The 144,179-nt window shown below is 39.5% G+C and overlaps 1 protein-coding gene across 10 annotated transcripts; it reads right to left on the bottom strand.

Annotated features, from left to right (window-relative positions):
* Positions 1-53,099: 53,099 nt before the first annotated feature.
* GPR63 (G protein-coupled receptor 63) lies at positions 53,100-115,148 on the bottom strand. 10 transcript variants are annotated; one of them, XM_055535442.1, is made up of 5 exons: positions 114,126-115,148; positions 113,963-114,013; positions 91,443-91,549; positions 90,020-90,172; positions 53,100-58,567 (listed from the first exon to the last, which is right to left on the bottom strand). In XM_055535442.1, exon 5 carries the CDS (start codon positions 58,412-58,414, stop codon positions 57,155-57,157), a length of 1,260 nt encoding a protein of 419 aa, XP_055391417.1. In that variant the 5' UTR covers positions 58,415-58,567; positions 90,020-90,172; positions 91,443-91,549; positions 113,963-114,013; positions 114,126-115,148; the 3' UTR covers positions 53,100-57,154. The 10 variants fall into 10 exon arrangements, with proteins under 10 accessions (XP_055391417.1, XP_055391416.1, XP_055391421.1 ...); XM_055535441.1 differs by having other exon boundaries at positions 113,963-115,148; XM_055535446.1 differs by lacking the exon at positions 91,443-91,549.
* Between the last annotated feature and the right edge of the window lie 29,031 nt (positions 115,149-144,179).

Here is a 144,179-nt window from a genome sequence, read left to right as displayed (position 1 = left end):
TGTTATGACATCTAAGTCAGACATTTTTCAAATGAATGCCAGATGAAACAGAAAGCACTTTTGGCCTGAAAACTGGTAACAGTAAGAGGTTTTAAGTGAACTTGGCTACAGCTCAGAGAGAAATCCTTTCCTTGTTCAAGACAATTCTAAACACAAGCACTCTTGGTCACTGAGACTGCTGGCAGTCATTTGCACAGACATATTGTGAATAAATGTCTTCTTACTATATTTATTTAGCTATGACAGCAGACTCAGAGCAATCCTAGCACTGAGAGGAAAAACTCCCTAGATATGTTTGGTAGACATGACACAGTTAACATACAAAAATAGCACAACAACAACAACAAAATCTTTACATACCCAAGTCATAATTTCTATTTTTACTTAAGAACTCTATATGTTAATTTTTAAAATAGTTTGCTATTTAAAAAAAAAATCCTTTCAAACATCTCTATATCATGTCTCCTATTTTCTGTCAGTCAGGCAATATTTATTTCATGTTGATGATGTCCAGAGCCCTGAATGTGATTGTGTGTATCAGCAGGATGTTTATATAAATTTAGAAAGGCACAAAGAACTCTGTCTCTCAGGGAAGCTAAATTGAAACATCAGAATGACAAAATATCCGGTGTTGCAGAACATTTTTATAAGGTTTTCAAAAACAGATTCGTCTTAAGAGTGATTCAAATTCTTAGAAAGAATGTTTTTATCATAATTTTCAAAATGTAATTGTCTTACTCTGAAATGTTTGTATGTGATTGGAAAACATGACTTTAAATATTTAGTTTTCCATCTGTTTTAAAATACGACCACCCACAAAGGCTGCATGCTGCCAGTTTTCTCTGCATTCCTTTTCATTGCCACACTTATAAACCTGGAAAATTTCACATAAAAACAATCAATAGCCTGGACTTTCAGAGCAAAATAATTTTAAAATGAGTAATGTAACTTTAAAACGTGTAAATGTATATATGTAAAAAAAAGGAAAGAAAGAAACTAAACAAGGTATCTTTCCATTGCTATACTATATCTAGATTTACTCTTTACTCTTTACAGTATTTCAATACCATTATTTATATCAGTAGGGGTATTTCTCTGCTCATATCACATTAGCAGAAATTTTCCTTACAATAAAGGTCACACACACACACAAAAAAAAACCCGTTAAACAGGTATACCTCAAATTTACATCTTTTATACCTCATTTTATTTCTGTATCTCAAATTTTCTCTTTGCCACATTTCTATTTGTCATTCAATAATATAAAACAAATATGATACAAATTCTATCTCTGAACCTGGGTAACTCTCAGCCAGCAAATGATAACGTTTCTGCACCTTAGTTACCTGATCTGTAAAATTAGGATGTTATATCAAATAACCACTATTCTCTTTAAATCTTAAAATTAAATGTAGCTTTAAAATAGGCCTTCCTGTGAAAGAGATGGACTGAAAACCCTCCTGCACATTCCAGATTAGGACAGCAGATTGAAAACGTTCATCTTATTTCACTCCTTCTCCAAACTCTACTAAAATTACAGTAACTAAATGTTTAAAGAAAAGGAGGTTAAGACATTCCTCCCAATGAATATTCAGGGTTGCTTTCCTTTAGGATTGACTGGTTTGATCTCCTTGCTGTCCGAGGGACTCTCGAGAGTCTCTCCAGCACCACAGTTTGACAGTATCAGTTCTTTGATGCACTGCCTTCATTATGGTTCAACTCACATTCATAGATGACTCCTGCAAAAACCATACCTTGGACTATACAGACCTTTGTCGGCAAAGTGATGTCTCTGCTTTTTAACACGCTGTCTAGGTTTGTTGTAGTTTTCCTTCCAAGGAGCAAGCATCTTTTAATTTCATGGCTGTATTTACTGTCCACAATGATTTTGGAGCCCAAGAAAATAAAATCTGTCACTGCTTCCACTTTTTCCCTATTATTTGCCATGAGGTGATGGGACTGGATACCATGATCTTAGTTGTTTGTTTGTTTTTCCTTAATATTTATTTAAAAAGAAAAAGGCTGAGGACATGAGGCAGCATGAAGTGCATAAAGTATAGGCAGATTTAGTAACTTTGAACCCACTGAAATTTGACTGCAGATCCCACTTTCCCCTGATCTCATTCAGCTTCCAAAGACTCCAGCAGCTAGGCATTCACTGTCCAGGCAGAGAAATTGACTTTCTTAAAGGAAATACCTAAGAGAGTTCCCTAACAACAGACTCACTCAGGGTGAAATTTGAGGTTCAATTATGAAAACAGCATCCATGCATTCAAAATCATGAATCATCTTTTTACTCCTTCATCATAAATCATGACTAGACAATCAAGGACTACGAAATATCTAGGCAAAAGCTCAAACAAGAGTGGAAGAGATAAAACAAACAACCTGACATAAACAACTAGGAGGAAATACAATCTTGGCAACCATCATTGAAAACCTCAGAAATATAAAAGAAGATGCTGCGTTCATGAAACAAGAACAGGAGAACATTTTAAAAGAAAAAAAAAACAAAAAACCTTCAAATTTAAAAATATTCTAGCAGAAATTTTTTAACCACTGCTGAAAACTTAGAAGATATCTACCCCATAGAGTAGAGCAAAATGACAAAATAATTAAAAAAATAAGAAAGAATAGATAAGAAAATGGAAGTACAGTTCTTGATCAAGTGGACTTGGGATGCAAGAATAGTTCAAAAAGAATGAAATCTTGCCATTTGCAGCAATGTGAATGGGCTAGAGAATATTATGCTTAGTGAAATAAGTCAGAGAAAGACAAATATTGTGTGATATCATTTATATGTAGAATCAAAACAATAAAACAAATGAATTTATATAGCAAAACAACAACAGACTCACAGATATAGAAAATGATCTAGTGGTTAGAAGCGGGAAGAGGGAAGGTGCAGAGCAAGGTAGGAATATGGAATTAAGAGATACAAAATACAATGTCTAAAATAGAAAACAAAAAAGAAAAAATAGAAATAAAAAAGTGAAGACAAAGAGAAAATTCTATAACTTTTTGTGAAGGCAGGAAAGAAAAAAGATCACATTAAAAGAAATGAGGCATCATACCGTTTTGAAGTTCTAAGCAGCAACACCAGTAGCAATAATAAATCAACACCTTCAAAAGTTTGAAAGCAAATAACTCACTATCTAGAATGCTATACCAAATCAAAGCCATCAATCCAGTGTGAGGTTAGAATAAATGTTATTTTAAATTTATTTTTTTATTGAAGGATAATTGCTTTACAGAATTTTGTTTTCTGTAAAACCTCAACATGAATCAGCCATAGGTATACATATATCCCCTCCTTTTTGAATCTCCCTCCCAGCTCCCTCCCATCCCACCCCTATAGGTTGATACAGAGCTCCTGTTTCAGTTTCCTGCACCATACAGCAAATTCCTGTTGGCTATCTATTTTACACATGGTAATGTAAGTTTCCATGTTATTCTTTCCATACATCTCACCCTCCCCTCCCCTCTCCCCGTGTCCATAAGTCTATTCCCTAACTCTGTTTCTCAATTGCTGCCCTGTAAGTAAATTCTTCATACCATTTTTCTAGATTCCGTATATGTGCGTTAGAATACGATATTTATCTTTCTCTTTCTGACTCACTTCAGGCTATATAATAGGGTCTAGGTTCATCCACCTCATCAGAACTGACTCAAATGCATTCCTTTTCATGACTGAGTAATATTCCATTGTGTATATGTACCACAGCTTCTTTATCCATTCATCTGTTGATGGACATCTAGGTTGCTTCCATGTTCTAGCTATTGTAAATAGTGCTGCAATGAACAATGGGATACATGTGTCTCTTTCAATTTTGGCTTCCTCAGGGTATATACCTAGAAGTGGGATTGCTGGGTCATATGGTGGTTTTTTCCCCCTAGTTTTTTAAGGAGTCTCCATACCGTCTTCCATAGTGGCTATATCAATTTACATTCCCACCAACAGTGCAAGAGTGTTCCATTTTCTCCACACTCTTTCCAGCATTTATTGTTTGTAGACTTTTTGACATTGGAGAAGGAAATGGCAACCCACTCCAGTGTTCTTGCCTGGACAATCCCAAGGACGGGGGAGCCTGGTGGGCTTCCGTCTATGGGGTCACACAGAGTCGGACACGACTGAAGCAACTTAGCAGTAGCAGCAGCAGCAGACTTTTTGATAATGGCCATTCTGACTGGTGTCAGGTGATATCTCATTCTGGTTTTGATTTGCATTTCTCTAATAATGAGTGATGTTGAGCATCTTTTCATATGTTTATTAGCCATCTGTATGTCTTCTTTGGAGAAATGTCTGTTTAGGTCTTTTTCTCATTTTTTGATTGGGTTGTTTGTTTTTCTGGTATTGAGTTGTATGAGCTGCTTGTATATTTTGGAAATTAATCCTTTATCAGTTGTTTTATTTGCTATTTTTTTCTCCCATTCTGAGGATTGTCTTTTCACCATGCTTATAGTTTCCTTTGCTGTGCAAAAGCTTTTAAGTTTAATCAGGTCCCATTTGTTTACTTTTGTTTTTATTTCCATTACTCTAGGAGGTGGGTCATAGAGGATCTTGCTTTGATTTATGTCAAAGAGTGTTCTGCCTGAGTGTTCTCCTGCTGAGAGGAAAGAAAAGAAAGAATAGCTATGCAAAGTTAAATAGAGGTAGATGAAGAAGGTTTATATAAAGACTAACTATAAGGGGAAAAGAACAGCAGGAAAAGTAAATAAAGCAATAAATTTAGAAAAAAGATATATGTTTAAGAAAATTAAAAATTAATTTAATTAAAAATTAAATTTAAAAATTAAAATTATAACAAAGAGAAAAGAAAATGGAAGAAGAAAGAGAAAAGGAAAAAAAGGAAAACTCCACAGAACTGCAAAGGCCCAACGTAGAAGCAGAGGTTTATAACAACAATAAAAAGTGTGATTGAATATACACATATACATATACACCCATAAGTAAAATCAAAACAGTCCAACAAAAATAAAGTACAATAGATTGATCTGGCAAACAAAGGGAACCAAAAATCCTGTCTACCAGAACAACAGTAACTAAAGCACAAACTGGAAAACAAAACTAAAGCAAGGTGCCAATTGGGATATAAAGCAATGAAAATAAAACTAACAAATATGTTAAGACTAAAGGTGAAAAAGAAAAGAAAGAATAGATATGCAAAGTTAAACAGAAGTAGATAAAGAAGATTTATATATGATAAAGATTAACTGCAAGGGGAAAAGAACAGTAGGAAAAGCAAACAAAGGAATAAATGTAGAAAAAATTAATAATAGGTCTAAAAAATTAAAACTTAAAAAATGGGGGAAAAAAAAAACTCCCAGAACTGCAAAAGCCCGACATAGAGGCAAAGGTTTATAGTATAGCAACAATAAAAATGTGACTTGAGGGGGGGAAAAAAAAAGGTCAAAAGCTTAGATTTCATAGTGCCAATAAAATAAAAAAACTACAATAGAAGGAGGGGGAAAGGAAACAAAAGAAAAAAATCCAAAAGAATCTACAGAACAAGTCAAAACATAAGAATAATAAATGTTTTTCTTGAGTCACTGCTGTCAGAGTCCTTTCCCTCACTGGGAGTCACAGTCCACCTCACCTCCCTAGGATGCCCTCCAACACTGTGCTGATCTCTGGACCTGCTGTGGGGGCAGCTCAGATTCTAATCTGCTCCTTCTCCTCTGTGTTCTTGCCTCCAATGTCCACAGCTATCAGAACTAGTGTGTTTTCCTTTGTGGGAGCTCTCAATGACCTTTTATATATTCCATAGGCACAGAGTCTGTCTAGTTGATTGTGTGGATTTAATCTGCAGCTTGTACAGCTGGTGGGAGGGTTTTGGGTCTTCTTTCTTAGCCACACTGCCCCTGGGTTTCAATTGTGATTTTATATCCTCTGCATATGGGTTGTTAACTGGGATTCGCTCCTGAGGCTGCCCTGAAGAACTTGGGTTTGCCCCTGTGAAGAGCAGGTGTGGAGGTGGTGCAGCTGCTTGAGTCACAGGGGTTCTGGCAGCACCAGATACTCAGGGGAGTTGGCAGCTAGCGCAGCAGGAAATATAGTGCTCTAGAAAGGAATGGCAGCCAGTATTGGCCAATATGCTCCAGTATTCTTGCCTGGAGAACCCCCCCTCCCTGACAGAGAAGCCTGGCAGGCCACAGTCTACAGGGTCACAAAGTCAGACACTGCCAAAGCAACCCTACTTGCATAGACGCAAGACATTTTTAGCCTATGGCAGCTCTGCCCCAGTGAGAGCTGAGTGTGAAGATAGTGCAGCTGCTTGGCTTGCGGGGACCCTGGCAGCACCAAGTGTGCAGGGACATGGACTGCCTCTGCTGCGGGAATTATGCCCTATCAGAGTCTTTTTTCGCCTCTTGTAGCTGATGATCAGAAGGCCTCTTTGGCCAGTGTTTCTCTGTAGCTCCACCCGTTCAGGCACGTAGAGGGCTTCCTGGCCTGGGGTCCCTCTCTGTTGTTTGGTGCCTCAGGCACATAGACGGGCTCCCTGGGTGGGGTCCTCCTCTGTAGTTCAGTGCCTCAGGTGTTTGATGGGCCAGCCTCTATTGCTCAGCTGCCAGTGCTGGTGTGTCCGGGGAGAGAGGCTATGGTGATGGCTCCACCCCCTATGCATGACTGGGCATATCGCCTCGCTTCCACGGCTGCCGGGCTTTCCTCCACAGGCTTTTCCCACCACCATCTCCTCCTTCACATCCCTTTGATCCATCTCTCCGTGTCTTTCCTCAGTCTACAGCAATCCTGCCCGGGGATTGCTCCACAATCCCTAAACTCCAGCTCCCAGCCACTGCACTGTCTGGGGTATGTATGGCTGCAGCAAGGACTGTCTGATTCTCATTCCATTTAGGCTGCCCCAGATCAGCTGCTTCACTCTCAGCCTTAAATGTTTCTCCTCTGATTCAGACAATTGCCCCAATGTGGGGATCAGACCCCTGCTTCAGTGCCCCCACATGCCAAGGGCAGGCTTTCCCCCCTAGTTCCTTCATCCTACCAAGTTTGTGGGGTTCTACATATTCTTTGCCACTGGTCAGGTACTCCTGTCCACTCTCAGCTGGTGTTCTGCATGCACTTCTGTGTCTGAAGGTGTATTCCTGATGTATCTGTGGAGAGAGATATACTCCATGCCCATCTATTCCTCTGCCATCTTGTTCTCCTCAAAAATGTTTTTAATATATGCTTGGTATCAAAGTATTTGTCACCCACGACCCATTCTTAAGAAGTTCTTTAAGGATGTACTTTACCACAAGGAATAAAAAGAAAAAACCAAGAGAGACAAAAAAAGAAATGGGATGCAAGAAACAGGAGATATAATACAGAACAGAGAAAGAAAACACAAGGGAGAATAGAAAAGGAAGACCCAAGGATTTCAGCTGTGACCAGTTGTCAGTGTGACTTAAGAGACAAACTAGAGCTGGAATCACCCAGACACCCACTGCTACATCTTTGTAACCTGAGATAGAATGTATCTGTGAGGCTGATCCAGATTTTTATCCAAATTTGGATGAGCAGGTATTGATGAGGCTCTTCCACCCCACACCAGGTCCCACTGCATGGATTAGCACAAGTACCTGTTTCCCCTACAAAAGTACTCTTCTCAAACCTATTCCTGAGAGCTAGAGATAGACCACAGTGAGTACAGAAACACCAACAGAGCAGCCCTTTCGTGCTGACTATATTTCTGCTAGACATCAGGTACCTGCCAGCCAGTTGCCTTGAGTATATGAGAGAATGTATAAGCCATGGCAACAGAAACATTCTGTGATATGTGGCCCTTGTCATTTATTATACAACTCAATCAATTGGAATTTTTTATTATGAATTACTGTTCAGAACTTGGTTACTACACACTCACCCTTGAAAAACTAACCTATTCTAGGGGGTACTGACAAGTCAGGCTTCTAACCCTTTAAGGCTGAACGCCACTTTCTGATAAGTTCACCAAAGAAATACTCAAGAAGAGCCCTGTGACAGAGGCCAGACCACTAGTTCCTCTTGATGTCTTCTGAGGGTCACCTTTCTTCTCATTTGAAACCTCATCTCCACCAAAAACAACAAATCAGCCAAGCAAAATCCCCACTGAGACTAGGGAAAATGGTATAACTTTAAATGAGACTATCATAAGAAATCACTTGATTTATGTTGAGTGAAAAAAATGCATATTATGTCTATGCAATGCTCTGTGGTGTCCTCAGTGGGACACATATCCAAAAAAGAGGGGATATATGTATACATAGACCTGATTTACTTTGCTGTACAGCAGAAACTAACACATTGTAAAGCAACTATACTCCAATAAAAATTAATTTTAAAATGCGTATCATGGTCACTAATAGGCAAGAGAAATAAAATACATCTCTGTGAAGATTTCTCAGACCACCAGTGTCCCCCCAAATGACTGAGAATCAAAGTGTAATGAATTCTTCCTTCTCCATGGCAGACAACCTTTCCTTACAGGAGCTAAAGTTAAGAGAACGAGAGGCAAAGCAGAAATTGCGGTGAAGTTTTTTGTGTGTGTTTGGTACATTTATTTTGCATTTTTTGTTTGTTTCATTTTAGTGATGAGAGAAAGAATTGAATTTCTACAAGAGGTTATTCACATTTTAAAAAACAAACATGGAGAGATGGGGGAAGGCAAATAAAGATGAATAATAAAGATGCATCAAAGATACTTCAGCTGAGCAGGATAATCAGCAGGTTCTAAAAACCAAGTTTAACTTAATAAGAAAACTTAGTCAAGAAGAAATGCCTAACTCCTCATTGACAAATATAATAGCAAAATTCTTATGATCTGCACAGAAAAACTCTATTTCCAACAACTATTATTACTACTTAATCACATTCATCCTTTTATACAAAATGTTTTGCTCATTCAGCATTATAGTCCAATCACTGATGGAACATTTTGCTTTTATTCAGAAATATAAAATCTTGGTGTCTCCAATTTTAAATGATAGTCAAAGGCATTAATCAGTAGATTATGATTTAAATAAGGATAGTAGATATTTCAAATTTTCCTTGACTTCTTTCTTCATTATATAAACAAAGTCATGCTCAGAAACAAAAGCACCTGTAAATAAAGAGTGTGAAGAAAGCTTAATAGCTTACTAAGAACCTTTGTTCTTCGTGACCTGGTTGCTTTTCATTCTGTCCATTTACAAATGTGCATGATACATCAAGCCAAGAAATGAGCCCATCGATAGATTCTGTGAATAAAGTGATAAAGAACTATTCCTGTAATACTTAGCTGAAGGTGATTACAACATGCTCCTTTTTATGTCAAAATCTGTTCCAATACTATGTCAACTCATGTCAGAAGGCCCTGATGAAGTCCACCTTTGATTTCAGTATTAATGGCAACAATAGGAAGGAACTGTAAATTAGGTTTACAAAACTATTATCTGCTGCAATCAGAAATAGCTTTAAATGACAGAGACTCTTGTTACTCAAGGCTCTGGGGGAAAAAGTAGAAATCACAAATACATTTCTCCTAGCAGACTGGACTTTTTCCTTTGTTTTCTATTCCTCCCCAACCCTTCTCCATTTGTCTAAAGTGCCCCTATGCCTTTCTCTGAGTAAGAAATAGGATGAAATACTCATGGATAATTGGAATTCTGTTGGCCATCACCTTACTACATTCTGAGCTTTGCAGCAGGAACTCAGTTCGTTTTAAGATCAGACTCACATTTCCTTAGTGGTTATTTGCTGTTCCAGTCCAGTGACTACTATTCACTTGGAAGCTTTGAACATTTGGTGACAATAATCACAAAGGTGTCTTAGAGTCCATTTATACGTAAACTGGCCTAGTTTACACAGGTTCTCAAATAAGAACAGTCAGGACTCTGTGGTAGGAGGGTGTGATCATCTTTCTGTCATCCGAAAGAGAAGAGTCCAATAATAAGCCAAACATGACTAGGACTCCAAATAACACCAAAAGATAAAGACGCTATCAGCCCCTGGCATGCTCTCATTCTGGCCTGTGATGAATAAGATTTAGTGTCTTCTGTTGATCTTCGAAAGCTACCGAGGCCATGTTAAAAACCATTGACTCCCAAACACTAAGGTTGACAGTGGTTTTCTCTACATATATCAAGCTCTGATTTACTCAGGTATTCCACCGCTTTCCTTTGACATTTGCCAAGTTTCAGCAGTAGAAGCTTTTTTATACCTCAGAAAGCTTAGGAAATGCAAAGAAGATATAGGAACTATGTTTATTCAAAGTTAGCTTTCTAAAAACAAATAGAAGGGCTTCTGGATAATAATTGTTGTTGCCTCTGACCATGGTAGCTTACTAGGAAAGATTATTCGCTATTAACCTAGCATCACCACACAAATTCCTCCTTCTGTAAAAAAAAAAAAAAACAAACAAACAAAAAAAAAAACTCAGGTTCTTGATAATTTATCTTAGGTAAAGGGATGGTGGTGATTTAGTCACTAAGTCGTGTTTGACTCTTTGTGACCCCTTGAACTATAGCCTGCCAGGATCCACTATCCATGGGATTTCCCAGGCAAGAATACTGGAATGGGTTGCCATTTTCTTCTCCAGGGGATGTTTCTGACCCAGAGATCAAACCCACATCTCCTGCATTTCAAAGGAGGCAGATGCTTTGCCACTGAGCCATTGGGGTAGAGGGAGGAGAGTAAAATGTGATTCATTATGCAAATTAAATCCATTTTTAATTATCTACCTATAAAATAATATTTGAGTTGTATTTTCAAAGCAATCACTGGGCTAGGGTACTATAAGTCTTTGTTGAATGTAAACAAGACAAAATCCATATCTTACCCTGCAACTGATGTAATTTCTAAGCAGTAAAGAGCCATTTAAATTCTCACTATTGCCACTGTCCTACTTCTCAAAATTTCATTTAAATTCACACATCTACAACATCATTGGAGTAAATGAAACCATTGATTAGAAGAAAAACAGATGGCATCCATAATATAAGAATTTTCTAAACACCATGTGGCCTTGGGTTGATTATTAGCAGTGGCTTCATTACTTTACAGAATAAAACAAATAGTTTATTAGAAAGCAGGCAACCTGGATGTCTAAGAAGTGTGGGAATTACCAGAGAGGATACTTCTAAGGTACACTACAGTTGGCAATTACAAAGACAAAATTCAAAATATTTACTCAGGGTCCTCCATATGTGGGTAACTAGGCCATATTTGATAATGTCAGGGAAATAAAATTAAAAATAAAAAATCATCTCCCACCCTAGAAATCCTCTTCCAGTAGATAAAGAAAATACTTTATCCAAAGAAGAAACAAATTTCTCATATTTTTATGACAGAAGCAACTTGGAGCAAGGTGCCCGCTGCAGTTGGGCTCCTACCCTCCCTCAGAAACTGGGGAGAAGCTATCTGCTTGATGTTTACTTTCAAAGAGATGGCTCCCAAAACCTTGAGAAAGATATTCCAGGATCATATAGCTAACAAAAAGCCCTACACAGTCTCCAAAAAGATGTACATACTTTTCAAAGAGAGGAGAAAGTACTTAGAATTTTTTAAAGTGAATGTTCTAAGATAAAGGAGGAGGGAAAAGTTTCTTCAATTATTCCCAATAAAATTAAGTTTATTTTTAATTTTTATTTGTCCCTAAAAGACCAATTGTCAACACAAACTCTGATTTCTTCCAGTATTTCTTACTGTCACATAGATTTCAATTTTGTTCTCCAAGTCACATGTCTTCATCCCTTCCCATTAGTTGCTGGTAAATTTGAGTTTCTTGATGTCTCATCACAGAAACGATTCAGTGAGAGACAAAGTGATAGGTAAGAAGTAGATTTATTTAGACAGAAACACACCCCACAGGTAGAGTGTGGGCCATTTCAGAAGGTAAGAGAGAGCTTCGAAATATGGGGTAGTTAGTATTTATGGCCTGGGAGGATTATTCCTATTATTTTGGGGAAGTGGTGGGGATTTCCAGGAATTGGGCCACCACCCACTTTTTGGCTTTTTATGGTCAGACTCAGAACTGTCATGGCACTGGTGGGTGTATCATTTAGCATGCTAACATATTACGATGAACTTATGATGAGGCTCAAGGTCTGCTGGAAGTTGAATATTCCACCATCTTGGACCTAGCTGCTTCTATGGCTGCTTTTAAATGTTGTGCCCTGCCGCCTTCTTTCCTGTTTCACATTCAAACCTCCATAATGTTCACTTGCCTTGGGGCTTTTATGCAGCAAGGCAAAACTCAGCAGCTGGCCTGTGCCAGTAGGAAGAAGGATAATGTAGTCATTTACTCAGAGACTGGGCAAAGGATTGGTTGTTGGATCCAGAGTCTGTAGAGTGTTCCAAGTATTTGGGAAATATAATTAAAAACAAAATCTCTTCCTAACCAAGAAAACCTCTCCACAAAAACTGAAGAGAAAGAAAACAACTTCATTATTGAATACTCATTAGCCAGAATGTAATGCTCATCATAGGCAAAAGAGAATCCATGAGATCCATATGCTTGTTGTCTATGTCTGTGTCTCTAATTCTGGTTTATAAATAAGATCATCTATACCAGTTTTTCAGATTTCACATATTTGTATTAAAATACACTTGTTTTTCCCTTTCTGACTTTCTTCAGTGTGGAAACAACCTAAATGTCAATCAACATGGGAGGGAATAAGAAGGTGCGGTACACATATGCAATGGAGTATTACTCGGTCATAACAAGGAACAAAATTCAGTCGTTTGTACAGACGCGGATGGACCTAGAGACTGTCACCACTGCTGCTTCTGATCACATCCATTTAAAGGTAGCTAGCTATGTATTCTTACAGTGTATATCTTCAGCTCTCCCCTCACTTAAAGAAAAAAGGAATAACCTACTGACAGTCTCAGAAAAAACTTTTTTCATGTGTGTAGGTACATTTTCTACTGAAAACTCTTTTTTAAAATTAAGACAATATTTTGCCTCTGTTTTTAATTTAAGGGCCTCCCTCATGGCTCAGACAGTAAAGAATCTATCTGCAATGCAGGAGACCCGGGTTTGATCCCTGGGTTGGGAAGATCCCCTGGAGAGAAGGGAATGCCTACCCACTCCAGTGTTCTTGCCTGGAGAATCCCATGGACAGAGAAGCCTGGCAGGCTACAGTCCAGGGGGTCGCAAAGAGTCAGACATGACCGACTCACAACTTTAAAGATGAGAGGAACTATGGAGAGAATACTGTAATTCAAAATCATGCAAATGTCTTTAGTAGGTATTTTCCTAATAGCTTAACCTGGAGAAATAAGTCCCTTATTTGTTATTCATTCAATTATTTTATTCATCATATCCATAAACATTTACAGTAGAAGAAATTCTCAGAAAGAGAGTGATACATTGTTCCATTTGAAAGAATCATAAAGTCAAATGTGCTTAATTCATTGACTGGAAGTTATATAAAGTATTCTTAGATTCCATAGGAAGTTCTTTAGTTGAGTTTCTGAAAGTTAAATATTAATGTGTACTGATGCTACAAGGAGATCCAACCAGTCCATCCTAAAGGAGATCAGTCCTTGGTGTTCATTGGAAGGACTGATGTTGAAGCTGAAATTCCAATACTTTGGCCACCTGATGTGAAGAGCTGACTTATTCAAAAATACCCTGATGCTGGGAAAGATCGAGGGAAGGAGAAGGGGATGACAGAGGGTGAGATGGTTGGATGGCATCACCGACTCAATGGACATGAATTTGGGTAAACTCCGGGAATTGGTGATGGACAGGGAGGCCTGGCATGCTGCGGTTCATGGGGTCGCAAAGAGTCGGACACGACTAAGCGACTGAACTGAATTGAACTGATGCTACACATCACAGGGAAATTAAACCTTAAGTTGGAAATTTAGGCATAATTGCAACTAATCATTTTAATTGTGTAATTGCATAGCCTAAATAAGCTGCATGTTATAGCTGTGTTGTCAGTAACTTTGTAATTAGATCTGTGTCTTGAGAAACAAAGTAATTCAACACCATGTTATTCACTAACAGAACTATTATGCAATGAAATCAAAAGGAATAAGTCCATGCAAATATGCCAAAATAACAGTTCATAGATTGCAATGGTTTTCCCAAATCCCTAGGCTGTCTATTAAGACTATTACCTCATTCAAAATGAAAATAGTTTTCTCTTTTCAGATTATAAAATACTAAATGTTCAGTTTAAAGAATTTCCATGCAATTCAGAAACTATTTCTAAAAAATAAAAATAAAATCAGCCTTAATGTCTCCATGAAGAAATAACCACTAATATTTTCCTTTTTGTCTTCCAGATTTTTTACTATACCTATATATAGATATTTTTACAAAACTGAATCATTTTTAAACAATGTACTTCATCTTGTTTCATTTACTTATTATATTATTACAATATTTTGCTGTTTATATACATTATATCTTCATTAATGTAAATATTTTTCAAAATATATTTTCCTTATTTATTTAACAATCCATTTTTAAAATGCACTTAGTTTTTATGTTTCTTTTTTTATATTAAAAGCAATATTTTAATGAACATTCTTATTATACTTTTATGCCCTTTATTTCATAAATTTCTATATTGCAATTGCTGGGTCAAAAAGGACATGTAATTTTTAAACTTTTGTTAAATATTTCTCCAAAAGTTTATACCAATTTATAGTCTCATTAATAGTGTACAAAATAACCTTTTCCCTGACACTCTCACCAACACCAGTTCTTAACAGTATTTTTAATTTTTGGCACACTGGTTTTGTTTTTCAAGTTTAAGGAGGAATTGCAAAGAGGAGACTTTGGATATGTTCACTGGATATGCTCATTTTCTTTATTATAATGCAGCTTTATAGACATATACATATGTCGAAACTCATCAATTATATACTTCAAATACCTGCATTTATAACCAATCATGTCATTTATAACTAATAAAAGCTGAAAAAAAAATAAAATGATTCAAAACAAAAACAGGCCAAAAAAGTTTTGGTTTTATATTTCTCTGATTAATATTAGAGAAGTAAAATATATTTTAAGTGCCTGCTGGCCAGTAGGTAATTGTTTTTTATTGCGGGCTTGTGTATTCTCTTTAAAGACTAAAATAATAACTCTTTGTAAACGTCTTTTCCAAGTTTGCCTGGTTTGATTATGCTGCATTTGGTCACTGTATGTGCGTGCATACTTGCTAAGTCACTTCAGTCATGTCCGATTCTTAGCGACCTTATGGACTGTAGCCCGCCAGGCTCCTTTGTCCATGGAATTCTCCAGGCAAGAGTACTGAGTGGGTTGCCATGCCCTTCCCTCCAGGGGAATCTTCCCAATTCAGGGACTGAACCAGTGTTTCTTACATCTCCTGCATTGGTGTGCAGGTTTTTTACCAATAACGCCACCTGGGAAGCCCACATTTAATCACTAGAGGTTTCAAATATTTAAGTAGATAAATCTGTGTCTTTCTCTTGTTGGTCAGGGCAGGGTCCTGTAGCAATGTTTCTGAACCCATAACCTGTTCCCATTTTTAACATCAAATCTGTATTAAAGGCAGTCTACCCTCCGTTTCCTGCCTGTTTTAGAAGCTCAAGTCAGAACCAAGGTGGGTTCTGGTGGTTCAAGGAGCCACTCAACCTTTTTCAAACTTGCTTTTTTTTTTTAAGAGCACAAGTTCTCACGGCTCCCACAGAGAGTCACACACCTCACTTTACAAACAGCAGGTATGTTATGTTAAATCGTAAGATTAAAGTTATTTGACCATTTTTGATCTATGAAAATGACCATTTTGTATGGTTCAGTTTAGCAAGCAGACTCGGGTACATGTATGTGTTTGGGGAGCATGGATCACTCAGTAACATCAACCTTCGAAAAGAGTTGGATTTCTTGAAGGCAAAGTCCCATGTGGAGAGAACAAAGCTCCAACAGCTGAGAAAAGATTTTGATCTGTACAAGTTGTATGGTATTGGCAGGGATAGAGACTATAAGGACAGCTGCAGGTCTGATAGATGTGCCACTTGTCTCTATGGCCAATGCAAGCCTAACAAGCCCTGCAGATCTTCAGGGCACCAGCTTTTAGATCACTGATGACCCAGCATCTGCTTCTTCATTATCTGATTCCCCAGCCATACGCCAAAGGAAGGGGATGGCAGAAAGCAATATTAGTGCTGCCCTCAAAGTAAGGACACTTACCCAAAACCAAAGGAATTCAAAACAGGAAGAAAGGCCAGGTTTGGGCGAGATGTGACACATCATAGAGGGCATACTGGTCTTCACTGGGTCCCAAAGTGTGCCGGCTAGGGAGACAGCACCAACTGGGAGCTCCAGTTTAAAAATATGTCTAGAAACTGGATACAAACATGGAAACAAGGGGCAAAGCTGTTCAGGAAAGCAAGGGTTATAAACCCAAAGAACTCCACAGCAGAAAGTGGAGACAGCACAGAATGGTGAGGGTTTGGGGTTCCCTTGGGCTTTGTGAAATACCACAAAGATCCGTGGGGAAGATAAGACCACCAGCTGTGATAGGAGAGTTGCTACTATCATTGCAGGGGGACAGGGGGAGGTGGAGGGATTACCTTCTCCTTATAAAGTGTAGAAAGTGTATTCCTGAATAGGTGGCACTAGATTTAGCATTGGCTTCAGAATACAGAGATCAAAGAAAGACTCTGAAGGAAATATAACAGACTTTAACTCAAATAATAGTGTTGAGTCAGGGAGACTAAACATTTTTAAACTTTGACTAAAAGATAGGAGCATTTTAGGTGATATTCTCTAACAAATGAAGCAGTCAATAAGGGTGATGGATTTTTTTTTTTAAGGTGAAATGAGATAGTGTTATAGTTAATCTCCTCACAGATGATTTTCACCAGTTGACTTTGAGAACCACAAGAGGTACATTTTAGATCACTGGAATGGATATGGGGGCAACCTAGCAAAGCCAAACCTAGGACACTTCCACTTTCTCATTCTTCTATTATTTTCTATTAAACCATCCTCCCTCTCCCTCCCCAAACTGAACTTCTATAAATTATTTTTTCCCCATTTTTAATCAAAGGCATATTAACTTGCCATCTAATACACACCTCATAATGAATGCAGTCATGCCAACTGCCACACTCGGTCCAAGGCCAAAAGCAATATACTTTTTGACTGGGCATTGTCTTTTCACAGTGTCAAAGTGACAGGTGTGAAAATTTATAGAGCTTTGTGAATAGTTAAAGAACCTTAGGCAGAACCTAAGATTGGAAGCCCTGCTTCCAGGGAAAGAATCCTTCAAATTAAATCTAATACTGATGCCCCTCTATCTTTATATACACTTATTTCTAGAATTCATTATAAGTTCCATATATGAAGTCTTTTAGAAGCAACACTGCATAAAACCTCCCAGAGATACGAAACCTGCTGTTAACAAAGAAGCAAAAGTGCACACAGTCCTTTTCGTACACCTTAGGAAAACAGGAACATCTGATGTTTAAGCTGCTCGTTTTTCAGCCATCCCTGTCTCTGCAGATCTCTCCGTCAGTTCAACACCCACTGAATCCCAGCTACTACCCCAGGCACTTTATCTCGTAGCATTTCATCTTCACCACAAACTTATAAGGTAGGCATGATTATCCTCATTTTAAAAGATAGAGACTGAGCATATATCTGGAGAAAGCCACAATCAAAAAAGATACATGCACCCCAATGTTCATTGCAGCACTATTCACAGAAGCCAAGACACAGAAGCAAACTAAATGTCCATCAACAGATGAATGGATAAAGAAGATGTGGTATGTATATCTAGAATGGAAATTTGTAGCAACAAGGATAGACCTAGAGATTATCCTACTAAGTAAAGTAAGTCAGACAGGCAGAGAAAAATATCAGATGATATCACTCATATTTGGAATCTTATTTTTTAAAAATGGTACAAATGAACATATTTATAAAACAGAAACAGTCTTACAGATATTGAAAATAAACTTATGGTTACCAAAGGGGAAACAGGGGAGGGAGGGATAAATCAGGAGCTTGGGATGAACACACACACACTACTATATATAAGAAACTATATATAAGATAGATTACCAAGGACATACTGTATATCACTCTACTTAAAGAAACTCTACTTAATATCCTGTGATGATCTATAAGAGAAAATAATCTAAAAAAGAGTGGATATATGTAAATGTATAACTGAATTACTTTGCTATACACCTGAAACTAACACAACATTGTAAATCAACAGTTTGCCAAGAAAATTAAAATTTTTTTAAATAAATAAAGGACAGGCACATTGAGTTTCATAGAAATCAAAATAGTTTGCCATAACTAATACCTAATCCATCTGAATGCAAATTACATACCTTTAGAGTCATTAAATCATTCAATGAATATAATTGAGGGACTGGGCACTAGGAATATAGCTGTAAACAAAGTGAAGTCCTTGCCCGTATGGAGAACATACTCTGGTACTGAGCACCATTTGCTTTCTTGAATCCCGTCTTCAGTTAATTAGTTTACTTTGAGGCAGTTGTAAATAGAGGTTAGCCATAATATTATATTATAGCCACACACTCCTATCCCCACCACTAGGCAATAGCTGCTGACCAGGAACTGGATGAGTAAGTGGCTTGAGCCACTAGACCTTGATGAGCCAGTTCATGTTTTGTTTTGATCCTTGATATTTTTCATGTTTTTTATTATCTTACCTTGCTGTGCATGCTATGCTCAGTCACTCAGTGTGTCTGACTCTTTGCGACCCCATGGAATGTAGATCTCCTCTGTCATGGAATTTCTCCAGGCAAGAATATTGGAGTGGGTTGCTATTTTCTTCTCCCGGGGATCTTCCTGACCCAGTGATGGGACCCGTGTCTCTTGTGTCTTCTGCATTGGCAGGCAGATTCTTTACCACTGCGCTACCTGGGAAGCTGTATCTTACGTTAGTTGGGATCAAAGGGTCAAACTGATATTAGCCTGTGTAATAAGGCTTTTCTTTCACAGAAACTTTTTATTTTTTTCTTCCCTTTGAAAAAAAAAAAAAATCCATGCTAGCTTTGTAAGATTGAGGATGCAGAATACATTCTGGCTCAAAATTATCATGAATCAGCAATTAGTTTTAAACTATTCAAAATGGCTTGCAAATGTTTTGAGTTTTACTATTTCTTGCCTGGAAAATTCCATGGACAGAGGAGCCTGGCAGGCTGCAGTCCATGGGGTCGCAGAGTCTGACATGACTGAACAACTGAGCACGCATGCATGGCTAAACTTCTAAGTTAGACTGACATAATGGAGCCAAACGTCACTGAACCCTCATCCCTCCAATTGGATGCAGAGGAAGAAGTAAATCAATGAAGAGTAATCACTCACTTGTCAAACATCCTCATATATTGCTCACTTCTTGTACAAATGCTCAGAAGGACAATTGTTCAGAGGAGGCCTCTGCAAGAAGGGAAAACTTTGAAACTCATTTTACAATTGTCCCAAAGTAAACTAATTAACTGAAAATAGAGGTCCAAGAAAGCAAGTGGTGCTTTACGGGAGCTATTGATGTCCTGCCCACCTCCATCCAGGAAAAGAAACTCCATATCAGAATAGTCTCGAACATGAGGATCTAGCAGATGGGGTCTTTTATTTTCCTCTTCTGTGAAATAGTGTTCAAAGAACATAATTTTTTGAAAAATACCTGGATAAATGGAAAAGCTATCTATAAATTAAACTAGTCTAGAAGTCACTCTGTACTAATTCACAAGTTGGAACACCCCTATTAAGTCATAAATATAAACATTTAATGAAATAAATTATATCAAAATGTCTGACACAAAAATGTTACACAGTATAAATGGTCATTAAATGTTTTAAGAAAACATCAGTTACCGTTATTTAATCTATTAAGTGGAAGTGGTGAGCATAACATAGCATGGCATAGGTTTGATTTCTAGGTTGGCATATGTGGTCAAGCCTGGACCATCACTATGATGTCACCAGTCAAGGGGAAAAAGGGGACAAGCTATACAAAGACCCTTAATCCACACTCTGAATATTCAACCTCTCAGTTATAAAGATCAGCTAACCTTGGAAAAAACAAGATGATTGAGTGGGAGGAACTGCCTTTTATATAGCAAAAAAATCACCTTTTGATTAAATAACCACTAACTAATTTCTCATATATTAATATTAACCACCACAATTCTTTAACTCTAGTGCAATTCTTTCTCAAAGAATAAATACATGAATAAGAATAAAATTACAGTGATTATATTTATAATATAATCACAGTAGTAATTATGCTCAATTTATTTGGGAATATGGAAAGCAATTTTGAAAGGAAACAATTTTAAACATCTGATATTCTCTTCTGAAGATGAATCAAATATTTTAGAAGACATTTAATTGAGCAAGAGGGATCAAGAGAGCTTCAACACAATAGTGTTAACAGCTATTTTCAACCATCCAAGGATTTTTTCCATGTTGTTTCATTTCATCCTGCCCGTGATTTAAACAGCTACTTTTGCTCTTCACCTGGGTTATTGCCACCTCAATAAGATACTATCATTTTTATATCATATTTTTTGAATTTAACCAAGAAAGTTACTTGTCAATGACCTAACTACAATAAAATCTGCTTTGATTGAGAGCATTTTTAGAGGTCAGTAAAAAAAACAAAGACACTTCAAATGATACTTACCAGTCAGTGAGCTAACAAAATCATTTTTAGATGAAATTTTAAAGCGCTTCAAAATAGTACATTGTGTTTGGATGTAAGACCATAATTCTTCCCATGAGTCCTAAAAAAAAAAAATCCCTCTTTTCATGTTTAACATGTTGTATGCTTAAGTAGCTGCTCTAAAGGAGTACATATACTTAAGTTAATTCCCAGGTTTCTTGAAAAAGCTTATTCACATTGGACATCACCCTCCGATTTAGATTAAGGATTGTTACAGATGTTCATTCAATTATTTCAATGTGAATAGACTACAAAAATTACACTGCTCTATTATAAGCATCCTCACGTACAATGACTTTTACTTGGAAGTTTTAAACATATGGATATTCAATATGCTCCAAAGTCATAACTATTCACTCTTATTCAAATGACTTCAGGGAGATTTTCAGCAGACCCTTATGAGAAGAATTTAAGTAAATTAAGGATTTCACAGTGAGTAGTTTTTGGGGCTGTAGGTTTTTCAGCTCTAGCCAAATCCCTAGCCTAGTCTTTTCTGAAAATTCCCCTTGTTTACCCAAGCTTTCCAAAAATTTTGTCCTAAAAAGCCTGGATTTGAGGTATGATCACACAGAGAAGCAGGAGAAAATGTCCATGTGAAGCATTGTGAAAGTTTTAAACTTCAAGAGAGCAGATAGAACAATGCTGTGTGTGTGTGTGTTAGTCACTCAGTCATGTCCCACTTTTTACGACCCCACAGACTGTAGCCCACCAGGCTACTCTGTCCATGGGATTCTCCAGGCAAGAATACTGGAGTGGGTTGCCAGTTCCTTCTCCAAACAGAACAATCCTAGCCACCTACATTTTTGCATTTCATCAAATTTCAGACTTCATACCATTTGACAAATTTCCTAGGTTTTTTTCTGTATCTTATTGTTCCCTAAGTTCATGCAATAGAAAAATCACAAGACCTCAATTACTCTTCAGTTAGGATTCCCAGATCACACTAACCTCAATCTCTTTGACTAGTACCAGAGTTCTCAAAATACAATTTCACTTTACTGGGAAAGATGAAAGGCACATTTGGCATTTGCACTGCAATGAGAAGTCAGTAAAGCTATCAGTCTCTAAGGTTTTTTGGTTGTTTTTTTTTATAAGTTATGTGCTAATCTTAAAAGGCTTACAAAGTGAGTTTTCCAAACAAGGAAATAGAGGATTAGCAAATTCCTAGAAACATCCCAGTGGAAAAGCATATGAGTCCCTGTTTCTTCCAGACCTCATAACTTAATTAACCCACAAATAAATATCTCACAAAATATAGAGAAACTTCACAGAAGAGAAGAAAAGTAAAACATTGTAAAAGATAAAGCTGAAAGAGATCCAAAATCTAATATTCTCTTGGCTTCTTGCTCTCTCACAAATACTACATCTAAACCATCAAGTCCTGTCAGCTCTTCCACATTCAAAAGTTTTCTAGACAGTTCTTTTCCTGCAGGGCCCTGTGCACAAATCCTAAAACCAACTCCAAGCCCGAAGGTCATCATCACTTCTCAGCACAATCACATCTCATTTTGGCAAAATCTACTTCCCACCTGAATTTCTCTGCAAATTTCCACCTGGGATATCACAATACCTGTTAGTGACAGATTCTTAGTGCTTGAGAGCAAAGACAGTGAGCAATGAGTAGCTGTGTTTTGTTAGCAGCAATACTGTGTTCCCAATGTAACCAGCACCCAGGCCCTTTGAACCTCAGCAAGGAGGATGTCAAGTAAACCCTGGAGCCCTTGGGGCTCACGAGAGGACTACGATGCTCCTGGTGGGTGAAAATGACTCATTAGCTACTATCATCACTGGCTGCATCCCACTGTGCCTTAACAAGTAGTTCCAGGAGCCTTCTTCCCACCAGAGTTTCCATACCAACCACTGGTTCCCTCCCTGAATCTACTAACTCCAATTCTGTACTGTCTTTTGGCAGCTATAACTATCTCATATTAGATTTTATTTGTGGGGGAAAAAAAACAAATCATATGTGAGGAAATGGCCTAACTTTATGTTAAAAACGTTTGCAGAGAGCCTCCTCATGCGAGGAGTTGACTCATTGGAAAGACTCTGATGCTGGGAGGGATTGGGGGCAGGAGGAGAAGGGGACGACAGAGGATGAGATGGCTGGATGGTATCACCGACTCGATGGATGTGAGTTTGAGTGAACTCCAGGAGATGATAATGGACAGGGAGGCCTGGCGTGCTGCGATTCATGGGGTCTCAAAGAGTCGGACACAACTGAGCAACTGAACTGAACTGAACTGAGCCTAAGATGTTGTGGAATACTCTTCAGTTGTTGCTGTTTAGTCGCTAAGTTGTGTCCAACTTCTTTGCAACCCAGTGGACTGTAGCCCACCAGACACCTCTATGCTTGGGATTCTCCAGGCAAGAATACTGGAGTGGATAGCCATTCCCTTCTCCAGGGAATCTTTCAGACCCAGGGATCGAACCCACATCTCCTGCATCTCCTGTATTGACAGGCAGCTTCTTTACTGCTGAGCTACCAGGGAAGCCTAGCCTAAGGAGACCCAGCAAAAACAGAAAGGTCACCAGAAGGGAAAGCAGGAAGCTCAAGCTGAGAAGAGAGACGACAAGGTGACTTCAGCACACTCTGGTCCTGAGGAGAAGTTGCATGGAAGTGAATAGGAGTTGACTGCTAAGTCCAAGGCTAAGGGCCCCCTTGTTCACCTGTCCAGGAGGACCTTTGGGTTGGATGAGTTTAAATGAACATTTTCCAGTGAGAACACATTATTCTCACATTCTCCAGTGCTACATATTTCTCAGACCGTATTATTTGGGATGACTGATTCTTGTTGTGTGCTGGTTATGGCACTCTCAGCACTTACCCTGAACTTCATGAGTTGCAACCTAAGCACTGGGATGCTGGACAGAAGTTGGACAAACAGAAGAAGGCCTTGCCAGTTGTCTACCTCTTTGGAATCAACTTTTATATTTGGACTCTGGGCTAGGAGCTTGCCCTCCCACTGAGTCCATATTGATAGGTGTCCTGTGAGTAATTGATATGGTCACTAAAGGAAACAAAACATTAAAATTTTCCAGAATTTGGCTTCTTCCCACCTTGCCACAGCTGCCACGCAAGTACAACCCACCCTCTTGTCCACCTCCACTAATAGACCATCTTCCTACTTCATTCAACCACTGTAATCGATACTTCACAAGGAAGCCAAGTCATTTTTTCAAAATATGAAATGGATCATGTTATTCTTCCGCTGAAGACACTCCAAAGGCATTCCATCACATCCAAATAAAATTCCAACTTTCAAAATAATCAGATTTTATGTCTAAGCAAAACCCTGACTGAATGGATTGAGGCCCTTCTTGTTCTTCATTGTCTTCCAGGAGATAAATCCTCCACTTTTTAATAAATGAAACTAATCAAACAATGCTGGTCATGTGAGAGTCATTTCCTCTCCACTTCTCTGTCGCTGTCCCCTACAGACCACCTCATTATGCCCCTTCCAAAGACAGTGGCACCTGGCTTATAGCTCTCCTGCCTACCCTGAGCTTTAGCATCATTCTGAAAGACTTCAGTGTCCATTTAAACCCTCGTCTCTGCAGTCTCAGTCCAGCTATCTTCTAGAAACTTTCTAACTCTCTAATTTCAATACATCTAAAATCAATTATTCAAATATCCCACAAACTTCTCTCCTTTCAGCTGGCTGGCTAAAATATTCCTCCCTCAGCCTCACTGAGATCTCTACTTCATTAACTAACCTTCTTGCTTTCAGTCTGTGTTTCTTTTCCTTTCTTATTTATATTGATTAAACAGTCCATAACTTCAACTAGAGTCTTAAAATACTCAAATTTTCTTATCCTCTTATACTTTTGTTGCTGCTGTTAGAAAAAAATCCTCAAACCTTTTTGACTGTAACTATTATATTCTTTATATTGGCTGGCGAAAATCATAAAATAAGGTAGAATGTTTTCACTTTAAACTCACGTCCAGGGCTTCCCTAGTGGCTCAGTGGCAAAGAATCTGCCTGCCAGTGCAGGAGACGCAGGTTCAATCCCTGATCCAGGAAGATCCACAGGTTATTCAGCCTGTGCTCTGCAAGAAGAAAAGCCACAGCAATGAGAAGCCTACACACTGCAACTACAGAGTAGCCCCGACTTACCACAACTAGAGAAAAGCCCAAGCAGCAATGAAGACCCAACACCGCCAAAAATAAATAAGTACAATTTTAAATAAATAAAATTTTAAAATAATAAACTCACATCCATCAACCCAGACAGGCTCCTAACACTACCTGCCGTTCCAACTATGATGCACTATTTAACTCCCTCTCTCCACAGTGGCTTCAATTTTACTCTATTCTACTCGCAACTCCAATGCTCTTCTTCCTACCTCAGTATCAGCAGATGATTCCTACTTACTGAGAAAATTAAACACTATTCTCATTAAATGTTAAAATTTAAACGTTCATGAACTGTTTAAAATGTAAAGTTTCCAATTAAAAAATAGAAATTAAATGTATTAGTCACAAACCAGTAGAGAGAAAATAAATAGTAAGGAACTAGTTTAATTTTGCAAAAGGAAAAATGCATAGTAAATAGAAACCACTATTTGTTATGAAATAAAATTTAAAAGTGACATAAACAAAACCAATATATTATAGTAACTTTATAAATAAAAGTGGGATAAAATTCCATTTAAATGGCAGATTCTTCAAATTGGGCTTTGAAACTTTAAAATCGGGCTGTGTGCAGTTTATAAGAAATATACCTAAACTATAATATTAAAGATTGAAAGTAAATTAGTAAAAAACATATACCAAATAAATAACAAAAAAGATGGTATATTTATTTCACAATAATTTGAAACTGAGTTTAAATAAAAATCATCATTAGGAGTGAAGAGTCAGTACATGATAAAAGAAAAATTCACCAGGATGACATATCAGTTCTAAACTTTTATAAACCTAACTTACTTAAAATAAAACAGTAAAAATGGACAAAAGTATAAGGATGTACTTGAAAATCTGCAATTATAGTGGGGAAATTTCTTTTAATAATAATAATTATTACTTATATAGTATTCTATAGCATTAATTAATATTTTAGACACTAATCTAAGCTCTATACTTAGCATGTCTGATAGACTCTCATTCTTAACACACTCCAAATCAAAGTCCTGATTTCCATCCCCAAATTTGCCCACACACATTCTTCCCCACCTTAATATTGATGCTGTATTTTTCCAATCACCTGGCCCAAAACCTTGGAGTGATTTTTATTCCTCACATTCTTTTATATCCCATATTCAACAGATCAGGAAGTCCTGTCTAGCCTGTCTTCAAAGTATATATTAATGCGATTGTCTCTCACCCCCTCCTCTGCTACCCTCTAGTCCAAGCCACAACCATCATCTACCTACATTTTTTCAATAGCCTTGTAACTAGCCTCCCTGATTCCATATTTCTCCCCATACCATTCTGTTCTCAACGCAGCAGCTACAGTGATTCTTTTAAAATGTATGTCAGATCACATCACCTCTCTGCTCAATATCCTCTAACTTCTCAACTTACCTACAGTGAATAGCAAAGCTCCTCACAGTGGCTTATGAGGCTCTACAGATGTGAACTTTTACCTCCCAGACCACTTACTCCCCCATTCTCTTCTCTGCTCACACCTCTCATGAAACTGTGGAATCTCACGCCATGCCACGCATATTTTAGTCCTGGGGCTTTTGTATTTTCTTCTGCCTGGAACACCCTTGCCCAGATATCAACATGCCAAGTTTCTTCACTTCTTCTAGATCACTCTTCAGATATCATCATCATGATAAGGCCTGGCCTCCCTATTGAAAATAGAAACTTACCTCTCACCTCACTCTCCTCTGCTCTATTACTTGCATGGACTTATCATCTAAGATACTATATAATTTACTTATTTATCTTCTGTTTCTCCCTGGTGGTTCAGACGGTAAAGCATCTGCCTGCAATGCGGGACACCCAGGTTCAATTCCTGGGTTGGGAAGATCCCCTGGAGAAGGCAATGGCAACCCAATCCAGTTCTCTTGCCTGGAAAATTCCATGGACTGAGGAGCCTGGTAGACTTCAGTCCATACGGTAGCAAAGAATCGGACATGACTGAGTGAATTCACTTTCACTTTCTCCCTCAATACAAGCTCTAATGGGGGAAGGGGATATTTGTATATTTTATTCACTGGTGTGTTACATATGGCAAGAACATAACTGGCACATAATGGGCTCTCAAAAAATATTTGTTGAGGGAATCCTTGTGATCAAGTGGCTAAGACTCCACGCTCCTAATGCATGGGGCCTGGGTTCCATCCCTGGTCATGACTATCAGGCCATGAAAATAACATCAGTTCAGTTCAGTTCAGTCACTCAGTCATGTCTGACTCTTTGTGACCCCATGAATTACAGCACGCCAGGCCTCCCTGTCCATCACCATCTCCCAGAGTTCACTCAAACTCATGTCCATTGAGTCGGTGATGCTATCCAGCCATCTCATCCTCTGTTGTCCCCTTCTCCTCCTGCCCCCAATCCCTCCCAGCATCAGAGTCTTTTCCAATGAGTCAACTCTTCGCATCAGGTGGCCAAAGTACTGGAGTTTCAGCTTTAACATCATTCCTTCCAAAGAACACCCAGGGCTGATCTCCTTTAGAATGGACTGGTTGGATCTCCTTGCAGTCCAAGGGACTCTCAAGAGTCTTCTCCAACACCACAGTTCAAAAGCATCAATTCTTCAGTGCTCAGCTTTCTTCACAGTCCAACTCTCGCATCCATACATGACCACTGGAAAAACCATAGCCTTGACTAGACGGACCTTTGTTGGCAAAGTAATGTCTCTGCTTTTCAATATGCTATCTAGGTTGGTCATAACTTTTCTTCCAAGGAGTAAGCGTCTTTTAATCTCATGGCTGCAGTCACCATCTGCAGTGATTTTAACATTGAAGTACCTTAAACACAGATTACTAAGTGGAAGAAGTCAATCTGAAGGGGCTGCTTACTGTATGATTCTAACCACAAGACATTTTTGGAAAAGAAATTATGGAGATAGTTTAAAATATCAGTGTTTGCCAGGAGTTAGAGAAAATAAAGGAATGAATAGGTAGAGCGCTGGGGATTTTTAGGACAGTAAAACTACTCTGTCCTAAAATGGTGAATGTAAGTAATCATAAACTTGTCCAAACCCACAGAATGTACAATATAAAGAGAAAACCATAATGTAAGCTATGGACTATCAGTGATAATAATGTGTCAGTATAGATTTATCAATTGTACCATTCTGTAGGTGAATGTTGACAATGAGTGAGACTATGCATGTGTGTGGGGACGGTTGGTATATGGGAAGCCACTGAACTTTCCACTCCATTTTGCTGCGAATCTGAAACTTCACTAAAAAATAAAGTATTAAAATTTTTCTAATGTATCGAGAAATCTTAATTCCATCCCCATTCCTGTTCAGCTTGTCCACTCATCCATTACAAGTAGTATAATTAAAATTAATTTAATTAAATCTAATCAAAACTAGTTTCTTAATCATTCTAAAACATCTTCGTTCACATATAAACAAACACAAACATACATTCCTATTTTCTCATCTTTGTTAGATAAAAGGTAGCTTGGAACGTGCACAACACTGCTCCTGGCTTTTTCAGTTAACAATAATATATTCTGGAGATTTCACATCAGCACAATATGGATGCCATAGCCTAGTCGGTAAAGAATCTGCCTGCAATACAGGAGACCCTGCTTTGATTCCTGGGTCAGGAAGATTCCCCCAGAGAAGGAAATGGCAACCCACTCCACTATTCTTGCCTGGAGAATCCCATGGTCAGAGGAGCCTGGCAGACTACACTCCATGGGGTTGCAAGAGCCGGATGCAACTTAGAAACTAAAGAGAGAAAGAAGAGAGATTCTTTTCTTAAATTAATTAATTTATTTTTATAATCCTTGTAAAATTTTTATTGTTTTTTCATTTTCTTTTTAATTCGAGGATGATTGCTTTACAATATTGTGCTGGGTTCTGCCATACATCAACCTGAATCAGTCATAAGCATACATATGTTCTCTCCCTCTTGAACCTCCCTCCCATTTCCCACCCTGTCCTACCCCTCTAGGTTGTCACAGAGCACCAGGTTTGAGCTTGCTGCATCATACAGCAAATTCCCACGGCTATCCATTTTATATATGGTAATGTATATGTTCCAATGCTACTCTCTCCATACATCCCACCCTTCCCTTCCCCCACTGTGTTCACAGTCTGGAGGCCCTCATTCTTTATGCAACTGCACAGTACACCATTGTGTGGTGAACCAGGTCCCCATTACTGGGCACTCATGATATTTCCCCTCTTTTGCTATAGAAAAACCAAGATATTGGAAACTAAACTAAGCCATAATGACTAGGTTTATACATGTGCCATTTTGTATTTGTGTACATATAACTATATATACTGTGTACATATAATGTATAACTCCTGAGAGTCCCTTGGACAGCAAGGAGATCAAACCAGTCAATCTTGAGGGAAATCAACCCTGAATATTCATTGGAAGGACTGATGCTGAAGCTGAAACTCCAGTATTTTTGGTCACTTGATGCAAACAGCTGACTCATTGGAAAAGAGCCTGTTGCTGGGAAATATTGAAGGCAGGAGGAGAAGGGAACAACAGAAGATAACTGGATGGCATCACCAATGCAAAAGACATGAACTTGGGTAAGCTTTGGGAGATGCTGAGGGACAGGGAGGACTGGCGTGCTGCAGTCTGTGGGGTTGCAAAGAGTCGGACATGACTGGGTGACTAAACAAAAACAGCATATAACTATGGGCTTGCCTGGTGGCTTAGTCAGTAAAGAACCCGCCCGCAATGCAGGAGACTCGGGTTTGATCCCTTCATTGGGAAGATTTCCTAGAGAAAGGCATAGCAACCAACTCCATGAGAATCCCATGGACAGAGGAGCCTGGCAGGCTATGACAGCCTTCAGAATGGGAGAAAATAATAGCAAATGAAGCAACTGACAAAGAATTAATCTCAAAAATATACAAGCAACTCCTGCAGCTCATTTCCAGAAAAATAAATGACCCAATCAAAAAATAGGGCAAAGAACTAAAGAGACAGTTCTCCAACGAAGACATACAGATGGCTAACAAGCACATGAAAAGATGCTCAACATCACTCATTATCAGATAAATGCAAATCAAAACCACAATAAGGTACCATTTCATGCCAGTCAGAATGGCTGCTATCCAAAAATCTACCAACAATAATTCTGGAGAGGGTGTGGAAAAAAGGAAACCCTCTTACACTGTTGGTGGGAATGCAAACTAGTACAGCCACTATGGAGAACAGTGTGGAGATTCCTTAAAAAACTGGAAATAGAACTGCCATAAGACCCAGAAATCCCACTGCTGGGCATACACACTGAGGAAACCAGAACTGAAAGAGACACGTGTACCCCAGTGTTCATCACAGCACTGTTTACCAATAGCTAGGACATGGAAGCAACTTATATGTCCATTAGAAGACGAATGGAAAAGAAAGCTGTGGTACATATATACAATGGAATATTACTCGGCCATTAAAAAGAATACATTTGAATCAGTTCTAATGAGGTGGATTGTACAGAGTGAAGTAAGCCAGAAAGAAAAACACCAATACAGTATACTAACACATATATATGGAATTTAGAAAGATGGTAATGATAACCCTATATGCAAGACAGAAAAAGAGACACAGATGTATAGAACAGTCTTTTGGACTCTGTGGGAGAGGGCGTGGGTGGGATGATCTGAGAGAATAGCATTGAAACATGTATATTATCATATGTGAAACAGATCGCCAGTCCAGGTTTGATGCATGAGACAGGTTGCTCAGGGCTGGTGCACTGGGATGACCCAGAGGGATGGGATGGGGAGGGAGGTGGGAGGGGGGCTTAGGATGGGGAACACACGTAAACCCATGGCTGATTCATATCCATGTATGGCAAAAAACACTACAACATTGTAAAGTAATTAGCCTTCAACTAAAACAAAAAAAAAAAAAAGACAATCCTATGGACAGAGGAACCTGGCAGGCTACAATCCGTAAGGTCGTAAAGAGTCAGACACGACTGAAGCAACTGAGCACGCACATATATATAACTATAGGAGAGATACCCAGAAGTGAGATTTCTGGAACAAAGAGTAAAATGCATCTATAATTTTGGTCGCTATTGTTAGATATTCTTCCACAGTTATTGTAGCATTTTTGCTACATCTGTATCCAGCAAATGATAGTGTGTTCTCAAGCTTTTAGATTTCAACCAACCTCATATGCAAGAAGTGGTATCTCATGTATTCAATTTTTATTTCTCATATTATGAGTGGGGTTGAACATTTTTTCATATGCTTATGGACATTCCTATTCTTTTTCTATAACAGCTCCTGCCTTTTAATAATCTTTTATGGGGTTGCTGGTATTTACAGTTTTAGGAATTCTTTACACATTAAGAAAGTTACACCTATGTATAACATGTGATCACATTGTCTTTCAAACTCCATACAACTCTAGATGGTAGCACAATTACTCCCACTTTAGAGACGAGGACACTGGAGTAATAGGAATATTAAGTAAATTGTTCAAGAACACACAAACCCAACCATAGACCTGACTTTGAAGATGGTATAATATCCATTATACCACACTGCTCTCATGCCACAAAGATAAAAACTAAGGAAAGCAATAATATCTAACACTATACATTAACTACATTTTTATCTTCACAACAACTCTATAAAGTTGACATTATTATCATTATCTTACTGATGAGAATGTGAGATTTCAAAAAGATAAATAAATTTTCCCAGGAAACACTAACTTGTTCATCAGGGATCAAGTCCCCACAGTCTGTTCAGAACTGGAGCACTTTATCTGCAAACTCTTCAGTTCTTGTCCTCAAGGAACTCACACCATCCAGTAGCGGAGACAGAAAAGCAACCAGCCTCAAAAATAGAGGTCAACTAAAAATAAAATAGAACTGCAAGCAGGTACAGTTGCTATCACTCCATTTACTGGGAATCTTAAGCTGAGTCTCATTTGTCTTAGAGATAATGATAAACCGTGAGGCTAGTGTTCAAGAGATTGGGCAGTTTCACCTGATGCTGTTACTACACCCAGCCAAGGCTCCTAGCAATGCTGTTAGTGAAACATAAATTGCCATGGTTCAGCTTAGGGAACATTACTTCAAATTCACAGCGTTCAAAAGTTCTTTGGAAAGGCGCGCTCTTTATGGAGGACTTCCTAAAGGATCAGTACACTATCAATTCCCCTCAGTAAGCACTAGCTCCAGTATCTGCCAGACTAAGAAAGGAAGGTACATGTCCAGTGTCATAGTTCTCCCTCCTGAGCAATTGTTCTGGCTGAAATTTGATCTTAAATGATGCTTTCGACCAATAGTGAGAAAGTTTTAGAAATTTCTAGGAAACTATGCTTTCTGTTAAGGTGATATTACGGATTCTATTCAAAATGATCTCGTGTCTTCTCTTTGAAAGAAAACTGTAAGTGATTTCTGATCTCAATGTCAGGAATAGTTTTATTCCTACTGAGACTGAATTTTGCTTATCTTGTAGACTCTGAGATTCTCCTAAATGATATTTCCCTCTTTGAATTGACTGTAAGAAAGCTCAGATTAGAGTTTGTGCCACGCACACACACTTTGTATACTCACTTTACTCCCAATTCCATCTTACATCCGTAGCCTTCTTGTCCTTTTACTCCCTTAAATTATTTTATCTTATTGAATTGTGTGTATCATCAGATCAGATCAGATCAGTCGCTCAGTCGTGTCCGACTCTGCGACCCCATGAATCGCAGCACGCCAGGCCTCACTGTCCATCACCAACTCCCGGAGTTCACTTAGACTCACATCCATCGAATCAGTGATGCCATCCAGCCATCTCATCCTCTGTCGTCCCCTTCTCCTCCTGCCCCCAATCCCTCCCAGCATCATTGTCACCTAAATGAATTTTAAAGGAGAACAGGTATAAATATATTCAAGGTATAAAAATATTCAAGCTACATATTTTAATCTCAATTTCCATTCTTTTAAACATTACCAAAACATCATGATTGGAACTCTACTGAATCTAAATTGTGATGCAAATTAAATAAGTAAGTAAAGAAAGACTACTCCAGGGACTGCCGTGGTGGTCCAGAGCTTGAAACTCCATGCTTCCACCATAGAGGGCATGGGTTCAATTACTGGTCAGGGAACTAAGGTCCTACATGACTCACAGTAAAGCAAAAAAAAAAATTGCTCCATCTGCACCAAAATTCCACTAAATTCCTCTCATCTTGTGCTGACCTATAAAATTTAACCAGAAACTTGTGGTAGTTTGTGTCTCTGGTAAGAGAAGGGTCAGAGCATGCCAGAATTCTTTTTTAATCGCAGATTATGCAGTCTGGCATGCTAATTGCTACCTGATTAAATCAAGTTGAAGCTATTAAAGATAAATTTTCTGCTGTTAACTGCTTTGAAGCCAGTAAACATGGAGCCTTTAAAATAAAGTAGATATTGGTGCTCAAAATGCAATCTTCCTAGAAATAGGCCCCTATATGCTATAATAAAATCATGCAAAGAGCAAAGTAAAATTACCTGGAACATCATTTTAAAATACTACTGGCTCCAGATTAGAAAATTCTGATGTCAAAAAAAAAGGATCCAAATGAACCCGAGAGTACTTTCTTAGTAACTTGTTTTTATTAACCTCCAGTGGATTACACGGAGAAGGCAATGGCAACCCACTCCAGTACTCTTGGCTGGAAAATCCCACGGATGGAGGATCCTGGTAGGCTGTAGTCCATGGGGTCGCTAACAGTCGGACAGGACTGAGTAACTTTGCTTTCACTTTTCACTTTCCTGCATTGGAGAAGGAAATGGCAACCTACTCCACTATTCTTGCCTGGAGAATCCCAGGGATGGGGGAGCCTGGTGGGCTGCCATCTGTGGGGTCGCACAGAGTTGGACACGCCTGAAGTGACTTAGCAGCAGCAGCAGCGGCAGCGGATTACAGATTCTAGGCTATTAGTACAATTGAGAGAGAATTTCCCTCTGTTCTCAAGCTTCTCTCTTTATCACTCCACCTACAGGAAGACTATCAGCGTATTCCATCCAGGAAAAAGGGTATTTCAAAAAATAAAAACTCAGCTCACTGTGATTAAAAAAAAAAAGCCAAAACTAAGAAAACTCAAATATGTTGACATTTCTATCCTAAGAATAAAAGTAAAAGGATTTTTGGTTTTGCTTTTTTCATCTATTGGCTCATTTCTTTCTGTTTTCAATGACTTAATGAATACGTCACTCCAAATCTTTGTTGTGACAAGACAAAAACTGAGGCACATACACTCTCACACTCGCATAACAAATAGATCAGGATTGACTCCCCTAAGCCTTGGCTCATTTAATACTCAGACAAGCTGAGTCCGGTTATCTCAGGAAAAATCATTCTTTCAACTTTTGCAATATTTCTAACCTCAGAAAATTACGCATGTTCCTGGAGTCTAAAATGACTATACCCAGAGGAGCTAATTTTCATCTGTGCTTTGAACTTACAGAAACCACAGCTGCCTGTATCTCTTTGGCTTATAGGTTAATTTACCACAGGGCGTTCACTTTGGCTCTCCTTGGTGTTCAGCTGATAAAAACTGCTTGGAAATATTTTGACTCCCTGTGTCTTGCCCTTATTATATTGTCCAATTCAGTTCATATCATCCTTCTTCTCTCTCTTGACTTTTTTTCCTCTCTCTGAAATTAGGTTTTGCTGTTGTGAAGAATGAACTGTTCCTTAGGGAAACCAGGGAGAATCCTGATTGCGTGTCACCTTGGGCATATCTGTGTCAGGTCATTTTAGTTTCCCCTCAGTTAAAACCACTGTTCCCTCTTCTTCCATGTTGTTTTTCACCTTCCAAGGGAGGTGGAGAGAAGTGCCATATAACTGACATCATAAACTCATTTACTAGAGCATATCTACTAACAAGGAATTAAACTATCCCTAGTTGGCAAGAATTGATATTAAAAAATAAAAGGTGTGTCCCCCGGTGATGACAAATAAAGTAATATACCTAAGACTTAAATATTCAACTCAAAAGAAGAACATGGTCCTTATTTGTTGGGTTAGGCTTAAAATATTGGATCTTTCTGGCTTTTATCTAATTTCTGGATCCCTTATGAAACCATTGCTTCATAGTGGTAGCTGAAGTCTCCCTGGGGCTGTTCCTCAGGTGTAGTTTCTTACAAAAGGCACAGAGAAAAACAATTTTCCAATTATAAGCAGAAGAAAGGACAACCTGTCTTTTAATAAATAAACAAAATTCCAAATGGGAAACTAATTGTCTTAATGCTGTGAAGTTTACTTACCTTTCCCTAAGTGACCCCCATCAATTACTGTTTTCTTCTAATGCTCCAAATTCAGAGGCAAAATTAAAGTAGAACAATAAAAGAGGAAAGAGTTAAAGGCCCAGACTTAAAGAAAATAATTTGAATAAAACTCTATGAGAAACATTTGAGCAGAGCAAAGATGCAAAGAGATAGTATGCAATTATTAAGAAGAATGAGTTATATCCATGTAGACAGATCTGTAAAAACAGCCATGATCTAGTAATTAATAAACAAAGATATTCTACAATAATGTATATAGTATGATCCCAGATTTTATAAAATAAGCAAACAAAACTAAACATAATAGATGTTTATAAGTTTCTATAATCGTAGAAGAAAATATATAAGTACATATAACTAATGGTCAACATTGGTTACCGCTGCTGGGGCTGCTGCTAAGTCACATCAGTCGTGTCTGACTCTGTGCGACCCCATAGATGGCAGCCCACCAGGCTCCCCCGTCCCTGGGATTCTCCAGGCAAGAACACTGGAGTGGGTTGCCATTTCCTTCTCCAATGCATCAAAGTGAAAAGTGAAAGGGAAGTTGCTCAGTCATGTCCAACTCTTAGCGACCCCATGGACTGGAGCCTTCCAGGCTCCTCTGCCAATGGGATTTTCCAGGCAATAGTACTGGAGTGGGGTGCTGCAGAAAGGTGTAATTAGAAAGAAGAAAGTAAAGTTTTTTTTCTATATGTCTACATTGTTTTGACTATTAAAATGAATACTTATTATAATTAAACAAAACAAAAATGTAAGGAAATAAAAAATTATATACTAAGGAAAACACATGTATCATATATGGGTGAGAATTTTCTGTTTGAGCAAGTTTTTTTTGAGTATTAAGAATGGTCATATAGCTTAGGTATAGTGCATTTGGCTGCAAGCAGTAGAAAAGCCATGACTTAACTAAAGACATATATTGGCACGCATAACTAGAAGTCCAGCAGTCATGTGGGTTTCAGGAGTGACATAATCTATGAACACCAGCTCCATTTCACTGAGATTCTCTTGGCTTTCCCTTCTTCATGCACTGACTTCATCCTCAGTCTTACAGAAGAATCAGATTTCTACATATCACATGTCCAGAAGAAGACAGGATTGTGTTCTGGAAGTTCCCAAGAATACAAAGTAAATACTCCCATCAAATCTCTCCTGGTGCCTCACTGGTTCAAAAGCAACACATTCCCAATCTTGAAAAATTTATTGGCAAAGGAGATAGATATTAGGTCAATCAGGGCTACTCTTAGGGTGGGGTGCGCACATAGTCTACTGAGGAACATGGGCTGAGTTGGGGAGGGGACAGGGTAGACACCAGAATAGGGTTCCATTAGCAAAGAAAGCAGAGAAGTGATGACTCTGGCCACACAAAAGTAAACAACAGTTATACAATCCTTACCCTGATTAAGTTTACACTGTTGCAGAAGGGAAATAATAAACAAGGAATTATGACTGTAAATAGCATTAGGAAAAGTAAGTATAGAGGGTTACACTTTGGGAACAGACTGCAAAGAATTTATCATTGACAAATAGGGTTGGAGAAGTTTACAGAAGACTTCTCTAAAAAACACTCATGATCTGAAAAGGGGGGAGAAGACAGAACACAGGAAGACAGGAACGTCAACAAGTAGTTTAAATAACCAAAAGCAAATAGCCAGAGCCAAGAGAAACTGATGCAAAGGCTACATCTTCTGTACATCAGAAAAACTCTTACAAACTGCCAAGGCAAAGATAGATGCCGAGAGGGAAAAATGGGCAATGTAGAGCACAATAAATAGAAAAGGCAAATTATATATTATTTGGTTCACTAATAAAGACTCTGATGCTGGGAGGGATTGGGGGCAGGAGGAGAAGGGGACGACAGAGGATGAGATGGCTGGATGGCATCACTGACTCAATGGACGTGAGTCTGAGTGAACTCCAGGAGTTGGTGATGGACAGGGAGGCCTGGCGTGCTGCGATTCATGGGGTCGCAAAGAGTCGGACACGACTGAGCGACTGAACTGAACTGAATAAAGAGGAGTTTTCCAAGTGTCTCAGTGATATAGAATCCACTGGCAATGCAGGAGTGCAGGAGACACAGGTTCGATCTCTGGGTCAGGAAGATCCCCTAGAGGAGGAAATGGCAACTCACTCCAGTATTCTTGCTTGGGAAATCCCCTTGACAGAGGAACCTGGTGGACTACAGACCAAGGGGCTGCAAAGAGTCAAACACAACTTAGCAACTGAGCACGTAGATGTAGCAATGATCAGAGTAATATATTTTGAAATAAATATTCCACTTTTCACCTAACAAAATAAAATAAATACAACGAGAGGGGTCCCAAATTGAATTGGGGATACATTTCAAATGGATAGCAAGAGGATGATTCAGTCATTCTGAGGTCATTGCTCAAATTTTATTTTTTAATATTAATGTTTGGAATGTATAAAACATGAGATTTCAACACAGACACTTGGCATTTGTAATACTGCTAAAGATTTCTGCTTTGCAAACAGGAATTCTGATATATTCTCCTTCACGTTATTCCCATCTCCAAAGAAACTTACATGTGAGCTGAATTTTCAATTGTATTATTTAATATGTTCCCAACAGAAAGCTTCTCTTTTTGCTAGGTTTCAGTGAGAGCTGAATTCTCTACTTGTAATTTTACATTTCTGAAGATTGGAAGAATTTTCTACAGATTAGCTTCTGGCTCCAAATACTGCAAATATTGTTTCTCCCCCACTATCTTCGTAATGCCTGTGTCAGGCACCAAAACATGCATTTTCACAGCACTTCCACGTCACAGTCGAGTGTGAGTCAGCACAGGGAGGAGTGGGAGTATTCCTGGAAGCCATCCCTACCCTAGGCTTGCTAGCAGTAACTTAATTGTATAGGCTTAACTTAAGTTAACTTAGCTTAATTTAACTGTATATCTCACTAAATCTAAATTAAAGTGTGTCCCCAATTCGATTTGGATCCCCAAGTGCCTACTTCCTTCCAAAATACAAAGCAATGTGATAGAGGTAAGTCAAAGTGGAGTCAGGAGTCCTAGAGTGACTGAGAAAGAATACAGAAATATTACCATTAAAATATCTTACTTTTGCACAAATACATATGATCATGCAAATACACCACTAAGGTCTCACCCAGAGCCTTGAAAAGGGCTCAGGCAAATAAGAAACCCTGAAGATTATTTAAGCTTCCCTGGCTTTGTGAAAAGTTAACTGAGTAGGACTGAAGTCAAAATAAAATTGAAGAACATGAACTTGAAATGTCACCAGTCTTTAGATTTGTGTGATAATCTCCAGCAGCATTCAGCAGCTCAGTTGAGAAACCAAATCTAATGGAAATGTGTTGATTTTTAATCACCCAATATTCATAGACCATCATTTTAATCACTGTACCCCAATTTCTCCCTTGGAGAACCACCCACTTCTTCCCCTACTTTTAGCCCATGCACTTCTGGGCTCCAGAGTACAGCATGTTCCCTAGACCTAAACCAAACCATGTGGTATTCTGTCACTTAAAATGGAAAAAGTCCTCACACAATTTTTAAAAAATTAAAAAGGAAAGAAACTGGAAGCATAAGAAATGAGGAAAACAAGGATAGAACAGGGGCTTCCTTGGTGGTCTAGTGGTTAAGAATCTGCCTGCCAATGCAAGGGGCACTGGTTCAACCCCTGGTCTAGGAGGATGCCACATACCTCCGAGCAACTAAGCCCTCAAGCCACGACTACTGAGCCCACACATCCTAGCTGTGCTCTGCAACGAGAGGCCACCAAAATGAGAAGCCGGTCAACACAGCGAAGAGTAGCCCCTACTCACCACCACTACGGAAAGCCCGCGTGCAGCAACAAAGACCCAGTGCAGCCAAAAATAAACAAATAAATCTTTAAAAAACACAAAGATGGAATAGGCAAACACAGGATAGAAAGCAGACTTTCCGTCTTGGGCAAGAAAGCTAATAATCCCTGGTAAGGAGTAGAGTGAAACATTTAATCTTATTTCTTGGAATTGAGACCACGTGCCTCTTGGAGTTTTTCAATAAAAAAAACTTGATAAGGAAAGAGTTAAGAGTGCTGCTTATTGTGGCCTTCTGTAAGGTCCTGCGATGAAAAACCTCACTTAGGCTCAGCTGAAATTGGCCCATTTCAAAGCACAAAGGAATGAAAATTAGCAATATGATGATGGAAACAATTTCTGCCTGTGGCCTGTGATCTGAGTTGGCTAAAAATCCAATGAAATGAAACCAGGGACTGGAAAAGATGGAATGCTCTGCTGTCAGTTAAGGTTCTTGCCAGAAAAGGCAGGGAGGAGTCATCCCAGGAGACAAAATTGGGATGTGTTCCCACTCAACTATCTGCTGTCATGCACTCCAGGAGTGACTGACTGACAGAGGGAACAACTGACTTAAAAGGAAAGCAGCAGCTGGGATGGAGCCGAGGATCAAGAGGCAAATTACTGGTGGCTCAAGGCACAGTTGTTGCTTAATGTTATTCCTAGCCAGAGACCAAAATGAGAGCCATTAATCTGAGACTCAAGTGCATAAACTAAAGTCTGAGACTAAGGCAATGCCAGCTACTGAGATGTCTTGATATGATGTCTGACTTTGGGTGTCAATCCATGGAATCCAGGGAATGAAAGGGAGGTAATGGGTGGGAAGCCGTCTAAGTTGTTAAAGAAGCTGCTTTGCTTAACTCTTAATCAATTCCTAGGCCCCTGATACTCAACTAGTTCAAAGTAGAATGCTCCAAGATAATATTAATATATAGCTCCTTCTGTCCAATATCTAAGATATCTTAGGATATAAGATAGCTATGGAAAACAATGAACAATGGGCCAAACTGTCCCAGTAGGTCTTGGTTAGGGTTCTGTACTTCTAATAAATTAAATGGGCTTACCCCGCATACACTTAAATATTTGGAATATAGTAATTTAGGGAAAATAATCTGAGATATAGAAAGGCAATGCCAAAGAATGTTCAAACTACCGCACAATTGCACTCATCTCACACTCTAGTAAAGTAATGCTCAAAATTCTCCAAGCCAGGCTTCAGCAATATGTGAACCGTGAACTTTCAGATGTTCAAGCTGGTTTTAGAAAAGGCAGAGGAACCAGAGATCAAATTGCCAACATTCGCTGGATCATCGAAAAAGCAAGAGAGTTCCAGAAAAACATCTATTTCTGCTTTATTGACTATGCCAAAGCCTTTCACTGTGTGGATCACAATAAACTGTGGAAAATTCTGAAAGAGATGGCAATACCAGACCACCTGACATGCCTCTTGAGAAACCTATATGCAGGTCAGGAAGCTACAGTTAGAACTGGACATGGAACAACAGACTGGTTCCAAATAGGAAAAGGAGTTCGTCAAGGCTGTATATTGTCACCCTGCTTATTTAACTTATATGCAGAGTACATCATGAGAAGCACAAGCTGGGATCAAGATTGCCGGGAGAAATATCAATAACCTCAGATATGCAGATGACACCACCCTTATGGCAGAAAGTGAAGAGGAACTCAAAAGCCTCTTGATGAAAGTGAAAGAGGAGAGTGAAAAAGTTGGCTTAAAGTTCAACATTCAGAAAACTAAGATCATGGCATCTGGTCCTATCACTTCATGGGAAATAGATGGGGAAACAGTGGAAACAGTGTCACAGTTTATTTTTCTGGGCTCCAAAATCACTGCAGATGGTGACTGCAGCCATGAAATTAAAAGACGCTTACTCCTTGGAAGGAAAGTTATGTCCAACCTAGATAGCATATTGAAAAGCAGAGACATTACTTTGCCAACAAAGGTTCGTCTAGTCAAGGCTATGGTTTTTCCTGTGGTCATGTATGGATGTGAGAGTTGGAGTGTGAAGAAAGCTGAGTGCCGAAGAATTGATGCTTTTGAACTGTGGTGTTGGAGAAGACTCTTGAGAGTCCCTTGGACTGCAAGGAAATCCAACCAGTCCATTCTGAAGGAGATCAGCCCTGGGTGTTCTTTGGAAGGAATGATGCTAAAGCTGAAACTCCAGTACTTTGGCCACCTCATGCGAAGAGTTGACTCATTGGAAAGGACTCTGATGCTGGGAGGGATTGGGGGCAGGAGGAAGAGGGGACAACAGAGGATGAGATGGCTGGATGGTATCACCGACTCAATGGACATGAGTCTGAGTGAACTCTGGGAGTTGGTGATGGACAGGGAGGCCTGGCGTGCTGCGATTCATGGTGTCACAAAGAGTCGGACACGACTGAGTGACTGAACTGAACTGAACTGAATCTGAGATACAGGCAACTTAGGGCACTGACTTTCACTGAGGATTTGTCCTATCTGTTTAAATGGTCACATATGCCCATCTTCAGCTCCTGAGGCCCAGGAAGTCCCAGCAAGAGAGCTGCAGATTAAGGCTTAGATGGTTGACAGGAATCTTGGGGAAATCTTGAGCCAGGTAAAATATTTTTCCAAGGAAACATGCAACCTTGATTCCAGGGGTAGAATATGAATCATAGTCAAGAAGTTACAGTAAGAATTTATGACCAAGAGCAGATCCTAAAATTACAGTCAAATTTATACATAGAAAAATTAAGAACTATGGGTGGAAGGTAGGAGAATCTCATTCATGAGTTTTCACAAATCCTAAGGTCATAGACACATGAGGATGTTTATGATCCACTTTTACATGTTGCACTTGTATGTCACATGGTTGACCTCCAGCACCATGGGTTCTATGTGATCTTCTACCCAGATGTTCATGGGTCAGGAGCCCTTCCCCAGTGCTCATCCTTCAGTGGGAGTCAGGGGTATTTACTCAGACTTGCACAAAGTTGGGGCAGTTTAGCAGCAAGGCCTATGCACCCAGGATCCAGAAAACAGGATTTTCTACAACTACCATTCTATGGGTTTGTTCCCAGTCTATCGCAGTCCTACGAGCATCCAGAGTCCAATATGGAACACATATTATTAAAATAAATATAGAAAATGGAAGAAGAGAGAAGAGCACAAGTTAGAGGAAGAGAGAAGACAAAAACCAGCAGTTGCACTTACTAGAGCAGAATGCACATATCCCATCATTGAGTAAAGGGCCCTTTGAATAGAAGGAGGGGAATATTCACAGAATTAGCTGGTTTCTCTAGGATGCAACTGTAAACATCCCCACTGATTGCACCTTCACACGGCAATGACACACTTCCTTCACTCACATAGTTTATCTCCAATGTTCAGCCAATAAGAATGTATGGCTGGCTTGCCAACTTTCCATGCATAGACAACTGATTTTGTAGTCTACGCTAATAAATCTTGCCTTTACACAGTATTCATGCTTTCAAACTGTGGTGCTGGAGAAGAGTCTTGAGAGTCCCTTGGATAGCAAGGAGATCAAACCAGTCAATCCTAAAGAAAATCAACTCTGAATATTCATTGGAGGGACTGATGCTGAAGTTGAAGTTCCAATACTTTGGCCACCTGATGCGAAGAGTTGACTCATTGGAAGACTCTGATGCTGGGAAATATTGAGAGCAGGAGGAGAAGGGGGACAATAGAGAATGAGATGGTTGGATGGCATCACCAACACAATAGACATGAGTTTGGGTAAACTCCAGAAGTTGGTGATGGACAAGGAGGCCTGGCATGCTGCAGTCCATGGGGTCGCAAAGAGTCGGACTACCCTTCGTGACTAAACAACAATAATAAATCATGAAAATATCATGTAAGTTTCCAGAAAGCCTTCCTGAGACATTCAGGTCCTCCCTGCTCTTAAATAAAACATGTACCAACAACCAGAACTCCTTCCTATACCCAGCAACACATTGTCTGATACCCTCATAGAAATGAGAGGTGATGGAGGCAATTACTGCCAGGTAGGATGATCTGACATGGCCCAAAACTCTTCCAGAAATCCTGCATGGTGCTTCAGGAGGAGTCTGGTTGGTCATGAGTGTGGGACTGTTCATCCATTTGTCTCTCTTCTTAGACAGGATATCAAGATAGTCACTCATTCTGGCTCACCCATAAATTTCACAGCCTTACATACAGAGTTCATCAACAGCATAAGGAAATCAAGGGGCCAGACTATGTCAAGGGAAATCTTAAGGAAACTGGACCTGCATGTGGGGCAACTATCCAGGGCCATACTAAACCGGGAGGGAAGTCCAATGTTCTTCAGTGGTTTCTTCTTTTTATGATACTCTGGTCAGAAATGAGGTCACTGTTGGCTCTACTGAGACAGAAAACACTGTGTTTTCACCAAAACTTATATCTTCTTCATCAGGAGTACACGACTAGACCACATTTCTCAGTCTCCACTGCAAGAAGGTATATCCAATGTGGTCAAAATTTTATCCAGTGGAATATGGGGGAGAAACAATGCATGCTACCTCCACCCTTGGCCCTTAAAAGTCTCCCAGGTGTCCAGGCATGGTAACTTTATCCAGTCTACTGATATCGGCACATTAGAATTCACAGGCTGAAGATAGCAGAGTTTCTATCATCTTGGCTTCTTGAATGATTACTTGGAGCCAAACCAGGAATGTGTACATTAAATCGTTATATGAAAAAGAAATAAATTATTGTGTTAAACTACTGCTCTGAGGACTTTGTTGTCAAAAAACCTAGCACTACTTTAATGAATACATGCACTGATGTTCACATCACATTTGTGGTGCTGGGATAATAACACTCACAGTCATGGTTGGATCAGGGGAGACAATGGCCCAGGGTGGCCTGATACAGATAAAGAATTTCAATTGCAGTATAAGAAGGAAACAAACCTAACTGCTAGAAAAGCATTCCGAAAAGTCAGCGTCAAGGAAGGAAGCCATTCACAACAAAGTAAGTAATAGGGATTGAGCCAGGAGGCCTGTGAGTGAGTTGGATTCTGGGGATGAAGACAAACAGAGCCCATGGTGTAGGATTTGGGCAGAGATATGAGGGCAGCAAAGGTCCATTTTCTGTGCAAATTCAGACAATGTCTGTCACTATCTTTAATAGCCAGCTCTTTATCCATTAGCTTCCTAAAGACTCTACTCACCGGTCTCATTTCTGCAAACCCCATTTCTCAAGAGCCAGTCATTTCTCAAATTCTTTTCTTTAACTTTGTCCCGTACCTGTCACACACTGATGGTATTTTGATATTCTACTTCCTCACCATATCTGTGCCTTAGATTTCCACTTTTTTCATAATCTGGTAACTGATTGCTGAGTATGTTACTGGGGGTAGAGAAAGACTGCTGTTTTCACTCTCATGTTAAACTTTTACTGGCATAAACACTAGTGTGTGTCAGCCCCCAATCTGGGATTAAGTCGAAAGCACCCAGATGAGCCCTCAGGCTGCAGAAGAGGGCAAACGCTCAGGAAACCCTGCTTCTGAGACATCAGGACCTCATGACAAAAGCCACATACCTCTAGGCATTCCATGATCTCTTGGCCAACCTAACATTCCTGAGGAAGGAGGTGTCAGATGTGGGTTGAAGTTCTGAATAGGAGCTTCACCAGCCTGAGTCCCTCTCTACTACCCAAATCTCACCTGCCTCTCTAGTGATTACATGTCCAAACCTCTTCCCAGGAAGAACCCCAATGCAAAGAATCATTCTTTGTTTATTGTTTGCACTATTTAGATCTCAAAAGACTTCTGCTGGCCCCAGCCTCTAAGAGCTGTGTGCCCGCTTGGCCCGTCTGGATTTCTGCCCTGTGTTAGAAAGTGCTCTGAGGACATACAGGCCAGTAAAGCTTCATAAGGCTCTGCAGCTTTTTGTGCTTGTCTGCAAGAAACACATGACTTCAGGCCATAATAAGGATATTCATCTTGTGGGGTGGCACCTATGCAAATGATCAACACAGAGGAGTTCTCAGCCTTAGTAATGCTGAACCGAGTATCTACCAAAATGAAGGTGTGATGAATGCAGGCAGACCACCAAAGCCAGGAAATCATAGAAGAGTTGAGAAAAAGCTGAGGGCAGGACCAAAGGCAACAGGAGGAATCATGAAGTCCAAATTAGGTTGACTGGGACAATCAGGTTCTAAAGGAAAATTTTTCATAAGTGAAGGAGAAATAAGGTGAAGGAAATAAGAATGCATAGGTAAGAAGTTGGATAGATAGCACCACAATGTGAAAAAAAAAAGCCTGAGTTTCGGTGCTGACAAAGAGTTGAATTCCTGTATCTCCACTTTATATATCCTGTGGTCTCTTAAATTCATTTAACGATTAACTTAAAACCTTGAAGGATTTGTAAAACAGATTGATAATGTCTATTTCCTAGAATTATTATAAGAATTAGAGGCTTCCCTGGTGGTTCAATGGCTAAGACACCACACTCTCAATGCAGGGAGCCAGGGTTCGATTCATGGTCAGGGAACTAGATTCCACATGTTACAGCTAAGACCCGGTGCAGCTAGTTGCTAGCTCACTAAGCAAGTAAATACTTTTTTAAAAGAATTAGAGATTAGTACTTGCACCATTTAACAGGCATCAAATAAATGATGGATGTCATTAATATGATTACTTGTTTGTGGACTTTCTATAGGCTTTAAACAGCAATCACAGTCTTACCCAAGAGCCAGTGACTGAAATCATTCTTTATAATGCCTATCCTGCTCCAATCAAAAATGAATCTTTACTTAGTACTTAGACCTTTTAGTATTTATTCATTGAACATAGTAAGTAAACTCCTTTTATACATAAAAGGCTGAACTAGCTGCCAAAAACACAGCACTACCCATGCATATACCATATTGTTACCTGTTTCTATGTGGCTATACATCTTGTTTTAAACTGTCAGTATTTTAAAACTATGTTACTAAATATAAGTTTTCTGCATTTCCACACAACACTGTACTGATCTGGCTGCCTTTTTTGTTCACCTAACATTTCTCTTTTATTGAATCAACCCTTTGTTCTGGCACCATGTTAATGTACCTTTTGGTATATTTATACATGTCATGTCTTGGATTGACTTTTTATTCCAAGTTTCTTCCCGGCAAAGATAATGAGCACAGTGAGCTTGCTTAATAAATGTTACATAATAGTAACTATTAAATGTTCCTTTAAAATCTCAAGCCGCTTTTTATCTTTTGCTTCTACTTTGAGATAATTATATACTTCTCCAAAGCTATTTATAGCCCCCATCAGGAAGAACAGCTGAAAAAAAAAAAAAAAATGTGTTCCCGGTCCTGCCAAAACTATGGTGAAAGTGATTTAAACTCCGAATTTCTGTTGCAAATGTTCCGATGGCATTCAACATATGGATGTCTAATTCTAGCAATAGGAAACTTCTTCCAACCAGAGTCTCCCCAATGGAGGTGGTTATTAAATACATCTTGTCCATATCACCATCTTCATTCATTTACCAACAAACTGAGATCACACAAAACCAGTTATGAAACACACCTTTTACTTGTTATCGGTCCATCTGAATCTGCTTCTCAGCTGCACAGTGAGTCACGTCCTCCTCTACCCTTTGAAGTCCGAATCCCAGCATATTTAGTCAAGACCGCAAGATGTAGCCACAGACCAGCCTCACAAGAAGAGCAGAGGACCTCCTCCATGCCATGACTTGCACATTACAGGTTCAAAAAAAATTATATACATATGCGCAGTACTCTGAGGGTTGCCAGGTTTAGCAAATAAAAATTTAGCAGCGCTATCCATTCCACACAATCGTCTCCCAAACTAGCCTTAAAACCCTCTAATTAGTTTCTCCCCTAAGTCAAGGCAGCAGGTTTATACAGTGGGCAGCTCGCTAGACTTGGACACTGAGGCTCTATGTGCTGACCTTAGCACTTGCTACTTGGCTTGGGTAAGTCCATTCTGATTTTAACCATCAAGATTTTATCAAAGGTCCATTTCCAGACTTCTAGGAGCCAACCCTCTCTGTGAGCCATGGCACTAGGTGCTGGAGAAGCAACAAGCAAGCACAGTGCCCCACCCTCGCCCTCGGGGAGCTTAGGGCCTAGTAGGAAAGAAAGGTGAGAACTCCAGGGAGAAAGGGAGAGCTAGAAATCAAGACCAAGCTGATTTTTTTTTTTTTTTTGGTTGTCAACACATCTCTGTTAGATTCCATTCCTCTGTTTCTCTATTTCCCTTCAGTGTGCAGCTTGTTTTACTGTAAATGTTTTCATGAGAAGCCTTTTGCCCTGGAGAGAGATCTAACAGAACCTGTTGCTTGGCAATTGCAGCCTTCACAAAGGCGAACATATAATATTGTGATGTCTTGGAATCCAAGTTAATCACAGCATTTGTATAGCTTTGGGGAAGCTAAGAAAACTCCATATTTCTTCCTGTCAGAGGCAAATGTCTTCTGAGCCATTTGCAGGTGCTTTGCTCATTAGATGAATCCTGGAAGGTGGGGTGAGAGCACGTGAAATTCTCTGGGTACTAACAGTTTCCCAAGGAGTCCTCGGCACCCATGAAGAAAAAGTCCTGCCAGCCTAGATCCAGAAAAGCAAAAGTAATAGCGATACTTACCAGACAAGTTTGGGGTATGTACATCCTGGGTAGGTCCCAGTTTGTGTCCAAACTGAGAACAAAATGCTCGACCCACGCTGGGAACCAGCCGCTCCTGGCCTGTGTGCCTTTTGCCCTCAAGCTCAACCTTTTTAGCGGTAAGTCTTGGATGATGAACTTAAAAAAATATGCTTTCTTACAAATATAAACATTCTATTGTTCTTTCTACTAGTGAAAATGCACATATTCAATTAAAAGACATTCCAAGATTATTTATTTGGCCTCTGTTTGCTTGGTTACTGTTTTCCAAAACTGGAAAGCTCATTTTCCAGCCCTTCTTTCTCTGATGCTAAAATCCCACTAAGAGCTTCTGAGCTCTAAAGTTGGGAGCTGATGAGCTGGGCTTGAGTTCCTGCTCTACCTCCTAACTGCTGTGAGACGTTGGGAAAGTCGTCTAATCATTTAAACCTGTTTCTTCATCTGCTTATTAGTGGATACAGCTGATCCCCGAACAACGGGTTAAGTATCTTCACCCTCCAAAAAGTGGGAAATTCAGGTAGAACTTAACGGCCAGTGCTCCAGCCCCGTAGCTCTTGCAGCCAAGATTTGACCAACCACGGATCTTGTAGTCTAGTGTATTTACTATTAAAAAATTTCAAATGTGAGCGTACCTGAACAGATGGTCAATAAGATAAATTACACAATTAAATTCTTTTCATTGTTTGCAAAACTATATAAAAAGAGGGCATATATATATATATATATATACAAATGCTGTTGTCAACTAATAAATTCTACTTACTATACCAATCATAAGTTAAGACGATGTTAAAACACAGCCATTTTATGTCAGGCTGAGGGAGTCCTGGTTGGCAACATAACAGGAGTGTCAAAGCTGGCAGCAGGACCTCAGGGTTCTTGACTTTATCACCTCCACCTTCTCTTCCAAAGTCTGGGCTACTGTAAATCCTGTGGAACTTCAGACAAACCAATACGTTCTTGAACCCCAAGTGCACACCAGCATGGAACTCTTTCCAAAAGGGGTTGTGACATCTGTGCAGTCTAGGAAACTGTCTGGGTAGCTAAGCATTCCCAAAATTTCTGCCTCAGCCAGCAAGTTCCTGAAGGTCCTATGATATTAGAGATGGTATACCCAGGGCTCCAGGAGCCCAGATAGCTTGACAACTCGATTTTGATTCAGCCTAATCTACTTAATGACTTAAAGAATAAACCAATCTAGGTTTTGTGCTAATACCTACAACTTTGTGTATAGGTTTTTATGCCATGATTATTTTATCTAATGCGTGGAGAGGAATAATCACAGAGTATGATGCTTAGTAAGTATACTAGTCACACTAGAAACTCAGTTCTATTATTGTGGAATAATAGGAGCAAGGTATTCTAAAAAACTGTGAACTTTAGCATTAGGCCTAGATTTGAATCCACCTGAAAAGTTACTTAATCTCTTGGGAACAGAATTGGAAAAAGGAGAAAATACTATGGATTGAAATAAAGTATATTTTGACTACGTTAAGTGGCCAAAATATGGCATGCGTGCTTAGTCGCTCAGTCAAGTCCGACTCTGTGACCCCCTTAAACTGAAGCCCGCCAGGTTCTCCTGTCCATAGGATTCTCCAGGCAAGAATACTGGAGTGGGTTGCCATTTCCTACTCCAGGGGATCTTCCCAACCCAGGGATCAAACGCGTGTCTGTTGCATTTCCAGTATTGGCAGGTGGATTCTTTTATCACTGAGCCACCTGGGAAGCCCATTTAAAACATGGCACTCATCATCATTATTATTGTTAGCATGTTTTTATTTTGTGGTTAATATTGTCTTAACCATTTATGCTTTCAAATTTCTTAGAAGAAAGGCATCATCCTTGCTAAGTATCACAATAATTCAAGTTTATATAAGAAGAAAGTTAATTTATGAAATCATCTGATCAATTATTATTACTCCCTTTTGAGAAGTTTCACAGTGCTGTGAAATTCACAAATACTATGTCCTGTGATTATGTGAATTTGAATATAATGCAGTCAGAATGTTTCCCATCCTCTTCAACATACTTATCTTGGTCATGACATTAATCTCAACACTGAGATTTATGCGACTGAGTTTTTTACACTAACACTATAGCATTATTTGTTGCTGTCGTTTAGTCACTAAGAGTGACAGTTTGCAACCCCATGGACTGTAGTCCACATGCCAGACTCCCCTGTCCTTCACTACCTCCCAGTTTGCCCAAGCTCATGTCTATTGAGTTGGTGATGCCATCTAGCCATCTCATGTCTGCTGCCCCCTTCTCTTCAATCTTGCCCAGCATCAGGGTCTTTTCCAATGAGTTGGCTCTTTCATCAGGTGACCAAAGTATTGGAGCTTCAGTTACAGTATCAGTTCTTCCAATGAATATTCAGGGTTGATTTCCTTTAGGATTGATTGGTTTGATCTCCTTGTACTCCAAGGGCCTCTCAAATCTTCTCCAGTACCAGAATTCAAAAGCATCAATTCCTCAGTGCTCAGCTTCCTTTCTGGTCCAACTCTTACATCCATACATGACTACTGGAAAAACCATAGCTTTGATATTTTAAGTTTGGATGTTATCACTGCAATGGTCTTGATGTCTTGGAGGTCCATGACATTGTACATGATGCAGGGATCAAGACCACCCCCAAGAAAAAGAAATGCAAAAAGGCAAAGTGGTTAAGGAGGCCTTACGAATAGCTGTGAAAAAAAGAGAAGCAAAAAGCAAAGGAGAAAAGGAAAGACATACCCATTTGAATGCAGAGTTCCAAAGAACAGCAAGGAGAGATAAGAAAGCCTTCTTCAGTGATCAGTGCAAAGAAATAGAGGAAAACAACAGAATGGGAAAGACTAGAGATCTCTTCAAGAAAATTAGAGATACCAAGGGAACTTTTCATGCAAAGATGGGCACAATAAAGGACAGAAATGGTATGGACCTAACAGAAGCAGAAGATATTAAGAAGTGACAACAATACACAGAAGAACTATGCAAAAAAGATCTTCACAACCCAGATAATCACAATGGTGTGATCACTCACCTAGAGCCAGACATCCTGGAATGTAAAGTCAAGTGGGTGGGCCTTAGGAAGCATCACTATGAACAAAGCTAGTGGAGGTGATGGAACTCCAGTTGAGCTATTTCAAATCCTGAAAGATGATGCTGTGAAAGTGCTGCACTCAATATGCCAGCAAATTTGGAAAAGTCAGCAGAGGCCACAGGACTGGAAAAGGTCAGTTTTCATTCCAATCCCAAAGAAAGGCAATGCCAAAGGATGCTCAAACTACTGCACAATTGCACTCGTCTCAAATGCTAGCAAATTAATGCTCAAAATTCTCCAAGCCAGGCTTCAACAGTATGTGAACCGTGAACTACCACATGCTCAAGTTGGATTTAGAAAAGCCAGGGGAATCAGAGATCAAAGTGCCAACATCTGCTGGATTATCGAAAAAACAAGAGTTCCAGAAAAACATCTATTTCTGCTTTATTGATTATGCCAAAGGCTTTGACTTTGTGGATCACAACAAACTGTGGACAATCCTTCAAGAGATGGGAAAACCAGACCACCTAAGAAATCTGTATGCAGATCAGAAAGCAACAGTTAGAACTGGACATGGAACAGCAGACTGGTTCCAAATTGGGAAAGGAGTAGGTCAAGTAGGTCATATATATACACTTCTATGCAGAGTACATCATGAGAAATGCTGGGCTGGATGAAACACAAGCTAGAATCAAGATTGCCAGGAGAAATATCAATAACCTCAGATATGCAGATGACACCACCCTTATGGCAGAAAGTGAAGCAGAACTAAAGAGCCTCTTGATGAAAGTGAAAGAGGAGAGTGAAAAAGTTGGCTTAAGGCTCAACATTCAGAAAACTAAGACCATGGCATCTGGTCCCATCACTTCATGGCAAATAGATGGGGAGACAGTGGAAACAGTGAGAGACTTTATTTTTGGGGGCTCAAAAATCACTGCAGATGGTGATTGCAGCCATGAAATTAAAAGGCACTTGCTCCTTGGAAGAAAAGTTATGACCAACCTACACAGCATATTAAAAAGCAGGGACATTACTTTCCCAACAAAGGTCTGTCTAGTCAAAGCTATGGTTTTTCCGGTAGTCATGTATGGATGTGAGAGTTGAACTATAAAGAAAGCTGAGCACCAAAGAATTGATGCTTTTGAACTGTGGTGTTGGATAAGACTCTTGAGAGTCCCTTGGACTGCAAGGAGATCCAACCAGTCCATCCTAAAGGAAATCAGTCCTGAATATTCATTGGAAGGACAGATGCTGAAGCTGAAGCTCCAATACTTTGGCCACCTGATGTGAAGAACTGACTCATTTGAAAAGATCCTGATCCTGGAAAGATTGAAGGTGGGAGGAGAAGGGGACGATAGAGGATGAGATGGTTGGATGGCATCGCCAACTCAATGGACATGAGTTTGAGTAAACTCTGGGAGTTGGTGATGGACAGGGACGCCTGGCGTGCTGCAGTCCATGCGGTCACAAACAGTCGGACATACCTGAATGACTGAACTGAACTGAACTCTGCCCAGGCTACAGTCCCTAGTTTTTCCATCAAACACTAATCTAAGTGGTGCTGTGAAGATGTTTTGTAGATGTGGTTAAAATCTACAATCAGTCCACATTAACTGAGAGATTTTCCTAAACAATCTGGATAGGTCTGACTTAAGCAGTTGAAAGGCTGAAAGCAGAAGGGAGGCTTTTCTGAGAAGGAAGAAATTCTGCCTCAGCAGAAACTGACAGCAACTTCAGCTTGTGCCTGTGATTTCCAGCCTGTCCTACAGGACAGCCCGCCTTCTGGCCTTCAAATTTGCACAGCCAGCCCCACAACTATGTAAGCCAACTCTTGCAATAGATCTCATAATAAATACGTTTTACTAGTTCTGCTTCCCTGGGTTAAATCCTGACTGATACACCCGTGAAATATTTATTTTTTTCTTTTTGCATTAAATCTAACTGACTGCACCTTGACATAGAAGGTAGACACTTCTCCTAAAGCTTCTCTTTATTATGAGTTGAGCACAGCTAATTATTTTCACAGTAGATGTGAACATGCTTTTAATTCAACATTTTCCATTTTGCTATATCTTACCTTTCCATTTCAAAAGAAACTATTAGATGTAGATTTAATGACAACCTTCCTTTGTAAATCAACCTTCTATTGTAACTTAAAAATAAATATATTTATCTTTTGCATATAAGTGAAAAGGAAAATAAAACCCTTGTGTCTAGTTGGCAAAAATTGAAACTCATCTAAAAATGAATGATATTTTCTAAAGATGTAAAAGTAGGTTTTAGAAAGGCCTTAGATTTTAGAAAAGTACAGTATGAAGTCATTCCATCAAAACAGAAGCAAATATTGTCACTGATTTGCCAGTGACAATCCGATTTCAAATGACTTAGCAGGAAAATTTTTATAACTCTCCTAGACAGAATGTCTTAAAACTGTCTCTTAATACTAGTCTTTTGCCAAGTTTCATTTCATCCTTAATTGCTCTGAGAACTTCTAAAACCAGAATACAGTTACACACATAAAGGCTTTGAGAGCTAATTTGAAAATAAAAACCCAGAGGAAGTAGGATTGAAACTAAACTCAGATTTTAATTGAACAGAAAGTATTATTCATGACAATTTTTTTTCTAAGATAAATGAAGTAGTCCTTTAAAAATACTCCACTTTTAGAAATGTTAAACATTTATTCATTTTCTTACTGGTAGCTCTTTTCCTGGCTGTAATAAGAATATGCACAAATAATCGTACATTTTGATTTTGAATATTACAACCCAAAATTCAAAGTGATTTTTTCATATAGGTTAGGTACCATTGTAAAATAAATTAATTTTAATTACAAAGGACAAGTACCAATTAATATCTAAGAACTGTATTACCATTTACTTGTAATAACAAACATGTGCTTTGACATTTTCATTTATTATTATAAAAACTGAGTTTTCAATGAAGACTATGGTTGTGAAAATCTGAATTAAACAGTCCTTTAAACATTAAAAATCATGGAAGTATAAAATATCAAGCAAGTGAACATTTTTCCTGTGATATATACATAAATATTTTCATGTAAACAAAAGCAAATATTAAGTTAAGTATCCTTGTCAGCAACTGAAATACATAGATTTAAATGGTTGTTTTATTTTTTCCATGCTTCCATTGAACACAACTGGCGTAAAGAGCAATAGGAATTGGATGAATCTTTGCATTCCCCTTACTCTTCAGGAGGTTACATACAATAAAGATACCTCTCATCTAGAAAAGAAAATATGAGAGGAATCAGACTCCAAAAGGCATCACTTTCAATTGTGAAACTTTCAATTGTGAAGTCACCTTTTCGCTCTACTTTGAAACTATATGTTTTACCAGAACTTTGCCCCTTGAAAGATGATAAAGCTGACACTGGAGCGATCCAACACTAACACAAGGGGCAGCAAATTAGGCCAACGATACACAGATTTTCTTCTCAATGTGGATTATCCATGCACTGGGAGACAATGGCTTCCAACACAAATCAAACATTTTTCGGAAAAAACAGACAATTTTTAAGTGGATATATTTCCCACAGGAGTGTTTCTTGAAGTATGCCCCACAGACCATCTGAACCAGAATCAGACCACATACTCAACAAATAAAAGTGGGCCTTGGTGGGCCCAATGCCCCTCTGGCCTGTATTTATTGTTAACAAGCTCCCCTGGGAAGATGTAAATGCAAATGAATATTTGAAAGTTTGAATATCACTATTTCAGATTATTAAGGATTTCTTTTGACTCTTTCTTTTGACCACAAACACTTCATTATCTCTTTCCTGCTTCTTACTTATTAGCCTGAAGGAAAAAGAAAAACATTTCTGATGTCAGCCAGTGGTGATAACTCATAGTGGCATTTTTTTCCATCAAGAAAATATAGAATAGGCAACATGTGATACTACACCTAAATTGTTCAAAGGTATACCACAGCACTTTTTTTTTTAAGCTTTCAAAATGTATATGTGATAAAAATGTTCAAAATGGTTTGTAAACTGTCATCTGATCGATCAAGACAATCCAGTATAAAGAGAACTGCTGTTTGGTGTGGGTGCTGAATTCTCACAAAGGCCCCTCTTGGTCATCTTTCACAAACACTGAGCCTCTTAGCAGGGAGCTCTTCCCAATGCTGCACTGCCTACCAGCAGAACTGAAGTTACCTGAGGATTGCTCATAAAAACAGGACAAAGGAAACAATTGTCTCAACTCCAGCAATGAAAGGTGTCTCAAGATCTACTACCAACATGTAAGATGAATACAGATCACACTGACTTTCCTCAGATAAAGTCTAATTTCAAATAGACTTATTAATATCTGCCTGAAATCTAGCTTATATTGAAAATGGAAAGCATGATACACTTCAACGTGCTACTAATATCTACTACAGTGTTTATGCTCTATAAGATCCCAATGGATAAAAGCAATTTTACCTGTGAATAATATAAATAAGAAACCAAAGAGGTAGGTGAGTCTCATCAGAGGATGATCTCAAAACATGTTGAATAACATGCTTGAGTCCCCAAGGACAAGTTAACTGGAAAATGAGTCCCAATAACAAGATCACTGCCTCAAGAACAGTGTTTCTTGGGTCTTTCATGATGACATCCACCTCCCAAACTCCTAACTCCTGCCATGGTGCCAGATGCTCTTCAGACATTCAATTTTAAGAAACATCTAAAGAAGTAAAATGTAAGAAAAAATAATACTGGAGACCAAAGAGTGATGCTGATGTCAGCTGAGCTCTTCAAAAAATCTCTACTCTCACATTACAATTGGAAAAGATCTTGAAGATTCATCTAGTCCAACTCTTTGGTTGTACAGCTAAAGAAACAGAGGCTCACTTCCCACTGGTGACAAAGCATGACAATTCTGAAAACATGCTATAAATCCAAAAGAGGTTCATGGTTAACTTGACTATTTATAAAGTCCATGATGTAGCCAGCAGGCTACACTTTCAGCACTTACGGCCTTAGTCTGAAGCCCCATCTCTGGGGGCTGTCTAGTCCCAGGAATTGGAGAGAGAGGGCACCGAAGGCCCCGGATGCACGTAGAGCAGCAGGGAGAGGCAGATTATCAGCAAGAGAAGAATTTGAAACCCTAGACCTGCCCCAATGAAAACTTGCTCAAGGCTCAGACCAGGGTTTCTGTTCACCTCTAAGTATTCACATTCTTCAACAGCCAGCTCTACTCTGGGCAAGCACAGGGGCAACCACAGCATTCTGTCCAGAACATTGAGAAATACAGCTGGACAACTGGAAACATCCAAACCTACAGGGCAAAGACCTATAGACAGCTGTATTTAACTTCTCGATAATTGTCACTTGTTTTGCAAATCAAAAATTTGCCTTATTTTCTTATACCCTTATCTAAGATTTTTAAGTTCTACTTTATAAAGGAGGTTATGAATGATTTTATTTTTTTCCTTTCTATTTTCCAGACTTTCTGTAATGTAATTCCTTTTGGTAATTAAATGAAGCTATTTTTTTTTTAAAGAAAGTTTCAGTCTAAAAAAAAAAAAAAAAGGAAGAATACACATAGTTTCCCTGTTGGTCATGGAACTTCCAAACCTGAAGGAGGTGTCTGTGTGGTATAGCAGAACAGCAGTCTCAGGACTCAGATGGATTTTCTGACCCCAGCTCTACCACTACCCTTGGGCAAGGTTTAAGTCTCTTTGAGACTTGCCTTCTTCGTCTGCAAAAGGAAGAAATAATAACCTCCCTCACAGCACACTGTGAGGATAAAATGATGCACAGCGCCTGGCACCTGGTAGACATCTAATTAAATGGTGACCCTTCTTCCCACTGAACTCAGAGAATCGGTGAGTAAAAGGAATCAGCACAGCCCCCACCAGCCACAGCCTCTCTGCATTTCATTTACATTTTCAAGGGTGCTCCATCTTCTCAACTCTGCCCTATTTCTCTAAAGATTCACTATTGTGCTTAGAAAAAGTTCTCCATTTTTATGTTCTCTCCTTTAAAACTGTACATGCAGATAAAACATTTTTTTAACTATCTTCCTAGAAATAATGCAATGTTTCCTAAAGCACAACATGTCATGTATAAAAGCAATTCTGAAAAACATGACTGAATTAGTCTGTACATTGTTTCTTAAAGTGCACCAAAGTAAATATTAATGACCTTTAAAATGTCACTCACCCCCTTGGGTTATTTTTCTTAAATAAAACTATCTATCTACTGAGATGTATGTGGTTTTTGGCTCCAATGTGATGGCAAAAAGCAGCAGTGTCTTCCAGGAAAAAAAAAATTTGATAAACTCAACTAAGCATATCTTAGCAGCATACAATATACCTAAAATTCAATGTAACTTCAGGCTCAATAAAGCACAATCCTGATTCCTACTACAGAAACAAAATCAACTGAAGTTACAGAAAACCATCTCCCCACCCTAAATCAAGGATTTCTCTTGAACCCTGGAGGTAACACTTGGGATCACTTCCCTATTGTGTATCCCTGGTAACAGACTTATAACTAATCACCATCCTTTCTTTACATTGCACACATACACATATATACATACCCTATGAATAAAACAACAAAGTTTAAGTGGAGAAGCCATGAGAAAGAAAATTCAAAGTCAGATAAAGAACAGCCATCACCCAAAATGTCAGGCAGTTCCAATATTCACACCACCGTCCGATGTTCCCCACACACATAGACAGCACTGGGGCGTATCCGTCGCCGTGTGTGACCAGGGAGCCGCGGCAAAAACTTGAAGGACTTAGGCATCATGTCCAAGCAGGCATCGTGGAATTTCTTAATCCTCCAGTAGTAAATCAGTGGGTTCAATGCAGACTTGAGGTAGCAGAGCCAGAGTAGCCAGGTGCTGATCTCAAAAAAGTTGTGCTGATAGTAAAAGTGCTTGCTGAACGTTGCCACAAGGCTGTAAGTAGTGAATGGGGCCCAGCAGACGATGAAGACAGCGAAGAGAATCAAAATGGTTGTGAAGGCACGCGTTTTAAAGCCCATGTCAATGCTCATCTGGAAAGGTCTCTGGAGACTCATGAGACCCAGTTTGCTAGCCTGGCTGAGGCATATACCTTCAGGGTAGCTGTGGATCCTCAAGGCATTATGCCGAAGAGTATTGAGGATGCCCATAAATGAATACAAGATCACCAGGAAGGGCAGGAAAAAAGAAATGAGAGAAATCAAAATCACATAAGCCTGGTAACCCGGATCAGTTGTGTACCCGAACACGCACTGGGGGGCTCGGGAAGGTATCTGCAGGTCAGGGTTCCCTACTGCCAAAGGAAAAGCTACACAAAAAGAAGTTGCCCAAGAAACTGCAATGAGAACCTTAGCCCTGTATGGATTTAGCTTATCCTGCCTCTGGACTATAATAAGAAACCTATCAATGCTAATGATGAGCAGGATGGCTACTCCCTCTATGACAAACAACCAGAAAAACATAGCAGATACCCTACAGAAGAATTTCCCAAAAATCCATCTGGTGGTAAGAATAGTGACCAAGGCCAAAGGCATGTTCAGCACTGCAAGCAACATGTCTGCAAAGGCCAGGCTGGCCAGGAGGATGTTAATGGCGGAGCGCATGGCAGCTTTTTGGTAAACCATGAGGCAAACAACCAAGTTGCCAAGAAAAGACACACACAGAATAAACATCATTAGAGCAGAAAGGATGATCTGGAGAGGCAAGTTGAGGCTCTTGGAAGCTGCTGGTGTTGGGGACACAGCTGTACTATTCACTGTTAAGGAACTCATCCCAGTGGGAGCCAGGGTTTCAACACTGTATCTAAGCAGTGGACCAACGCCAGGGTGCTGGAATGGTGGAGGGACTGTAATATTCATGTAGGTGTTTTCATAAACTACAAACGTTGTGTTGGATGCCCCAGTATGGGATGCCGTCAACACTGCGGAGACGACCATGGTTTCAACAGGATGGAAGCTGGAGTTGTCAGAGATGTGAGTGTTCTTCAAGCATTTTAACACAGAGCAGCAGGATCAGGTTTCACTGATGAGCTTGGAAACATATTCTGGAAACGGGAGAAAGATGTCCATCTTCCATAGGAGTCCTTTTGCCTGAAAACAAGTCCAAAACACAAAAAAATAAATGGGAGTGAGTTTTGTACATATCATTTGACTCCTTACTCTTCATCCTGAAGGACCTATTTCACTTTTTTTAACTTTTTAAAAATATTTAAGTTTCTAGACTAGTCATCACTAAAATATTGTTCTGTTTTTAGTCAACTATAATGGAAACTTCATGACTTCCATATATAAAGTGAAAGTGAAAAGAATAAAAATGTATTACTGCCTCAAAGGCCAAAAGTATTACCTTACAGTTAATTTTTCTTTCAAATTTCCAGGAGCAGCATAGCCTTTTCACAGTTACTATTAATACAGATTTTATTATCTGTTTGTCCTGAGAGTATTAACAGTTTTCTTGATAGCCCTTTGGTACAGGTTTATATTCCATTCTTACACTAGCCCGAAGCTAGCTGGCAAAGAACCCTGAAATCAGTTTCCTATTTAATACATGATAATCAAACACTTTCGCTTTCACAGCTTCACAAGTAGACACTACCCTTATCTTCAATGAGGGTCTGAAGCAGTTTTATGGCTCTCTATTTTATTTGTGGTTTTCCCCAGAATCCTACCACTCTATTGAAGAAGTTCTTCAAGAAAAGAAGAAAAATTATCAGTAAAACGTTTTGGTCATATTTTGAAGACTTCGTTTCTTTTTCCAAAGCTCTCTTTGATCCTCATATTCTCTCTTCTTTCCCATGCCCACCCATTTCCATCCTTTATTTTCTGAAACAAATACTTCTATCTTCTCAATTTCTTTTTCCGAAGATCAACCTTACTGTAATGCCAGCAACTTGATTAAAATGTCAACCAAGAAATAAAGGATTCTAAAGAAGATGACTGGGAAAATATTCAGGTGTGAAGAAGAATGTACTCTAGAAAACTTACAAAGATATTTCACTTTCTTGCTCCAAAAAGCTTCTTATCACCTTTCTCTTCTCCTTACCCCCAACTTCTTAACAATTCCTGTAACCTGTTAGTTTTCTGTAAACAACTTTCTTAATCTATTATCTTCCTAACCTCCTTTTGTGATGTAGGTTTTTCCTTCCTTACTGGAGAGGTAACTTTAACCTTTCTAATTCTAAAGAACTCTCACTGGATGTCTGTGTAGATTCCTTTAACAAATCCAAAGATTGGGGATGGGCGAATTGCATGCATGTGTGTGTGCTAAGTCACTTTAGCTGTGTCTGGCTTTTTGCAACTCAATGGACTGTGGCCTCCCAGGCTTCTCTGTCCATGGGATTCTCCAGGCAAGAATACTGGAGTGGGTTGTCATGCCTTCTCCAGAGGATCTTCCCGACCCAGGGTCAAACCTGTGTCTCTTGTGTCTCCTGAATTGCCAGGCAGGTTCTTTTCCACTAGCACCACCTGGGAAGCCCCATATTAATTGTTTAAGATGATGCCGTAATTTTTTCATTATTTGAACTTACAATTACTGAATGATTTTAGGAGTAAGTGCCAGAAGTCCATTTATTCATTTCTTGTACTATAGAGGATAGAAGCATTTCATTTGTGAGACCCAAGATCCAGCACTTTAACCAAATCATGGGCTCTCTAACATATTCCTATCTCTCCATAATCCCCAATTTGCTGTCCAGGGCTAATCATATGAATAAGAATATTCACCTATTTGTTCAAAATATTAATTTTACTATATACTTTCAATGTTATGGGCTTCACTGGTAGCTCAGATGGTAAAGATTCCACCTACATTGCAGGAGACCCGGGTTCAAGTCCTGGGTTGGGAAGACCCCCTGGACAAGAGAATGGCAACCCACTCCAATGTTCTTGCCTGAAGAATCACAGGGACAGAGGAGCCTGGCAGGCCACAGCCCATGGAGTCACAAAGAGTCCGACACAACTGAGTGACTAACACTTCACTTCACTGTTATAGCTTAATTTCTTTGTCTCTACAAAAAGGTATGTAAAACATACCTGGATAAGATGCCCCACTAAGCCAGTGACTTTCAAACTTTATTAACCACAAAGGACCGTGGGGAAAGTCTCTTTATAACTATATAATCAGCCCAAGTCTCTTTATAACTTCACAAATATACATATAAATAAGCATAAAGACTGTGCTTACTGCATACCTCAGCCTCAGTATGATTCTATTTCTAGAGAAAAATCATAAACGTGTATCTTAGGTAAATTTGTATCTTTAAGCCTAAAGTAACAGCTGTAACTGCTTGACTAAGAAAGCAAACATATCCATCCTGAAGGAGCTCACACTTAGCTTTCTAAAACTCTTATTTTCTTGACCATGCTGAGAACAAAACCAAAACGGAACAGAGCCAAAACAAAAATTTATTGTAAAAGATGCCTTTTAGGTTGTTCCATATACAGTCACAATATTTTACTGCTGTTGTAAAAACTTCTAACTTGATTCACTCAATTATTCATCCATCAAATATTTATTTCAGAGCCTACTATGAGCCTGCCTGCCTCCTGAGACACCTGTATGCAGGTCAAGAAGCAACAGTTAGAACCGGACATGGAACAACGGACTGGTTCCAAATTGGGAAAGGAGTACACCAAGGCTATATGTTGTCACCCTAGCTTATTTAACTTCCATGCAGAGTACATCATGCAAAATGCTGGGCTGGATGAAGCACAAGCTGGAATCAAGGTTGGCAGGAGAAATATCAATAACCTCAGATATGCAGATAACACCACACTTATGGCAGTAAGCAAAAAGGAACTAAAGAGCCTCTTGATGAAGGTAAAAGAGAGTGAGAAATCTGGCTTAAAACTCAGCATTAAAAGATCAAATCATCCAGTCCCATCACTTCATGGGAAATGGATGGGGAAACAATGGAAAGTGACAGACTTCATTTTCTTAGGCTCCAAAATTGCTGCAAACAGTGACTGCAGCCACAAAATTAAAAGACGCTTGCTCTTGGAAGAAAAGCTATGACCAATCTAGACAGCGTATTAAAAAGCAGAGGCACTACTTTGCCGACCAAGGTCCATCTAGTCAAAGCTATGATTTTTCCAGTAGTCATGTATGGATGTGACAGTTGGATCAAAAAGGAGGCTGAACACTGAAGAATTGATGCTTTTGAATTGTGGTGTTGGAGAAGACTCTTGAGTGTCCCTTGGACTGCAAGGAGATCAAACCAGTCAAGCATAAAGGAATATATGCAGATGTCCTGATCAGAAAAGATCCTGATGCTAGGAAAGATTGAAGGCAGGAGGAGAAGGGGACAAGAGTGGAAGAGATGGTTGGATGGCCTCACTGACTCAACGGACATGAGTTTGAGCAAGCTCCAGGAGATGGTGAAAAGACAGGGAAGCCTGTCATGCTGCAGTCCATGGCATCGCAAAGAGTAGGACATGACTAAGTGACTGAACAATAAAAATGAGCAAGGCACTGGAGAAACACTGATGAACAAATGATTCCTGAATTTCTGCTTAAACTAGACAAACAAACCATAGACCCTGCTTCTCAAAATTACACTGAAATGACAGTATAGGGATATTTTTTAAATAAAATTCACAATCCAAAAGGACAAGTATGAATGAAAGATGCATCAATAGATAAGAGTTTTTGTAAATGTTTTAAGGCAAAGGCAGATGGTGGTGTGGTAACTGAACAGAGCAGAACAAAGAACTTTTTATCTTCAATACTTCCTGAGAAATATGCTTAGAAGCTGAAAAACCCTGTAGATCCCCAGAGAAGCTGTGGATTAGGAGATACCAGGAAGTACTTTAAGTTTGGGTGGGGTGGAAAACTGGGAAATTGACTGAAAATTCTATATACAGAGCTATTGGAACCCCACTCTAGGTTTGTGGCTCATCTTCTCCAGCAACCATATGAAAGAACATACCCCCATGCCAGCAGCCCAAGTCGTTGGCACACCTGAACCTGATAAGCACAAAACTTCAGCGAATCAGTGCACAGCTGATCACAGCAGGACTGGACGGGTGTCTGTACATTCAGCATGAGAACCTAGCCCCCTTCTCCACCCTGTTCCCAGATGGCCAGCAGCCAGGCATACACTACCAGGCAGGACTGAAGCACTCATCTTTTCCAGTAATTAAAAAGCCCCAGAAGAAAAAAAATACTCTAGATACTAATCTTTCATGGTGCCCCAAGAAAAATGCCAGCTTGGTGCCCAGTTACCTTGTATACTGAAGCCCACCTACTATCAAGCCCAACCCATGCACACAGAGCTTCCAATCAGCTTTTCAGTGCCCATTAAATATAAAAGTTGAATTTCCCAAATATATATAGAGTCTATGAAAGGCTTACATAAAAGCAATGTTAAGGTAAATACTGAGGAAGATCTGAAATTTCTAATGTCAGAGAGCATGACATACATGAACTTAGTAACGCTTTTGCCCTGGTATCTATATGCTCTTCATTTATGGTACTCCTGGCTGAAAAATTAGGACTTCTGAATACTCATTGTAACTATGTCAAAAGATTCTTTCCTCTTAGAAATTCTTATCAAGTACATTGTGACCCGCAGTTTCTTTGAATTTCACAGTAGACTAAATCAAAGTTTTATACTTAAAATTTGCATTTCCAGAGGAAATGGGACAACAGCAACATAAGAACAGTAGAAAATTAGCTTAGGTTGGTAATACTTGCTTAGCAGTCCTAATGTTTAATCTAAAGTAGTCTTTATTTGCCATTTGTTGGGTACTCTTATTACACAGTCCAAGAAAAAATTAAAATTATATGTGAAGGTGCACGTTTATATATTCATACACATATATACACACCCCACATGTAAACCTCAGATATGGCAGAAATTATTGAATTTATGATTCTTTCGCTTGTCTCAAGTATCTACAGAAACAACACAGGGGCAATCAGGTTAGTGATACAGTTAAGTGTTTCATGTTTGGAGAATGCCAAGATGTCACAATTAATGGGGCTTCAGGGGCTGGAACGGAGAAGGCAATGGCACCCCACTCCAGTACTCTTGCCTGGAAAATCCCATGGATGGAGGAGCCTGGTGGGCTGCAGTCCATGGGGTCACTAAGAGTCGCACACGACTGAGGGACTTCACTTTCACTTTTCACTTTCACGCATTGGAGAAGGAAATGGCAACCCACTCCAGTGTTCTTGCCTGGAGAATCCCAGGGACGGGGAAGCCTGGTGGGCTGCCGTCTATGGGGTCACACAGAGTTGAACACGACTGAAGCAACTTAGCAGCAGCAGCAGGGGCTGGAATGGGCAGTGAAGGCCACAGAATTCTTGAAGTCTTCATCCTTCAGTCTTAAACTGCTATTTCAGTGCTTTAGATATTTGTTTCATTGAAAAGAGTATATTCTCCTAGAAGGCAGATTGATTTTATAAATCTCATTGTCCCCTATGACTACTATGCTTTGCACACAGCTCAATACATACATGGTAACTTAATCTGCACTGCCTGCGTGCATGCTTAGTTGCTTCAGTTGTGTCCAACTCTTTGTGACCCTAAGGACTGTAGCCCTCCAGGCTCCTCTATCCATGGGATTCTCCAGGCAAGAATACTGGAGTGGGTTGCCATGCCTTCCTCCAGGGAATCTTCCCAACCCAGGGATGGAACCCATGTCTCCTGCACTGCAAGAGGAGTCTTTACTGCAGAGCCACAGGGAAGCCCTTATTTGCATTATGTTTTATCAAATCAGAGAATTTCTTCTTGTCTCTTTTTATTATTTATTTGTGTTATATGCACATAATTTCATTTAAAAAATCATCAAATGACAGTCAAATCTTATACTACCTTTCACATTCCACGTCTGGTTTTAGAGGTAGCCATTTTTAACTATTTTAAAGTTTTTTTTCAAAAGTACTTATGTACCTAAATAACATGAAGAAATTGATACTTTAATCAATATTATATATGAACTCCTGATTTCCTATTAGGATAGTAAAGGTTTAGCTGCCATAGCACCTCCCAATTTACTTATCTCTTCATACTACCAAAATATTTATTTGAAAATTCCGAAGAACAGCAGAAGTTAGTGCATCTATTAATATATTTGCACAAATAGTATATTTACTGATAAGCCAAAAAATTTTTTTCTTTCCTGTATAAATTTTGCATTTTATAGAATAATTTATATACTTCTAATTTTATTTTTTTAAAATAGCTGTTTGTTTAATCTGCTCTACCAGACAGATTTTACATCTAGAAGTATCATATTTCGGAAGGTCAGATATATCAGCTACATATTTTATCTTGAAGTTATTCATTCAGCTTTATGTGCCTCCCTGGAGTGACACTGGGTCAGTTACACAGAAGCCAGCAGGAGACATCTCTTTACTATCATCTTGGAATCCTCCTTTTTGCCTTGGGCTCTTGGCTTCCATATTTCTTAGGTCCTTTCTCTTCCACTTCATTGTTTCCTTTGTTGACTTCCTTGTTTTCCATGAACCAATTGTTTTTGAATAAAGAACACAAGGGACATAAATTTTGAGTCCTTATATGTGTCTGTCTTTATTTTTATCCACATTAACTGTCTTGGTTTACAATTCTCAGTTGAAAATAATTTTCTCTGAGAATTTTGAAGGTGTTGTTCCACATTAGCGGTTCTCAAAGTTGAGCATGCATAAGAATCACCTGAAAAGCCTATTAAAACGGGGGCCCCAAACCCCAAGTTTCTAAGTCTGTAGTCCAGGGTGGGGACTGTAATTTGAATTTCCAGAGGAAAGAAAAAATTCAATTGAGAACATTGAATTCCAATCTCAAGGATTAGAGGAAGAGCCAGAAAGCCTCTTTAACCACAGTGAAGAAAACTTATCTCCTACTGCCCCAGAGATGGGATTTCTAAAACTAGAAGTCTAATCCTATGGGTGGCAATATTGCAATGCAAATTGAATTCCCAAACTTACAGAGTCTCTTCAGTTAAAGTTAGGATTCTGGCTGGGAAGGAGAGGGGCCTGAAAGCTGGGATAAGACTCAGTTCAGTTCAGTCGCTCAGTCATGTCCAACTGTTTGCGATCCCATTGACTGCAGCATGCCAGGCTTCCCTGTCCATCACCAACTCCCAGAGCTTGCTCAAATTCATGCCCATCGAGTCGGTGATGCCATCCATCTCATCTCATCCTCTGTCATCCCATTCTGCCCCTGCCTTCAATCTTTCCCAGCATCAGGGTCTTTTCCAGTGAGTTAGTTCTTCACATTAGGGGCAAAAGTATTGGAGCTTCAGTTTTAGCATCAGTCCTTTCAATGAATATTCAGGACTGATTCCCTTTAGGATTGACTGGTTTGATCTCCTTGCTGTCCAAGGGGATTTTTATGAAGCTGAGGCTGAGGACCTTGTGCTGCAGTTTTATCTGCCAATAGTAACAGCTTTTCCTCCTTGCTTGATGAGGTTGGTCTCTCCTTGCCTGAAGAATCAGTAAGAGCCTTACCTACAATGGCATTTAGCCAGGGACTTTGGCCTTCCTTAGGACCCTGCCCCAACTATCTCTCTTGCTTCTAGACCTACAACCAGAAGCAAGTCCCAGCAGAATCCAGTGTGTAGTGTGAACCGTGAACGAGAAAGAAAGAAAATTTATATCAAAAGATATGCAAGATAATTCCAACTTATATGGACAGAAACCAGGGAATATGTATGAAAATAGATGCAGAGGGTATTAAACCAGGTTGGAAGGAATATAATGTTAGAATAGATCAAAAATTTTAATATGGGCACACTAAACTGGGATTCTGGATTTTCTGTGCTATGTCAAATGGCTGAAAATGGCTCTAACAGTTTGTTCACTTCGTTGATGGACGCCTGGTTCTACATAAAAATGAGATGACACTACCTCCTTGGTAAACAGAGAGCTATGCAAAGACTTCAGCAGATAGGAATGCTGACCTGGATTTATCATGTAAAACCTGCTCACCTGCCTATAACTATATCACCTGGTAGGATCCAGAGGGCACTGCCTTCACCGATGCTGAGATACACTGGTTCAAAGGATCACCAGCATACTTGAAGATCTCTATAGCGGCTATTCTCTGCAGACCAGGAATGACAACAGGCAATGGTGCCACCCAAGAAATGGGTTCCTAAACTGAATGGGGATCATAGTATCCCAGAGTGGCAGGGGCTCAGTGACAGTACTCAACAAAAGATGAGATAGCATGCTTACCAACATGGGCAGCAAGCAAAGGCTGAAATCAGAATAGTCTAACGTGCAGAGATCATTGGTGCTTGATCATGGTATTTCTAAGAGAGAAATAGTTACAAACCTACCAAGTCCTACTTTTTCTATATAAGGAGCAAAACTATAAAATAGAAAAATGCCACCCCTCAATCAATTCCCAAACTTGAACTAATACACAGATCTAGAACCTCTTGAATAAGAGGAAAACAGGGGACTTCCCTGGTGGTCCAGTGGCTGAGACTCCCCCCTCCCAATGCTGAGGGACTGGGTTCAATTCCTGATCAGAGAACTAAATCCCACAGGCTTCAACCAAGAGACTGTAGAGATTAGGGTCACTATCAAGGACTGAAAGGATGAAGGTCACCACCTTCATTCCTAACACAGACATATTCAGCTTGCCGATTTGGCCTTTAAGAAAAGCAGATGGATCTTGGAGAGTGCAGATACTATACCAAATGTGACTTCTCTGCTGGAGTAAATCAGCACATTCACTGGCATCTGGTACATAGCTGTTGATGGGCAAAAACATATTAGTTTTTTTCTTTATATGTGCTAGCAAAGAATACCTGAGCAGTTTGGCTCCAGCTGGCACCCTACTACCCTACCTCAGGGCTCTATCAGCTCCCAGCACACACTTATAATCTAGTCCACAGGGACCTTGACTGCCTCTCCATTCCATAGAATGTCATGCTTTCCATTGCATGCTGACTGAGCAGTAAGCAGTAACCACTCTATACTTGGTAAAACACAGATGTGCCAAAGGTGAGGAAATGGCCTTAAGGACTGAAAGGATGAAGGTGATGATTCCTAACACATTCATATTCAGCTTGCCTATTTGGCCTTTAAGAAAAGCAGATGGATCCTGGAGAGTGCAGATACTGTACCAGATGTGACTTCTCTGCTGGAGTAAATCAGCACATTCACTGGCATCTGGTACACAGCTATTGTACCCACAGAGGCCATTTTGTTTTGTACCAGGTTGTTCATCTTGCAGGAGACATGCCAGAGGGACTGATTTACACTCATTTATGGACTGCAGCTAATGGTTTGGTTGGCCATATAAATGCTCACCAAATAGCAACTTCACACATATGGAGCTAAATAATCAGGTAGACAAAGGTCAACCAACCTTTTTCTCTACTGTTGTTCTTCTCAAAAGGCATTACCAACAAAGTGGCCGTGGAGTACGGTTGGAAGTTGTACGTGGGCTCCACAACATGGATTTTCACTCACCAAAATGACTATGGCTATGTCCACTTAGTACTCAATGTGACAACAGTAAGGCCAAAACTTGACTTAGTAAATGTGGCATCTTTCTCTGGGGTACCCACCAGCCATCTGGTGGCAAGCTGATTACATGGACTACTTCCATCATGGAACACTTGGTTCTCATTGGAATACACTCATATCCTGGATAATTTTTATCAAATTAAGCTGTCAATCATAAGATCAGTTTGTTTAACACCTATACTTCCTTTCACAGAATATTCCACATGTAAACAGAAAAATAATCAGAAAGTTAAAAATCTCTACCTTTTTAGTTACACATTTGGAATAAAACACTGGATATGCAAAAATACAACATTTATATTTTGTTTAATTTATTTTTTAATTGAAGGATAATGATAATTGTTTTATAGAATTTTGTTGTTTTCTGTCAAACCAACAAGAATCAGCTATAGGTACAGCCATGTTCCCTTCCTCCTAGATTTTGTTTTTAAGTAGTTAGAAGCATATCAAGATATTTAATCAGTATTCAAAGCAGGAATGTGTATTCTTAAAGAGAATAACTTCTTTTCTCCTGACTTTTTCTAGAAAGCAGAGTGTCGAAGAATGTCTTAAGCAGTTTTAGTATAAATCAAGCTTTTAAAAAATTTCACAGCAACTCTGAGACTATTACTAGTAAAATCTTTATTTTAAGTATGAGGAATTAAATGTCAAAAAAACTAGATAATTCAGAAGAAATGGACAAATTCCTAGAAACACACAACTTACAAAGATTAAATCATAAAGTAACAGAAAATCTGAACAGACCAACAATAAGCAGGGAAATTGAATCAGTAATTTTAAATCTCCCAACAAACAAAAGCCCAGGACCAGAGAGCTTCACTAGTGAATTATATTAAACATTTAAAGAATTAATATCAGTCCTTCTCAAACTCTTCCAAAATACTGAAGAGGAAATAATACTTTCAAACTCATTTTATAAGGTCAGCATTACCCTGATACCAAAGCCAGACATAGATACTACAAGAAAATAAAATTTATAAACCAATATCCCTGATAAGAGACTTCCCTGGTTGTTCAAATGGTAAAGAATCCACCTGCCAATGCAGGAGAAGCAGGTTCAATCCCTGGGTTGGGAAGATCCCTGTAGAAGGGAATGGCTAACCACTCCAGTATTCTTGAATGGAGAATTCCATGGGCAGAGAGGCTTCGTGGGCTACAGTCCATAGGGTGGCAAAGAGTCAAGACATGACTGAGAGACTAACACACATCCCTGATAAACATAGATGCAAAAATCCTCAACAAAATACTAGCAAACAGAATTCAGGACCACATTAAAAGGATCATACACTATGATCAAATGAGATTGATTCCTTGGATGCAAGGATGATTCACATACGCAAACATTAAAAGAATGAAGGATAAAACACATATGATCATTTCAACAGATACAGAAAAAGCACTTGACAAAATTCAAGGTATTTTTCAAGATAAAAACTCATAATAAATTATGTATATAAGGAATGTACCTCAATTTAATAAAGGGCATATATGACAAACCCACAGCTAATATCAAACTCAAAAGTGAAAAGCCTTCCTTCTAAGAGCAGGAACAAGACAAGGATGCCCACTCTTACCAATTCAACATAGTACTGCGAAGTCCAAGCCACAGCAAACAGGCAAATAAAAAAATAAAAGGTATCCAAATGGGAAAGAAAGAAGTAAAATCATTGCTGTTTGCAGATGACATGATCTTCGAGAAAATTCTAAACACTTAGTTTATTAGAATTAACAAATAAACTCAGGCAAGTTTCAGGATACAAAATTAATACACAAAATCAGTCATGTTTCTATACACAGAAACAAATTACCTGCAAGAGAAATTAAGAAAGCAGTATCATTTACAATAGCATCAAGTATAACCAAGGAGGTGAGAGATTTGTACAAGATTTCTTTGATAAAGAAACTGAATAAGACACAGAAAAATGGAGTTCATGGAAGAGTAGATGGAAGAGTACTATTAAAATACCCATACTACCCAAAGCTATCTACAGATTCAATGCAATCCATATAAATGCAGATATAAAACCATACCATATGGTGGTTGTGAGAAATCAGATTGGAAGAGGATTATAAAATATAAAGTGCCATCAAAATATGACATATAATCATGATCTTTCTACAGCACTTCAACTATGTTCTGCAATTCATATCTTTATTGTACACCTTTGTGGGAGTATAAACTGGTTCAACTTTTTGGAGAGTAAACAGGAAGTATTTTTCAATATCAAAACCAAACAATTTAGAACCTCCCTGATGGTCCAGGGGTGAAGAACCCACCTGCCAATGCAGGGGACATGGGTTCAACATGGGTTCTTCTTGGTCTGGGAAGATTCCACATGCCGCAGGGTGACTAAGCCCATGGGCCATGACTACTGTGCCTAGAGCCCATGCTCTGCAATAAGGGAAGCTATCACAATGAAAAGCCAATGCACCACAACTAGAGAGTTATCCCTGCTCGGCACAACTAGAGAAAGCCCACACGTAGCAACAAAGACCCAACACAGCCATAAATAAATAAATAATTTTAAAAGGTTAAAAATAATAAAAATAAACAATGTAAACACCATTTGGAATCCTGCATTACAGAAATAAAGGCAGAAACAAGCAGATAAGAATATTTATTGCAGCATTAAGAGTTGAAAAACTAGACCCCTTCTAAATGATCATCAATAAAAATAATAGTTAAATGAATTACAGTACACACATGCTAGAGAAAGAAAACCATTCAACTAACACAAACAATAGCTAATCCTTAATAGTGACACTAGAGAATATTCATCATATACCGAGTAAAAAAAATCAGCTTGCAGAATGACACACAGTCCTACTGTTGTGTATGCATGCAAATGTATGTTTGTATGTGACATACATGTATATCTGTATGTTTATACAAATAGAAGAATTCACACAAACGGACAAGAAGGATTTTCTCTCTGGTGTGAAAATAAAGGTGCAAAATATATTTTCCTTCCTTCCTTCTGGCTTTTTAAAAGTTCTTTTTCACATTAAATCAATACTGATGTTTATTATTCAGTGGAACTTTCCCTCACTGTTTCCTATATAAAACAAGACACAAGTTGCAGCCTATCTTTTTTATAAGTTATCAGCCCGAACACAAAACTGTGTACTCTAGTGATACTAACAATGCAATAACCATTCAGAGTACCCTTTAACCATGGAGAAGAGAAGCAAGCCTTCTAGTCTCTGGATCTTTTTGACAAACTGGGCCCAGTGAAGGTGCTGGGTTCAGGCTTCTCAAAGCTCCCAGAAGACACCTCCCACCTCCTCAGATCCTAGCTAACTGCATACACTCTAAAGGGTGACCTTGAGTCCACTGAGCCCAGGCTGCTGGGAAAGGTCAAGCAAATAAAACAACTGCTGCTGCTCTAGAATTCTTCTGTCACTTAAGAAGGAGTGAAGTAAATACATCTTTGGCTCGAGTAAAGATCAGCATAAGACGAATAGGATAATCAGTGTCCTACCAAGTTCATAACTTACACAGCAGAATAAAACCAGGTAAGAATTTGAATACTGGTCTCACTCAGACTTTTACCTGCTTTTGCCTTGAGCAAAGTGAAAATCTAAAAGAAAGGAAAATGTCTAAGAGAAAGAAGCACTCGTGTCCTGGGTTACTGAGCATCTCTTTCCCCTCTGGGCCACAGGCCATGCTGGAGGAGAAAAGGTCTCACCATGGTCCTCCTGATACTCACTGTACTCAGCTATGAAGAGAACTTCTTTCAAGCGAACTTCTTCCTCCTACTCAGGAGTGAAGGAACAAAGGCTTCCTCCCTCCACCCTATCTTTCCTCTCATTCAGGAAAGAAAAACAAATTAAAACTGAAAGAGAAAAGAGACCATGCATCACACAGAAATCCATCTCCTTTGCCTGTAGTAGGTCCTTCACACTTTTCTAGAGATTCTAGTTAGAAAAGTGTACTGGTAGAAAAAGAATACACTGGAATGGATGCAAATATACTGAGTCTACTTTTGAATTCTCTAAAAGGGTAGGTGGAGACAGAAACAAAGAACCAGTCATTTCACCTCAGAAGTAGCCCAAAGTTCAACTTCATTTCATTTTTACAAAAGCGATCATCTTCATCAAGCATCCTATTTGAAAATTTTAAAAAATAGTCTACAAAAAAATTTATATCACTATAGCAATGTCTACTTTTTTGGGCTGAATTGCTATTTTGTTGTTGTTGTTTTACCTGTAGATAGAGTAAAAGGAAGCTTTGAACAAACTAATCAGAAGAAAATAAAATATTTTTTAATTCATTAATTTTTTTGGCTGCACTGGGTCTTCGTGGCTGTATGCAGGCTTTCTCTAGTTGTGGCAAGCAGGGGGCTACTCTTGGCTGCAGCATGCCGGCTTCACTCGTTATGGAGCACAGGCTCTAGGTGCACCGGCTTCAGCACTGCAGTATGCAGGCTCAGGAGTTGTGGTCTGCTGGCTCATTTTGGCCTGTGGTGTGTGCGATCCTCCCAAATCAGGGATCAAACCCTTGTCCCCGCACTGGAAGGCAAATTCCTATCCACTGACCTTTCCTATCCACCAGGAAAGTCCCAGAAGGAAATAACAATCAAGTAGAGTGGATGGGGTAGGAGAAGGCTTATTTGAAGTCATTTTTATACAGAGACAATCACCATTGCATCAAAATTTCACTCATTATCAAGGTATCTCTAACTTAAAACCTATATGCAATAAAGCTAAAGGGGAAAAATGCTGTGTGTACATTTTAAGTATGAACCATAGCAATGTTCTATTTATAACACTGTTCCATTCCTAATATATTTCTAATTCCAACTAGAATACCCACCACAAAAAAAAGAATTTTTCTCATGAATGTTTAAAGGAACATTTAGTTCTTCCATGGACATTTTTTAAATTAGATTATTAAGCATGAGGATTTATTTGCATTCGTGTTACTTTTTCCCATAATCGCCAAGGAGAAATTAAACTAAATGTCAGCAAGGGCTTTGTTTCAGAGGAAAATATTCTAAGTGACTACTGATGACAAAACTGAAACTCAAGTGGCAAGAAAGGTCAACATTTAATAGAAAAGTAAATTAATTATAATTAAAAACTAGGAAAATGTGTTTTTTTAAGTGGCTAATAGAAGATTAACCTTCTAGAACTTTTCTAGGAATAAAAAAAGCAACAGAAATGATGAGCCCATGGGTGATGGGTTTTATTCATCTCCTTTTTGTCTCCTATTTCTAATTCTCATTCTTTGGCTCACATTCATTAGGTCATTGTTCTGCTGAGAAATCTTTACCTGCCTTGAATATTATTGGGGAAAATGTCAGCCAATTTAATTTTGTCAGCCTCATTGAATAATTCTGACACATTATTTACCTACCATTGATGTTTCTCAAAGAGGTGTTAGATTATAAATTCAAGGAAATAGCAAATCTTATTAGGTAATGAACCTGGAATCTTATTCTCCTAGCTCTGCCTAGAATTATTACTGCTGTGTTCAAATTTGAGTATCTCCTTTTTTCACCTATAAACTACTCGCATACAGCAAAAGGTGAAACCAAGTTTTATTTTGTTTTTTACACCTAAGGGAATACATGGGCACTCACATTAAAATCCACATGTCAATTAAAAGCAGTATAATGTAGTCTGATTTTGAGAAACACATAAAAAAAAAAGATTTAAGTTTGATTCATTTCTTCTCATACCATAAGCAATCTCCTCCCTACCCACCCCTTCAATTACTGCCTGAATGCAGATACCTGACAAATATGTTTCAATGGCCTAAACCTTACTTCTGAGTTCCATACTCATGTTCACAACTGCTCATTTAACATCTGCACTTGGATATCTCAAAGGCACCTCAAACCTTGAATGTCAAATTAATCTTAATTAACAGTAACTAGGGGGATGGTCTCTCCCACTCCAAGTTACCCCACACCATAGTTCCCATGTTCAATGACTGGACTGCCACCCATCTGGTTATACAAGCCAGAAGCCTAAGAATCACCTTGACAGATTCCACCCTCAGCTATATTCATTCCTTCCCCCAAGAACTATCAATTTTAACTTCTAAACATTGTTCCTATCAGGCCACTTCTCTCTAATCCCTCTGCCATCATCCTAGTCCAAACTGCCAATAAGTCTCATGACGCAGGAATTTTTGCCTGGGTTATTCACAAATGATTTCCAACACCTAAGGCTGTGCCTGCCACATGGTCCAAGTTCAGTAAACAATTTGCTAAATGACTAACAGCCTCCTGCTAACTATTCACTCATCCTCACAGCCCATTTGCTTTGTGAACTCTTTCTGTGCCATTACTATGGGAATCTTCTCTGGCCAAGACATGGCCAGCCAACACTCCTGCTGTCTCATCCCAACATGTACTTCTTTGTGATAAGACTGCACTGGCAGTCACTTTACAGTCATCCATCACACCCCTAGATACATATGTGTGCTGAGGCCTGCCCTGTCCTTACCCCAGCTGGAGAGCAAACTCTAAGAAGGCAGAGATGTCACATATTTTTTCCTCAGGATTGTATCCTGAAACCCAGTTAAGAGCCTAGCATATTATAGTATACACTCAATAAAAAGCTTGCTGTTGTTCAGTCACTGTCATGTCTGATTTTGTGATTCCATGAACTGCTGCATTCCAGGCTTTCTTGTCATTCACTATGTCCCAGAGTTTGCTCAAACTTATGTCCATTGAGTCAGTAATGCCATCCAACCATCTCATCCTCTGTCACCCCCTTCTCCACCTGCTCTCAATCTTTTCCAATGAAAAGCTACTGAGTCATTAACTTAAAAATCTGTCATCACATTCATAACCCAATGTCTTCTTGTTTTATTCCCTTCGTGAAACCTTTTCCTAAAGTTTATTCTACAGTATTGCCTTTATATTTATTAAAATATTTGGTGAATCTTGTCAACTTGGGAAGCAAACTACAGTGATTAACATAGTAATACACAATGACTAGTTGAAATCAGGTATCTAGACGCATTTGCTGAGAAGGCAATGGCAACCCACTCCAGTACTCTTGCCTGGAGAACCCATGGACAGAGGAGCCTGGTGGGCTACAGTCCATGAGGTCGCAAAGAGTTGGACTGAGTGACTTCACTTTCACTTTTCACTTTCATACACTGGAGAAGGAACTGGCAACCCACTCCAGTATTCTTGCCTGGAGAATCCCAGGGATGGAGGAGCCTGATGGGCTGCTGTCTATGGGTCGCACAGAGTCGGACACGACTGACTCAACTTAGCAGCAGCAGCAGCAGAAGCATTTGACCCTCATCTGTTCTCTAAGTAATGAGCCAGAGACTTGCTATAATCTGAACATTTGTGTCCCCCCAAAACTCATATGTTGAAAATGTAATGGATCAATGCTTTCAAACTGCGGTGCTGGAGAAGACTCTTGAGAGTCCCATGGACAGCAAAGAGATCAAACCAGTCAAGCCTAAAGGAAATCAACCCTGAATATTCATTGGAAGGACTGATACTGAAGCTGAAGCTCCAATACTTTGGCCACCTGATGCAAAGAGCCGACTCACTGGAAAAGATCTTGATGCCGGGAAAGATTGAGGGCAGGAGGAGAAGCAGGCAACAGAGGTTGGATGGCATTATCAATTTGATGGTCATGAGTTTGAGCAAGCTCCAGGAGTTGGTGATGGACAGGGAGGCCTGGCATGCTGCAATCCATGGGGTCACAAGGAGTTGGACACGACTGAGTAATTGAACAACAACAAAAAACCTGGGAGTCAAACAATTCCTTCTCACCCCTCTAACAGCACACCAAACCAGCCACTCCAGCTTTCCCGTCTTACCTCCTAAGCAGTTCTTTAACTCTTTCCCCTTCTCCGCACCCCTATAACCACATCCAGGTAGGAGGAGCCTCCTAAATGGAGGCCTTCTCAGTCTTGCCCTTTCCTTTTAAATCCACCCACCAAACTGTAGGCAAGTGAACTTACTTTTAAATCACAATCCCAATCATTTAAACACTTACTGTATCACCATCAACTGTATAGCAAGGATGATCAGTCTTTTCCTTCTGCTCAACAACCTGAGGGATCCAACATATTCATAAGAATTCAGGGGCTAAGCGTAATATGGTCACCTCCAAAACATGGATCAAAATTTCTGAAGGATGCATGCGTAGTTGGGCAAAGTTTCTCTCCTCTGGGCTCTCCTAGATTACAATATATCTACATGTTTTGTTGTTGTTGTTGTTTTTCTGACTTCTCCCATCGTCTGGTAGGGACAGGGTCCCTGGGCCATGCAGACAGCTGTGTGACTGTCAAGCATGCCATCTCCTGCAGTGACAGGTCTGGGGATGGACAGGCCCATGATGCCTCCTAGTCCCTCTACCCAGAGCCTTCAACATTTCTAGGTCAGGTCACTCTTACACACACATACACTTATTCTAAGATCTCATTCTTTCCAGGAACCCTTTATAAGGCTGCAAATTGGACTCAGCACCTCATCTCTGTGCCCCAACTGCACTCTCTGTACACCCCAAGGCAGCACTCCCCAGGAGCAAGGCATCTGCGGGGAAGTTTCTACTAGGTCTTTCACTAAGGCCAGATGGTGAAGGAAGGCTGATTTTTAAGTTATCTGGGATTCCCTTGGATTAAATACATTATGTTAAGTATAACTACCCACCAACTCAAATAACCTATCTCTGTGAATCCCTGTAATAAAGTAACAGAACTGTCTCATGCTTTAGGATTTAGAGATATTTTTAAACCTAGAGGTGGGGAAAAGCTACCAAAAAGAAAGAACATTTCCTTTTCCTACTCATCTGCTTCTAGTTCCCATTCCCCCACGTACATCCAAATGCTGACAGCTCTTTAAGACTCTTTCAACCCAAATGACCAATATTTAGAGGCCTAGTTAACTCAGTAAGACAGGATTCAGACCTTTTAAGTATTAATTAAGACTGTACAAACATTCAGAAATGCTTACAATGTAAAGTCATAAAGCACAGGGTGGAATATTGCATTTTATGTACTTAAAACTATTTTACACACACGCACACAGACTCAAAGGAAATAATCATCCAAATGCTGAAATTAATATGTTAACGGTGGTAGATTGTGGGCTTTTCCTTTTCTTTGTACTTTTTAATGTGCTCTTATTATTTTTATGAGAAAATAAAATTAACTTGAATCCTAAAGAATATTTTCAATGTATTTGAAAAAGCAGCATAAAGCCATGCCTCATTGAAATTCTAATACAGTAAAACCTCAGTCTATAAGAATTATTCATTATAGCTCAGCAGCCCAACTACCACTGAGGTGAGTGGAGGAGCTTTACCCTCTTGATAACAGATATATTTTGACAAGTACTACTCACTTCTCTAGCCTCTCCAGTTATGTTGGGGATGTCATTAAAAATACAGATGTGCAGAACACAGGGCTCAGCTTCATGGCTGGTCTGATATTGTACATCTTGAGAGTTCCCAAGACTGCAGAAAGACAGGTTCTGAATGGTGGCTTTCAATGGTAGGGCACGTGGTTGTCTCTGGGATGACTGAACCAACTGTATGTGACACCCACACAGGGATGCACATTTCAAAGAGGTTCCCAACACCTGTGCTTGCAGATAATGCAGAGAACAGCAGTTCTTCCCTACTCTCCACCACTATCCTAGCAGAGTTATCCCCACATCTGCTTTTTTAAAAAATGGTTGATTTATGGGCTACCTGGGTAGCTCAGGTTGTAAAGAATCTGCCTGCAGTGCAGGAGACCCTGGTTCGATTCCTGGATCAGGAAGTTCCCCTGGAGAAGGGATAGGCTAAGCACTCTAGTATTCTTAGGCCCTGGTGACTCAGATGGTAAAGAATCCACCTACAATGCAGGAGACCTGGCTTCAACCCCTGGGTTAGGCTAAGCACTCTAGTATTCTTAGGCCCTGGTGACTCAGATGGTAAAGAATCCACCTACAATGCAGGAGACCTGGCTTCAATCCCTGGGTTGGGAAGATCCCCTGGAGGAGGGCATGGCAAACCATTCCAGTATTCTGGCCTGAAGAATCCCCATGGACAGAGGAGCATGGCGGCTACAGTCCATGGGGTCATGAAGAGTCGGACACAACTGAGCAACTAAGCACACCCACACATAGTTGATTTATAATGTTCGGTAATTTCAGGTGTCCAACAGGGATCTGGTGATTCAGTTAAATATATAAATATAGATGTATTTATTTTCCATTATAGGTTATTACAAGACATTGAATACAATTCCCCATATATAGTTGCATGTATCTGTTAATCTCAAACTCCTAGTTTATCCCTTCCTTCCATCCCCTTACCCCTTTGGTAACCGTATGTTTGTTTTCCATGCCTGTGAGTCTGTTTCTGTTCTGGAGATAAGTTCATTTGTGTTAGATTTTAGATTTCACATATAAGTGATATATGATATTTCTCTTTCTCTGACTTCACTTACTATGATAATCTCTAGGTCCTTTCATGTTGCTACAAATGGCATTATTTCATTCTTTGCATGGCTGGCTGAGTAACATTCCATTGTGTATATATATATACACCACATCTTCTTTATCCATTCCTTTGTTGCCCACATCCAATTTGACAGCTCCTCTAGCTTTAAGGGGCTTCTCATCTGGTGCTAATGCTGAGGAATCTGCCTACCAATGCAGGAGGCATAAAAGATGTGGGCACGTTCAATCCCTGGGTTGGGAAGATCCCCTGGAGGAGGGCATGGCAACTCACTTTATTCTTGCATGGAGAATCCCACAGACAGAGGAGCCTGGCAGGCTATGGCCCACAGGGTCGCAAACAGTCAGATATGACTAAAGTGACTTAGCACACATGCATGCTTGCTTGAAGAGTCTTCAGCCTCCACTCTCACCAAAGCTTCTACTTCCTGCAGTGCAGGCTGCTACTGATGCTCCCAGAAGGACTTCTCCATAGCCGTGGCTACATGCTCCTCTTTTCTCTTTCTTCTGTGTCTTTTATCTCCCATCATTTCACTCATACTCTTTGATTTAATTAATGTGTAAGTCTTTACTACAAACCATTTTGACATTGCCTTTGAAATGTCAAAATGCTAACTGCTTTAACATGCTTTTGTGTCAAATGAAATAGTAGCAAATACGCAATATCATCAAGGAATCTTCTGTTCAAAGAGGGGCCAACCTGTGGACCAGCAGCATCTACGTCCTCTGGGAGCTTGTTAGAAATGCAGGGTATTTCCAGAGCCACTGACTCAGAATGGGCATTTTTAAAAGATCCTGGAGGTGATTCCTAGGTGCATTATACAGAGTACTGGTGCAGGGGGTCACTGGGCAGGTTGTTTTTATTTGCCAAACCTTTGTAGCTTTACCTACACATTGAATGCTGTTCTAACCCAAGGAAAAGTGCAGAGATTGTGCCTAACCTTCACCTTACCAGCAAATCAAGAAGCACACCCATTACTCATAGTCTAGGAGTAGGGATGGAGCCGTGAAGATGTGAAACTGTCCCTGTCTGTGCTCCGGGAACAGGGCTTTCTCCAGGGGATGCTGAGGTTTCAAGTGAGTTTGGTGCTGATGCTAAGCCACTTCAGTCGTGTCCGTCTCCTTGCAAACTTATGGACTGTAGCTTGCCAGGCTCTTCTGTCCATGGGATTCCAGGCAACAATATCAGAGTGGGCTGCCATGCCCTCCTCCAGAGGATCTTCCTGACCCAGCGATGTAATCCACGTATCTTATGTCTTCTGCTTTGGCAGGCAAGTTATTTACCACTAACACTACCTGGTAAGTCCTTTCCAGTGAGGTTAAATCAGCTCAACTCAGCACTGGCCAGGACTTGTGGAAACATATAACAACAGTTACCAGTTCCTAGGAATTCTCAGGTGGCGCTAGTTGCAAAGAACCCACCCGCCAATACAGGAGATGTAAGAAATGTGGGTTCAGTCTTTGGGTCAGGAAGATCCCCTGCAGGAGGGCATGGCAACCCACTTCAGTGTTCTTGCCTGGAGAACCCCATGGACAGAGGAGCCTGGCAGGCTATGGGCCAGGCTAGTGTCGGACACAACTGCAGTGCCTTGGCACGCTCATACGTACCAATTATTAAAATGCTAGCTGCTTTGACATGTTTTCCAAAGTCCAGAAAAGCTAAATTCTGTACCATGTTCCATCCTATATTTTCAAAATGCTAAGGTATATAAACCAAATATTCAGAAACTGGAGAAATGTAAAGGAAAGAATGAGAGGAAAGAATACTTTCTCATTGATTTGGTCATGGCTTCACTAGTTTCTAGGTGAGGTAAATACTGAGGAAATATGCCAACAACCTGTAGTTCATGTTTTTGTGTGAAGTGATTATTTCCAAATAATCAAAATTTTACAGTGAACATATTAATCTTTAAATCAATTATAGAATATTTGCTTCAATTAAAAAAAACAAACCTCTACAACATTCAGAATCACATCAATTATACCAATGTGATTAGAATGTATTAGAATCTTCAGAAACAAGATGGCGGAGGAGTAGGTGGACATGGAATACATCTCTCTCCATGGATACATCAAGAACACACCTTCAGACACAGAAGTGCACACAGAACACCAGCTGAGAGCAGACAGGAGTACCTGACCAGAGTAAAAGAATATACAGAACCATGCAAACTCGGTAGGACAAAGGAACTAGAGGGAAAAACAGTTAGTAGGACTGGACCTCCCCTCAGGGGGTTGAAGAACTGAAGCAGGGGTCCGATCCCCACAGCGGGGCAACGGTCTGAGTCAGAGGAGAAACATTTAAGGCTGAGAGTGAAACAGCTGATCTGGGGCAGCCTAAATGGAATGAGAATCAGACAGTCCTTACCGCAGCCGTACATACCCTGGACAGGAATGCTGGTCTCCTGGAAGGCACAGCAGCTGGGAGCTAGAGTTTAGGGATTGTGGAGCAATCCCAGGGCGAGGGCTGCTGTTGACTGTGGAGAGACGGATTGAAGGGATGTGAAGGAGGAGAATGTGGGGGGGAATGCCTGTGGAGGAAAGCCATGCAGCCATGGAAGCAAGGTGATACTGCTGAGTAACACTTAGGGGGTGGAGCCATCACCATAGCCTCTCTTTCCCCACACACCAGCATAGGCAGCTGAACAATAGAGGCCCATCAAACACCTGATGCACTGAACTACAGAGTAGGACCCCACCCAGGGTACCCTTTAAGTGTCTGATGCACCAATCTACAGAGTAGAACCGCAGCCGGGGGGGCCCCTCTATGTGCCTGATGTGCGGAACAGAACAAGACCCCAGGAAAGGGAGCCCTCTAAGTGCCTGAACAGGCGGAGTTACAGAGAAAGACTGTCCAAAAAGGCCTTCTGATCGCCAGCTACAAGAGGCTCGAAAAAAGACTCTGATGGGGCCTGTGCCAACTCCTGTGGTGGAGGCAGTCTGTGTCTCTGTACACTTGGTACCACCAGGGTCCCCACAAGCCAAGCAGCTGCGCTATCTTCACACCCAGCTCTCACTGGGGCAGAGTTGCCACAGGCTAAAAGTCTTGCGTCGATGCACACAGAGTCACTTTGGTCATGTCCGACTCTTTGCAACCCTGTAGACTATGGCCTGCCAGGCTTCCCTGTCAGAGAAGGAGTTCTCCAGGCAAGAATACTGGAGTGTAATGGCCAACACTGGTTGCCATACCCTTCTAGAGCACTGTATTTCCTGCTGCCCTAGCCATCAGCCCCCTCTGAGTACCTGGGGCTGCCAAAACCCCTGCAACCCAAGCAGCTGCACCACCTCCACACCTGGCCCTCACAAGGGCAAACCCAAGCCCTCCAGGGCAGCCTCAGGAGCTAAACCCCAGTGGCCAGCCCACATGTAGAGGTGGAAATAAAACCACAATCGAAACCCAGAGGCAGTGTGGCTAAGGAAAAAGACCCAAAACCTTCCCACCAGTTGTACAAGCTGCAGATTAATCCACACAATCAACTAAGCAGACTCTGTGTCGACAGAATATATAAAAGGATATTGAGAGCTCCCACAAAAGAAAATGCACTAGCTCTGATAGCTCTGGAGGTTGAGGCAAGAACACAGAGGAGAAGGAGCAGATTAGAATCTGAGCTGCCCCCACAGCAGGTCCAGAGATCAGCACAGTGTTGGAGGGCATCCTAGGGAGGTGAGGTGGACTGTGACTCCCAGCGAGGGAAAGGACTCTGACAGCAGTGACTCAAGAAAAACATTTATTCTTCTTCTCTTTTGACTTGTTCTATAGATTCTTTTGGATTTTGCTTGTTTCCTTTTTTTCTCCCTCTTTTGTAGTTGTCAATTTCATTGGCACTAAGAAATCCAATTAAGCTTTTGAGCTTTCTTGTTCTTTTTTCTCAGTCACATTTTTATTGTCATCATAAACCTCTGCCTCTATGTTGGGCTTTTGCAGTTCTGTGGAGTTTTCCTCTTTTTTTTTCTTTTCTCTTAATTTTCATTTTTTTAAACCCATTATTTTTCTATATTTATTCCTTTGTTTGCTTTCCCTATTGTTCTTTTCCCCTTGCAGTTAAGTCTTCTTTATCTACCTCTATTTAACTTTGCATATCTATTCTTTCTGTCTTTTCTTTCTCTCCTTTCAACATATTTGTTAGTTTTATTTTCATTGTTTATTCCCCAATTGGCACCTTGCTTTAGTTTTGTTTTCCAGTTTGTGCTTTAATTAGTTTTGCTCTGGTAGATATAATTTTTGGTTTCCTTTCTTCACCGGGTCCACTATTGTACTTTATTTTTGTTGGACTGTTTTGATTTTGATTATGGACTGTGAAGAAGGCTGAGCGCCGAAGAATTGATGCTTTTGGATTAAAACTCTTCAAAAAATGGGCATAGAAGGAACCTACCTCATCAGAATAAAAGCCATATAATGATAAGCCTACAGCAAACATTATTCTCAATGGTGAAAAACTGAAAAACATTCCCCCTAAGAGCAGGAACAAGGGTGTCCACTTTCATCACTATTATTCAACATAGTTCTGGAAGTCCTAGCTACAGCAATCAGAGAAGAAAAATAAATAAAAGGAATCCAGCCATAAAAAGGAACTCATTTGAGTCAGTTCTGATGAGGAGGATGAACCTAGAACCTATTATACAGAGTGAAGTGAGTCAGAAAGAGAAAGATAAATACCATATTCTAACGCTTATATACGGAATCTAGAAAAATGGTACTGAAAAACTTATTTACAGGGCAACAATGGAGAAACAGACACAGAGGATAGACATATGGACATGGGGAGGGGAGGAGAGAGGGAGATGTATGGAAAGAGGAACAAGGAAACTTACATTGCCATATGTAAAATAGATAGCCAATGGGAATTTGCTGTATGGCTCAGAAAACTCAAACAGGGGCTCTTTATCAACCTAGAGGGGTGGGATGGGGAGGGAGATGGGAGTGAGGTTCAAAAGGGAGGGGACATATTTATAAATATGGCTGATTCATGTTGAGGTTTGACAGAAAACAAAATTCTGTAACACAATTATCCTTCAATTAAAAAAAATAAAAATTTTTAAAAAGAATGTATTAGAATCTTAGCCCAACACTAAACCAAGCAACATTTATCTATTTTTTAATTTTTATAGCCACACAGAATGTGGAATTTTCCTGACCAGGGAACAAACCCAAGCCCCCTGAATTGGAAGCATGGAGTCTTAGCTACTGAACCACCAAGGAAGTCTCACACTTATCTTTTCAATTCAACTTTATTTTGAGATAACTGGAGATTCATATGCAGTTGTAAGAAAGAACACAGCATTCCCATTAACCCAGTTGCCCCGAGTTTCTTACAATATCACAAACAAGATACTGAAAATGACACAGTCAAGATACAGCACAGATGCATCACAGGGATCCCTCCTGTTGCATTACTATGGTCAGACCCGCTCCTCCCACTCTCCCACTGCAGTCCCTGCCCCCCGCAACCACTAATCTATTCTCTGTCTCTATAATGACACAACTTCAAGGATGTTACATGAATAGGATCATACAGTTATGTCATCTTTGGGGACTAGCTTTTTTTACTCAGCATAATTCTCTGGAGACTCATCCAACTCAGTTCATATATCAATAGTTTGCCTCTCTTTCTGGCTAAGTGGTATCCCACCAATCTCCAAGTCTGCCTAACCACTCAGCTGCTAAAGGATAGGTAGGTTGTTTTCAGACTTTGTACACAACATAAAAACTTCTATGAATATCTGTAATACAAGTTTTGTGTGAATACAAGTTTTCATTTCTCTAGCATAAATGCCTAATACAATCACCAAGTCATATGGTACTTGCAGGGATTCTCAGGTGGTGATAGTAGTAAGGAACCTGCCTGCCAGTGATAGAGACATAAGCAGACACATGTTCAATCCCTGGGTTGGGAAGATCCCTTGAAGGAGGGCATGGCAATCCACTCCAGGATTCTTGCTTGGAGAATCCCATGGACACAGGAGCCTGGTGGGCTATAGTCCATAGGGTTGCAAAGAGTCGAACACAACTGAAGAGACCTAGCACGAATGCACGCACACGTGCATGTTTAGTTGCATATTTAATTTTATAAGAAGCTGCCACACAGTTGTCCAAAGTGGCTGACCCTTTTTATATTCCTACCAGAAATGCCACACAGAATGTGTGATCCAGTTTCTCAGCATTCTCATTAGTATTCTAGTGTTGTCACCGTTTTTCACTTTAGCCATTCTAGTAGATATGTAGTAATATCTCACTGTTGTTTCAGTTTGCATTTCCCTAATTACTAATAATGCTAACATCTTGTCATGGCCTTATTTACCATCTGTATATCATCTTCAGTGAAATGTCTCTTTATATTTTTTGCCCGTTTTCTAATTGAATTGCTTTATTACTGTTTTGAGAGTTCTTTATGTCCCTACATACTGTCTTGTGGGATATTTAGTTTGCAACTAGTTTCTTCTGGTTTGTCTTGTCATCCTCTTAACAGTCTTGTGCAAAGCAGGAATTTCTAATTTTGATGTGGTCCAATTTATCAGTCTTCCTTTTTATGCATGGTGCTTTTGGTGTCAAGTTTAAGAAATTTTTCCCTAGCCCTAGACACTGAAGATTTCCTTTTTTCCCTAAAAGGTTTATAGTTTTATACTTTGGATTCAAGTCCATGGCCCACTTTAGTTGATTTTTATATAAGGTATGAGGTTTATGGTGAGGTTCATTTTTTTACCTATATTCCCAATGGATCCAGCACTATCTGTTGAAAAACCTATCTTTCTTCCACTGAATTGCTTTTGCTCCTTTGTCAAAAATTAACTGAGCACATTTGTGGATATTTCAAACTGTGGTGCTGGAGAAGACCCTTGAGAGTCCCCTGGACAGCAAAGAGATCAAACCAGTCAATCCTAAAGAAAATCAATCCTGAATATTCACTGGAAGGACAGATGCTAAAGCTGAAGCTCTAATACTTTGACCACCTGATGCCAAGAACTGACTCTCTGGAAAACACTCTGATGCTGGGAAAGACTGAGGGCAGGAGGGGGGTGGGGAGCAGAGGATGAGATGGTTGAATGGCATCATCAACTTAATGGACATGAGTTTGAGCAAACTCAGGGAGATAGTGAAGAACAGGAAAGACTAGCATGCTGCAGTCCAAGGGGTCACAAAGAGTCAGACATGACTTAAGCAACTGAACAACAACTTTTGTAGGTATATTTTTGGGTTCTATTCTGTTCCATTGTTCTATGTTTATTCTTCCACAACTATCATACTGTCTTTATAATGTACCTGTAAAGTATTAGGTAGAGTGATTCTCCCCACTTTTTTTTCAAGACCGCTTTAACTATTCTAGGGCATTTCCATCCAGATTTAAGAATAAACTTGGCTAGGTCTACAAAAATAGAAGCAAGGTTTTTGACCGAAAGGGTTCCTGCTGTACAACCATTCTTTTCCTCATTCTTTGGCTAAGGGAAGCAGGCTTTTTTTTTTTTTTTTTTTTTCCTGTCTGTTCCCAGATTGCAGCACCCTTGTTCTATTGGAGACAATAAGGACATCCAAGGAATTCCAGTGCTTTATTGTTCCTCAAGTCCCAAGGGCCCTAGGCAGCCCGCCTTCTTCCCACTCTTCCAGGAACTCCTTTCTCTGCTTGTTTGTGTGCTATATCCAGGAGGACTCAGAAAGAATGAGGTTATTGATCATTGATGGAAGCAGAAATTGCAATGTGTATTTCTAATGTTGCTTCTGGTGCAAAGAGAAGACAGAAGGAAAATAATGATGAACATAAACAGAAATGAACTTCCATACACTGTCCACTATTCATAAAATACAACCTTTTGGTCACGTTTTTACCATACAGGGAGAGTTAGAAGCAAAGCAAAACAAAACAAAACAAAACAAAAAACGGGAACTGTATCATTCAACCCTGTTTCCCCAGGCCCCAGCACAGTCACAGGCACACAGCAGAGCCAATGCTCAATGAATATTTGTTCATTTATTTACCGATTCTCCTCATCTAAGAAAGTTTTGAAATGTCCCAGGCTCTCTTTGGAAATGAACTCTATATTCCTAAAACACATGGGAGAACCAGTATAATGACACAAGGGTTTGGCTCAAAGAAGAATGTGGCTTTGATTCAATTATTTACTATTTGTCAACATCACATTTATTGCAAAAGTGTAACAGCCCCTGAAGCTTTCCACTGTGTCTGCCATTAAAAAGAGTAACTGAAGAGAACACAGTCCAGAAACAGACCCATACATATACTGTCACCTGATTTACAACAAACATGTCACTGCAATTCAATGGGGGAAGGAAGAGTGCTTCAATAAATGGTGCTGAATCAATCAGATATCCATAAAAAAGAAATAAGCCTTGACCCCTAACTCACAGCACATGCACAAATCAACTTCAGATGCAATCTTAGCCCTAAATATGGAAGGTCTAGAAGACAATGTTGGAGATAATATTAGGACTTTAGGTAAGCAAAAATGTATTAAACAGACCAAAAGCTATTACCTTCAGGGAAAATATGGTTAAATAATATTTCATTAAAAATTAACAACCTCTGGTCATCAAAAATGATCACTGAGAGTGAAAACCCAAGCTATAAACAGAGAGAAGATAATTATATCGTTCAAATCCAGAACCAGAGTTCAAATTGCCAACATCCATTGGATCATCGATAAAGCAAGAGAATTACAGGAAAACATCTACTTTTGCTTCACTGACTATGCTAAAGCCTTTGACTGTGTGGATTTCAACAAACTGTGGAAAACTCTTAAAGAGATGGGAATACCAGACCACCTGACCTGCCTCCTGAAAAATCTGTATGCAGGTCAAGGAGCAACAGTTAGAACTGGACACAAAACAATGGACTGGATCAAAATTGGGAAAGGAGTATGTCAAGGCTGTGCATTGTCACCCTGCTTATTTAAATTCCATGCAGAGTACCTCACGCAAGATGCTGGGCTCGATGAAACACAAGCTGGAATCAAGACTGCTGGGAGAAATATCAACAACCTCAGATATTCAGATGATACCACTCCACTGGCAGAAAGTGAAGAGGGACTAAAGAGGCTTTTGATGAAGATTAAAGAGGAGAGTGTAAAAACTGGCTTAAAACTCAACATTCAAAAAATGATGATCATGGCATCAGGTTCCATCACTTCATGGCAATTAGATGAGAAACAATGGAAATAGTAACAGACTTCATTTTCTTGGGCTCCAAAACCACTGCAGATGGTGACTGCAGCCATGAAATTAAAAGATGCTTGCTCCTTGGAAGAAAAGCTATGACCAAATTAGACAGCATATTAAAAAGCAGAGACATTACTTTGCCAACAAATGTCCGTATAGTCAAAGCTACGGTTTTTCCAGTAGTCATGTGCAGATGTGAGAGCTGGACAATAAAAAAGCCTTGGTGCCAAATAACTGATGCCTTCGAACTGTGGTGCTGGAGAAGATTTTTGCGAGTCCCTTGGATAGTAAGGAGATCAAACCAGTCAATCATAATGGAAATCAATCCTGAATATTCACTGGAAGGACTGATGCTGAAACTGAAGTTCCAATAGTTTGGCCACCCGATGCAAAGAACTGCCTCATTGTAAAAGACCCTGATGCTGGGAAAGATCAGGGGACAACAGAGGACGAGATAGATGGTCAGATGGCATCACCAACTCAATGGACATGAGTTTGAGCAAACTCCGGGAAATAGTGAAGGACAGGGATGCCTGATGCGCTGCAGTCCACGGGGTTGCAAAGAGTCAGACACAACTGAGTGACTGAACTACAACAACAGCAAGACACTTAATATTTGTGCATTTTGTTCTATAAATATGTTACACATCAATAAGAAAGTTTATAAAAGGAGTACCTACATAAGTCAAAAAAAAAGCAAATGACACTGACAGTTCACAAGAAAGGACACAAACAGCCCTCAAACATCTAAGATGGTCACCTTCACTCTCACTAAAGGAAAAGGCAAACAGCACACTCTCAGAGATACTATTACCTACATATGAGACTGGCAAAAAATTTTAAATATCCAACATTGGTAAATCTGTTAGTCAACTCCACATATTATTGATGGGAGTGCAAAATGATACAACCTATTTGCAGGGGAAATTAGCAAACAAAACTATACATTTACCTTTTGCCCTAGAAAGCTCAATTCCAAGAATTTACCGTGAAGAAATACAAAGCAACGTATGTAAAAATTACTCACTGCAGTAGTAATTATAAGAGCAAAAATACTGCAAAAAACCTAACTGCTCATCTAGGAGACTGAGTAAATAAATTTACTCATCCACATAATGGAATACTATGAACTTGTTTAGATTGAAGATTTCAAACGACTAATAGTGATTTCCAAATACATTATAAACTGAACAAAGCAAAATACAAGAGTACATATAATGTGTTGTTCTGTGAAATAAAGAAGGACAAACATAAATATATGCTTTTATTTGTTTATTTTTGAAAATAAGATAGACCAAAAACAGGGAGTTGGGGAGTATTTAGATGGAAAAGACAGAGCTATTAGTGATGCTTCTCTGAGTTATTTTTAATATAGTTTGGACATCTGAACCACTTAAATACTTTACATATTCAAAAATTAATATTAACAGGACAGAAATGTAAGCCCTCAAGATTTAATCAATAAAAATGAACTTAAACCTATTATCAAATTGATAGTTGCACTGAAGAATTTATATCTGAACACAGCACTCAACTGTAAGCCCTTAGAACACCTTATATCCTAAGGACAAAGAAAATTTGCAAAAAAAAAAACAAACTCTGAACTTTACTTATTTACTATTAGTAGTGATATTGGTATTTGGTAAAACTATTTTGTTTGTATCAGGGGATAAAGCATATATACATTTATCACCTCCCCACCCAGTGCTATCTACTGAAAAACTCTAGAGGCTACAATACTACAGATACAATGAATGCCCAAGGTATCTTGGTTTCTCAACACATTCATCAGTAAAAGAAACCACAGCTCCTTAGAAAAATGGTGGACTTCAGGTCTAGTGTAGGAACAGTATGGGCAGAGGCTGAAGTACATTACTGGACCAGAAAGCAAAGAAGTGTTAAAAGATTAATGGTGACTTGACAATCTCCCTTTTCTCTCTAGATGTCCCTCTAAAAGATCTCTCTAGGATTTTTTCTTTATACTTAGTGTTCTTAAATTTCACAAGAATATTGCCTTCATCCATTTTGCTGGGTCCTCAGAACTTGTCAGTCCAAAGATTTGGATTATTTCCCAGAGCACAAGAGAGGCTTCTATTATTTATTTGGTATTTTCAACTCCTCATTTACTCTGCTGTATCTTCTGGAATTCCAAGTATTCAGATATTAGACCAACTTGACTGAGCCTGTCTCTTTGCCTATAAGTTTTGTGCCTCTCTTTTTGCACTGTTATAGGAATTTTCTAATATTCACTTTCAAGATTTCCATTTAATTATTTTAATTTCAGCAAATAATCCCTAGTTTTTAAGAGTTCTTCCTTACTCTTTGATGTTGCTATTTTAATGCATCCTGTTATTTTCCAGGTGTCATTTTCTTGAAACTTCCCTAAAGTTTTCATATATTCTCTTCTTAATTAGTCTTAATTAGTCTGTCTCTTCCAAGGACAATTATTCTGTTTGTTTTATCACCTTTTGTTTCTTGTCATATATTTGGTAGGTATTTTTGAATTAAAGAGAGAGTAGCTTTTCCCTCTAGGGCTGGTGTGGATTTCCTCTGCTTTTTTGAGAGTCTCTTCTATGCATAAGAGTCTCTTCCATGCATAAGGCAGCAGGCAGGGAGGTCTGTGTAGGGAAATTAGGGAAATGTTAGACATAACAATGGAGAAGGCAATGGCACCCCACTCCAGTACTTTTGCCTAGAAAATCCCATGGACGGAGGAGCCTGGTAGGCTGTAGTCCATGCGGTCACTAGAGTCGGACACGACTGAGTGACTTCACTTTCACTTTTCATTTTCATGCATTGGAGAAGGAAATGGCAACCCACTCCAGTGTTCTTGCCTGGGGAATCCCAGGGACGGTGGAGCCTGGTGGGCTGCCGTCTATGGGGTCGCACAGAGTCAGACACGACTGAAGCGACTTAGCAGCAGCAGCAGCAGCAGACTTAACAAAAGACAGGCTTTATTTTAGGGTGAGCAGGGGTGGGTCTTCAAACAGAAAGAAGATAAAGGCTTTACTGGGGCATATGCACTCCCTTAATCAAGTTCATTCTCTCCCAGGCAGGCACTTTGATTTCTTAAGAAAAGAAGTCTCTGGTTTTCAACTGAGGGGTAGAATGCTAAGCTGTTCTGTCCTACAGGGTGGGTGTGCAGGTAGAAGAAAAACAGTGCACATGTGGATCACAGCTTAGCTTTTCACTTTTCCTCTTCCGTTTACTGCAAATAGACAATTCTGTGAATCTTAACTTAAAATCTGTACTAAGGGCAATGGGAATCTGCAGAAAACAAGAGGTGGTGAACTTTCCAAAAATTCCCAGTCATAAAAGTAGCCTCAATGTTGATGCTAAGAAATTACTGAGCCCATCTATTTTTATTCTTTCTCTTTAAACAAACAACTAAAAAAACTCTAATGTTTGAGATGGAGAGAAAGATCACTCTGCCATAAAAAGCATTCCATATCTCATTTTAGAGACATGGACATATTCTTGGGTCTCCCCTACAAGTTTGTTTCACCTTTAAAATGTCTTTTAAATTCTTTGATGTCTCTTTGAGCAGCACCTATGGGTTTTTGTTTTTTTAATGTAAGGGTGAACTGTGAAGGATGGCAACATATAAACATCTATATGAGTCCACCAGATAACTCAACTTGTATTAAAACAAATCCTTAGGTGAAGATTCACACTACCTGAAATGTAGGATATAAAAGAAAATTATTATAAAAATTAAACAAAAAAGACAATGCTGGTATTATTTATGCCAATTCAAAGCAAATGAAAAAAAAATATTTTATGGGTATGATATTCAATGGTACTCAGAAAATAATCCTTAGATTTGTTCAACCACCAACTTTATACATGAAACATACTATTTATATACATATAAATATATATATTTACCAACAAAAGGAGATGCTATCTGGCATCATGGAGTGCCAGTGTCAGCTGAGTACTGCATGGAAGTATTTTCTGCCTGAGGCATGTTCCCGTAACTTTAGGTCTCTTTCCTAACGTGGAGAACACAGCAGAAACCATTCTTGTGACATTTCTCTGCAGATTTTCATTAGAATGAGCTAAAAGCAAACATCCCCACCACTCTGATGTTCCCACTGATGAACAGCAGCCATCTGAACTTGGGACAGCTTCAGAGCTGCCAACTTTTATCTCACCAAACTCCTGTGAGTCTACTTCTCTTACCTGCAGGCGATCACTTATCACACAACAATGGTAATAACCAATTCATGTCAGCTTTGAGTGTTTCCTTTCTTATACCAAATTCTTACCTAGTGCTTACATATTAGCCAGACACTATTCTGGCACCTTACAAATATTAGTATCTGTAACAAATTTAGGAGGTGGGCATCAAAACCATCCTCGTGTATAGATGAGGAGGCTGAGCTACAAAGTAGGTAGCTTTCCCAAGGTCACACAGTGAATAAACTGCAGAGCTAGGATTAGCACCTAGGTAACCTGGCTCTAGTCCATGAATCATTATCATGAAGGGAGGGGGAAAAGTCTTATATCAGAATAAGAGAGAAAATTTAAAAATGTAATCACATCTCCCATTTTTTAAACACCCACCATGTACCAGACTTTCACATATTATTATCACTATTCCTGACAAATGAAGACAAGTAAACCGAAGCTCAGAGTGTGACTTGTCTCTAATCACAGGGCTGGTGGGACAGCTGGAATTGGAACCCAGGGCAGCCTGGATCCAAAGTCCCTACTCTTTTCAAAATGTTTCGCTGCCCCCCTTATCACCTGGAGAAGAGAGAAGTTCGCTTGTTCCCTTTAACAGAGCAATCTACGATGTTAAAAATGCTGTCCCTAGATCTGGCCCACATCCTAGGTCTGACACCTTGAGGATTTTATTTTTACACCAGCCTTCCCCACAGACTCCAATTTTTCTTCAGAATACCATTCCCCAAGGGCCAGAGGCAGAAGCATGAGAGCAAATATATAGTTTATGCAGAGTTGATGAAATGACCAAAAAAGGAAGGTAGGGCAGTGACTAAAACAAGGACATTTCTGGGAGTCAAATTATATTTCCACAATAAGAGAGACAAAGTATGCCTAATATGATAAGGAAAATTCCACTATCCCTCATCCTCAGACAGTATTCTCATAATGTGAGTAAAAATTAAACTGTCTGGATGATTTCTTAAAATCCAAACACTGGGTTACAGTGTGAATGAAGAATGCTTTAGATTTTTAAAAATTTTGTAATCATGCTTTAGAACTCTGAAGTCAGTCTAAAACTGTCTTATCCTTAAACCCCTTTAAAATGCAACTGGCAAGGTTGCCATTCAGCATTTATATGCAACTTCTAGGAATGACATTAATTCAGTTTCATGTGAGGAAGGTGAGACATAATCCCTCTTTTACATTTGTGGAGATTTATGAGGCAGATATTTGTCCCTAATAAATGTGGGACAGATAGCACAAAGGAGAGTTTGATCCTACATTACTGAAGTGAAGCAATACGAAAGAGAAGATAGTGACTCAAAAATGGAATAAGACTTTGAGGCCATGCTCCTAAATGAAATAACATAAATCAATAACCAAAGAAAATTTTCACAGTGAACCTAGGGAACAATCTTCAAGAGCTTTTTAATCCTATCTCTGCATTATTTTTTAATGCAATCTGCTTCATGATAACCTGGACTATTCCACTTATCAGAAACCAAAAAAAAAAAAAACACAAAAGAAGAGACACAACCCCTGCCTTCAAAAGTCTGGAAACATTATAAAGACCAAGTGAAATGCCAATTATTTTTAAATTCACTAAGGTAACAATTCTTTATCTTCAAATTCACAAATTCTTATTTATTAATATAAGCATCATTACATAGTTCTTAAAAAATCAATGAAAAACCATGGCGATTAATAAGCAAATCATAAATGGAAGATGCAAAAGACCAATCATTTTTTGAAACAATGTTCTGTCTCATTAGAATAAAAAGAAAAATAAAAAGTTTAATAAAAATTACAAGATTTTTTTTTTGCTTAGCAAATTTTCAGAGGTTTAAAAAAGATGAAAATAATTCTGACAAAGTAATACTCTATCAATGGAAATGTAGCCTTACTATAATTCAACAAGCTTATCAACAGCCTTAAAAAAACACTTCTAGGTTGGCACAACATTGTAAATCAACTATACGTCAATTAAAAAAAAAACTCCTAGAGACTTCCTTCCTGGCAAAGAAAAACAAGCTGTGGCAGACCAATGCACCAAACAAAAACAACCAAAAGAGCCTGAATAATTTTTTTTCAACCTCTTTGAAGTCACCTAAGAGATACCAAAGGAGGGATAACTTGAGAGGCCTAGATCTTATAGAGAAGTAAGTATGGAAAAGTGAGATAACTCAGCACTCAAAGATACTTCTTCCCTGGAGGCATGGGCCAATTCTAAAATGCCAGCTCAGTGGCTTTCTCAAGGCAGGAAGAAGCTGAGAGCCTGAAAACTGGCAGCTGAAAGGCTTAAAAACAGTTTAGAAGCTTAAGGTTGAGTAAGAGAGCCAGCTGGGAGGCTGAGAAACTGAGCAGAAGAGAGTCCATATCAGTCTCAAGGGGCTGGAAGTTGTGCTCAGGGCCAGGGAGGGTGGGAGAAAAGACTTCTGCAGGATTTCAGCCCTGGAAGAGGCATGGACAGGAAACTGGACGGTGCTCATAACACCAAACACCAGCTTCGAGTCAGCTCAAGTTTAAGTTTCTTAATCTTAACAAAGTCTCCATATCAAGTTTATTTTTAAATTACAAATAAGACCCCAAAAGCACTAGCTATAAAGGAATGACTGAAAAGCTGACCAAAAGAAAGTAAAGGTAAGCCAGAAAACAGAAAACACTTGAAATCATATAACTGACAAAGGACTCATATGGACAAATATATCAAAAATAAATAAATAAACCCAGTTGAAAGATGAGCAAAAGAATTGGAATAGAAACTTCACAAAGGAAGATATCCAAATAGCCACACACACACACACACACACACACACAGTAAAGGTGCTCTTCCTCATTACTCATCAGAAAAATGCAAATGAAAACCACAGCAAGACACAAATCCAATAGAATGGCTACAATTAAAAAGACAGAAAATCAGCAAGTTTTTGGTCAGGATGTGGTACAAACAAAACTTTCAAACACTGATGCTGGGATAGAATGTAACTGGCTATAGAAAACAGCTTGCCATTTATAGTAAGTTTATAGTTAGGCCTGCTCCATAACCTAGTAATCCCACCCTTGAGTATACACTGAACAGAAAAGCTCACATTTGTGCACCAAAAATCAAGTACAAGTATTTTGCTAGCAGCACGATTAAAAATATCCAAAAACAGAACATCAATAGTAGAACTGATAAATAAATGTGATGTATTCATAAATGAAATACTATACAGCCATGAAAATGAGAAAACTACTGCAACAAACCACATCAATGAATCTCATCAATAAAATATTAAGCAAAAGACACAAAAATGTATACACAATATCATTCCATTTAAATAAAATTCAAAAAAGGCAAAATTAATTTATGGTGTTACTAACCATTGATTAACTCTGGGGAAGAGTACAAGTAATGACTGGGAAGGAATTTATAGGAAGTTCTGAGAGGTTCTTGAGAAGCTAGCAACATTTTCTCCTGATCCATGTGGGAGTTACATACATGGATTTATTTTTTCAAATTTCAATTTTCACATGAGTCCCTTATGACTTGTCTATCTTCCTGTTGTATGTAATACTTCAAAAAAACGCTATTAAAAATGTACAGTCATCCACACTACAATGAGAAGCCCATCACCACAACCAGAGAGTAGCCCCCAAACACCACAACCAGAGAAAGCCCACATGTAGCAATGAAGACCCAGCACAGCCAAAAGTAAATAAACAAAAATTTAAAAAATACATACAGTCATCTCTCAGGATCTGTGGGGAACTGGTTCCAGGACCCCCCATGGATACCAAAATCGGCAAATGCTCAACTCCTCTATATAAAATGGCACAGTATTTGCAGTTAAGATATGCATATCCTCCCATATATTTTAAATCACCTCTCAATTACTTATATTATACTTATAATGATACCTAACACAATATAAATGTTATATAAGTAGTTGCAAGTGCATGCAAATTCAAGTTTTGCTCTTTGGAACTTTCTGAAATTTTTTTTAGTTCCTTTCAATTCACAGATCATTGAATCTACAGATGCGGAAACTGCAAATACGAAAGGCTGACTACTAAAAGTTTCTAAAACTTGTACTTCTCAGGATCCATTCTTTAGAAGTATTTTTAAATGCCCTTTAAAAGTTCAAGTAATAAAATATATATAAAATCTTCCAGACCTTGGGTTAGGCAAAGAATTTATACACGTGACACCAAAAGAATAAATTAACAACATGGACTTCATAAAAATTCAATTTTTTGCATTTCAGATGACATAATTAAGAATTTTAAAAACCAAGAAACAGACTCAAAGTATTTGCAAAAACATATCAAATAAAATACCTATACCTAGAATTTGCAAAGAACACTTACAACTTAATAGCATTTGAACTAAATTGATAATTGGACAAAAATATGAATAGAATATTACAACAAAGAAGATATACAAATACCTAATAAGCACATGAAAAAATGTTCAACACCATTGCCATTAGGGAAATGCATATTAAAAACCACAATAAGATATTAACACCCACTAGAATGGCTGTAATAAATAAGACAAACAACAACAAATGTTAGTGAGGATCTGGATAAATAAGAACCCTTATATATTCCTAGTGGGAATGTAAAACTATGAAGCCACTTTGGAAAATAATTTGGCAGTTTCTCAAATAGTTAAAAAAATAACACTCCTACAGAACTCAGCAATTCCACTTTTAAGTACTGACCCAAGAGAAACAAAAATGTGTGTCTACACAAAGACTTGGACGTCAATGATCACAGTATTATTATTCTTTATAGCACAAAGCTAGGAACAACCTAGATGTCTATCAACTGGTGAATGGATACACAGAATGCATTAGAGGCATACCCCAGAGATACTGTGGGTTTGGTTCCAGACTACCACAATAAATTTTAGCAAGTCTCACAGGAAAGAGTCACACAAACTTTCTGGTTTCCTAGCGCATATAAAAGTTATGTTTACACTATAGGGTAGTCTATTAAGTGTTCAAGAGCATTAAGTCTAAAACACAAGGTACATATATTAACTAAAAAATACTTCATGGCCAAAAAGTGTTAACCATCATCTGATAACACAGCGTTGCCACACATCTTCAATTTATAAAAAAAAAAAAAAAAAGGTAAAAAACACAATGTGTGAAGCTTAATAGAGTGAAATATAATAAAACAAGGTGTGCCTGTATATCCCTACAATGAAATACGTCCAGCAATAAGAAGTAATAATGTACTGATACATGCTATGTCATGGATGAACCTTAAAAACATGATAAGCAAAAGAAATCAGTCACAAGAAACCATGTATTGCATAATTCCACTTAGATGAAATGCTTAGCAAAGACAATCAGAGAGACAGAAAGTAGATCAGTGGTCACCTGGAACTAGGAATAAGATGAAGAATTAACTATAAATGGACATGAGGAATCTTACTGGGTGGGGGAGAAAATGTATTAAAACTGATTATGATAACAGTTGCACCACTTGGTAAAATTATCAAACACCAGTAAACAACTATATAATTGAAATGGCTGAATTTTATGATATGTTAAATATATCTAATAAGGCTGTTAAAAATTCATGTACAGAGTAAAATGAAACTAATCTAAAGGTTCACATTAAGGAAACAGATTGAGTTAATTATGCGATTTATATAACAGAATGCTATGTAGCCATTAAAGCTGTATTTGAACAGTGTTTAATAAAGATACAAGAAAATATTATGTGAGCAGATTGAGTAAAGAAAACAGACTATGAAGTCATATATACTGTATGCTCTCGATAAATTTTTAAAGTTCTTAAAAGGAATTAGAAGGAAATATCAAAATATGAACAGATGTTTCTGACCAACAAGAGCAGTGATTTACACTTTTTCTTACTCTTCTTTATTTTCTAAATCTCGTAAAATGAGTAGTTTTCTTACATTCAAGATTTCTCCTTGAAGAATGTTTTCTTGTATTATAAATACATGAAATACAAACATTAACATTTCTGTTTAATGGTAAGACATTCCTTTAAAAAAAGAACTCTACTTATGTGTTGACAGTAAGGAAGCAAAATAAGCATTCGCCTGCCTGTCTCAACATGCCTACTGTTCATGTGTAGAACAGAAGATGGTGTTTGAGAATTTGGAAAATGGTGACAAGAAGAGTTACTCAAATGTTCCTTATCCTTTAGGAACCCTCCTATTGTTGGTGGGAATGTAAGTTGGTGCAGCCACCACAGAAAACAGTACAGAGGCTCCTCAAAAAGCTCAAAATAGAATTACCATATCCAGCAACCCCACTGCTGGGCAAATATCTGGACAAAAGTCTAATTCAAAAACATACATGCACCCATATATTCATAATACTACTATTCAAAGTAGTCAAGGCATGAAAACAATCTAAATGTCCATCAACAGAGGAATGGATATAGAAGATGTGATACATATACACAATGGAATACTACTCAGCCATAAAAAGAATGAAATAATGCAATTTGCAGCAACATGAAAGGACCTAGAGATGATCATCTAAGTGAAGTAAATCAGAGACAGACAAATACCATAGGATGTCACTATATGTAGAATCTACAATATTACTCAAATGAACTTATTTATGAAATAGAAACAGACTCACACACATAGAGAACATACCTGTGGTTGCCAAGGAGGGGGGGTGTGGCAGGATGGAGAGTTTGAGGTTAGCAGATGCAAACTATTATACGTAGGATGGATAAACAACAAGGTTCTACTGTATAGCACAAAGAATTATAGTCAATATCCTGTGATAAACTACAGTGGAAAACACATGAAAAAGAATGTATATATACATACAACTGAATCACTCTGCTGCACAGCAGAAATTAACACAATATTGTAAATCAATACACCAACACTGTAAATCTATACATCAATAAAAAGTGAAAGTTTTTAGAATGTCCCTCATCCTTTGGTCAAGTGTACTTTTATTATGCAAGAAATGGACTCTGATCAGTAAAGGGCATAAGAAACATGAGAAGAACAGAATTTTGTTATCCTTCAATGTGCAAAATTTAAATATGGTAATCTATCATCACTACTTTTAAAAGTACCCCATATTTCTTCCAATATTATCTATTAATTTAAAAAACAGTGTCTATCTTTTCACATTACTCTCTAGATCACTTTTCTGGTTCCCACAAACATCTCTTGGGAATCAATGAAATTTTAAAAAGCTGCTAATTATTGTTTGCTTTCATGCTATTCTGCAAAAGCTTTATTTTTTTAATCCCGCTTTACAGTCATCTGAATTTCTGGGTACAGCTCAGCTTGCCACTCCACTTTTTAAAACTGTTTCCTTAACCAACTCTAAGTTGGCTTAAAACTCAACATTCAGAAAACAAAGATCATGGCATCTGGTCCCATCACTTCATGGGAAATAGATGGGGAAACAGTGGAAACAGTGTCAGACTTTATTTTGGGGGGCTCCAAAATCACTGCAAATGGTGACTGCAGCCATGAAATTAAAAGACGCTTACTCCTTAGAAGAAAAGTTATGACCAACCTAGATAGCATATTGAAAAGCAGAGACATTACTTTGCCAACAAAGGTCCGTCTAGTCAAGGCTATGGTTTTTCCAGTGGTCATGTATGGATGTGCGAGTTGGACTGTGAAGAAAGCTGAGCGCCGAAGAATTGATGCTTTTGAACTGTGGTGTTGGAGAAGACTCTTGAGAGTCCCTTGGACTGCAAGGAGATCCAACCAATCCATTCTGAAGGAGATCAGCCCTGGGATTTCTTTGGAAGGAATGATGCTCAAGCTGAAACTCCAGTACTTTGGCTACCTCATGCGAAGAGTTGACTCATTGGAAAAGACTCTGATGCTGGGAGGGATTGGGGGCAGGAGGAGAAGGGGATGACAGAGGATGAGATGGCTGGATGGCATCACTGACTCGATGGACGTGAGTCTGAGTGAACTCCGGGAGTTGGTGATGGACAGGGAGGCCTGGCGTGCTGCGATTCATAGGGTCACAAAGAGTCGGACACGACTGAGCGACTGAACTAAACTGACTAAGCAACCCTATAACCCATCTGACCCTACACAACTATCTATATGAGGATTCGACATTTAATTTTTCTTTAATAGTTACACGGCACAACATAAGTTTCCAAGGTGTTATCTAATTAAAACTAAATGTTTCCACCATTATAAATATTTCTTCTGAAAATGCTGTTCTCTCTTCTCCACTTCTCTTAACAACACATGATTCTGGCATGTCCTTTGGAGGGAATCAAAACTCAGGGTAAAAGTAAGTTTTTATTGAGTACTTTCAAGCCCTTCCTCCAGATGCCCATTGCGTCCACCGCAGCAGGGGTCAGAGTGCCTGGTTACTGCTTACTTGCTATGTGTCATTGGGCATGTTACTTACTCTCTCATTTTCTCAGGTCCTCCTCAGAAAAATGACCAAGGGGTACCTTAGTTGCTAAAGCTGCAGTGGGGCCTTGTTAAATGAAACAGCACATGTAAAGAAGTGGCACCCAGTTGGTTCCCAGTACTTACAAGCTGGCAGTTCTACTCAGACAAGAAAACCATGTTCTTCCCAACACCCGCACTTCAGTGACAGGGAGCATTCTATCCCTCACCCTCGGAAATGACTATTTCCCATATGATAAAGTGTTAGTCGCTCAGTCGTGTCTGACTCTTTCTGACCCCACTGGACTGCAGCCCACCAGGCTCCTCTGTCCATGGAATTTCCCAGGAAGGAATACTGGAATGGGTTGCCATTCCCTTCTCCCAGGGATCTTCCCTACCCAGGGATCGAACCCAGGTCTCCTGCATTTCAGGCAGATTTCTTACCACCTGAGCAACCAGAAAAGTCAACCATATGTCACGCAAACTGAATTTAAACTTGTTTTTCACCTCAAGATTCTACACTGTGATTTTTGACACAATACCTTTGGTTCTCTTCCTCTGACCTTCTTCACTCCAGCTTCTGCCTCATTTATTTCAGAGAAGTGATCTTCAAAGTCTCTTTTCAGAACAAAAGAGATACAGTTTTTCTGTCATTGCTTCAAATCTGGTCTACGTCTGTATTCCTTCCTACACCCAGAAACAGTCCACTACCACCATGCCCAGTTTACTCCTCTACTGCCAGATGCAACTACAGCATGGCCTTCTTGTTTTTCAGAACAACACTTGTTGTTGCTGACTATGACCACCCCTGAGGGGTGCAGCCAAGCCAATTCAACAAAAATGCTTAGGGCATCGACCACGTGCCAGGTAGTGTGCTACTTGTTGGAGATTCGTGGACATGCTATCAAAAACAAATAGGGGACATATACACTTACACTATGGTCTCCTCTTTACATTTACACTACGGTCTCCTCCAAGCATCATCTCTTGGTATAAGACAGTGTTTTAAGATTCCCTATCCCCACCATCTTAGTATCCCACACACTTCAGCATCAATTAGACCAATTTCTCTGATGGTATAATAGAAATGTCACAGAATGTGGACCTGGAACACCTTAATGAATCACCAGATACTTCAAATAACCTCTTGAGTATATACTTGTATATCTAATAATAAACATTAATATATATCTTACTTTTATCAGTTCAGTTCAGTTCAGTCACTCAGTCATGTCTAACTCTTTGCACCCCCATGGACTGCAGGACCCCAGGCTTTCCTGTCCATCACCAACTCCTGGAGCTTGCTCAAACTCATGTCCATTGAGTTGGTGATGCCATCCATCTCATCCTCTGCCGTCCCCTTCTCCTCCCACCTTCAATCTTTCCCAGCATCACGGTCTTTTCCAATGACTCAGTTCTTCGCATCAGGTGGCCAAAGTATTGGAGCTTCAGCTTCAGCATCAGTCCTTCCAATGAATATTCAGGACTGATTTCCTTTAGGATTGACTGGTTTGATCTCCTTGCAGTCCAAGGGACTCTCAACAGCCTTCTCCAACACCACAGTTCAAAAGTATCAATCTTACTTTTTGTATTCCTTTAAAAAGATGCTAAAATCCTTGGTCCCTTGGCCCTGTAAACATAATTATTACCTAGCAAATTCCAATAATCAATGTGAGGGAAAATATGGAATTACTAAACATTTTCCTAAGTGGGAAGTCAGAAAATGGTGGAAGAAAAACAACATAGAGCAAAAGATTATTCTGCTCTTGGCATGCCATTTCAAAATAGGATCGCTGAAGAGCAAAGCTGACTCATCCTCAGAGATAATGGCAATTCTCTTTTGACCTTGATTCACTCCCATGATCAAAGTAATTTGTTTAACTTGGGAAGATTCTGAAAAATCTAAAGGTCATACTTCAAATTCTTGGAACTCAAAAATCTATGAAGACTTTAGCTTTAATATTTGAAGTGGCCACCAAATAAAGACAAAGGAAAAGTCAACAGAATCATCATATGCCAACTAAAATTACCTCACTTGCACATCTTAACATCCACCTGATACTCAGTCTTTCAGCATGCTATTCATGTTATAAATCTTTGACATATACTTTTCAACTAAACATATACTCTTTACATTCATTCCCTTCCTTTAACAAATCATTATTAAGCATCTGCTGTCCACCAGTTTCTGATTAAGCATGGCATACAATGAAAACCAACAGGTATATCTCATCTTACGTAACTCTCAAGTCTAGTGGGGAGACTCACTGTGATGGTTAGCTTTATGTTAACCTTGCTAGGACACAGGGTGCCTGGATTAAACTTTATTTCTGGGTGCGTCTGTAGTACTGCTCCAGATTAAACTGGAATTTGAATTATTAGATTGAGGAAAGCACACTGCCCTCCCCAAAGTGAGTAGATATCACTAAATCCATTGAAGGCCTAAATAAATCAAAAAGGTCAAGAAGCGGGGATTCGAATTCTGCTTGTTTGAGCTGGGAATTTAAGCATCTCCCTTCAACTGGTGCTTACACCAACATCCCTCAGGCTCTCAGAACTACACCATCCGCTTTCTTGTGTCTCCAGCTTGCAGGTGGCCAACCATGGGACTTCTCAGTCTCCATAATCACATGAACCAATTCCTTTTAATAAATCAAATATACCTCATATCGGTTCTATTTCTCTGGAGAACACTGACTCATACCAAACAGACGTACAAACACAAAGTAACCACTGGATTATACCTTGTTGCCTGTGCTGTAAAATGAGGGCACCCCAAGAATAGAAAACAGAGAAAATATAATTTCTCATTTATTTGTCCATATTTTCTTCCAACATTCTTTAATGTTATGTCCCATGATATATGAGATTACATACTAGCACAAATGCAAAAGTACTTGGCTGAAAACTAGTATAGGCCTGTGTGTGTGTGCTAAGTCGCTTCAGACCTTTCTGACTCTTTGAGACCCCATGGACTGTAGCCCGCCACGCTCCTCTGTCCATGGGATTCTCCAGGCAAGAATACTGGAGTGGGTTGCCATGCCCTCCTCCAGGGGATCTTTCCAACCCAGGGATAGAACCCAGGTCTCTTATGCCTACCTTGTTTTATTTTGCTTTGCTTTATTGTGCTTTGCAGATATTGCATCTTTTACAAATTGAAGGAAGTCTACTGCTGCCATTTTTGCAACAGTATTTGCTCACTTGATGTCTGCCACATTTGGGTAATTTTTGCAATATTTCCATTTTTTTATTTATGTATTTATATATTTTATTATATATATTTGTTATGGTGATTTGTAATCAGTGACCTTTGGTGCTACTACTATGACTCACTGAAGGCTCAGATGATGGTTAGCATTTTTTAGCAATAAAGTATTTTTTAATTAAGCACATTGTTTTTTAGACATCATGCTACTGTACACTTAATAGACTACAGAATAGCATAAACATAACTTTCATATGCACTGGGTAACCAAAAATTCCATGACTTAATTTACTATATTAATAATATTCACTTAATTGCAACAGTCTAGAACCAAGTCTGCAATATCTCTGAGATATGCCTATATATTTTGATTTTAAAGTTATAGTTTATTTTTTATTCTGCTTTATTTATTTTTTGATGGAAGGGTGGGAGAAAAGTAGGTTACAGGGTAAGAAGTAAAAGAAAATAAATGAAGACTAAAAGCAGGAAGCTTTTACTACAAGAATAAAATGCATATGGTCCTAAAAAAGTCTTCTAAAACCAAACTGCTCACAAATAATTTAAACTCAAGAAAATGTTTCTTGAAACCTCGATAGCTGAAGGATTCTCCACTAATACCTTTCATGAATAAAGGAAGGAGTTCATGAATAAAATAATTATCTCCTTTAACACAACCTTATTTCCATTTCTACTATTTCTAAATTTTAATTTTCAATCAAGTTTTCTGTGTATCCAACAATATGGAAGCATTGATCTAAGTAAAAATGGTTACATAATTGTCATTCTAAATTCAAAGTACTGCAAATCACCTCCCAACACCTACTATGCTCCCTCCCTACCAAAAAAAATCATGCCTTAGCAAAGAAAAATTTTAAAGAAAATCTGGAATGCTCATTTTGAACCTTTAGAAATAAAAAAATAAAGTTGATAAAATAGCTGTATTCTAAACATGAAAGAACAATTTCTCATCATGCATCACAAAATCACAAGGGAGAATGAATTTGGGGTTTGGTAGTGATGCTTATCTGTTGCTGGGTTCCCCACTGGTAGTGCCCCAATGATGGTGCCAGTCAGTAAGTACCTGATTCTAAGTCCTCTGGCCCACCACTCAAAACCCAAAGCATCAGAAAGCTTTGCAAGTTCACAAAGTGTTGATTCAACTGACATATGGGAGTTAAGACCAAGGAACCACAGGGAATTCACTTACCCAAAGTCAACTGTACACATAATCATGAGAATTACAATTCCTAGATAAAAACATTAAATACTGCTGTATAAGCATCACTGTCTATGCTTATGTGGATCTTCTGGTTTTATTATACTTCATTCATGCCTGGTTCTCATTTGACTTCTTCTAGCAGATGTGGCCTATGACAGTGAAATTTGAAAGTGGTGTATGAGTGTGCATATGTGTGTATGAGTATGCACATGCGCATGTGCTCAGTTGTGTTCAACTCTGCAACCCCATAGACTGTAGCCCACCAGGCTCCTCTGTCCATGGAATTTTTCAGGCAAGAATACTGGCGAGGGTTGCCATTTCCTACTCCAGGGGATCTTCCCAACCCAGGGATCGAACCCATGTCTCTTACCTCTCCTGTATTGGCAGGCGGATTCTTTACAGCTGTGCCATGTGGGTGAACTCAATACAGATTTCATAATGGCAAGAACCACTGCCCTAGAATGATGCAAATATAGAGTTTATCTGATGGCTAATGAAACAAATGTGAAAGTTCCTCTTATATGCAGAATATTGATTGTGTTGGAACTGAACAGAATAAGAATTTAACATAGACACTGGAAAGGACAGCATTCAACGCAGTGATCACTCCAAGTCCCAAGTTTATATTAGACAAACAGAAAATTTCCTTTCTACAAGGGCCACAAAGCAAATGGATGCTTTATGTTATGCAATGAGGCTTTTCATGTGAGTCTTCCCTGTCTATCCACTTAAAAAAAAATTACCTGAAGGATCTTTTCCTAAAATTGCATTCCAACCTAGAATCCAGATAAAAGCAAAGATCTTACCAGAATGAGATTCTGTTATACGAGCCTTAGAGATCATTTCTATTCTGGTGGGTCCTTATGCAAGATGAGAGAAATTAGTAGGATGAAAAGATTTTAAAACTTGGAATGCAAAAGAAAAGTTATATCATAAAAGGAACACAGAAAATATTAAAAGCTTAGTTTTATGACCTGATGAATGAAATAATTACCCAAAGGTAATCAAGTTTATTACTTCAGTCATTTTTGTATTTGACTTCACTTTACCACTGTGTCTAAGTTTTTATAGCTAACCCACAGCAACTGAGTACTAAGAAATATAAATGCTGAGATTCTCGAACTCCTTATTTTTTATTAATAACCGTTCATTATAACCAAAGATGCATCCACATATCTATACCACAGAGAGTGAAAGGGAAAAATTGAGTATAATAACAATACATAACAATAACTCATCTAAACAAAAAATTCATTCTGAAATGCTAAAACAGGTAAGCACCCAGTAGGTAAAGAAAATGCCTGCAATGCTGGAGACCTGGGTTCAATTCCTGGGTCAGAAAGATCCCCTGGAGAAGGAAATGGCAACCCACTCCAGTATTCTTGCCTGGGGAATCCCATGGACAGAGGAGCCTGGCAGGCTACAGTCCCTGGGGTCACAAAGCCTGGGAAGCTACAATCTGTGGAGCCACAAAGAGCTGGACACACTGAGCCACTAACACTAAAAAGGGGACAGAGAAGCTGGGCATGACTTAGAAAAAGGAGGAAAGGACATGGTCTCCACACAGTGGAGAAGACATGTCTGAAAAAAGAACAGCTGACCCAGAAAATATGTTTGGGAGTGTGTGTGTGTGTTTATTTTCTGTTTCCTTTTTACAGTCAGAACTAAATTCTAAAAATGAAAAAGGTACATGAAAATACAAATGCCATTCTGCCATCATTAGGGTCATGTCTGACAGCTAAAGATAACTTTAGTCATAAAAATGAAGAAGAGAATTTCTCTCTACATTCAACTATCAACCCGTGAGTTTTTCACACAAGTCCTTTTCTTAGCTTTTGCCCATTTTATATCCTTTAAATTGTTCCCAGGAGTAACTATGTTTTTGTGGTAGTCAGAGGGACACTTATCTGATTTCAAAAGGTAATTTCTGGCTATGATGAAGTTCTGTATTATTGACAGAGAGCGAGAAAGAGATAAATATACAAAATACAGATATAGAGATATAAACACACAGAGGACACTAAGAGACTAGCTGTTGGCAGCAAAGGGCAGAAAATAGAATCATTAAATCTTAGAGATGGCTATATAGGAAACAATATTTAATTACTCTACCATACAGCAATTATGGATATATCCGTGTACATGGCCAGTAGTTCAGATGGTAAAATAGTAAGGAGACTGACAGTGAAGAGAGGGATGTCCTTGGTGGTGCAGTGGCTAAAAATCCATGCCCCCAAGATAGGGGACTGGAGTTTGATCCCTGGTCAGAGAACTAAATCCCACATGGTGCAATGAAGAAGAGGGAAGATCCTGCATGCCACAGCTAAGATCTAGCACAGTCAAACAAATATGTTTAAAAAATGTTTTTTTAAGAATAAGAGAGAACTCTCAGGGCATGCTATCAACTGCTATTCCTGTTTAGGTGGAAATAGCCTTTATAGCTATAACTGGGCACTACTGGATGGTTTGGTGTTGAGACTGTACCTTATAGCTGAGGTTTTGTAAATATTATACCTAGAATTATTTACCTTGGATAAAGCCCTAGTCAGTCAGGTCTGAGTTCAAATGCAATCTGACTTGAGTCTTTCATATTATACTAACCAAAAAGAAGGTAGAAGGTAATCAAGGAAAGCTATGATGAACTCTACAGATTTTATACTGGACTAATAAAATGCCTTGAGGTCAATGAAAAACATAAGTGTCCTTTATCCCTATCCCAAAATTCTACTTCTAGGGTTTTACTCAAAGGGAATAACCATAGATATATACAAAAACTGAGCTTTAAGATATTTACAGCTATATATCAGCAATTTTAAAAAAGGAAAAACTACCTGATATTATAGCATATCTCCAATGATACAGCCATAGAACAAAATACTATTTAGTATTCAAAACATGCTACAGAAGATCATTCTATGATACGGGATGTGATTCATCTTTGTATGAAAGTTTAAAAGAAACAAAATAGTAAGTATCATTTTAAGAAAATGAAAGTTTTTTCTTTATGCACATAAAATATATATCAAAACGTTAATAGGTGTAATTCTTCTTTTCCTTTTTTGGCCTGTCTGGATTTTCTAAATTTTTCACACATACGAATAAAGATTTGAAACCTTACAAGAGCAACTATACATGAAATATAGACACAAAAATGAGAAGTGACCAACATCAGTGCACCTTTAAGCAGAAGTAAATTCAACGAAGGCCTATTAAGGAAGATGAAGGAACCTTAAATTCAAAACTCATAATGTATCATTAAAGAACTCAATAATTCAAAAGAAGGGAAAACATTTGGAAAGTACTGCTGGGAACAAGCTCAGAGTCTTAAAACCTAGTCCTGAACAGTGTGAAACTTTAGAAGTGGAAGGTTAATCAAAAATGAAAACACTATATTTCATTTATAGCCTGGAGGAAATGGAAAAAACAAGCTGAAATGATGAAAAGTTGATTTTATTAGAAATACACACTCAGGCAAATATTTTTTGCTCTGGAAGGCAATAGATGCTATGCCTGGAATTAGCCCCTTTTCATCTCAACTCTCTTTGAATCTATAGCTTCCCAGGATCCCAACTTAGATCAGCAGCAGACACTCAGCCAGAAACTGTAATGAACACCTGGTGCAGACATTGACTTATTCTTAGGTAACTCTGAGATGAAACCCTTATTTTGATTGAAACTTCAAGCATCTTTAAATGCCTGCAAATGTTCTTTCTCTAAAATTACCTATGCATTTGTTTTTGCTTAAAAAAAAAAAAAAAAGTAAGATGTGAAAATGCCTTCCTTTGGAAGGTAAGAGCTACAAGACAGAATTGAATCCTGTCACTTCTGCTGCACTCCCTCCCCAAAGCAAATCCTTAGACATTTTCATGTTAAAAAAATTAAAAAATTGTGTAACGTATTTTAAAATGCTTTAATGAAGGGGCTTCCCTGGTGGTCCAGTGATTAAGAATCCCCCTTCCAATAAAGGGACGCAGATTCAATCCCTGGTCTGGGAATTAAGATCCCACTGGCCTCAAGGCAACTAAACCTACCTACTGCAACTACTAATAGAAGATCCAGCACAGCCAAAAAAAAGCAGCTTCAATGACGTAGACTGGGCTCCATCAATTGATAGAAAAGAAGTTAATCAAGAAGCTTCAGTAAAAAACCAAAGGTACCTAAAACTTCTGACTACAGTGACACATGAGGGTTTCAAACGATTAAGAATCAATTAATACATATGCTAGGTGATTGGCACAGTGGGGATGTTTTTAATCAAAGTTGGGCCTGGGAGGTTTATCACTCAAAGGAAATACTGTTAATAATAATGTCATCATTAATTTCAATACAGTGACCACTAGATGATCCTCCTAACTGCAAATATACACTCTTTTGCCCAGGACTTGAAAGCTTTGTTAAAATCCAACCTTCTCAAACCTTCATTACATTTTGAATTAACATGAATGAGTTTCCTAGTATATTAAGCTATTTCATGCTTGAGTTTTCTGAATCTATTATACAGAAATGGGAACAAAAGTACTTTTATTAATAATACCAATCCTGTCCATATTTACTGGCACAGAGGCTAAAAGGCACTTTATCCTAAGTGTCAAACTCAAAGAATGAAACAGCTTGCTGTCAGCTTCAAAAACCATTTTTTACAAGCATGGCACACTGCCTCAAGCCAACTAAACATTAAAGCATGTTGGGCTACCCACACTGCAAATTATTTGGAATGTTCTCCACATTTTGTGGTTGCAAAAGTACCTATTTTGTAGATCATCCAGTTCAAATCAGGGCCGTGTCTGACCTTAAACAGAAAATTCCCAGGAAACTGAAACTGTAATGGACCAAGATCCCATCATTCTGAAAGTCTGTGATCTCACATATATAGTCAAACATTTCAAATGTTATTTTTTAAGCTGAAAATACACAAAATAAACTCTGTGAAACACAGCACTGTCCATTTCAAGTAAACACTAAGAACTCATTCTAAGTATACACGTCACTGCTGCTAAGTCACGTCAGTCGTGTCCGACTCTGTGCGACCCCATAGATGGCAGCCCACCAGGCTTCCATCCCTGGGACTCTCAAGGCAAGAATACTGGAGTGGGTTGCCATTTCCTCCTCCAGTGCATGAAAGTGAAAAGTGAAAGTGAAGTCACTCAGTTGTGTCTGACTCTTCCTGACCCCATAGACTGTAGCCTACCAGGCTCCTCCGTCCATGGGATTTCCCAGGCAAGAGTACTGGAGTGGGTTGCCATTGCCTTCTCTGATACCCATCACAGTAGCAAAAAAAAAAATAAGGAAAAAGAAAAAATTGCCACAAGCAACAAAGTAAAGGACACTTGCAGCAAATATAAACTCATTTCTGGTAAATGCCCAGCAAATGAAAAAAAATGTCTAAAAAATCATTTCATTTCTAATTTTCATATATATGCTGAGATGCAGCAGCTTCAGCTGTGGAACATGATAAGAAATATTCCAAAGTTTTGTTTATTGAGATTGGAGCATTGTATCAAATGTATCATTTTCCCAAGTATAAATGGGTATCTCTCTCATATCAAATACTCAAGACATCATTTCACAAACTAGAGCACCAAAACTAACCCAAGGTTTATCTCCCATGCTATTGAGGTCTACTCTCTAAGTCCCAGACCAACAGGGAATGCTTAAAAGTAATTAGAAGAAGAAAACACTATATTGACAAGCTAAATTTTGCCAGGATTCCTCTATTGAAGATAAATTACTGAAGCTTAAGAAATGCCTGATCCAATCAACCAATTGTATGATAACTCAGTCCATTTTAAAAATATGGAGTTAGGACCAGTGGAATATGGCTCCCTGGCTCAAGCCTGGTGTGAGAACAAGAACATGCTGGAAAACACAGTATCTTTTAACTTATCTGATACTGATGAAATTGCTAAAATCAATGACAAGCCCTAGCAAGAAACATGTTCAGTTTCTCATCTTTTAGATCTGCTATTCTTAGTATAGGAGTATTACTGAGTCCCTGAACAGTTTACCCTCTTATAGATATAAAGAGATGCAGAAATATATGAATATCTACATTTACAGATAGATAAGAATTTTGTGATATGTATATGTGATATATATGTGAATATACATTTAGTTTCAAAAAGAATTATTCACAAAACCATCATCTCAATCAAATAAATCGCATACCAAATCTCAAGGTACTCATATTAATCCACACAGTTCTAGGAAATAAGTCACATCCACCTTAGAACCCCCAATTCTTTCTGAATGCAGTATTTTCTTGCCTGGAGTCCAGAAAACTTAAGGCAAAATAGTAACTGCAGTGTGGGTCTTAAGTATGCGACTTTTTCTAAGCAAAATTTTTCCAAGAATGCTCAGTTTGCTACAAATTTTCAGAAAATGCTTGAGATGAAGAGTTCTTTTTTTAAGGTTTTAACATATTTGACAGCAGAGTGACAAAACTGTGCTCAGAAATGAAAATCTATATCCCAAACAAAAAGTTATATTAATGTTTATTCTAGAATGATTTTCTTTCAAAACTTCCCCACTACAAGTAAGTTGTCTCCTACCATACCCTCTATTTCTGCAGTACATTTTTCCACACACAAGTTACATGTAAAGCATATACCTGAGAATTTAAAATACTTCATGACACTTTTCTTTAAAGCTTTCACATTCTATTTTTATTTTTCAAAATAATCTGGATATAATCAATTACATCACTAAAATCTGGCTATTCAACACTTCACAAAGTATAGGGACTTGCCATCAGCACCTGTGATCTGCATATGACATCGGATGTATAGAATGTGAGTGAAGAAGACAGAAACAGGGATAGACAGGGGTGGAAGAGAACTGACAATGTGAGAAAATGGGCTTCCTTTACCCACAGGATACTTGAAAAAAGAAACTTAGCCATTTGGGCAATAAATGAACTTATATATTAGGTTTCATCAAATAATTACATCTATTACATACTTTATCCAAGAGTAAAATTGCCTGAAGCAAGGATTATGCAAGAAATATGAGGTTTTGCTTCAGATTCTTAGAAATACTACTCCTAAAATTAATTGGAGTCTTCTTAATTTAAGATATAATGAAAACCAAACTCACCAATAAACAAAAAATCCTTCTTTTAACAAAACATGATTTAAACCTCATTTCACCACCAAAAAAAAAACACTGCATCCTACTACAGGGATACCTGCCTTTCGTAAGTGTTACGATCAAGACTCAATATTTCATGAGGACTAAAAAGATCACTTGGAACATTTCAGTCAGCCTTGGGCGTAAATTTCATAAAAATACACTGTTGGGTTTTGTTGTTTTGTTTGCTTGTTTATTTCAGCACCCTAATCCTCCAGGATTTTTTTTTTTTTTCCTTTAAAAAAAAAAAAAATTCCCAAAAGGGGCGGAGGAAGGAGGACTAAAATCAATGCAATGCTGAAGCCCGATCAAGGCTGAGAGACGGACCACAGAGCCGAAAGCTCACCCACATGTAAAAGGCAACCTCTCCAAACTGCTGGAGCTGGAAGGAGTCCTCCGACTTGGGCAAACCAGGTGAACTGCATCCCTAAGGAGTGAGGAGCCCGCAGTGTAAAAGTTCAGGAGGATTCCATCCCCTTCCTCTCACTCCCAGCACTTCGCAGCATCTCGAGGGGAGAGCCGGGCAGAGACAAACCCGGCACTGGGTGCCGACCTGCAGCCGAGCGCTTTCCTCGAAGGCCTCACGGCTCGGGCGGGCAGGGGCCGGGGCAGGGGGCGTCGGGAGGGGAGGCGAGGCGGGGCCCGGGGCCACCGAGTCCTGGCCGGGCCCCACCGTGTGGCGCCGGCTGCCGAAATCCCTCGAGTCCAGCTGTAAAAACCTTCCCGAAAACCCAAGCTTCTCCGGCACAACTTCGGTCTCACCGGCCTCGTCCCCCGCCTCACACTCCGCCCAACCCCACAACCCTTCCCACCGCGGCGAATCGAAGCGCTCCCCACCGACGGCTACCTGTCCCCGGAGGGCCGGGGACCCCACGCCTCACCTCATACAAAGAGCTGCGCGCGGGCGCCTGCAGGAGAGCCCGGGGAGCATGGCCCCAGCCAGTCCCTCCCGGAACTTTCCTGACATAGCACTTCTCTCCCCGGCTGCAAAAAACGACGCTTCGAGGCGGAGGAGGAGGAGGCGAGGGTGGCGGCAGTCGCGGCGGGAGCAGGAGCAGAAAGTGAGGAGCATCGCGGAGAGCGCCTCCGCCTCGCTCTCGGCCGAGGGGCTCCCGCCCCCAGGGTAACCGAGCTCCCTCTTAAAGGCGCCCGCCGCGTTTTAGGAAGGCGGCCAGGGGGAGGGGGCAGGGAAAGAGGGGGAGGAACCGCAAAGACTGAGAGGGCCGCCCCCGCTCTCCGCCGGGTCTGGTCGCCGCTCCGCCTGGACAAAAATAGGGCAAGTGCTGGGACCCGGCACCGGCCGGCTGCCCTCGCCGTTGGCTGGCGCCCCACGACTGTATTGGAACTTCACCCCTTCTCCTAACCTCTCACATCTTTTTTGGGGTCCTGTCTTCCCGCCCCCTCAGCGGAGCCGCGCACACCTACGCCCCCAAAGCCCATGCGCGCCGCTGGCGACTGCCCATTGGAATTGCGTTTCGTTCTGTGTTTCCTGCTTTTTCTTCCTCTATCTCCAACAGAGTGATGAGAGTCTCACCCCAGCCCTGGGAGCGCAGGAGACTGAAATAACTGAAGATTTCAGAGGCCCCTAGACTGACCCCTGAACGTGTCACTAATGTGTGGCATGGGAGACTTGCTAAATGCTCTGCTTTACTATGTGCGCTGTTCTCGTCCAATAGTCAATGGCCAGGTGGCCTCCCACTGGACTTCTTGAACCACTGGCTTTTTTGCTTTACAGCAAAGACTGGCTGTAAAGAAGCACCCAACTGAATTCTTGGAAGGCCCCTCAGAAAAGATATCACCTTAAGATCGAAATGATACTGGCGATGCTGCTTTCAAGTGACAAGTGATAACTGTTTTTCCAGCTCTCACCCACATTTGTGATCACTACTAAGAGCAAAATGGAACGTGCCCAGTGTGGGGATGCCCAGAGACACAGCATCAGCAGCTATCAATGCCCCAGGAAGAGACCACAGAAACAGTGGGTGTGGGCAGCAGAGAGCTTGTTTTTCACCTCTTGGCTCCAATTCTTGCTTCTTAATACTGTGAGGCCTGAGTTTGTGTCATTTGTACCCTTCACAGTGTCCTCTGGCTGAGGTGACCGTGGGCAGGCAAATCAAGATTAAGATCCAGCCTGGTCTCCAAAGAATAGGGGCAAGGAGAGACTCGGGGAGAGGTATTTTCTAATTCCACAAAGGCACTGGAATCAGTTGCCTGAGACTGGACCTCATTTCTTCCCCTCCTGCCACCAGGAGTTGTGAAACAAGCACACGTGAACTTGTGGGAAGCAATATACAAAAGGTTGGAGGAAACTTTCTTACCAAATGGAAAGGAAACAAGTTTGGGGCTTCATAAAAGCAGGAGACATGGTGCTGTCAGGCCAAAGATAAGATGAGAGAGGAGGTTAGTAGTGAGCAAGAGTGAAGCTATACTGGTTTCATGATCAAGCTTTGTTTAGTCAGGATAGTTAGATGTAATAGGTACCTGAATCAAACTGGTTTTTGAAAGCCTACAGCGAAGGAGGTTGAAATCCCAAGAGTAGAACTGGCAAAAAAAAAAAAAAAAAAATTAAAATGCTTTTTAGAATCCTTTTTCTTTTTTCTCCAGGAGTTCAAAGAGTGTTGGGACTTCATTTCTCTTCATATCATGGTTGTGCTTTCATTGCACGGGTTTTATCTTCTCTAATCAAGGCCTAAACCTACAGCCCCAGGCTTTTCTCCTCCTCCCACCTCCTTAGCAATTGGTCTCATTAACAAGAAAGCAAACCAAGGAATGAGTCTCCCTGGGCTCACTTGGATCCTCTGCCCATCTCTGGACTAATCATTAAAACCATGGACTGGAATATGCACTGCCAGGTTTCGTCATTTGCCTATGTCTGAGAAAGGTCAAGAGAGAGAGATTGGGTGCCTTCCCCCTAATATACATGCAAACCACATGGGCTGAGCAGGAAAGAGGAGGTTCCCCAAAGGACACTTACTGTTGTTAACAAAGATGAAATGAAAGTTAAACAGGTAGAGTCTATAGACAACCAGTTCTCCACCTGTCCCATTCCCCAAAGCACACACACATACAAAGCAGCTACCTCTCTGCCCCTCTCCCTATAGCATCAGAAGAATACAAGTAACTGACACAACCAGTCACATCCTTTGGCCTCAGAAGCCACTCAGAAGGACCTCAGTAATGCTAACAAACCACTTGCAAAAAAAAAAAAAAAAAAACAATATTTAAGCTGTAATTGTATTCAATCATTTTTTTTCCTAAATCATGCTAGTTCTGCCTCCAGACGCCCTCAACCCCTCATTCATTGCTAAGTCTTGTTATTATATAATCAATTATAATAAGATAAGAGTCCATGAATATACATTCAACTTGAAAAAGAAATGAAGCCTATGAATAATCACATTTCAGTATCCAAGTGACACAGGGCCCAACTCCATTTCCAAACTCCAATAAGTTCTTCATTATCTTTTCAGAGATAGCACGGAGGAGTTTATATTTTGCCTATCAAAAATGCCAAATAATTTCAGCCTTCTTCCCACACAAGAACTTTTCTTTGGTTGCTGATAAAAATGTTTAATGTATTCTTCCTTCATTTTTGTATTTATAGAATTAGTTCATAGATATTCCAGACAAATAGATTTAAAAACCTGGAGGAACCTTCAGGATTAACCTAAAACATTCCCCTTTATTTTAAGGAGGAAGATTTAAAAGCAGAGATTGGGTTGTCTGGCGTCATAAGGCTGTTTTTAGTTTGTGATCTGCCCTGCTCTGTGCTAGACATTTCACAAAGTAAAGAAGCAAAAGCATATAACATGATCACTGCCCTCAAGAGGTTAGATTTAGTCAAGGAGACATGACCACATATAAGATATAGGACAAATTTTCAGAGCATCACAGTGTATCACTTAGTGTACAGAAAAGCATGATGAGTCTGTGTTAACTATAGGCATTGAAATAAGAGACACAATGAGCTGAAGTAGTCTTGGAAATGCTTTTCAGCTAGAAACCAACTTGATGGTCTTTTAAAAATGCAGAAACAGACTTCCCTGGTGGTCCAGTGGCTAAGACTCTGCACTCCAGACCCAGACTAATGCAAGGGGTCTGGCTTTGACCCCTGCTCAGGGAACTAGAGCCAGCATACCTAAATTAAGACCCGACACAGCCAAAAAAGAAAAAAATGAAGGCACTGATGGGTAAAAGGTCTTGCCATGTGTTTGGACTGAAAGGAAATTTGGACTGTAAGGAAATCTGCACTGTCATGGTTTAGGAGAGTATTTCAAACTGCAGATCATGAAATTATTTTAGTAGACTTTAACCAGTATTTTTTTTTTTAAGAATTATTTATTTATTTGGCTGTGCTGGGTCTTCCTTGCTGCATGTGGGCTTTCTCGAGCGGCAGTGAGCAGAGATCTACTCTCTAGTTGGGGTGTCCAGGCTTCTTATTGGGGTGGATTCTCCTGTTATGGAGCAGTCTCCAGGTGCATGGGCTTCAATAGTTGCTTGACCAGTATTTTTTTAAATTAAACAAAATGAAAAATATCAGAGTGCATCATACTTAATAAGATTATTTGTTAAACTAGTTTCATTATCTTCTGTGTTCTAAATTATGATGTAAATTTCATGTCTTACTTGGGGTCACTTTCAAAAAGGTTTCAAAAGCCATAGTTCTGAATCCAGACAGAATGGTGTGAAACACTTCAGAGCAAAAGAGTGAATGAATAACATCTCTTCAAGCATCGTTTTCCTTCTGTGCAAGAGATTTCAGCACAACTTTTTTTTCTTTTTGGCTGTGCCAGGTCTTAGTTGCAGCACTCCAGATATTTGTTGCGGCGTGCAGGATTTTTTTAGATGTGGCATGCAGGCTCTCAGTTGTGGCATGTGGGATCTAGCTCCCAAATCAGGGATCAGACCCAGGCCCCCTGAATTGGGAGTACAGAGTCTTAACCACTGGACCACCAGGGAAGTCCCTCCAGCACAGTTTTTTACAGAGTAAGACCTACAAATGGTACCTCTTATTTGCTGGCTAGACTGAAGATTTTCAGCCCTGGCTGCATATTAGAATCACTTGAAGAGTTTCTACAAAATACCAATGCCACCCTCAGAGACCCAGACTCAGTTCTGGGATAGAATCCAGGCATCAGTGAGTTTAAAAGCTGCCCAGGTACAGTTGTGGCTGCAAACCCATGGGCTAGACCCATAGTTGAACACATCTAGTACCTGAGAAGCATGGTGGTACACAGTATCTCTTCAGTGAGAACATTGACCTTATGATTTATGTTTCTATTTCTTTACCAAGCAATAGATAACATGCTACATAGTCATCAGAATTCTAACTTTCTTTTCTGAAAATCTTCAACTCTGGTGCGATCCGCTCATTGTTTATCTCAGTCAATGACACAGCATGGATCCTGAGTCATAATCTCTTATGTGTCTCTCCACATGTACAATTTATGGTTAGTTATCAGCATACAGTAGTTTCTGGAGGTGTTAAAAGGCAGTGAAATGCCACCAAAAATTCCCTAAGGAAGAGGAAAAGAGCTGGAAGCAAATGGCATTGGAAATCCATAAGCTAAATAATTAGCAAATGACTCATTACATTTCAGCTATTTTCATCCTGACTTTTAATAACTTAGCTTCTAAATATAGTAATTAATGATGTGCTTTTTGTAATTTTACATTCAGTAATCCCTAAGTGTTCATATCTTACACATTTTCCCTTGTACAGTCAATCCCTTTGTGTATGAAACAGGAAAAGCTTCCTTCAAATACAGACTATGCAAGAGACTCAGAACCACTGGTATTCCACCTAGTCATTTTGTCTATGTAAATCTCAACTTTTTTTTTTTTTGGTTGGACAAAGATAATAAATATAGCATAATTTTGAATCTTGCCAAAGAGAGAAAGCAACTAAGTAAGAAAGAACAAGAAAAAAAAAAAAACCAAAAATCCAACACCCAGACATGTAATTCATGATAAGACAAAATCAGTACCCAGAACCACTGTAAGGTCTTTTTGCCTGACTCTGAATCTAATCAAGCCTGTAGACCTAATAGGAAATACAACAGAGGATTAAGTTTACAAACTTCCTCAGGGAAACAATCAATCAAATCTAGAATGTTGAACAGTCAATAAGAAAAATGACCTTGCTTCTCTACCAAATCAATGTCATGAAAAAGCAGGGGGCCAATTATAAAAGAACAAAAGAGATTTAAGAATCATAATCAAAATGGGACCTCCCTGGCAGTCCAGTGGTTAATATTCAGTGTTTCCACTACAGGGGCAAGGGTTTGATCCCTGGTCAGGGAGCTAAGATCCCACATGTTTTGAGGTAGGGACAAAAATAAAAAAGAATAATAATCATGAAATGCAGTGTGTGGACTTTGTGTTCTATTTTGACCAAACCACCTATGAAAAGAATCCTTGAAACAGGACAAGCGGGTTATAAACTAAGTATTAGATACTATAAAAGAATTATTGTTAATTATGTTAGATGTGATAATAACATCACAATTACATATAAAGCAGAAATTTCATCACAGGTACATACTGAAGAATTCTATAATCTTGTAAAAAATAGAAGGAGGAATAGATGAAAATGATTGATTAATTTATGAAGCTGGGGACAGATACATGGAGGTTTATTATGTCTTACTTCCCATTATTGTGTATATATATTTGGAAAGTCCCCTAACAAAGTTATTATTTTTAAAAAAGCTCTGTGTTTTGATGTATTGAATGTTGAGTTGATCTTTTATTAAAATCCTTCTCATGGTTTCACCAACAGGGCAGTGATAAATATATGTAAGTGTGGGCCTTGGTACATCTTTAATATATTTAGAAACAAGGTTTTAGGCTCAGAAGTCTTTTATTTATTTTTTTTAAAGTCTTTATTGAATTTGTTACAATATTGCTTCTGCTTTATGTTTTGTTTTTTGGCTGCAAGGCATGTGGGATCTGGGCTCCCTAACCCGGGATTGAACCTGCACCCCCTGAATTAGAAGGCAAAGTCTTAACCACTGGACCACCAGGGAAGTCCCAGAAGTCTTTTATTATAATATTTTTGACCAATAGTTACTAGTCACATTCAAGACATGGTTTAAGTCAGTGCACAGTGGAGACAAAGCTCTAAAGCCAATCCTTTTGCTTCAGTGGGGGTAGGATTGGACAAAAGGAAGGACTCTGTGGGCTTCCCTGATAGCTCAGTTGGTAAAGAATCCTCCTGCAAAGAGAGCCCAGTTCAATTCCTGGGTCAGGAAGATCCCCTGGAGAAGGGATAGGCTACCCACTCCAGTATTCTTGGGCTTCCCCTGTGGCTCAGTTGGTAAAGAATCCGCCTGCAATGAGGGAAACCTGGGTTTGATCCCTGGGTTGGGAAGATCCCCTGGAGAAGGGAAAGGCTACCCACTCCAGTATTCTGGCCTGGAGAATTCCATGGACTTTATAGTCCATGGGGTTGCAAAGAGTCAGACATGACTGAGTGACTTTCACTTCACTTCACTTCACTTCTGCGGGAAGAGTACTCGATCCCCCAACATAGCTTGCTCTCTGTGTTGCAGGTGCCCCCTACAAGTGTCTCTGTGCCCCGATAACAATCCAATGACTAGCTTTGGCTGCCTCCACCTTAGTATGCCCATGGTGAAGTCTACAGGTAAGTCCATAGAGACCAACTGGCTGGATGTTCCTATGTTTTTTGTAAGCTGCAATGAAGACATAATGTCTTGGCCTTTTCCCTCCCTATCTTACCCCATCACACTGTCCCCTCCCCCCAGAGAAGGTGGATACTCCAGCGTGAACACACAAACACACATACACCAAATGAACATTGCAGTGGTAGATGCAGCAGGCCAAGACCAGTGAGAGGAGGTGGAGAGCAGCCAGTCAGCCTGCTTTTGGTCTTCGTCTTAGTCCAGTGTTTCTCCAACACTGGTGTCTGGACTTATACTGGCACAAGATTCAATTTTAGGAGAGGATAATCTTTACTATGTGTATTTAATTTGTTATGAATTAGAAAATGTAACAAGCACATCACTCTCCTGGGTATTCTTTAGATAAAGCTAAGTTTTCAAAACTTGGTCAATTTTTTTAAAATCTCAAATGAATAAAAAGTACAGCTACTTTGAGGATACAACAAATTCACAAAGGTATTTCATAAGCAGCCAAGAGTTTTGAGATTCTACCTTTTATCTGTAGAAGCAGGACGAAGCTTCATAGCTCACACATTGCTAGCCTAACTGTGCAGGGACTTCAGTAAAAATGAAAGGTAGTGAAGCGGATAAGTGAATCCTTTGGCGTTTGATAATCACAAATTCTGCTTCCAGTACCACCATGATGGAGGGACACAAGGAGGTTAATTAACCTCTTCAACCCTCACTTTCTTGTTCTGTAAATTGAAAATAAGAATGAGGTGCTATGAGGATTAAGACATTGATCTAAAACACTTAGTCTCTGATACGAAGTAAACGTCAGTGCGTGTTACACTATTACTGATGGCACAGAGTTTGTATTTTCTAGGTATTCTTTTATCACATTCCCTTTTAGAAAACTGTGGCATAATAGGCAGCAAATGTGAAAATTTTCCACTTAGAAATATAATTAACAATATTCAATATCAGTGTCATTGACAGTCAGGGGTTATTGTTTTCAGCATGAATTTTTTAACAAGAGAAGTGGTTCTCTATGAGGTACCATTTCACACCAGTCAGAATGGCTGCGATCCAAAAGTCTACAAGTAATAAATGCTGGAGAGGGTGTGGAGAAAAGGGAACCCTCTTCCACTGTTGGTGGGAATGCAAACTAGTACAGCCACTATGGAGAACAGTGTGGAGATTCCTTAAAAAACTGGAAATAGACCTGCCTTATGATCCAGCAATCCCACTGCTGGGCATACACACTGAGGAAACCAGAAGGGAAAGAGACACGTGTACCCCAATGTTCATCGCAGCACTGTTTATAATAGCCAGGACATGGAAGCAACCTAGATGTCCATCAGCAGATGAATGGATAAGAAAGCTATGGTACATACACACAATGGAGTATTACTCAGCCATTAAAAAGAATACATTTGAATCAGTTCTAATGAGGTGGATGAAACTGGAGCCGATTATACAGAGTGAAGTAAGCCAGAAAGAAAAACACTAATACAGTATACTAACGCATATATATGGAATTTAGAAAGATGGTAACAATAACCCTGTGTACGAGACAGCAAAAGAGACACTGATGTATAGAACAGTCTTATGGACTCTGTGAGAGAGGGAGAGGGTGGGAAGATTTGGGAGAATGGCATTGAAACATGTAAAATATCATGTATGAAACGAGTTGCCAGTCCAGGTTCGATGCACGATACTGGATGCTTGGGGCTGGTGCACTGGGAGGACCCAGAGGGATGGAATGGGGAGGGAGGAGGGAGGAGGGTTCAGGATGGGGAACACATGTATACCTGTGGCGGATTCATTTTGATATTTGGCAAAACTAATACAGTTATGTAAAATTTAAAAATAAAATAAAATTTAATAAAAAAAAAACAAACAAGAGAAGTGGTTCTTACCCTGGTGATAGTAAGTTTTATTACTTTTTCTGTCTTCTCTCCCCAGGACCTCAGCAGTGAAAGCTCAGGAGTCCTAACCGCTAGTCCACTAGGGAAATCCCATTTTATCTGTTTTGTAATGACTTGTTTTTAATACAATTGATATTTTTTAAAACAACTATAATTGGCTTTACAAAGAACTTTTAAATTATATTTAGAAGTTATAACTATTTAGAAGTTATAAAATCTCAGTATTTTAGCTTTTTAAAAATATAAGCATGTATTTGAGCTAAAAGGAATTTTGTTTGAATATTTTGTTTTTCTTGGAAGTAAGCCAAAACCCTCCATTTTAGGATAAAAATCACTAATAAAAAACGATTATCCTCAAAATTACCATAAACAATCATTTCCATTCCTTATTTTACATAATTATGTATTTTTCCAAAGAAGATATAGATGACTAACAGGCACATCGTGAATTACCAGAGAAATACAAATCAAAACCAATATGAGATAAAATATGACACTTGGGTTGCTTCCAAATCTTGGCTATTGTAAACAGTCCTGCTATGAATATTGGGGTGCATGTAAAACCACAATGAGATATCACTTCATATCTGTCAGAATGGCTATCATCAAAAAGCCTACAAGTAACAAATGTCAGAGGGGACGAAGAGAGAAAGGCACACTTGCACCCTGTCAGTGGGGTGTGAATAGTGCAGCCGCTCTGGAAAACAGCAGGGAGGGTCCTCAAAAAATTAAAAATAGAGTTACCATATGATCCATCAATTCCACTGGACATATATCTGAAAAAAAATAAAGCACTACCTCAGAAAGATACACGAGTTTGGGGGAGAATGGATACATGTATATGTAAGGCTGAATCCCTTTGCTGTTCACCAGAAATTATCACAACACCATTTGTCAGTTGGCTATAATGCCAAAACCAAATAGGTTTCCCAGGTGACTCAGAGGTAAAAAATTCACCTGCACAATGCAGGAGCTACAGGATACCTGGGTTCGATACTTGGGTCCGGAAGATCCCCTGGAGAAGGGAATGGCAACCCACTCCAGTGTTCTTGCCTGGAGAATCCCATGGACAGAGGAGCCTGGCAGGCTACAGTCCGTAGAGTCGCCAAGAGTCGGACAGGACTGAAGCGACTGAGCACGCATGCACAAGCAATACAAAATAATTTTTTTTTTTAAAAAAAGCAAAACACAAGAAAGTATATGTGCAACCCAATATTCATAGCAGGACTATTTACAAGAGCCAAAATTTGGAAGCAACCTAAGTGTCATTCAACAGACAAGAGTGCATAAAGAAGTGATATATATAGATATACATGAAATATTTCTTAGCCATAAAAAAGAATGAAATTCTGCCTTTTGCAGAGATGTGGATGGACCTAGAAAATATAATTGTTAGTGAAATGTCAGACAGAGAAAGACAATTATTGTATGATATCCTCTATCGGTGGAATCTAAAATACAAATGAATGTGTGTGTAAAACAGAAACAGACTCATGGACATAGAAAACAAAATATTGGCTGCAAATGGAGCGAGGGAAGGGAGAGGGACAAATTAGTAATATGGAGTTGGCAGCTACAAACTACTACTCATAAAATAGATAAACAACAGGATATATTCTACAGCACAGGAAATTATAGTTATTATCTCATAATAACTTTTAATGGAGTATAATCTGTAAAAATACTGAATCACTATGCTATATACCTAAAACTAATATACTTTTATAAATCAACTGTAACTTCAATTTAGAAATATGAAACAGAAAAAGTGAAAGCTAACGTAGGATTTGTGGTTTGGTGAGTCAAAGTGATAATAGCAGTGCCCACCAGAGGAAGAGAAAGAAAAGAACTATTTCTAACTCCTAGGGGAAGGGGTTGGGGAAAGTGAAGGAATGAATCACTGAACCAGAAGCCTCCCTAAGTAGGAACATGTCATGGTTTGGGAGACTAAATTGATAAGGCCAGCTGATTTAAACAAGGCTGTTAAGACTTAGATGACAAACATGCCAGAATATTCCAGAAGGAAGACGCTAGATTGCATGGTGGGATGTTATTGCTCCTGAGAGAAACAAAGAGAGAGAGAGAGAGAAAGTGAGTGAAGAGCCAAAAAGAGGAGGAAGAAGGAAAGGGAGATGGCCTGAAACTGGAAGGAGTAAGGATCAGTAAAACTCCCCAGCGGTGGAGTTCTCGGGATCTTGTAAGATCTGTTATAAAGTTGTGCTGCTTGTAGCTATTTGTGTTTCTAGAACACAGATCATTCCTTCATCTCTCCAGAAATTCAGCAAAGCCTACAAGCGCTTTTAGAACAATTATTTTTGGCTGTTGTTGGTTTTGTTGTTATTTAGTCGCTAAATTGTGTCGACTCTGTGACCCCATGGACTGTAGCCCACCAGGTTCCTCTGTCCATGAGATTCCCCAGGTAAGACTACTGAAGTCAGTTGCCATTCTCTTCACCAGGGGATCTTCCCAACCCACATCTCTTATGTCTCCTGCACTGTCAGGCCAATTCTTTACCGCAAAGCCACATGAGAGGTTTACTTTAAGATCATTCAAAGTTGAAATCCCTACCTAGGTTTACATGATACAGACTAGAATATCTAAAAAAGCAGAAGCCTGGGAAGTAGATGCAAGTATAAAAGCTTAAGTCTTCAGAAATTCTAAGAACTTTTGAGAAGGCTTTGGATTCCCATGGCCATGAATTTGGGGTGGATGGTGTTGAGATCATTTTATCTGGTTCATAAGAGCCAAGAAGTCTCCATCTGATGTCTGGGTTACATAAAATAGAATTATAGAATTCTTAAATTCACCTCATACAACACCTTCACTTTTTACAGTTAAAGAACTTGAGGCATACAAAGAGCCTTAAAATGCATATCCTGACAAAAATTTGATTGCAAGAAGTTAAGAGATGGGAAAATGAGACAGAAGGGAAGAATCATTAAAGGGTGTGTTTCCACAGTGTGCGACTAGAATTTAACACTACTGAGAATCTCTGGAGCCAGGGCAGAGCTAGCACTTCAGAGTTAGCATTCTCAAGGATGAGGGAGTTGGGGTATTTAGCTTCCCTGTTGGCTCAGTGGTAAAGAATCTGCCTACAATGCAGGAGACATGAGTAGATGTAGGTTCGATCCCTGGGTCAGGAAGATCCCCTGGAGGAGGAAACGGAAACCCACTCCAGTACTCTTGCCTGGAAAATCCCATGGACAGAGGAGCCTGGTAGGCTACAGTCCATGGGGTTGCAAAGAGTCAGACATGACTGAGCACAGCACACAGAATCACTAGTTGAATAGGGAGTGGCTATCCTCTGGAACTTCCAGTCTATCCTGTGCTGGGAAAGAACTGACTTCAGAGGTGGGAAAGAGCCCACACGCAGAGATGCAGGTTCTGACAGTCTGAAGTGTAGCTAGCCTGCATGCAAGTATTAGTTGCCAAGTAGATTGAGCAGGGCTATGACAGCATCTTCCACATGAAGACTTGCAAAGGAGTCTCACAGAAGATTCACCAAGTCTGGACTAAGGACAGCATAGCCTCGGATTGGGGTAGAAACTGGTATATATCTGGTCAGTTAGGCAGACCTAGGTTTGAATCCCAGCCCCGTTCTCTAGATTCTGTGCAACCATAGAAACTTACTTAGCCATTTTGTTCTTCAATTGCCTCATTTGTAAAATGGGGATGTGTTAAGAACTAGCTTGTAGAGTTGGTGAAAACTGAATAAATAAATATTTGTAAAGGAAATAAGACATTGGCTAGGACAGAGAAGACAACACAATAAGTGGTAACTAATATTAAAGGTAGTTATTTTATTACGTGAGATAAACTTGAGAGGGGGACAAATAGGAAATAAAAGGGAAAAGTTTTCTTTTTTTCCCTCTCACCGCTGTATGCTATAGGGAATCCCATCCCACCCCCCAACCTTACCCCTGGACCATAGGTCAAGCAGAGTTCTTTGCTCACTGGTCAATTTCAGTTATTAACATTTTTTGCTGATTGGAAGATAGACACCTAATAACCACTCAGTCATGTCTGACTCTTTGCAGCCCCAGGGACTGTAGCCCACCAGGCTCCTCTGTTCATGGGATTTTTCAGGCAAGAATGCTGGAGTGGGTTTCCATTTCCTCCTCCAGAGGATCTTCCCAACCCAGAGATGAAATCGTGTCTCCTATGTCTCCTGCATTGCAAGTGGATTCTTTATCCACTGAACCAATTGGTATGAAATCAAGATATGCCTTACAATTTAATGAATTTGACTTGATGTAGGACTTAAAACAGGACTCCTTTTGGGAATGAAGACTCATTTTTCATATTTTTAAAATTCTAGTATGATATAATGCTGATAGATGTTGACGTTAAAGAAGAGATCTGTTGGGTTATTGTATTATTCTCTCTATTTCTGTGTCTGTTTGAAAACTTTCATAATGCAAAAGTAATATTAAAGTTTATTTAAGTTTATTCCAGTCCAATTAAAACTTTGAATTAATACCCAACACTTCTTAATAATTACATCAGAAAAGTAGATCTATCTTCCTAAGTTTATTTTTTAAAGAAAGATGAAACTAAAATGAGTTGTATTATTTCTTCTTTCTTCTTTGTGTTGGATTTTGTAACCAGCTAGTCTTGTTGTGGCATACAGGGACATAAACATAATTGAAAACAATTTAATCAACTTATGTTTGATGAAAATTCAATAAATAGGCATTCAGCATAAGATAGGGGGAAAAAAGAAGGAAAAGTTACCTTTCTTCAGGTTCACAGGACCCTAGTTAAGGATATGTTTCAGTAATAATTAACTATTGCGGCTGCTGCTGCTGCTAAGTTGCTTCAGTCGTGTCCGACTCTGTGCAACCCCATAGACGGCAGCCCACCAGGCTCCCCTGTCCCTGGGATTCTCCAGGCAAGAACACTGGAGTGGGTTGCCATTTCCTTCTCCAATGCGTGAAAGTGAAAAGTGGAAGTGAAGTCAATCATTTGCTGTTGCTGCTGCTGCTGCTAAGTCGCTTCAGTCATGTCCGACTCTGTTCGACCCCACAGACAGCAGCACACCAGGCTCCGCCATCCCTGGGATTCTCCAGGCAAGGACACTGGAGTGGGTTGCCATTTCCTTCTCCAGTGCATGAAAGGGAAAAGTGAAAGTGAAGTCACTCAGTCGTGTCCGACTCTTTGCGACCCCATGGACTGCAGCCCACCAGGCTCCTCTGTCCATGGGATTTTCCAGGCAAGAGTACTGGAGTGGGTGACCATTGCCTTCTCCACATTTACTCTTAGGTTGGTGCAAAAGTAATTGTGGTTTTTGCATTGTTGAATTTTGCCATTTAATATTGGAATACATTCTTAAATAAATGTGGTTATGTTATACATCATTTTAATGCACATTTCTTGCTTTATGATTTTTTTTGCTAATTACCTATTACTTACTGTTTATATTTATTTTAGACTAGGGAAATGATGCTAGACAAAAAGCAAATTTGAGCAATTTTCTTATTTGAGATCAAAATGAATCATAAAGCAGTGGAGGCCAACTGCATTTGGCCCAGGAACTGGTAATGAATGTGCAGTGCAGAGGTGGTTCAAGAAACTTTGCAAAAGAGACAAGAGCGTTGAAAATGAGAAGTGTAGTGGCCGGCCACTGGGAGTTGACAACAACCAACTGAAACCCATCACTGAAGCTGATCCTCTTACAACTACACAAGAAGTTGCCAAAGAACTCAGCGTCGACCATTCTATGGTCGTTCAGCATTTGAAGCAAACTGGAAAGATGAAAAAGCTCAATACGTGGGTGCCTCATGAGCTGACCCCCCCCAAAAAAATCCTCATTTTGAAGTGTCATCTTCACTTATTCTATGCAACAATGAACCACTTCTTGATCAGACTGTGACCTGTAACAAAAAGTGAACTTTATATGACAACCGGTGACAACCAACTCAGTGGAGAAAAAGAAAGTAGGGAAGAGAAAACAAAGGGGTTGGAAGAACAATTAATAAAATTACTGCAGAGGTTCAGGACAGAGACTATCTGAGGAAAAGTGCCCCAGGCAGGAGGAGCATCAAGGCCACGCCTCTTCCTGATCCTGGAATACTCAAAGAACAGAGACCAGTGCACCTGGAGAAGGGGAAAGGGAAAGATGAGGTCAGTGTCTCTTGAAATGTGTTCCAAATTAGTTCCTTAGTAAGTTTGGGAAATACTACAGTCTCTGTTCCCTTTAGAGAATCACAGTGTCCTCTGCATATTAAATGCTCTAAGAAGTCCTGCCAAAAGCAACCTGTTTAATATTTATAACCCATGCAATGGACAAAATGTTTGTGTTCCCCCCCAAATTCATATGTTGAAATCCTTACGCCCAGTGTGATGGTATTAGGAGGTGGAGCCTTTGGGAGGTCATGAGGGTGATGCCCCCTCGTGAATGGGATATAGTGCCCTTACAAAAGGACCCCAGACTGTTCTCTCACTCTCTTTGTGCCCTGTGAAGTCACAGCAAGAAGACAGCTGGCTATGAACTAGGAAGCAGGCCCTCGTGCATGTATGAATGTTCAGTCGCTTCAGTTGTGTCCAACTCTTTGCGACCCCATGGACTGTAGCCCACCAGGCTCCTCTGTCCATGAGATTCTCCAGAAAGGAATACTGGAGTGGGTGGCCACTTCCTCCTCCAGGGTCTCTTCCCAACCCAGAGATTGAACCCATGTCTCCTGCATCTCCTGCTTTGCAGGCGGATTCTTTACTGCTGAGCCACCTGGGAAGCCCAAGCAGGCTCTCATCAGATACCAAATCTGCTGGTTCCTTAATCTTGGATTTCCCAGATTCCAGAACTATGAGAAATACCTATTTATTGTTTAAGTCACCTAGTCCCTGGGATTTTTGCTATAGCAGTCCAAGCAGGACAAATAATCCAGCATTTCTCAGACCTTCCTGACCACAGATCTTTTCTACATCGAGCATCTACTTTTTGGAATACACATTTTGAAAAAGATTATTCTAGCTTGTGAACTCAGAATAAAGACAATGTGGGTTCTTCTTTGTATCTGCTTAAGTACATTCTCCATAAATATTTGTTGGGTGGGTCAACCCTCATTATGTCACAGTTATATACCTACCATGTTATTGTGTCTTAAAGGAAGACTGATTCTGTTAAACCAACCATTTTCTTTAGGTTGTGTTCCTGTGTATACTGGGTAAGCTTTCAGCCTCCTTTAAACAATCTCCTGATCAGACCTAGACATTCTCCCCTGTCCTTTCCTGGGTTAGGAATTAGGTCCAGCAACCTGGATATACTCAATTCAAGTGCATGGTAGATACCTCTTTGGCTTAGCCAATTCCATTTTTACTGTAGTCTTGACTGAAGTTAGGGTTAACACCCAAAAAAGATGTCCTTTTCAATATAGGGGACTAGAATGCAAAAATAGGAAGTCAAGAACACCTGGAGTAACAGGTAAATTTGGCCTTGGACTACAGAATGAAGGAGGGCAAAGGCTAATAGAGTTTTGCCAAGAGAACACACTAGTCATAGCAAACACCCTCTTCCAACAACAGAAGAGAAGACTACATATGGACATCACCAGATGGTCAACACCGAATCAGATTGATTATATTCTTCACAGCCAAAGATGGAGAAGCTCTATACAGTCAGCAAAAACAAGACTGGAAGCTGACTGTGGCTCAGATCATGAACTCCTTATTGCCAAATTAAGAAGTAAATTGAAGAAAGTGGAGAAAACCACTAGACCATTCAGGTATGACGTAAATCAAATCCCCTACAATTATACAGTGGAAGTGACAAATAGATTTAAGGGACTAGATCTGATAGACAGAGTGCCTGATGAACTATGGACAGAGGTTTGTGACTTTGTACAGGAGACAGGGAGCAAGATCATCCCCAAGAAAAAGAAATGCAAAAAAGCAAAATGGCTGTCTGAGGAGGCCTTACAAATAGCTGAGAAAAGAAAATAAGCCAAAAGCAAAGGAGAAAAGGAAAGATATAAGCATCTGAATGCAGAGTTCCAAAGAACAGCAAGGAGAGATAAGAAAGCCTTTCTCAGCGATCAATGCAAAGAAATAGAGGAAAACAACAGAATGGGAAAGACTAGAGATCTCGTCAAGAAAATTAGAGATACTAAGGGAATATTTCATGCAAAGATGGGCTCAATAAAGGACAGAAATGGTATGGACCTAACAGAAGCAGAAGACATTAAGAGATAGGAAGAATACACAGAAGACCTGTGCAAAAAAGATCTTCATGACCCAGATAATCACAATGGTGTGACCACTCACTGAGAGCCAGATATCCTGGAATGTGAAGTCAAGTGGGCATTAGGAAGCATCACTACGAAAAAAGCTAGTGGAGGTGATGGAATTCCAGTTGAGCTATTGAGCTATTTCAAATGCAAAAAGATGATGCTGTGAAAGTGCTGCACTCAATAGGCCAGCAAATTTGGAAAACTCAGCAGTGGCCACAGGACTGGAAAAGGTCAGTTTCCATTCCAATCCCAAAGAAAGGCAATGCAAAAGAATGCTCAAACTACCACACAATTGCACTCATCTCACATGCTGGTAAAGTAATGCTCAAAAACATCCAAACCAGGCTTCAGCAATACATGAACCATGAACTTCCAGATGTTCAATCTGGTTTTAGAAAAGGCAGAGGAACCAGAGATCAAATTGCCAACATCCGCTGGATCATCGAAAAAGCAATAGAGTTCCAGAAAAACATCTATTTCTGCTTTATTGACTATGCCAAAGCCTTTGATGTGTGGATCACAATAAACTGTGGAAAATTCTGAAAGAGATGGGAATACCAGACCACCTGACATGCCTCTTGAGAAACCTGTATGCAGGTCAGGAAGCCACAGTTAGAACTGTATATGGAACAACAAACTGGTTCCAAATAGGAAAAGGAGTATGTCAAGGCTGTATATTGTCACCCTGCTTATTTAACTTCTATGCAGAGTATATCATGAGAAACGCTGGGCTGGAAGAAGCACGAGCTGTAATCAAGATTGCGGGAGAAATATCAATAGCCTCAGATATGCAGATGACACCACCCTTGTGGCAGAAAGTGAAAAACTAAAGAGCCTCTTGATGAAAGTGAAAGAGGAGAGTGAGAAAGTTGGCTTAAGGCTCAACATTCAGAAAACTAAGATCATGGCATCTGGTCCCATCACTTCATGGCAAATAGATGGGGAAAAAGTGGAAACAGTGGCGAACTTTATTTTGGGCTCCAAAATCACTGCAGACCGTGATTGCAGCAATGAAATTAAAAGACGCTTACTCCTTGGAAGGAAAGTTATGACCAACCTAGATAGCATATTCAAAAGCAGAGACATTACTTTGCCAACAAAGGTCCATCTAGTCAAGGCTGTGATTTTTCTAGTGGTCATGTATGGATGTGAGAGTTGGACTGTGAAGAAAGCTGAGCGCCAAAGAATTGATGCTTTTGAACTGTGGTGTTGGAGAAGACTCTTGAGAGTCCCTTGGACTGCAAGGAGATCCAACCAGTCCATCCTAAAGCAGATTAGTTCTGGGTGTCCATTGGAAGGACTGATGTTGAAGCTGAAACTCCAATACTTTGGCCACCTGATGCGAAGAGCTGACTCATTGGAAAAGACCCTGATGCTGGGAAAGATTGAGGGCAGGAGGAAAAGGGGATGACAGAGGATGAGATGGCAGATGGCATCACCGACTCGATGGACGTGAGTTTGAGTGAACTCCGGGAGTTGGTGATGGACAGGGAGGCCTGGCGTGCTGCAGTTGATGGGGTCGCAAAGAGTCGGACATGACTAAACAACTGAAATGAACTGACTGAAGTATCAGATACGCTTCTGGTTATTTTTTTCTTTTTCTTTTTTGTAAGAGTATAGCTTTTGTTTTGGTTGTTTTTTAGTTTTGGCTGTGCTGAGTTTTCCTTGCTGTGCAGGTTTTTCTCTAGTTGTGGCAAAAGGGCTACTCTTGAGTTGCGGTGCTTGGGCTTCTCGTTGCAGTGGCTTCTCTTACTGTGGAGCACAATCTCTTAAGCACGTGAGCTTCAGTAGTTGTGGCTACTGGGCTCTAGAGCACAGGCTTAACAGTTGTGGCACATGGACTAAGCTGCTCTTCAGCATGTGGGGTCTTTCTCGGCATGTGGGATCCCGGATCAGGAATCAAACCCATGTCTCCTGCATTGGCAGGCAGGTTCTTTACCACTGAGTACCAGGGAAGCCCTAATAAATGAACCTGTTCATTCTTTCCCTAGGTGGCTTAGTCTAAGAATATATCACTCTGTCAGCAAGACAATCCCAGAGGGGAGGAGGGGCAGTGATGGAATTTGAGGAAACATCACGCTAACAACAGCCAGTCCTCATTCTTCTCCTTAAAGCACGGGTAATAGACAGTTAACTTATGTGTACAAGATATCACCGTTTAAATAATATGTAATAAACTAGAAGTGCTTTCAAGAGGCCTATGATGTATATACTGTTTTTATTTCTAAGGACATTACAACATTTGTTTCTGAATGGTTAAGAAATTTACAAAATAACAGATACAAATGTCCTAGAGAATGATCTGTTGTTAAGATAGCAATTAACTACATGAATAGTCTTAAAGCACTTGGCACTAACCAGGGCTCCTTCATTATGTATTTACTAGACTATGCTATTGCCAACCATCTAAGGAATTCACAATCCCACAGGGAAATGAGCTCTTCAGCTGGTTTCATGTGTACATATTTTATTTAAAAAAGCATCAGTTAGTACAAACTTTGGTAGAAAATTCCATAGATATTAACAACTTGTGTGACTTTTTTGTTCGTTTCAACATAAAAATCAGGAACATGGAGTTATGTTTGTATGTATGTGATATATACATATAGATTTCATATATATATGAAATTATTAAGGCTCTTTGTATTGACTGTCTCCCAACCAGTCTTTTAAATTTTCAGACAGAAAAATTTACCCTCTAATAGAATTATTTCTAATTAACAATAGGAATGTAAGTTTTTCTCCATCAGTGTGTTCTTCGCAGGGCATGAAGTGGGGCAGGGCACATATGAGGATGCTGATCATCATTTGTGGTAGTAGATGTTGAAGCAATCTAGATACCCATCATTTGGATAATGAATGCTAAAGGTAGTAGATACATAAGAAGAATTACCATTGTTAGGTAGTTAGAATAGGGAAAAGAAGTCTAAAATAGTGGTGGCTAAAAGACAAAGAAAGGAAAAAGCCCATGGAAATAAAACAAAGGAAGGTCCAAGGACCGGAGTAAGAACCTCAGGTGAAACAAACCGCCCTCCTGGCTAGCCCATTTTTCATAGAGCAGGCTCGGGGGAGGAGAAAAACATATAAAAAGAAGAGCCTGTGGCGGATTCATTTTGATATTTGGCAAATCTAATACAGTTATGTAAAGTTTAAAAATAAAATAAAATTTAAAAAAAAAAAAAAAAAAAAAAAAAAAGAAGAGCCAAAATTGAGTCTTTCTCTTCGCGTCTTTTGGTTCGGCCGGCCCTCATGCCTCAAGGATGTATTTTCCTTTGCTTGCCAAATAAAGCTGAGCTGTAACACTGAGACCTAACACTGGTCTGTCCGTTGCTTCAAATTTTTGCTGCAGCAAGACAGAACCAGGGAAATTACACACTCCCCTGATGTAAACTGAGCTGTAACACCAAGCTGTAACACTGATCCATCCATTGCTTCAAATTTTTGCTGCGGCGAGACAGAACTGAGGAAATTACAAACTCCCCTGACACCATGCAGTGGTGAGAAATATATGAAAATATACTTTTAGGTGAAAAATGTAAGAAACAAGTCAAGACAATACTACTTAAATAAACAAAAAACACATACACACAACACATATTTCTCAAGTCACGTATCTATTCAAAGATATATTAAAAGACATCAGAAGTGAATGTCAAACAGCAAGGGGCTGGACCAACTAGGGGTCATTGGGCATCTTTCTCTGTTCCTATGTAGTCTCTCTGTGTAGTCTTTCCAGCTTGGTGACCTCAGGATGGCTGGTTTCTTAGACGGTGTGCTTTCAGTGCCCCTCAGCACTGGTTTTCAGATTTTGGCAAGCAACAGAATCTCAGAAGGGTTAAAAACACAGATTTGGGGGATTCACCCCAGAGTTTCTGATTCAGTAGGTGAGGCTGATGTCCAACAAACTGAATTTCTCACAAATGTGCAGGAATTGCTGACATTTCTGGTACTAGACCCACACTTTGAAACCCAGAGTTATAGAAGAAGGCATATGTAAGCACAGGAGATGAAATTATAAGAACGCTTCTAGTGTATGCAGTATTCTCAGCCACCTCCTAAACACACCCCACCAAGTGGCCTTAAGTTCATCTTGTCACCAAGACATTAAGAAATGCACTGAAAATGGGCTATCATCATTTTTCCACTTCCTAGCTTTTTGACATTATCAATTAATCTTTGGGTGTTTGGTTACTTGCTATTATAAGAAAAAAAAATAAAAAGAAAGTACTTCTTTACAGAAGAATGCAGGCTAATAAACACAAACATTTCCATAAAATTGGAATCATCACCATTCTGCAATCCACAAGGTATTACTGGTGTGCTTAGTCACTCAGTCATGTTCAATTCCTTGTGACCCCATGGACTGCAGCCCTCTAGGCTTATCTATCCATGGGATTCTCCAGGCAAGAATACTGGAGTGGGTAGCCATCTTCCTCCTCCAGGGGATCTTCCTAACCCAGGGATCAAATCTGCATCTCCTGTGTCCCCTGCATTGTAGGCAGATTCTTACATACTGAGCCATCCAGGAAGGTAAAAAAAATTTTTTTAATTATAAAATTATATGAAAGATTGTCAAGGAACAATATATTCTCAGAGTGCAATATTTCATTTTATCTTATATGAAAGAGTAACTGTGGGTTTAGCATGAAACTTTCTAAGGCACTGCTGCTGCTGCTGCTAAGTCGCTTCAGTCGGGTCCGACTCTGTGCGACCCATAGACAGCAGCCCACCAGGCTTCCCGTCCCTGGGATTCTCCAGGCAAGAAAACTGGAGTGGGTTGCCATTTCCTTCTCCATTCTAAGGCACAGCAAGAACTAATTATAAGTAGTTGCTTCCTGGTGTGGTCAAATAGCAGAATATAATATTACCTACTAATATGAAGTAGTCTTGCCAACAACATTTAATCTGAATCTAATCAAACCTTAAGACATAACCTTGGCCATTCTCCAGCCACCACATCATCTGCAATGGTTGATGGCTCCTACAGACCGGCTCTCACCTACCTATACCCCCCCAGCAATGGTAAGCCATTTCCAGAGACCACACTCAGCTTGTCCACACCTTTCTGAACTTGTGGGTGTTTCTAACAGACTAGATCTGGCCGCTCCCTCTCAAAACTCTCTTCACCACTAGCAGGCTTTTGAAGAGGTCTTTCCCTTGGCAGTGAGAGGCTGTGCACCTGCTGCTTCTAGACCTGTTAGCTTCAGCTTTCACCCCTTTTAGAAGATAACCACATTCTACTACTTAACAATACTTGATATCAAATTTTTCCTGTTCAAATAATTGGTGTGTATGTGTTTTTTTTCCCCGCCCCGGACAGGACCTTTGCTGATTATCAGTGTTCAGTTCAGTTGCTCAGTCATGTCCAGTTGGCTCAGTCATGGCCACTCTGAGGCCCTATGGACTGCAGCATGCCAGGCTTCCCTGTCCATCACCAACTCCTGGAACTTGCTCAAACTCATGCCCATTGAGTCAGTGATGCCATCCAACCATCTCATCCTCTGTCATCCCCTTTTCCTCCTGCCTTCAGTCTTTCTCAGCATCAGGGTATTTTCCAGTGAGTCAGTTCTTCACATCAGGGGGCCAAAGTATTGGAGTTTCAGCTTCAGCATCAGTCCTCCCAATGAATATTCAGGATGGATTTCCTTTAGGATGGACTGGTTGGATCTCCTTGCAGTCCAAGGGACTCTCAAGAGTCTTCTCCAACACCACAGTTCAAAAGCATCAATTCGAGACACTGATGTATAGAACAGTCTTATGGACTCTGTGAGAGAGGGAGAGGGTGGGAAGATTTGGGAGAATAGCATTGAAACATGTAAAATATCATGTATGAAACGAGTTGCCAGTCCAGGTTCGATGCACGATACTGGATGCTTGGGGCTGGTGCACTGGGACGACCCAGAGGGATGGAATGGGGAGGGAGGAGGGAGGAGGGTTCGGGATGGGGAACACATGTATACCTGTGGCAGATTCATTTTGTTATTTGGCAAAACTAATACAATTATGTAAAGTTTAAAAATAAAATAAAATTAAAAAAAAAAGCATCAATTCTTCAGTGCTCAGCTTTCTTTACAGTCCAGCTCTCATATCCATACATGACTATTGGAAAAACCATAGCTTTGAATATATTTCTTATTGCTGCTTATGCCACACAACAAACATAAGATCAGTATTCATAATAAATTAATAACTCCTATAAATCAATATGAAAAAGACAATCTAATAGAAAAATCAAAAAAAGATGTAAGTAGGCTTTCCATAGAAAAATTAATGGCCAATCAATATATAAAATGTAAAAAAACCTTCAACTTCATAAGCATATCACTTCACAGTAGTTGTGGAGAGCTGTTGGCTCAATAGAAATTTATATAACACTGGTGAGATGGAAAGGCTTCCCAGGTGTTGCAGTGGTAAAAGAATCCACCTGCCAATGTAGGAGATGCAAGAGATGTAGTTTCCATCCCTGGGTCAGGAAGATCCCCTGGAGGAGGAAATAGCAACCCACTCCAGTATTCTTGCCTGGAAAATTCTATGGACAGAGGAGCCTAGCAGGATACAGTCCATGGAATACAGAGTCAGATATGACTGAGGAACTAAGCATGCATGGGTGAGGGGAAGACCAATTTGGCAGTATCTCTAAAAGTTGAACATTGTTAGAGTGGGTGACCCAGCAACTATACACTTAGGTGACTTCTAACTATGCACCCAAGAGAAACTCTGGGCATATGCACACCAGGAGACACAAGAATGCTCCTCATCTCTGTTTCCAACAGGAGGGGGAAGAAAAGGAAAAAACAAATGTCCATAGTGACAGCAGAAGAATGGATGAATAAACTGTAATGCATTCACACAAAAGGATATCACAAAGATGTTACCATGAACTTAAAAAAAAAAAGCAACAATTAATGTCTCTTGGAGATATAATACTGAGGGAAGAAAACAAATCCAAGAACACTACTTAAAGTATGCTAATACTCTCAATTCCTCCCACCCTCTCCTTTCCCCGCTGTGTCCACTGGTCTGTTCTCTATTGTCTGCATCTCTATTCCTGCCTTGAAAATAGGTTCATCAGTACTATTTTTCTAGATTTCATATATATGTGTTAACATATGATATTTGTTTTTCTCTTTCTGACTTTCTTCACATTGTATAACAGACTCTAGTTTATCCACTCACTAGAACTGACTCAGATGCATTCTTTTTATAGCTGAGTAATATTCCATGGCATATATGTACCACATCTTCTTTATCCATTCATCTGTCAATGGACATCTAGATTGCTTCTATGTCCTAAATACTGTAAATAGTGCTGCAATGAACACTGGGGGTTCATGTGTCCTTTTCAATTATGAGTAACACTGAAAGATACATATTACCATATGTAAAATAGACAGCTAATGGGAAGTTGCTGTATAACACAGGGAGCTTAACCCAGTATCTGTGCCAACCTAGAGGGGTGAGATGGGGTGGAGGTAGGAAGGAGGTTCAAGAGAGAAGGGACATATGTATACTTGTGGCTGAGTCACATTGTTGTATGCAAGAAATGAATACAACATTGTAAAGTGATTATCCTCCAATAAAAAAAGAAAAAGAAAAAATACTATGATGTAAAAATAGAAAATAATATGCCACTATAGATATTTTAGGGCTCAAAAACAAACTGCACAATACTTTTTTTCCCCACAGTGATAGCTTTTTAACATTTTAATTAATTAATTACTTTTTGGCTGTGCTGGGTCTTTGTTGCTGCGTGGGTTTTTCTCTAGCTATGGCAAGCAGGGGCTACTCTCTAGTCATGGTGCAAGGGCTTCTCATTGCAGTGGTTTCTCTTGTTGCAGAGCACAGCTTCTAGGGTATGTGGGCTTTACTGGCTGCAGCTCCTGGGCTCTAGAGCACAGGCTCAATAGTTGTGGGACATGGGCTTAGCTGCTCCCCGACCCATGGGATCTTCCTGGACCAGTGATGGAACCCATGTCTCCTGCATTGGCAGGCAGATTCTTTACCACTGAGCCACAGGAAAGCTCTGAGCAATGTGTTTTTAGCCATCACACATATAGATGTTAAAACTGTATTAAGTATGTAATCTACATATAATTACATATCAAATAATGTAGTTTAAAAAACAATAAGGGAAAAAGAACAATGCTCTACACAGGTCATGATTTTAAAAAAATGAAAGAGAGCCAGTGGTACCACATGGTGATGGACTGTGTGGGTTTTGAAGAAAGACAGGAGAGAGGTGTAACAAACTAAATTCTCTTCAATCAAATCCATAAGCAAAATCTGAAGTTCATAAATTAATCAATAAACATATCAGTACTTTATTTTGAGATAAAGACCAAAAGGAATATTAGAAGAACAAGGAAGAAAAGAGGTAACATAGTTGTATGTGTCAGGTAGAATAGAAGAAACTTAGATCCAGCCTTGTTACTTTTCATCCTAGTCCCTCTGAGACTTTTGGTTTTCTCTTTTAAAATAACTTTGCTATAGCTTATGCTGTAATAAAATATTTTAATTATGTAAAGAATTATAAAATGCAAAGCTATAAAAGAAATAATTGGGACCAGAGTTTAGAAACCCTGGGAGGATGGGGAGTTTGGGTCCTGGAGAGCAGGAACATTGGGGCAACAGAAGCTTGGATTTTAATCTGGACTCTGCTACCAATGACCTGATCTGCTATGGTAAGTAATTAAACTCTCTGGTCAGACCACCTCGTCTGTAAGAGTTTGAATAGGTCATCACTGAAGTTCATTCCCATTCTAAAATTAATTTTTTCTACAATTGTTCCAATGTACCGTGTAACTTTTGGTCATAATATTATTTTCTTTCAGGTGAGCACTCATATGAATTAATCATATCTTTGCCTCCATCTCTGTTAGACTTCCCATGCCTGGGAACATTTGCTGAGAAAAAGTTCTCTTTATTTGGGATCTTTCGAAAAGTAATGGGGGATGTCTTCCCTAATGTTCTCTGCTGTATCCCCCATCAAAAAAGTGTGTTGTTGGGAGAGGAATTGAAGACAGGAAGGAGGGAGGGTGGAGAGGCAGACTGCTGCACTTCTTTGTCAGGAACTTCCACCTTTGTGACTCTGTGTTACAACTCTTATCTTGCTGGCAGAATAACCCATATTCCAGATCTCTTGAGCTCCACACCTAGATTGTACACTTAGAACATCAAAGCTTAAGAAAATAGTACGTTTCATATTAAGGGCTTACTTCTTTTTTATTTATTTTTAATTGGAGGATAATTGGTTTACAATGTTGTGTTGGTTTCTGCTGTACAACAACATGAATCAGTCATAGGTACACATATGTCCCCTCCCTCGTGAGCTTCCCTTCCACCCCCCACCCTGTCCCACCCCTCTAGGTTATCACAGAGCAACCGAGCTGAGTTCTAAGAGTTTCCTTCTCTTTTGGCTTCTGGGTTATAGAGGATGCACTTACTCTGAAATAATTTCCCATATATCAACAGTGGTGGCAGCCTCAGGGATAGTTTATGTCAACCTGGAGGAGTGAGCACACCCAGATACCAGGTAGCTCTCCATCCTTGCTGAGCCAAATGACTGGGTACAGGTCATCCTGCTATTAATTAGCATCTTAATGGCACTGCTCAGCTCCACTTTTAGCCCAGCCTTTAGATCTATATTCATAGAAATTTTCCTTAAAAAGCAAGACAATTCATGCTTCTCAAAGAAAACTGAGGCTCTGAGTTTTACAAACAAGTAATCAAAGCCTTTCAGGGCTTTCCTGATGGCTCAGTGGTAAAGAATCCACCCACCAGTGCAGGAAATGTGGATTCGATCCCTGGCCTGAGAAGATCCCCTGGAGAAGGAAATGGCAACCCACTCTAGTATTATTGCCTGGAGAACCCCATGGACAGAGGGGCCTGGCGTAGTCCATGGGGTTGCAAAGAGACAGACATGACTTAACCACTGAACAACAAGTCAAAGTCTTTTGACCTGCATCCCTGGTGAATAGTCCACCACTGCACCATGTACTAGGAGAAGGCAATGGCACCCCACTCCAGTACTCTTGCCTGGAAAATCCCATGGACGGAGGAGCCTGGTAGGCTGCAGTCCATGGGGTCGCGAAGAGTAGGACATGACTGAGCGACTTCACTTTCACTTTTCATTTTCATGCATTGGAGAAGGAAATGGCAACCCACTCCAGTGTTCTTGCCTTAAGAATCCCAGGGATGGGGGAGCCTGGTGGGCTGCCGTCTATGGGGTCACACAGAGTCAGACACGACTGAAGCGACTTAGCAGCAGCAGCAGCAGCACCATGTACTATCCTATTTATTGGTTATGTTTATCACTCTATTCTGTATCCTTAAAGGCCTCAGGTACCAATAAAACAAAATTACACTGCTCACAATCACTCTGGCAATTTTAACTCTGCAAATTTCATTCTTGGACATTTTGTTTTGGTTGTTGTTTTCATATTTCTCATCCCATTAGAAATTGTGATCAAGTGTGCCTGCCTAGCTTCTGTTTCTCTTTTTTTTTATAACAGTGTTACTTCTAGTGGTTTTTATGCTATATTTTCCAGTGAAGTTTAATTATATGGAAGTTTATAGTTTAGAAAAAGCTCATAAGAGTGAGCTTCACTCACTATTGGTTGAGTAACTTCAACCAAACTACTATAGAGTCACAAATCCCACAGCCTCATACTTGGATTATGAAAGAAAAATTCATGGTGAGTTTTTTTTTTAATTCAACCAGATTATAGCTGATTTTGTCAAGTCTACTGCACATGCAACTACAAGATGATAAGAATCTACTATCTTTTGAAAGTTAAGTTATAATGCTTTTGATGTCACTTCATTTAACACAAGGAGTATATATTAAACAATTGTTTTGTACAGGATTGTGTGAGCACTGGAAGGGATATCAAAGTGGGTTAAAAAAAAAAAAAGACTATTTCCAAATGGGGAAGATTTTTTCTAAAACAGCTGGAAACAAGTGGTATAGGGTAATGAAACCAAATACAATGGTAATGTACAAGGGGAGAGGCTTCATTTCACTTCAGGGATCTTGGACGGTTTTGAGGATAGAAGGCTTAAGTTGGCCCCTTAAGAATTGGTAAGAACTTCAGAGAAGGATATGTACATGAAACAAAAATAGATTCCAGCAAAGATGAAGAGCTGTATAGTTTTAGTACAGAAGCACACATATACCATGTAATTCATAACATATATCACAAATATAGCAAAGGATTACTGTCTTCAATATATAGCAATAGATGTGTTAAGAAAAATACTAAAACCCTCAATAGAAAAGTAAAAGATATATTTACAGATGAGGAAATGTATGTGACTAATTAACCATGAAATATATTCAAGTTCACAGTCAAAGAAATGCAAATTTAAACAATCGTAATCTTTTAAGCATTTTTTTATTGTAAAGAGTCTCAGAAGATACTGTTCAGGACCTTCAAGAAATAATGAAATTGTCACCCTTGCATAAACTGGTACAACATCTAGAAAATAGTTTGATATTATAAATTAAGAGTCACAGAAAACTTCATATCTTTTGTCTCCTTAAGTTATTCTATATCTACTAATCTGTCCTGAGGGAAAAATCAAAGTATGTCTAAGGTTCACGTGCAATGATTTTCATCATGAAAAAATCCCTTAAAAAAGCAGAAGGGTTAAAGAAGCTATACTACACATTTCTGATGGAATACCAGTATATATGTAGATACATTTTATATGTATCTACATATACAGAGAAATACTGTATAGAAATGCACCAAAATGTTATAATAGTTATTTCTGGATGAAACTAGATTTTTTTCTTCTCTATCTTTAATTTTCTATATTTTCCTTAGTTGAGTATGTAATGCTTTTATCTTTAGGAAAAGATAAGTCTTCAAACAAATTTGATATCTTTCTTTTCTTCCCTCTTTTACATCTGATCCAATACATTTTATAAATACAATAGCATGTCTATGATAGTACTGGTCTTCACCTTGGAATTCACATTTCCTTCACAAAGGAAGTTCAACACTTCATAAGTAGTAGCACTTACCCAAATCAACTCCAAACCTGCCTTCTACTTCATAGAAATTTCTCTCAAGTCAACACCCCTGAGTTATCATCAGAGACTTAAGACTTTTCTACTCCATACTCTGGGCCTTTTATCTAAGAATTAACCCAAGAAAGAGAAAGTGGGACTTGAATATAACTTTATAAGCAAGAATAACCTCAACTAAAAACTTTTTCTTTAAATTCTGGGCTTCCATTTATGCAAAACAAATCATGTAAATCTGAGTTCCCACCATCCCATCTACTTGGAAGAAGAGACATTTCAAATTAGTGTCCAAATGAACCTTACCTTATTAAGGAAACGCTCATCATACATGTTAACATCTAATCCTTTTAAACAGGATTAAACAAATGATGGGTTTCCCAGGCAGCTCAATGGGTAAAGAATCCACCTGCAATGCAGGAGACACAGGAGGCATGGGTTCAATCCCTGGGTCAGAGGAGGAGGGCATGGCAACTCACTCCGGTATTCTTGACTGGAGAATTTCATGGGCAGAGGAGCCTGGAAGGCTACAGTCCATAGGGTTGCAAAGAGTCGAACGCGATTGAAGTGACTGAGCACACACTCAAACAAATGATGGGTGGGGAATATTTTCATATATTTGGCATATTTGGGGAGTCTTGTAAATCTAGGATAATTTTATTCACTCTCAGTATTTCTGTTAGATTCCATAAGACCAAAAAAAAAAAAAAAAGGAGGTGGTGGCAGGGGCGGGGGCAAATGCTGAGTTCTAAAAGGAAGACAATTCAGCCTTCATAGAGAGGTGGTATACCTGCACAGAAAACAAGATGCATGTGAGTGTTTGGACAGAGACCAATATTGGGTAAAACTATGTAGCTAGCAAGAAACTCAGTCTACAAACTCAGGCATAAAGGAAAAAGTTACCTCATTTTCATGAATTCAATCCAAGTTCTACCTTAGAGCCTATCTCACTGGAGGTAAATTCTGTTTAGATTATTGGTGGTGGTTTAGTTGTTACATCGTGTCCGACCCATGGACTGTAGCCAGCCAGACTCCTTTGTCCGTGGAATCCCCCAAGAATGCTGGAGTGGGTTGCCATTTCCTTCTCCAGGGGATCTTCCTGACCCAGGGATTGAATCTGGGTCTCCTGCATTGCAGGCAGATTCTTTATTAGAACCCTAACCCCATTTCAGAGCTTTGTCAGAAGCCAGAAGGCACTCTGGGAGTCTGGAGGAAAATGACCTCTAATATCCCTTTTGCCATGGCTGCTGTAGGCATCCTCATTAAGCAAGCCTGACAAAGTCTCTTAAACTCTTAACTTGCATGCCTTGAGCCTGACATGGGATCTTCCAGGACATTGACCATTTTGGTTCTTAGGATCTCACCTTCATAGGCTCACTGTGCAGCCATCCTGGAACTACAGATTCAGAATGCTGTGAGCCCCTTCTGCTCCCTGCTCCCAGGCTGAGGAAGTCCCCTCTTGCCTCAGCTACTCCATGCTATTCTGCTTCTTTTCACGAACTCTCTACTTCCACTTGTTCTTTCACAATGAGCTGTGAAAGCCCATTATACCCAGAGCCTAAATATTAAAAACTATTTTCTCTTTCCCTAAGGGCAGGAAGGGCTGTCTCTTTAAACTCTCCTGGATGGTGAGGAAATATTTTGATTTATATTTCTAGGGCATCGAAGATAAAACAAATTTATGAAGTGTCTAAACTGAACATGTCTGAACATACACATCCTGCCCTCTCCATGTTTATTCTCTCAAGTCCTATATTATTACGTGCCTCACAATCATACTTTTTCCACATTATTTTCATCCACACATTTTTTTTCCTTCCTCAAAACATTTTAAAGTGTCTAAAGTCCACACAACTTCATGCTTCTTCTCTGTTTACCAATTGAAGCAACTTCAAGATTGAAACAAGTATTTTTTTGTATTTCATCCATTTAAATTTTATATTATGTCTTTTCAAGTTATTCTAAGTTCTTTCCATTCTCTACTTCTGGTTTCTTTTGAGCGTCTTCTGGGATTAGGAAGTGCTGTCAGGATAAGAGATCTCATACAGATGGCATCTCACTGTCAGAATCTTGTCCCACAAGCCCTTCCTGAAATGCCCAGGATTCTGCTGCACACAAGTGAACAATTCCCTGAGCCAAAGGCAAAAATAGACAAACAGAAGTTTGCACTCTCTCTTACCCTGACAGAATCATGCTTTCCTGTGTTAACTCTACGACCTCTTCCTACCCTTCAGTTACATTCTTTCCCCTCTGGGTGTGAAGGTCTGGCCTGAGAAATGCTGTCCTAGCAGTAATTCCATCCCCACGAGGACATTCGTTGTTCAACCTTAAAAGGCAAACAGATCTCAGCATTTGAGTATTTCCAATATACTTCTTTCAGCAAAATGTATGTCATGAATTTTATTTTTAAGACTTTATAGCTTTTTCTATTATTTATAATATTAGTGAAAATAATTCTAGCTGAGAGTAACAGAAACCAACACAAGGACACGCCAGAAGCCAAGAATCAGCAAGCATCCATGAATCGCTCTTTCTCCTCTCAATTTTGTCTGTGTGTCTGCTGACTTCTCTCTTGGGATAGCCTGGGTTTTTCATTCTTCCATCCACAGAGCAGCCCTTTTTTACAGGAAGGAGGAGCTTCCTGTTTTTGCTGTTGTTGTTTTCACTAAAAGAATCAAAGTGGTTATTTTTAAACATTTTTCTTTAAATTTCACATGGGAGGACTTCCC

This window comes from Bubalus kerabau, chromosome 9 (assembly GCF_029407905.1).
Source record: "Bubalus kerabau isolate K-KA32 ecotype Philippines breed swamp buffalo chromosome 9, PCC_UOA_SB_1v2, whole genome shotgun sequence".
Classification (NCBI taxonomy): domain Eukaryota; kingdom Metazoa; phylum Chordata; class Mammalia; order Artiodactyla; family Bovidae; genus Bubalus; species Bubalus kerabau.
The sequence above is the reverse complement of the archived record's forward strand: the minus strand, read 5'-3'. Positions and strand labels throughout refer to the sequence as shown.

Excerpts from the sequence above, each read along its gene's own strand:
- GPR63 (XM_055535441.1), bottom strand. The coding sequence starts at position 58,414 with ATGGTCGTCTCCGCAGTGTTGACGGCATCCCATACTGGGGCATCCAAC.